At 40.4% G+C, this 144,179-nt stretch overlaps 7 protein-coding genes across 7 annotated transcripts; 2 read left to right on the top strand and 5 right to left on the bottom strand.

The window, feature by feature from the left end:
• Positions 1-19,455: 19,455 nt before the first annotated feature.
• Positions 19,456-21,952, top strand: LOC139473144 (heparan-sulfate 6-O-sulfotransferase 3-B-like). Its single transcript, XM_071255663.1, has 2 exons — positions 19,456-19,937; positions 21,343-21,952. The coding sequence occupies exons 1-2, from the start codon at positions 19,456-19,458 to the stop codon at positions 21,950-21,952; spliced, it is 1,092 nt and encodes a 363-aa protein (XP_071111764.1).
• Positions 21,953-33,926: 11,974 nt separating this feature from the next.
• LOC139473102 (heparan-sulfate 6-O-sulfotransferase 3-B-like) lies at positions 33,927-38,146 on the bottom strand. The gene is made up of 2 exons (XM_071255625.1): positions 37,605-38,146; positions 33,927-34,593 (listed from the first exon to the last, which is right to left on the bottom strand). Exons 1-2 carry the CDS (start codon positions 38,144-38,146, stop codon positions 33,927-33,929), a joined length of 1,209 nt encoding a protein of 402 aa, XP_071111726.1.
• Positions 38,147-51,201: 13,055 nt separating this feature from the next.
• LOC139473143 (heparan-sulfate 6-O-sulfotransferase 3-B-like) lies at positions 51,202-53,689 on the bottom strand. The gene is made up of 3 exons (XM_071255662.1): positions 53,208-53,689; positions 51,631-52,134; positions 51,202-51,331 (listed from the first exon to the last, which is right to left on the bottom strand). The coding sequence occupies exons 1-3, from the start codon at positions 53,687-53,689 to the stop codon at positions 51,202-51,204; spliced, it is 1,116 nt and encodes a 371-aa protein (XP_071111763.1).
• Positions 53,690-54,538: 849 nt separating this feature from the next.
• Positions 54,539-55,456, bottom strand: LOC139473142 (trans-Golgi network integral membrane protein 2-like). The gene has a single exon (XM_071255661.1). The coding sequence runs from the start codon at positions 55,454-55,456 to the stop codon at positions 54,539-54,541; it is 918 nt and encodes a 305-aa protein (XP_071111762.1).
• An 18-nt stretch (positions 55,457-55,474) lies between these two features.
• On the bottom strand, positions 55,475-56,044 carry LOC139473141 (trans-Golgi network integral membrane protein 2-like). Its single transcript, XM_071255659.1, has one exon. It carries the CDS (start codon positions 56,042-56,044, stop codon positions 55,475-55,477), a length of 570 nt encoding a protein of 189 aa, XP_071111760.1.
• Positions 56,045-59,310: 3,266 nt separating this feature from the next.
• On the top strand, positions 59,311-84,168 carry LOC139473140 (cysteine-rich venom protein Mr30-like). The gene is made up of 13 exons (XM_071255658.1): positions 59,311-59,335; positions 69,618-69,739; positions 70,632-70,802; positions 71,906-71,990; positions 73,246-73,406; positions 74,048-74,142; positions 74,597-74,676; positions 75,041-75,139; positions 76,060-76,170; positions 80,358-80,519; positions 81,317-81,460; positions 83,529-83,630; positions 84,059-84,168. The coding sequence occupies exons 1-13, from the start codon at positions 59,311-59,313 to the stop codon at positions 84,166-84,168; spliced, it is 1,467 nt and encodes a 488-aa protein (XP_071111759.1).
• Positions 84,169-99,063: 14,895 nt separating this feature from the next.
• On the bottom strand, positions 99,064-112,831 carry LOC139473295 (uncharacterized). The gene is made up of 4 exons (XM_071255827.1): positions 112,741-112,831; positions 104,437-104,601; positions 101,909-102,145; positions 99,064-99,420 (listed from the first exon to the last, which is right to left on the bottom strand). Exons 1-4 carry the CDS (start codon positions 112,829-112,831, stop codon positions 99,176-99,178), a joined length of 738 nt encoding a protein of 245 aa, XP_071111928.1. The 3' UTR covers positions 99,064-99,175.
• Positions 112,832-144,179: the final 31,348 nt, after the last annotated feature.

The following is a 144,179-nucleotide window of genomic DNA, read 5'->3' as shown; positions in this document are numbered from 1 at the left end:
TCATATGGCCCTGTGACGCAGGGGTAGCATTATGCAGATGACTGTTACAATGAATGCGCGTTCTACCCGTGACGGGGGCATGGGTGACCCAGTCGTCTAAGGCGCCGCGATTCGCTGTGCAGAGTTGTTTCCCTTGGCACGCCAGAAACCTATGATTGTGGGTTCGAATCCCGGTTCGCCCCAATTATGTTTCTAGGTTAATCAGCATCATACCCGTGCTCGTGGGTTTCACCGAAGTGGTACACGTCTGAGACCTGCATCACTTCGGGCTTTCCTCCCACATTAAGCTGACACGCCGCGATATGACTGGAATACTGTTAAAAGCGACGTTAAAACCCAACTAACTCACCTCACCCGTGACGAACAGGTCTGGTTGTTGATGAAATATAGTGATAGCTAAAAAGACAGATTTTTATTCATGCACCGATATGACTGTTTAATAATCTCATACCAACTTTGACTGGAGTAGGTCCAATAGGTTTTTAGATATTGTAGTAAACGTCGGTATCTTAAATTAACTTCCAGACTATATATAGTTATGAAAAACAATAGACAGACAATGACGTTGCTCTGGACTTGCGACTTCTGGGGCTGATGAACCGACACTGCTCAGTGGATGAACAGTTAAGGCAATAAATGTCACACTATAAATAACAGTAATTAACGGAAAGTGATATAGTAGCCGAGATTGGCTGACAGTCAATATACAATGAAATGTTGGTGAGGATTAACAACGGAGATTAGCACCTAATACATAGTGACAATAAATTCATGGAGACGTGAGCATGTCATGGCTACAGGGTAATTAGCCTTTGGAAACAAATGTCTTTCAGACAATGGTTGTCGTAAATCAGTCGCTATGACAATATCATCTAACATGGCTAATGAATTTCTTAAGTGAACAAGCAGCTGCCCAGTGAGGGTCCTTTATCCTTCTTATTCGACTTATTGTGGAAATCTGATATCTCAACTCACAGCTCGTCCATATATATTTTGTGCTAAATATTCGAAACATTTGCCGTGTGCGAAATACGCTCTCAGTCGGAAAGAGCACGTAAAATCTCCAATGTAAGTAAGTAAGTAAGTAAGTAGAAACAGAGTGAGTGAGCTGGTTTGAACGACAAATGAGCAGAGCCTGCATTCGAAATGGCTACAGCTCTCCAGTTTGAAAAAGTGTGTGTGTGTGCTGTTAAACGCAGAGCAATATTACAGATATAAGACGGCAGTCATCTTATAAGAGCTATACTAAAAACAACGATTCACGCCATCGGAGCACGTTGACACGCAAACAAGTCGATCCATTTAATCGTGTGTTGCCTCGCACTTAAATGTTTAAGTTTCTAGGGACCAATTCTGATCCGAATTCATCGCCGATGTACCGATGTATTTTAAGCTGTATTTTCTCTACACTTAAAATGGGCGTAATGTCAAACATGCATGAAGGCGAAAATGTCCCTTGTGGTGTATTTCTTGTTTTTCACACGAATGTACGGGGCGTCCACATACAAGTACAACGATAATGTCCCCATGAACGTGGAAACAATAAACGTACACACAGCATTTGGGATTCACTACAACACCCTTTCCCAAGCTATCGACGAATAACAGATACAAAATTGTCAAATTGATACAGCACTCAACAGAAAATCGGTTCATCTGGGTATCTGTTAGAGAACACAAAATTGTTGCATGTATTTAATTGTGATATTATAGTTTGCGTTAACAAGAAAGAAATCTGATTAACTTAGACAACAGTTGCTGCTAATAATTGATTAAGAAACTATCTACGTTTAAAACACAATCATCAGGTAGTTCACGTTCACTCGACTATGACACGTTCGTTAACTCTTATTATGGAACAAAATATCGCAGTGCAGACTTTTCAGAACTTCCAACATGCATGAGGTGATTGCGCTTATCCAGACCTGCCTAATATAATTATAGAACTACTATACACCCATGGACTTATCATTCAGCACAACCTTGGAGCAAGGTCAACTACAGAGACTGGGGAGATGCTTGCAATCGGGAGACGGGCAGCTTGAGCAAATTTAAGCTCCCACTTGACGTGAAAATGTACATACACACCCAAAGCGCATACCCTCGCCGTTTTTTCATACATACATGAATACATCAAACCATTAACAATTGAACAAATACACGCACTTGTACCTGTATACACACACACCCTGATACATAGGAGTAAACGCATGTATACACTTACTTATAAAAGTAATATTGAACATTCACACATACATGTATGTTACATACGTGTATCTTCTACACACATACAACATACGTTACAGTGCTTGTATTCCAGAGAATGTATACTGCACACACACTCCACGCATTACACTGCATGATTGCTATGCTACTCACACGGTACATAATGCTTGTAAGCTATGTTACAAACACATCACACACATACAACATTCCAGAGAATGTATACTGCACACATACTCCACGCATTACACTGCATGATTGCTATGCTACTCACACGGTACATAATGCTTGTAAGCTATGTTACAAACACATCACACACATACAACATTCCAGAGAATGTATACTGCACACATACTCCACGCATTACACTGCATGATTGCTATGCTACTCACACTGTACATAATGCTTGTAAGCTATGTTACAAACACATCACACACATACAACATTCCAGAGAATGTATACTGCACACATACTCCACGCATTACACTGCATGATTGCTATGCTACTTACACGGTACATAATGCTTGTAAGCTATGTTACAAACACATCACACACATACAACATTCCAGAGAATGTATACTGCACACATACTCCACGCATTACACTGCATGATTGCTATACTACTCACACTGTACATAATGCTTGTAAGCTATGTTACAAACACATCACACACATACAACATTCCAGAGAATGTATACTGCACACATACTCCACGCATTACACTGTATGATTGCTATGCTACTCACACGGTACATAATGCTTGTAAGCTATGTTACAAACACATCCCCCGTATACTACGCACACGCGCCACGGGCATATAAACATCACAACCAATTTATTTCATGTTTGTACTAACATTTGCTACATAAGTGCTACACTATGCATTATGCATGTATGCTAACCAGGTTTTGCTAAGCGACGTTAATGAACAAAAAATAAACCATGCACATTTTTTAAGGAAACGGGATACAAAAACGAGCAAGCTCATTGAATGTATACAGACCATACAAGACAATACAAAAGGGCTCATGCTATCGTTGGGATAAGCTCAGTTTAGCTGTATTGACGATCAAACGTAAGGACGTGTTGTTCTGTCTGTAGTAGACAGAGCCGTTACACAGCAAATAAAGCACGGACACAATGCTCGTGCATGCCACACACTCACGTGCTTCACAACATTCACAGCACGTTTACTGTAAGCATCAAGCGTTGATATGTCACTGACTGTAGACGTGAAGAAAGACGTTGACTTCACGAGCGCATATCATCGTTCATTGTGTATCTAAATCTTGACGAACATTAACATGTTTCACGAAGTTCATATTGTTTATCGATATCACCTGTGAAGATCTACAGACACAGAGTAACAGTAAACAACGATTTCATGTACAGTTGTACTTACGTTGGCATATATGATTATGAAGCATAGAGCCGTAATTTTTATCAACAGTTCACGAGATCGTACACGGGCATTATGAATATCTCAAACATTTTATCTCATGTTTGTACTGACGTTTCTTTGTCTTGAATTAGACTAATCACCATCTTGAGTTTAGTAGACTCGCACACTTCATCGAAGTGAGTGCTGTTGGCGACCTTTCTGACCGTCCCGTCTAACATTTTATGAGGATGACCCCACTGGTTACCCATGATGCCTCAACTTTCTTATCAAAGACAAGCTGGCAGGCCCTTCGAGCTAACGCTGCTCGGGGTCCAGTAAGATCTTCATTAATGAAGATTTTACGGGCTACAGGGGTTTTCACAAATTTAAGTTTCGATCTCGATTTGAGGACAGCACGTTTTTTAGGCGTTGCTAACGAATCGAACAATTATAGATCGTGGATCGTCCTGTGGGGTGGCTGGTCGTCTGGGAACACGATGGCTAATGTCGATGTCACCAGGGTTGAGATTAACCCCAATGGACTTAGCCACGTCTAACACTAACTGGTCAGTGTCCTCATTTACGGACTCGGACAACCCTGAAATTCTGACATTATTCCTCCTTGAGTACTGCTCGCTTCGGTCTAGGTTATTGGTGAGAGCCTCTATTGTCTGTTCATGCTCGATAAGTTTGGTGGACATACGGGACACATTCTCCTCTAGAATTTTATTTTGAGAAATGATCTGTTCTATTTCCTGACGAAACATTGGCCTTATCATCTCGGCAACTTTAGGGCTTATTGCTGTGAGAACTTCCGTGTTTGTCGAAGCTTTTACCAGTTCAGAAGTAAGAGAATCAGAGGTGGGGCTATTGACAGATACATCTAAACTTTCGGTACTCATCCTGGTAGAGGTGTTAGAAATATCCAAAATTGAGATGTTAGGACACTGACGTTTCAAGTCAAAGTCTATTTCCAGGTCGGGTGATGTGAACACTTCGTCTCTGTTATGTGCCTTTTGATAGTTTGGGATTTTTTAAAAAAATATATTTTTTGAGTTTCCAGGGCAACGACTTTGATTTAGACTGAAAATGGCGATAGTCCTTGTTTCCGGAGCAGATCTTGAAAAACGTACTATATTTCTTTACAAAAAGGCCCAGCGAACATAATTCACAGGAGCTTATGCATTGCACACACCCAACATGTCATATTGGCGGGGATATGAGTATTTCATGCTTGTTTAGTTTGGTGTGGCCTGTTTGTAGTTTAGTATTTATTCTGTCGATTTTTTTGGATAGGTGTAGTATTTTTGGTTTATTTAGTTGTTTTTTTAGTACTTTCCTGATTTGGCTATTTGTGTTTTGGTATGTATTTTGCCATTTTTTGTTGATCTATTGTTTAGTGACACTTTTGATTTCTGATTTTGAGCTGGGAAAGTTTAAGCTTATTTCTGGGAGTTTAAGGGATAATTTTGCTGCTTTATCTGCCTTTTCATTTCCAAAGATTCCTACGTGGGCGGGGATCCAAATGAACTCTATTTGTTTACCTGCCTTAGTTATGTTGTTTGAGCTTTTGAGTATTTGATTTATTAGTTTGGGGCGGTTTTTAATGTTTTTATTTTTGAGGGCTTGTAGTCCACTGAGGGAGTCGGTTAGGATGAGTATTTTTTGCTGTGTTTTTTATTGCTGATTATGTAGTGCTGAGGCCATGCCCATTAGTTCGGCCGTGAATATGGATTGGTTGTTTGGGAGTCGGTAAGATTGTGTTTTATTGGTTGGTTGTGCGATGTGAACCCCGAAACCTGTGTATTTTGAGATCGGATCTGAGGATCCGTCTGTGTATATGTGACACCAATTTGGCCAATTTTCATGTATGTATGCTAGTGTGGTGGTTTTAGCGATGTTATGATTATAGCTATAATAGCTACCTAAATACCACTCTATAATGTCTCAGATCGCGGTATATAAAGAAGCCTCTTAAAATCACTCTCACCGAATTAATCACAAAGCCCCTGAATCATTTAAAATAACAACACTCAAACACACCCTTTCATCTCAAACTCTTATAAATAACCAACACCTAAATTTAAACGAGACAAAGGCCAACATATTGTTTGTATTCAAAAAATCCAAATTCACACTACCGAACTATAACTCAGTTAGAACAGATAGAGCTAAACCAAAAACCGGTAGAGCCGCAGGAGGACTGATAATATATATCAGGGAAGATATCAATTACGAAGAAATAAAGATAGACACGCCAAACCTAGAAGCTAACGGCATTCAAATCACATTAAATAACAAAAAGATAGACATCATTAATATATACCACTGGGTAGAACAAAAAGTCCAACATGAGGATCTAAATAAGCTACACCAAATAAGCAACAAATCCACTATATTCCTAGGAGACTTTAACGCTCACCATCCTACCTGGAGCATAAATGATAAAATAGACAGACAGACAGACATGTTTATTCAGTAAAAGGCCAATGGCCCAAAATACAGACATGTGAGCATGATATTTACAGGGCACAGAATTTATCATTATTTATTTTGTGAGCATAATATAAGAATTTACAAACTAGAAATAATGTTTGCTCATTATAATTACTAAGAATATTTATTACGTGAGAATTACTGTAATGAGTAGGCATAGGAAGATTAACAAGGTATTTTTGTCTTAGGGCAGAATATCAATTACGGCCAGTAGAAATACTGAAACACCTAGACATTTTTGATAACAGACAAATTTTATGTTAAGATGAATCATATACATATTCTGTCACAACATACCAAACCCAACCAAAATCAACCTCTGGCAAATATATTTTTAACCATTTTATTTCTCGGGACAAATATGGTAGAAAAAGGGGGAAATGGTTTCTTCATGGAGGCTTTAATCAGGATGTCTTTAAACACATAATGGTGATTATTTGCCATATTTGGTGAGCAAATACAGACTATGATGATAGAAAATTGAATTGGGATTAATTATTCAGAAAATCAACAGTTAACGAGGTGATGTGTGGCAAGGCCATACTTGAGTTGTCTCCCTTTAAACATACTTGCATCAAATGTCAAAATGTTGGTATTCTTCATTCCTACTTGAATGTTTGCAGCAACTTAATGATTTAAGTAAATATTTAGAAGCAGCAAAAGGTCCATTCCAAGTTAAGTCAAGGTGACATATCCAATGTCAGGTAGACATGCTCCCATTATCATAAAAATGTCAAGGGTTTTTTATCTCAGTTTTTGACGATTAAAATGAACTTGTATCCACAATACAGTAGTTGGTAGCAACATGATAGCTCTTCAAACAATTTCACAATCTGTGCATGTATATATGCTGTTCACACCTCCTGTTGTAGCAGATGAACCTGTGAATCAATTAAAGACTGTCATCAACAAGAATTCCGTTTTCACACGCATTTTCACATTTGCAACGGATGCTACACGGAATTCTCATTTTGAAGCAGCTGCAAGAAGTACATAGTCTTGTGGAGCTCTTGCATGAACATCTAATCTCCTTCAGTAGGTCTGGTGGAGCAGGGTCTTTATCAGTGATCACTGGAAGTAAATGTCCATGAGTGTTTCTGAACCCAAACCTTTCCTTGTCATGTAACGTTTCAAGATGACGACATGTGTGGACCTGCAGATGAATGGAAGTAGCAAGCTCCTGATGTTGGCGGCATGCGTTCAACAGGAATATATCTAGTAGATATGATGTTCAGGTATCGCACGTCATCTAAAGATCTTCCATACTTTCCACCAGTGTATAGTCCAGAAACATACCTCTCTCCTGCTTTCTTCACATCATCCAATGGCACTTCATCCTCACCAAACACTTTGACTGCTGTTTGAAGTTCAGGTGATGAAGAAAGGTACTTCATATTCTTCACTTTACCAAAGCCAAATACAGAAGATGTAGTGTCACATCCAGAAACAGCATAGGCAACAATTGGCACTGATGATAACCAATTGAACGCTGTGCTTATTGTATTGATATTGTTTGTGTTTTTGTCTTTATATACATCAGATTTGGGATCGACATTGTGCATCAGCAAGACAAGAACATCTGTATCATCTGAAACAACATGTACTGTGTTGTGTGTGTCAGATAACTTGACTGCCTCTCTAACAATGACAACGTCAGCATCCCCTTCACTTCCTGCATGTTGTATAGAGATATCAGAATCCTTAAGGTATTCAGATAATAGACTGATAGTATTCTGTTTGTTCTTCTTGTTGGCAAGAAAACTGCTTTGGTCAGAGGGTACAGGGGTTTCGGGGTTTACTACTACATCAGCATCTGTGTCCTTCATTAGTCTGCGACGCTTCTGCTCTTGTTCCTTTGTTGTCTGAACTTCATAACTGTCAAACACTACCAGAAGAGGAAATCCATCTGTTTCCTTGTGTGCTAATGTATTGGTGTAAGCACGACACACATCGTGAAGGGTGCCTATTTTGGGCCATTTCATTAGTTGAAGAACAGCACATCCGTCAACAACTGTAATTCCAGGGACGATGTCACTAGTAACGACAATGTTCGTATTCAACTTTATGATGTGTTGGGAAATTTTCGCATAGTGCAATCTTCATGGAAGAGAGCTGATGAAACAGCTGCAAGTTCAAAGCTGAACGCAGATGAAGGTGGAGGTCCTGAAACATAGGTAATCGACAACAGACGTTGGTACATCTCAGCAGAAGACATATGCATTTTTTCACCGTCTTTTAAATTCACTGCCTTTTTCATCACAGCAAATGTAACAGCTTGGTTGCTTTTCTTTAATATGACATCTCCAAACTTCTTCTCGTTGATGCTGTCTTGAATGGAGTTAGCAATTCTGACCAGCTTGTCAACGTTGACTCGATCATCAGCTATCAGGCCTGTGGCAAGGTTTCTCAGCTGGGAATTTTCTCCACCTTGAAATGGGTTATGGGTCCTTAGATAGCCTAGGATTATCTGCATATCCCTGAAGTCTTGACTGATTCGTCCTACATTCATTTCACGATGCTGATCTGACCATTAGCTGTTGGTTGTTTTCGTCAAGGATCTCAAAGAGTCAGTATACTGAGCAGTGACATGTGCTGACAACAGCCACTTTGTTCTTGCACCTTCCCTGTGAGTGATATTGATAAGTCCACCTTTGGTCTTTCCAGCCCTCATCAGTGACTGTTCTATGGTCATATCACTCCACGTGCCACTCCAGAATGGATGAAAAGGCCAGTGGAGAGCATCAAAGGTGATAGACAGATAAGGGTGTAGAGCTGAAGCTTGCATCAATGCATGACAAAGAGAAACAACTTCAAGTCGTTGTTTTTCAAAGGCAGTTTCTGTGGTGGCTTTTCTCATTAGACTTCTCACAAATACAAGAAGGACATCAGGAACCTCATTCTCAAGTTTGTCAGGAGAACTACCCTCTGCACCTCTTATTACCACGGGTCAGCGAGAAGATGCATCACAAGTTTTTGGAAATCTCTTTCCAAAACTGGATGCTGTAACACATGGCCGACATAACGGAAACATGTCCCAGTGTGTGACGGCCCAGAACAAAACTACAAGGACCAAATCAACGCTCATGTGAGAATGGTGGAATGTTCTATACATAACGCTGAAAAATTGACAACAGTATTTGTTTGCTGTTTGTTGTTTAGCGCCGCACTCAGCACTATTCCAGCTATATGACGGCGGTCTGTAAATAATCGAGTCTGGACCGGACAATCCAGTGATTAATATCATGAGCATCGATCCATGCAATTGGGATCGATGACATGCATCAACCAAGTCAGCGAGCCTGACCACCCGATCCCGAGTGTCGCCTTTTACGACTAGCATGGATTGCTGAAGACCTATTCTACAACAGTATTAGTACTCACCTGTAGTATCATGATTGTAGTTTTATTGTTTGTGGGTATGGATTAAATGTGGAATCAATTGATTCTTCTAGACGATCGATATTGTAATTATGATTTGTTATACTTAGATGTCTTGATGTATAATGGAAGTATGTTGAATCATTAACCACGTGAATGTAGTACAATTGAAAATTTGTAATGACAAAGTTTCTCACAAGAAAAGGGCGAATGTAACACTATTTGCCATTGGCATTTTGTGAGCAAATGCACTGAATAGTCGTGCAACTCAGCAGAATAATAATTGGCCAGCTGACGTCGTTATATAAGCAGCCTAATTGCTGACATAGCGACTGTCAAGTCAGACTGTCTGAACTGACTAGCTCAGCAGATTAATGATCGGTCAGCTTCCTTTAAAAGCATGCAACCGCAGCCAGGAATACTAAACCTTGTGCTTCCTAAAGGGCATCACGTGCGTCGGGGGATAGACACAATGTGATTGGTCGTTAGCAAGGCGAAGCAAAAAGCATCGTTTTTTCCGTCTATTTTTCGCTTGAAAAACTCGAAGTTTTTTTCCGTACATTTTCTGGACGCTCACTAATTAATCAATTTTAATTAATTATTGGTCGTTTTTCCGTCCATTGCCCATATACGAAAAAAACACCCGACCTTTTAGTGTTTGCAGTGATTTAGGTAGACCAGTTACAATGCGCGCATTTCTAAATGTAATTGTTCCAATTTCTCACTTTGTCCTTCGGTGCAACCATCCAATACCTTACATGCGCATTCAAAGTGTGATCTTATGAACATTTTATATATATTGTTAATAGTATTTCTGTGAAGTAGATGTTTGAGTTTTCTCATTGAGTAAATCATCTTGAAAGTTGTTTTTATTATGGTATCTATATGACAAGACCATTTGCCATTGGCTTCAAGTATAACAACAAAGTGCTTATGACAATTTACAGAGCTCATTTCTTTTCCGTTGAAAAATTATTATTCGGGATTATATGTTATCAGCTAAAGTTTTGTCCTTTCACTTTCGTTTGCTAAATTTGTGCTTAAGGAACGTTCCAGTACACTGTTATCATTGGATGGCATGGCAATCGATGTACGATCGGCAAACAGTCTTGTCATACACTCTAATTTATCAGCAATGTCATTTACATAAACAATTTCCACTATTTCCATTTTAAAGTCTAATTATTAGTTATGTCATTTACATAAACAATTTCAACTATTTCCATTTTTAAGTCTAATTTATCAGTAATGTCATTTACATAAACAATTTCCACTATTTCCATTTTCAAGTCTCAGCTTAAAGCATTTCAGTTTCAACAGTCTAAGAGTTTCTCAAGCGCACAGGGATATTTATTATTTGTTGAATTGTTGCGCTATATACATGCATGTAGCAGTACAGCTAGGGATTGTTTCTGTGTAATGGTAGGGACCTGGGTAGGGACCTTTGTAAATATGCTGAGGGATTGTGCAGAATTGCGTGATATCGCTTTGTTATAGTGAGGAACTTTACTATGGCAAGTGATATCATAATATGGTCGGTTGTTTGGTTGTTGTTTAACGCCGCACTGTGCAATATTCCAGCTATATGACGGCGATCTGTAAATAATCGAGGCTGGGCCAGACAATCCAGTGATTGACATCATGAGCATCGATCTACGCAATTGGGATACGATGACATGCATGAACCAAGTCACCAAGCCTGACCACCCGATCCCGTTAGTCGCCTCTTACGACAAGCATAGACGCCTCTGGCAGGAGATTACAAGTTTACCACGACCAAGTGGAAACTCCTCCGAACAGCGAATTACTCCACCTTAGACAAGTGCCCCCTCATACAAACACACAAACACACACGAAAACTGCTGTGATGAATATTTACTGAACAGCCACACATACACTCTCCAAAAACAAAAACGCACAGGTAGATTGTTTATAAATTTATTGTACCTAAAAAGTCGATATATTTAACTTAATATCATAGAAACCAAAGAAATTTGAAATTTTGGAGCTTGTTCGTCATATGTTGTCGCTGTGCAATGGCATTGAAAACTGTTCATTTTCATGTCACATAAGGCCACAAAGATATGCTGAACTCAATATCTCGTGGCTCCGCTCCGGGCAGCAATCACGGCTCTGAATCTCCTCGGCACTGAGTGGATAAGTGTACGAATTCTGTCCTTTGTAATTCAGCGCAATTATGCTTGTAACGCGTTGGCCAGTTGTTGGAGTGTCTGCGGCGTGTTCTGACGTTGACGTACACTTCGATCGAGTTGATCCTAGAGGTATTCGATTGCGTTGGAAATCTCGACGGCCAGAAAATTGTTGATGTTGGCATTATGAAGGTAGTCTACCGTGACACGAGCTGTGTGCGTAGGAGCGTTGTCCTCTTGAAAAAGCTTCTGGTTGTCAATGATTGGAAGAAGGTGAGGTTGAAGAATTTGATTCATGTGGCGATTTGCTGACAAATTTCCATGAACAACAACCAACTCAGGTCTCGGGGTGTAGGATATGCCCCCTCAGTGAAATTGAACTGTGTGTATAGGTCACAAAGGCGGCAAATGGTGCTGTGGTGGACGTTGAAGTGACGTGCAACAGAAGACTGCAATTCCCGTCTTTGGATACGTCCTTTGACGATGTTCCCATCGGCAGTGCTGAATCTCGGCATTTTCGAACTTGAAAAATGTTGAATGACAAATTATTGGTTAATGCTTAAGGAATACTGTAAGGGACTTTCTCGCGATCTCGCATTCTCCAGAATGCGACATTTCATTTTCGCGCGATCTCGCGTTCACGTGTTCTCGTTTTTTAGACGTTGTCCGTGCTCATGCGTACTATCATAAGGTCAAGGCGCATGCGCACATTAGTAGTCTGGTGGTCATGCTTCTTTCATTCTTCATTCTCCAAGTAGCATTTAGAAATGACTTGAGCTTGAAAATGCTATGTAATTTACATACACAAAGTCCCATGTAGAGCAGAGTAGAGTCCTCTCCCTTTGGTACAGTTCCCTATGTACTTTAATATAAGTTAAAACCCTCAACATGCTCAATATAATGTAACAAAAGAAATTGTGTGCATGAATGTCTAGTGATAGTGAAAACATTAAAGTGTCCGGAAGCTGGAAATGAAATATCACTGTCAGTGAGAGAGTAAATATTGGTTAAAGCCACATCAGCAGTATTGCACCTATTTGCGTCAGTTACAGTGATTGTCTCCATGAGGCAATATTATACACGGCGAGCATATTAATTAAAACAAAACTCTCAAAAGACGAAGTTCTAGCATTCGGCTAAAATGAGATTTCAGATGTTTTTACGCGACATCATATTAGCTACTTTAGGCCATACAAAATAAATTAATAGATTTTCATCCTTTCCCACCTGACTACAAAACATCCAACCTTACATTATTCTATTGCCTCAAACTTCCTAGAAATAGAAATATCGCTAATATGTGTGGTCCTACTCCGAGCACGTAGCCCTACTGAACACGCATGATGTATTTGAATCGCACCCTTCGACAGCAATTGTACACAGATACCTTAAATAGTTCGATAAGAAAACAATAACATGTTTATACTGAAAAAGTACCCCCAATATCTAGCCTGAAGAACCGACATGGCTCTGAATAAGTGAGTGAGTTTGGCTCAACACCGCTTTGAAGAGTATTTACATTTCAATTATACCCTGGCTTGTCAGCTTGAAATGGGACGAAACCCACCATCATAGGTTTCTGGCACGCCCAAGGAACGCAACTCTACACAGCGAATGGCGACGCCTCAGACGACTGAGCCACTAGGTAATAGGTAATTGGTAATTGGCAGAAAAACGCGAGATCGCGACATTAAGTCAAGTCTCGCAATCTCGCGTTCTTCAAAATAGTTACTTATTACTGTATAGGTAATTGACACAAAATTGTCAAGTGTCGCAATCTCGCGTTTTTGAAAAGAGTTGCATATGACTGAAAAGGCAACCGATACGGCCTCAGACCACAATTAATTTCCTTCTTTGCTATCTACAGTGACATGACAGCCCACCACAATTATTATCAGTCGTAGGCTGTTCTCCTGTTGCATGCTGACCAACCTGCCACTTGTCACTTAAAACGCAAAGTTTCGGCCAGCATCCACCAGCTTGCTTCCGCAGTAACCACTGTCAACAATGCTCACCGGAAGTTTCGAACCGAAAGACACACAGCGGCCTTCAACTTGGGGTCAAATCATGGGAAGCTGGAATCAATACCTTCACAGATTGGAGCTTACAAAAAAATGACAGCAAACTACAATGTCTTATCTTTCATTTAAGCTATCACAAGTCACTCCCAAAAAATTGCCACAGGCTGAACAGCCCATTTGAACAGGGCACTATATTCTCCTATTTCCCTTCCGGTTCATGGTAAAACTTAGGGGGGATAACTGTGGTCTGAGGCCATACAAATGCACGAGATCGTGAGATCGCGAGATAGCGACATTGGTCAGGTGTTGCGATCTCGCATTCTCGCGTTTATTACGATTGGAGTCGAAACAGGATGCGCTTGCCAATCAGAATTCGCGTATATACACACAATGACATGTTAGAATAAACATTCTTCGTTTGCACTGGTAGTAGCAATGATTAATTAATTGAATTGATTGTCTCTGAATAGTCTTTGTGTACTCCAACCCTGCATTGAAGCCTGCAGCAAAGTCGGCTGGCTTTTTTATAGCCAATACCACGCGTTACGAATGCCATAACTTGCACGTGCATTTTGCTTCACTGTTTTCCTCCATGACATTTTTTAACAAGTGTGAAAACAAAGACGTTTAATACATTGCAAATCGACAATGGCTGCGTTTTGATGCACCGTTTGTCGAATATCAGGCCACCAACATTTTCCGATAACATATACACAATTTATATACCGGATCTTTCGTGTAGTCAAGTTCAGTGAACTTCATACTACCTGTGCCTTTCTTTTTTTGAAGAGTATCAATACCCTATGAGATACGTGATGACCTCTAACTGTAGTATATATTTTCACTCATTAAACAAATTGGATTATCAAAGTTATCAAAACGTATGTAAATTGTTAAAAAAAGAAGAATATAGGACTTCAATAAGAAGGAAGACGCAAGCAATACAACGTATTAACGTAATCGTCATCGTGAAGTGTGAAGAACAGATGGCTGTGGTCGTCTCTACTCCCCCACGCCATTTGACCGTGATTGTATCTGCCATCTGCGTTAGACGCATGTTGGATTGAAACATTTTGAACATAGCCTTGAAAGTTGGTGTGAAAAATATATAATATGTCACCTAATTGTACATTTAAGTAAAATGAATTAAAATGCTTTTGATGAATATGTGCTGAACAGCCAAACGAATACAACAATTATCACCTCTCCGACAGTCAATCTGATGTTTGAAAGCAATCCAGCACCTAGATACCCGATAGGGAACAGCCTGCTGATGTAGTCTGTCTGTATATCCACTGCGTAACACAGCTCGTATGAAGATGGAATCGTGTTACTTCAAATGCTGTTGACATGTTTCAAATGAGTGAGTGAGTTTGATTTTGCGACGCTTTTAGCAATATTCCAGCAATATCACGGCGGGGGACACCAAAAATTGGCTTCACACATTGTACCTATGTCGGGAATCAAACCCGGGTCTTCGGCGTGTCGAGCGAACGCTTTAACCACTAGACCACCCGACCGCCCCTGTTTCAAATGAAGCTCCAATAATAATAAATGTCTTGAATAAAACATTAAGAGACAATTATATTGTTCGAGATATGAATCGTTAAAGACTACTTCATTTCAACCAAATTATGTCATACTTTAATGGTGAGTGAGTGATTTGGGTTTAACGCCGCTTTGAGGAGTATTCCAGTTATATCACGGCATGTCATCTTAATGAGGGAGGAAAGCACGCAGTAATGCAGATCTGAGACGTTTATTTCTATGGTGAAACCCACGAGCACGGGTATTGTGTTGACAAAATCTAGAAACATAATCCATGCGAACCGGGATTCGAAACCGCGAGCACAGGTTTCATTAGAGGACTTGACCATCAGTGCCCCATACGTATAAAAAACACTTTTTAAAAAAATGTTGGCTGGGGAATCACATGACTCTTAACGGGAACGTTTCATTCGCGGAATGGTGGACGATGCTTCATGTGTAGTTAGGCTGAAATAGGATATATTGGAACCATCCAACATGCATATACGTTGTACACCGGTTTATCTAAATATGGTGATATTGGAAATACCCGCTTATACGTGTCAAGATAACCAATTTTTATAAGAAAATAATAATGTTAGATAAAACAATCAACGTTTTGCTGAACTACGTTGATCCAATATTAAAATGACATTTGGAAATATAACCGCGTGCTTGCGTGCGTGCGTGCGTGCGTGCGTACGTGCGTGCGTGCGTGCGTGTATATATATATAAAAATAATATATTCTGTTAAAGATAAAATGGATTGATTATTAGTTAACCAGTTAACCTGTTCATATCAAATTACAATTATGAATAACATACCCCATTCGTAATACGTACATTTTCCACTTACATTTCATCTCCTAAAGGTATTAAATATAACTTTTAAGTACATGACACTAGCATTGTATATGATAGTGATAATTTTTAATGATGTAAGCAAAGATACGCAAATGCGACATCATGAAACCAAACCAGCAAGATAGAATGAATGTGTGTGTTTATTCACCTGACGCTTCAGAGAAAGGTCGTCAAATAGCTCTGAGGCATTAGTACTATTGATTTTCATTATCTACAGTAAGCTAAGTGCTTTACTGTTGCCTAAAACTGGTAGAACTCCGAGAGAGGAAGGCAATATGCTCAAAGTGTCTTAGGGGCTCGAATGATGGTTACAATGAGTGCCAAGACACCTATGCGTGCGTATTATTCAGGGAAAGGTTACAGGACAGTACCACCCAGACAACATACTGGCGCCAATAGTTTTTTAATTTGTTCGCCTTGCTTGTCCACATTTTGTCTTTCAAGACGATACTGCTCGTAACTACCGTTCACGTATCGTAGCTCGCTACATCTAGCAGCAAAACATCACCAGAAGGCAATGGTCCATAGAGTACGCGTGGGACGTAATCGGGAGACGTGTGCGCCGACAATAAAGGCCATTCGCTACGTTTGGCGCTGCAAGACAAGTGGAAAAAAATACTTCAAATTGTCATTGGAAGATTGATTCAGACCATGTCATGCCGTATAAACTAATGCTTGAAAAATCGTGAAGTCAGTACCTATTGTATATCATGCCATCTCGTTGTTTCTGTTGAGACTCGACAGACGCTGATTGCATTTTGTTTGGACAGTGATCAGTCGTCAAGAAGTTCCGTTCCGTTATACCGCTGACGATGCTAGTATGTTACAGAAACATGTAAAATGTTACAGTGCCGCTTGACTGTTGTGGGCACTGTGTAAAACTTTCCAGTAGCTTGTTAGCCTGTATACAGAGGGACAATAGCGTGTTTATGAATCTCTTACGCATCTCATCACGTCAAGACCAGATTTCATGTAAGGATCACTCATCATACCTGATTCCCTGCATATCACGGAGGAGTGACCGCTGTCGTCACTGGGTAAATATATGTTATTATCACATTTGCTATCACCATAGTAATTTTTTATTTGATACTGTCCACTGCCATCCCATTATATGTTGCCACTGAATATTGTACTACCATTCTATTGTGTACTGCCATTATAATTGTTGTGAAGTTATGTGTGTTGTTTTGTTAATCTTGTGATATTGTACATTTGATTTGTAAACCACTTGAGGGTTTGAGTGATCCTGGCACAGTCAGACTGGTTAGGCTCATCATCAGCTCAGGGCCCTTTCCCCCTCTACACGCAGCCCACATAGCGAATGGGACTTCTCCCAGGAAGCGCTGCCTTGTCAAACCAACCCAGACCTTTTCGGGGAATGTTAAGACTCCCCAACACTGCAGCCTTCTGCATTATCAAGATAGTCAGAAGGGGTGTATTCCTGGAAGCAAACCCGGGTATTCTCCCAATGTCAGTCAACAGATTGGGAGGTGCCAAATCTAAGGCACCGAGAACAATGGGGAGTCGGACAACTTGGTACATGGGATGCAAGCGTGAAATTTCGAAAGCGAGGTCTGCAAATTTGCCATGTTTTTCCTGAATCTTGCCCACACATAAGTGTCAAAAGGGACAGAAAATTCAATTATATAAATGATTTCATTGGATTTATCAAAAAGGACAAGATCATCTTTGTTGGCCTTGATGAGTCTGAGGCTGTATACGGGCCTTTACCAAAGGATTTTGTATTTATCATTTTCCATGACGCCCTCTGCATATTCTGGGTCATACCATGGATGGACCTCTGTGTCAAAACCACAAACATCATGTCGCTTAGAATACTGTGGCTGTGCCAAAGCTGGGCATCAAAGTCTACAATGTGTACTCTGCTCGAAGTTTGTCCTTGATATGGGCATTCTGGAGTTTGCCCCTAATCTGCATCCCTAAGTACGTGTTGGCCTGACCTTCCACGATATGGCCAATAACTCCTCCCCCAAATAAACTGACTGATCCTCCCTCTTCTACCTTGCCACGTTTCAAATGAAGAATGTTGCTTTTGTCGAATCCAAAGGACATGCCGATATCATTAGAAAAGGACTTGACAATCAGATTTTGAGTGTAGATCCTCCATTGGCAATAAGTTCAAGGTCATCCATGTAAAGGATATGGTTAAGGGGTGTTGGGGATCTGTGCAGAGGAGGTCCCGGGTGATACTCTTCCCTTTTGCTGAACAAAAAGCTTAAAGGATTTAGTGACAAACAGAAAAGCAAAGGGCTAAAAGAAACGCCCTGAAATATTCCTCTTCTAATAGAAATGGGTTCCGAAGTCACTACCTGCCCCTGCGAATACATCTTGAGTTGGCCAGCTATTCATTAAAGACTTGAGTAAGACAAGTAGTCGCTCGGGCAGGTCAATACATTCCAGTGACCTCAAAATCCATTCGTGAGGTACAGAAGCATCAGCTTTTCTGTAGTCTATCCAACACATTGAGAGGTTACGGTGGTAAGTTTTTGCCTCTTCAAGTATCAATCTCCGAACTAGTAGTTGATCCTTACAACCCCAACATCCCTTTCTGGTTCCTTTCTGCTCAAAGTAAATAATGTCATTGCATGCGCAGTATGATGACACAATATATGTAAGACACCCTGTAACTAGTTTGGATTGTGTATTCAGACAAGTAATAGGGCGAAAGTTTTTTTTGATCAGTCAAATCACCTTTCTTTGTGAGACGTATTGTTCGACCTCTGCACAACCAATGTGGAACATCCCCTGTGTCCACAAGATAATTAAAACAGTGAAGTAATATTGTTTGGACACAAGGGAACAGTTTCCAAAATCGGTTTCTAATACCATCAGGGCCTGCCGACGTATTATATTTGGACTTTTCAATTACATTTTACAGGCAATCAGGTGTAATGAAACACAACAATGGTGATTTTTTTTTCGTGTGCACATTCATTATATTCCTCTACCCATGGTTCCTCGAGGTTACAGTTGCCGGGTATAGACCACAACTGTTTCCTAAACCTTTCACTGGAATCCATGGTGGCTCTTTTCTCATCACTGCCATTGGGTGTAAATAGTTTGTATTAGCTTCAAACAATTTGTTTTGTTTTATGAGATTATTTTTCTTGTCCCACTTTCTTCTTCTTATTATTTCCCAAACTACCCGCGGTCGGTAATGTTAGAAATGAAGCATAAGAGCAGTACACGTGAGGCCAGCCGGTGATGACGCCTTGCCTACTTGTAAACGCCAGCTGACCGTGACTGGATAAGTTTCATTAATAAGTCGATATTTCATCACCAAATCATCCTGTTGCTGGCACATTTCAGTTACAAGCTCTTCATTTAACATAAACATCTTACGAAGATGAATTTACCAAACTTAAAGTCTCTGACTGTCCGTTTAATATTGATGACCACGCTTATAGTCATCTATATATTGTTTATTTCTCTCGAAGAGCCTCTTTCTACAGTGTCGTTTTATTCCTCTGTAAAGACGCAGCTAATCCACAGCCACAAAACGTTGCCGTTGGATGATTATAAAACATACACGTCTGGAAAGTTTGCAAGGCATTATTTCCTTAATCAGGATTTGATCCGAAGCTTCAACGTCAGTGTAAATGGAAGCGATGTTATTGTGTTTTTGCGCATACAAAAAACCGGAAGTACTACATTTGCGAGACATATGCAGAATCACTTCAATGTCTCGCCTTGGTGTCAGTGCAATCAATTCTTATCCAAACAGTGTGATTGTTATGAAAAATGGAAGTCCAACGTTCTCTTCAAAAGGACAGTCACCGACTGGCCTTGTGGACTTCACGCAGACTGGACTTACCTTCACGAATGTGTAGAAAGGACAATGAACAAGCGTCACAGTCACAAAACAAAGCAAAGGTATGGGTTTTTTATTTTGCTTATGTTGACATTTATTCATTTTGGTGAATGCAAGTCTTGGCCTATGACTGAAAATAGATAAGATACATTCGTATTCTACGTTATATATAAATTGTGTGCTTTTATATTCGCAATATGATGGTTATTTTATGATAAAGGCTATGCATACCTTTACATTATCAACATATATATATATATATTTATTAACAACAAAGAACTGAACGTTTTACACGGTTAATTGCACATACGTTGTCACCCATGTATATTACATACACATTAACTGCGTACCAGTACTGTAAGTTTCAGAGGACTTAAGATTTCAATCAATTTTAAAAGTGAGGTAAAATCTTTCAAGTTATTTATCTTTATTCTAAAATGAGGAACAGTGAGACCCCTCGAGGTGATAGTGTTGGCTCGTGATGGGCAATTGCAAGGGTACACTTCTCATGTTGTCATGCTATTACTGGAATAAGACTGCATTCCAAATAACAAACCCATCACACCAACCACAAACACATGCAAAGGCAATTCAATTGTTCACCTCAAACAAACACGGGAACATGTGGTAAGGGATTGAATCGAACATCATGTTTGTCACTGATGCGTCAAATTTGTAAATGTCCTCCATTTTTCTTAAAACAAACTACTGAGGCAATGAATGTTGTAATCTTGACCAAACAACTTCTGATCTAATGACCCTACTTTGAAATCTTGGTAGAAAGCGCCTTCTTGATTGTACCTCAAAAGTTGTGAAATGTAGATGTTGTAAGCTGCAGATATATTGCTGAACACAAAGGAAACGTTGACTATTGGAAAAGTCGAAGTCCTCCCTCTTGTCATACAGTCCTGTGGAGAGTGTTTTGTCCATCTGATTTTTTTTATGAACTGGTCTTCTTTTATTTCTAGCTCAGGCGGGTAAATCAGTGATCGGGAATGGACTACTTTGTGGTTATTGAACGATATCAGATCATCGATATTTTTTAAGCATAAGTTAAACTTCTATTGCAAATAGAAACTTTGATGGAAGCCAACATAATTATAGTAATACTCAGATGAGAAGAAAATTACTTTCACGAGTATCCAAAATAAGGAACAATCATATTAAGGAGTGTGGTTGAGGCAAAGTAAATTGTCATCTTCATCCCAAGCTTACACCAGATTACACAATAAAACAGTCCAATGTGCTGGTGGTGTTTTTTTGTAAGTCATCACACACACATACACACAACACACACACACACACACTTACACTCACACACACACACACTCACACACACACGCACGCACGCACAACACACACACACACACACACTATAGTTCCATATATTTTCCTGTTATGGTGAAAGTGTGTGTTTGTAGTTATGATCGATTTACTGTAACATATCGATGCTTAAAAATGTTTCAGACATTTGTACATAACCATGGTAAGAGACCCTCTTCGAAGGTTCATGAGCGAATGGAAACACGTGATCAGAGGAGCAACATGGGGACGTACCTCACTTATTTGCAATGGTCATGCTGCCACAAAGGCGGAACTTCCTCCATGCTTTCACAAGAACTGGAGAAACGTCACCCTTCATGACTTCATGGGCTGTGTATCAAATCTCGGAATAAACAGACAAACCCGTATGTTAGCCAACCTGAGCATTGTTGGTTGTTACAATACTTCCACCTCCGGGCTCACGTACGATGAAAGGCACTATCTCATGCTGGCAAGTGCAAAAGAGAACTTACGGAACATGGCTTTCTTTGGTTTGACAGGTCATCAAGAATTATCACAGATCTTGTTTGAGAAAACCTTCAACTTGAATTTCATCACAAAATTTAAGGATACTCCACCCAGTAAAACATTGAGTGGCAGAGTCAATTTGTCCAATGTGCAACGTGACAAAATACTTCATTTGAACAGGTTTGATGTCATGCTATACCAGTATGCCAAGGACTTGTTTTTCCAAAGATTACAAATGTTGGCTGAGAAAACAAAGGATTCCTCACTTCGATTCACACGAGAATAGTAAAATACTGAACAACAACGTGTCAACGTGACCCATACTAATATGTTGTAATTATGTTGGGTTACCAATTTTATTATATTTTATTTACTAAATATGTTTATTGTCTTCAATAGTTGTGTGTTCCTGAATTACAACAGTGACAACGTTGTGTTTACTTGATAGTTATTCTTGCTGATACTAACTTTGTATATGATATATAATTAAGAAATACATATATTGGTAGACTTTATGGAAAGAGTATACGCCTATGCATGTAAATATAAATTGCCAATGCAAGAGAATAACTAGGCTAGATTACCAGCCGAAAGAGGTTCCATTTGGCTTACAGTGAAAAACAGCTGTGAAATTTGCATAAATGGAACACTGAAAATCAGTGTCGAAACCAAGTTTTTGCAAAAAGGAAAGGCATTTCCTACCCTACCGGTAGCACCCGCCATTCATACAATTTGCATAAAAAGGTATTAATTGCCTCACGCTGCACAGGAGTACAAAAGATTTTTGGGGTGTTTCGATCAACACGGCAAATGTTGTTGTGTGTGATAAATGTGGTAGATTTTCATTGTTTATATATGCACAGGTTACAATTATAAAGTATTTAGGAGAGGTATTACATAATAAATAGCGATGAAAATGTTATGACATGATGTATGATAGTTCGGGAAGCGTAAACGGGGTCTCACATGCTAAAGAGAACTACGAATGAATTTAGTTTAGCTATGTCACGCAAAGGCAGTAGGCACAACGTCCTCAACATTTCATTTTACAGATCACTTCCTGTGGTACGGCATTTCAACCCTCTCTTCCATAGGCATCCTCAATGATATTACAACCCACTGTCTTAAAATGATGCTCTTTCAAGCGTCACGGTTATTGAGCCGAGGCAAAGAGACCTAAGCCATTATAAAGTAAATACGATCCAGGGAAACACCTCTTAAACCTTATTAATATAATCAGTGTAAGTCATCCAACTGGCGTTTAATGTTAAATCACATAAGCAATTCGCCGGATTAGCACTCATAATCTCAAACAAATATATCTGTAAGGGAGGCGTCAGCGAGTAAATATGATAACGAGTTTAACGAAAATTGCTATCTTTGATGCAACATCCAACAACAGCTTGCCCCGAGTCCACGTTTGATCAATATATCATTCTCTCATAAATGCGTGGCGCTCGTTGGTCACTGGTGTTGAACTCGTTGGTCACTTGTATTGAATCCGTTGCTCACTGGTGGTGACGCATCTGTGACAAAAATTATGTCAGATGTAATTTCCTACTTTGTCTTGTACCATACGTTCTCGTGTTGTTTTTCAGATGAAAAGTTGACTTGCCCTTGCATGTGTTTGTGAAGGGTGCCACCTATGGGGCAGGATTCGCTCACGCTTTCAGTAACACCTGTTACCTGATAATGATTCTTAAACACATGATCATGATTTTGTCGGAGTGGTACTATCGACTTGTTGTTAGCAGATATTTCTTATAGATATGGAAAGGGTTTTGTTGCTTTTATTTTGTTTACACCTGTGACCAACGGGGTACACACGGCGTGTAAACATTACGCACTATATCTGTGAAGATCCGAGTTCGAATTGGTCTTGAATAACCCAGCAAAGAGGCGACTAACGGGGACGGGTGGTCATGCTCGCTGACTTGGTTGATGCATGTCATCTGCCCCAATTGCATAGATCGATGCTAAATCATATCGACCACTGAATTCTCTGGTCCAGACTCGATTATCCACAGACCTATGGCCGGGATTTAGCTAGAATATTCCTGTATGCGGCGTTGGATAGCACACAAAACTAAGCAAGAGCATCAGGTCAAGGTAGAGATACGCCTACGTACCGATACAACGTTACAGGCGGTTAGGACACAATCCGTCTGTATAGTGTTCGTCGAGTGTCGAGGGTGCAGTGATAATCATACACTTAGCTCTCCAAGTCTTTCGTTATGACCGATCACAGTCGGTCAATGCAATGAAAAGTAACAACACTTCATGTTAGGTACAATTTCTTAAACAAAAATCAGGCTTATAGTTATAAAATATCGACCATTGATATCGACCAACATAGTGTGACAACTAACATTTTATGTCGACCTAAACAGATGTCACTGATACCTGTCTGTGTAATTTTGTTCTCGTGTTTAAACTTCCTGTAAATCAATACAGGCAACAGGTTGTTGCATTGTGAAAGGGAGTAAAAACAAAATTAGAACAGACAATTTGTGAAATGTTATTTACTTTCGTTATTGTTACACGTGGATTTGAATGTATTATTGCTCTACTGTGTGGAATATATTGTGAAAATAGTATAGATGCCTACAATTTAGCGACATGCTTCAGTTGAACAGTTATCCTAAGGAAGCTATAGTAAGGCAACAGAACAGACAATATGTCGCACAGTCTGACGAAGTCGCCAATAGTACAGATGATCGAGCCCTTCACTTGCCACTGGTTTTATAGACTTAAACACATATTTTTAAAAATAAAATGTTAGCTGTAATAAGGTGCTGTCAAATGTGTTGTAAATGTATTGTAACATTAAGGTTTAAACGTATTCATAGCAGGATATAAATAACAATACAAGGGAAAATATATGTACCTTAAGTTAATATATGCCGACACAAATAGCATATGGTACTCACCATCGACGTCTTCTTCACATAAATTCAATAAACTCTCAGTAAAATCAGGATCACTTTAAAATTTGTAAATAACAGTGATTTGGATATTGGTCTGAAGGGTTTATTTATAGAGTAATGCTTAACACTCACACAGCGCCATTTCAGACATTGACATTCTTCCTAGTTAACCCAATACAGCAATATTTAAAGATCTGTATGCAATTTTCAAAACATATTTACAGTATTTAGTATATATAATTTCAAAGCTTTCCCTTTCTCCCGTTCAACTCCTGACATGGGTAAAATGTGTGAAGCCAACTTCTGGTGTACCCCGCCGTGAATATTGCTAAAAGCAGCGTAAAAAAATACTCACTCGTTTCTCCCGTACACCGTATTTTTACACCAAATAGCATAACAACCATCAGCCAGAGTAGCAGCCTGGTGTAACTGACCCAAAGGCAATTTTAAACTGTTAGCCACCTTTTCAAGATGAAGGGTCAACTTTTCAACATCACGTTTAGAGAAGGGTGGAACAAGTCTAATTTGCTTAAAAAGATCACACGATCTACCAAGTGTTTTACTGATAGAACAAACATTCTGTGAATCAATTTGTTTGAGCTTATCCAGTTTTCAATCTCAATAGTTTTTAATAATCTTTAATAATATAAGGGTAACACTATTTTGCAGGGCATTATCATTTGCAGAAGCCCGAGGTCTTACATTAACTGCCCGACGAAGGATGGCAGTTGGAAAGACCGAGGGCTTCTGCAAATGATAATGCCCTGAAAAATAGCGTTACCGTTATTATAGCTAAAATGGATGGAATTTGTTATCAAATAAAAAGAAACAACAATGTCGATTTTGAAACATTTACTGCAATAAACACGAATGTCACTGACTCACTTTTACAAATATGGAAACGTCATAGAACAAACCAGATGACGTCACTATTGAACGTTACGTCTCCATCCCTATCCTATGACGTCACTTAACAACGGGCGTGATAATGGTCCGTCGTCCAGTAACATGAGGGCATTATCAAGTTACAGTGGCCCGCTCATTTCTGATAACATGCGGGCGTTGTATTGATACGTCTATCCATTTTAGCTATAATATACACCAAGCAGTAACAGTGGTCAAGCTTTCGAAATAGACCTATGCTGGATATACAAGGTGAAAACAATGATCCTTTAACCGATGGCTTTGATGAAATGTGAGATAACACGTGAGACTCGAGAGGCATGGTGTGTTCCCTTATATCGTTAACTACCTCTCAGAAGTTTTCTATACATTGCTAAACGAGTCTACCTGTTCCGGAAGATTCTAGGTTGTGCTTGGCTCCAAACATTCATCTAAATATGGTAACTTCCACACTACTGCTTGCATTACATTACAATTACTACATTCCTGACAACTAATGTTTGTCGAAACACAATATTATGAATTTCTTCAGAATCTCAACAAACACAATGTGGTACAATTACAACATTGTGTAACAATAAATTACACTGCCACATAAACGTAAGGATCCCCGGTTTTGTATGCTTTGTAATGAGAAAGTCACAATCAAGCATGTTTTGCTTGACTGATGATTTGTTCACCACAAGGGATAACTGTTTCAAGGTTTCGTTTTTTTTAATTAATAGTTGTTCTCATTTTGTAATGAAATAGAATTGATTGATAAATTTTGATGTACATAGGTAGTTGCTTAATAAATTGGTAGTTTGATTATTGCAGAGAGTGTTAGTTGTTGTACAGCCCATTATATTTTGCATTGTTTTGTATCAATGTGTTTATTATTTATGGATAAGCTTTCATAATCTCGACGGGGCTGAACTACTGCCGATGTGACTATAATTATCTAACTCACTTACTAAGGGATGGTCTTGCAACCCATGCTTGTCGAAAGAGGAAACAAACGGGATCGGGTGGTCAGTCTGGCTGAATTAGTTGTCTCTTCTTGACTGTCCTGTAACTTTGGTGATAAACAACAAACAAACTTTAACAGGATGATACATCAAATTCAGAGCAATCCAAGTAGATGCTCATTAAAAGCAAAGATACCTCCACAATCTCCACTATTATGTTTCACCGAAGTGGTAAACGTCTGAGACCTGCATCACTTCGGGCTTTCCTCCCACATTAAGCTGACACGCCGCGATATAACTGGAATACTGTTAAAAGCGGCGTTAACCCCAACTCACTCACTCACTCACCCACTCCACTATTATAGGTGGACAAGTTCATGGATCACGCTTCTCATATTCCTTCAAGACCGTCAGTTGTGTACAGATCAGATATCCAACTAGAAGCATATTTTGGAAGCCTGACCACTATTCTTGCTAGGTGAATATTATTATCTCTGACTTGCTATTACCACTGCTATAGTATCCAGTATTATCACTGCTATAGTATCCATTGTAATTGTTTTCCCTTTGAATTGTCTCTGTTATCGGAGAATTGAATATACACTTTTCAAATATTTTGGCTAAGCAACTTGTGAGTGCTACGGGTCTATAATTTGAGCATTGATGTTCATCGCTGACACTGACACCGCATCAGCCCGGCAGTGGACATGACACAGTTATTTGCGCACCGATTATATAACTCCTACAGACAGGGTGGGGTTGTTGTTCAAAGCGAAACGGACGACCCCGTCTGTTATCTTATAAATGCTGTGCGGCGCCTTTGATCTTGCCTCCAACCATACACCTTACAGTAGTAAACGACGATCAGGATGGCCTGGAAATAAACACAATTCTGTCTGCCCAGTGTATCCACAATTAACTAGAATGCTTCATATCCACAAATATACATATAAAATAGATATTTGCCCATAGCAAATATTCATTTGCTTAATTGCATCAGTGTGGTTTATCAGCACATGTACAATGCTTTCTCACGCTTGGTGAGGCAGACTGAAATTGAACATTAGGATAACGTAAGCAGGGATAAAAGAGGTCACACCAAAGAACTTTATTTACTAGTGGAAAAGTCAGTCATAACTTATTCATCTATTGTTGCAAACTTGACTGATTTAAACATATATAATTGATCATGAACTACTCAGTCAGTCAAGCACCTGTATCAGAAATGTAAAACCAGCCATGTTTCATGTAGTCCCAGTATCACTGAAAAATGCCGATGTAACGTGACATATAAATTTACTCACAGACAATATATTTTTCGTGAGAGTGAAGCACAATTTTATTAAAGTTTTATTAATAATTTCATAAACTATAATAATATTAATATTACAATTCATCATCACTTGCCAAGTTTATGAAAATGTCCCCATTTGGGAGAACAAGGATTCGAACTACGTTTGATCGTCTTTGACATTGAGGTTTATCACCACTTTGCCAGCAAACTGCAGAAGATTAACAGTGAGTGAGTGAGCATCGTTTCTATGTTTATACAAGAAAAGATGTCATGCCCAAAATGCTCACAGTAGTTAGTGAGTAAACTCTCGACCTGTCATGACCTGGTTGAGTGACTTCCTCCAATCAACGTAAAAGGATTACCCACAGAGAAAGAAAGGATTAAAGTCACCCATAAATCTTATCCTAACGTAGTATTCCAACTTCTAAATGCCTCTCAAAGAAGGATTAAAATCCTAAAGATATCCTATCTACGTGGTATAGGTACTCACAACCTCTAATAAGAAACTGTTACGTTTGGTATTCCCAGCAATACTCACTATGGTCATTGGGCAAATGTAAAAATCACAAACCCTAACGAGATTCTGTCTACATGGTCACACCGGGTGATTGTGAAGATCTCAAATTCTATCAACAGTCAGACAGCATGGCTGTTCATATTCATTTACAACATCTTCTTATAATTAGTATAAAAGTGCCCCACACAAAACCTTCTTTTATTTATTCTTTCAAAATACAAAACAGAAAGTATAAATTTGCATAAATTTAGCGAACGCAAAACGTTATATTTGCAATCAAATGGAACGACTCGTGTGGGCAAATAAATATGTTCGCAAATCCACAAACAATCATTTTATTAATGGCGAACATTTACCAACCCGCGACAATCGTGTCAACACGGGGGCTCCCCTAGCAATAAACTCGCATCTAAATTCACTACTGTTCTACTGTCGGCTAGCAACAATGGCTAGACTGGACCCTAGTGGAATGGTTCATGCCATAAAAGTCTAGCAACCGAGCACTAATTAAGCACAAACACCTCCACAGGCCTCCCCAATGAAAACTCAAACAATAAAAACCAACCTAACCGACAAAAACGAGTATTCTTCCACCGAGGAAATAAATGAAATCACTTTCTCAGCCCCTAAAACCAACAAAAACTTCAGGCGCAAAAATCCTCAATTAACCAGCACTAAAACTCTTAATAACCTCACACTACTCCTAGCCTACATGCATAAGCAAAACTTACCAAATGCTAGTACTAAAGCTTTTCACTCAGTAGCACAAAAACTAAAACTCACAACTCTCTCCTTTGAGTTATTTCTCTCCCAACTTAGGGAAGCTACCAATTAAACAAAACCTAAAACTCAAAACAAACTAATAACCTCTCATCCCCCAAAATGGAAGGACTAAATATATTTCAGTGGAACGCCAACGGATTAGCCTCCCACGGCCAGGAATTAAAAGCTAAATTCAAACGAGACAAAGGTCCACACATAGTCTGTATACAGGAAACTAAATTCTCTACCAGATCTAAATTCACCCTACCAAACTATAACTCAATAAGAACTGACCGAGCCAAAACAAACCCAGGTAGAGCCGGAGGCGGCTTAATCATATACGTCAGGGAAGATTTAAGCTACAAAGAACTAAAAATAAACACACCGAACCTAGAAGCAAACGGTATCCAAATAACAAATAACAACTAAAAAATTAATATCATAAATATATACCACTGGGTAGAAAAACAGGTCAAACCTGAGGATTTAAACACCCTCCTCCAAATAGGCAATAAATCTACAATCTTCCTCGGAGACTTTAATGCCCACCACCCTACCTGGGGTATAGAAGATAAAATAGATAAACACGGAAAACTCATCTCAGAATGGATAGAACAAAATGACCTAATACTACTAAATAACAACCAACCTACTAGATACGACAAAATACACCACAAAATGTCGGCTATCGACTTAACCATATGCACCCCAGATTTAGCCCAAAGTATTCAATGGGAAGTACACGGGGTACCACTAGGTAGTGACCACTTCCCCATAAATATAACTATAGGAGACGTAAACATCCCATCACCAGCCCCAAACCAGGAACCTAAATTCCACTACAACAAAGCCGACTGGGACAAATTTCAGGACATTTGCAACCAGGCTAACCTAGCTGACCTAGAAAGTAACGACCCCGAAATCTACTGTAAAAATCTCACTGACTATATAATAAACGCAGCTAAAAACTCCATTCCTTTCAAAACAACCAGCATAGGCAAACCCTCGGTTCCTTGGTGGAACGAGGAGATAGAACAAACTAGGCGTAAACGCAAATCCGCATTCAATAAAGCCAAACGTGACTTCAAACACCTAAAGATAGCACATGAACTAAATCACAAAGTACAAAGCTTAGTTAAAACAGCTAAAACAAGAGACTGGAAAAATTTTTGCGAAGAAATTAACCATCATACAGACGCCAGAACAGTTTGGCTCAAAATCCACGCCATTAGGGGCATTAAACGTCATAAAAAAAACTCCCAACGTAAACAATTCAACAAACCCCACTGAAAAAGCTAATAACCTAGCAAATCACTTCTCGGCCGTCAGTAGCAATAGCAACTTCAACCAAAAATTCCAGGAACAACTAAAAGCAGAAACCAAATTTACCAAAGAGCCAAAAGATAATAACCTAGAAATTAATCTCCATTTCACAATGGAAGAACTACTCCACGTCCTACAAAATAGGAAAAAGGGCACAGCCCCAGGCTTAGACCTTACTTCATACCAGATAATTAAACAACTACCACCCAAACTACTCCAAACTCTACTGAAACTCTATAACCTCATATATCTAAACGGACAGGTCCCATCACCTTGGAAACAAGCCCTGGTCATACCAATCCCCAAACCCAATAAACCAGCTGACCAGGCTAATTCATACAGACCAATCTCCCTAACTTCTAACTTATGCAAAGTAATGGAATCAATGGCCCAAAACAGGTTACAACACTACTTAGAACAAAACAACATAATAAATCCAGACCAAAGCGGTTTCACTCCTGGACGCTCAACCTTAGATAACCTCGCCTGACTAGAGCAGGATATTAAAACAGGCCAACTTAACAAACAATATACTACAGGCATCTTTCTAGACTTCTCCAAAGCATTCGACATGGTTTGGCATAACGGGCTAATACAAAAACTACAAAAAATAGGCCTTAAAGGTCAAATAATTAACTACATCCAAAGTTTCCTAACAAACCGCAAAATCACCGTGGGCATAGACCAAACGCTATCGGACCAATGTCCCCTAGAAAATGGCACTCCCCAGGGCAGCATCCTAAGCCCAACACTTTTCAATATTATGATTAACGATCTATTCGAGGGACTATCCCCCAAAGTAAACACATCAAAATTCGCGGATGATGGAGCCCTCTGGATCCGCACTAAAAGCATTAAAATGGCCCAAAACTTACTACAAAAATCTCTAAATAAAATACAAAAATGGGCTGACAAATGGGGCTTCTCCCTAAACTCAGAAAAAAACACAGGAATAGTATTTAAACACAAAAATATGCAACCCGCCACCCTAAACCTCCAACTAAACAACAAACCAATCAAATTCCAAAAACAAACCAAATTCTTAGGATTAATCTTCGATGAACATCTCACCTGGGATGCTCACATTAAAAACCTTGTAACCAGATGCAGCAAAGACCTAAACACGTTAAGATGCCTAACCGGCTCCAACTGGGGGGCCTCTAAAAACACCCTCCTCTCACTCTATATATCACTAATTAGGTCCAAACTAGACTATGGCAGTGCCATTTACGACACCTTAAACAACTCTCTCATTAAAAAACTAGACTCAATCCAGTATCAGGCCCTAAAACTAATCACACGAACTCAACATGGCACCTCTTCCACCTCACTCCAGGCCTTAACAGGAGAAATGCCACTTAAACTACGTAGGGAACAACTTACCCTAAACTTCTGGGCCGCGTCCCAATCAAACCCACTAATCGAAAACTTAATAAAACAAAATATTAGCCCTAGAAACCAAGCCCTAGCCCGGAAACATCCACTACTTACTCCACTTACTACTTACCTAAACGAACACAAAATAAATAATCTGAAACAAAACAATAAATCATCCAATATCTTCACTCCAAAACTTAAATTACCAAAAATAGACACAACACTAGCCGATACACTAAATAAACAGACCGATCCTAACATCGCTAAAACCACCACACTAGCATACATACATGAAAATTGGCCAAATTGGTGTCACATATACACAGACAGATCCTCAGATCCGATCTCAAAACACACAGGTTTCGGAGTCCACATCGCACAAACAACCAAAGACACACAATCTTACCGACTCCCAAACAACCAATCCATATTCACGGCCGAACTAATGGGCATGGCCTCAGCACTACACAATCAGCAATCTAAAAAACACCAAAAAATCCTCATCCTAACCGACTCCCTCAGTGGACTACAAGCCCGCAAAAATAAAAACACTAAAAACCGCCCCAAACTAATAAATCAAATACTCAATAGCTCAAACAACTTAACTAAGGTAGGTAAACAAATAGAGTTCATTTGGATCCCCGCCCACGTAGGAATCTTTGGAAATGAAAAGGCAGATAAAGCAGCAACATTATCCCTTAAACTCCCAGAAATAAGCTTAAACTTACCCAGCTCAAAATCAGAAATCAAAAGTGTCACTAAACAAAAAATTAACAAAAAATGGCAAAATATATACCAAAACTCAAATAACCAAATCAGGAAAGTACTCAAAAAAAACCTATATAAACCCAAAATACTAAACCCATCCAAAAAAATCGACAGAATAATTACCAAACAACAAACAGGCCACACCCAACTAAATAATCACCGTAATATAGCTAAACTACACACAACAGGAAACTGCCCACATTGCAAACAACAAGAAACACCAGAACACGTACTCATTCACTGCACATACTACCAAACACACCGAACAACACTACAGACCACCCTAAATCTTAAAACCGGACTTACACTAGAATCAATCCTAAATCCACAAAATAAATTAGAAAAATTCAAAGCCTTAGGCATATACCTAATAAAAACAGGACTAATTAGTCGCATTTAAACCCCAAATAAAATATTAAAACCAAAACTACCTTATTTGATAACCACCCAACACACACAGCTCCCTTAGTTCGTCCCCCACCTACTCTTGGCATTCTTTCCAAATCTCAAAATTTCAAAATTACTATATAAGTAACCCCTAAAGCCCCCTCCTGGGTTGCACAAACTCACTTTTCCCCTTTTAGGAAACACATTAAATGGCCTGGCCGGGCCCGTGTGCGACATACGCTTGCAGTCGGAAAGCGCACGTTAAATCTCCAATATAAGTAAGTAAGTAAGTAAGCACTAATTAAGACGGGCCGACCTTGTATTTACGGTCTGGTGAACACAGCTCAATGGCCGCTCATTAACTCAAATTTCACATCTCACTGTTTTGTTTTATCTCACCATTCATTTGATAAATATGCCAACTTCAACTGTTACACGCATGGCACACGCGTGTGCAACGGGTTGCACACGCGCTGCACACCCGTGTCCAACGGGTGCTCACCCCGTGTGCAACCCGTTGAGCACCCGTGTCACATGCGTGTTACACGCATTCTCAACGCGTGTTAGTTGAATGAACTTTTAGGCAGTAGTGTATGTCTAGACCTGAATCGAACTCAGACATTAGACAAGGCTATCAATGATTGCCTGCAACTTCTCTGGGGGCTTGTTCCATAAAAAAGAATATATCATGGATATTAATGAGTCCCACTTTTGCGATGTTCGTTGAAGTGAATTGTTGTTTCTGCTCATTTGCATATTCTGATCCAAAAAGAAGTCACAAAACTTATTTCAAAATAAAAGGGGCGGTCGGGTAGCCTAGTTGGTAAAGCACTCGTTCGTCACGCCAAAGACCTGGGTTCGATTCCTGACATGGGTACCATTCTGGTGTCCCCCGCCGTGCTATTGCTGGATTATTGCTATAAGTGGCGTAAAACCATTTTCACTCATTCAAAATAGAAAAAGAAGTAGTTGTTAATACAGGTTTTTTGACGTAGTACATATTCCCTGCAACAAGTAAATTTCGTTTCGAGGGTGGACCCACCTCGAACTTTCGATTAGGCGGGCAGAGTTGGCTCCCTTTTCGGACCACTGATAATGTGCCCTATTTTCGTGTGAATGAATTTTCGAAGTGAGGAATCCTTTGTTCTTTCTGCCAACATTTGTAACCTTTGGAAAAACAAGTCCTTGGCATACTGGTATAGCATGACATCAAACCTGTTCAAATGAAGTATTTTGTCACGTTGCGCATTGGGCAATTTGACTCTGCCACTCCATGTTTTACTGGGTGGAGTATCCTTGAATTTTTTAACAAAATTCAAATTGAAGGTATTCTCAAATAAGATCTGTGATAATTCTTGATAACCTGTCAAACCAAAATAAACCATGTTTCGTAAGTTCTCTTTTGCACTTGCAAGCATACGGTAGTGTCTTTCGTCGAACGTGAAACCGGAGACGGAAGTGTTGTAACAACCAACAATGCTCAGGTTGGCTAACATCCGTGTTTGTCTGTTTATTCCAAGATTTGATGCACAGTCCATGAAGCCATCAAGTGTGACGTTTAACCAGTTCTCGCTAAAGCATGGAGGAAGTTCCGCCTCTGTGGCAGCATGGCCATTGCAAATAAGTTTAACACCTATCCATGTTGCTGCCCTGTCGCTCACTTGTTTCCATTCGCTGAGGAACCTTTGAAGGGGATCTCTCACCATGGTAACATACAAATGTCTGAAACCAATACAAAACACTACAGTACACACACTACAAAATGATAACGAACAATGACGGTGATGTGCATGTTTTACTCATCATTACCCAGGGCAGTAGGATGCAAACATACATAAATGTGTTTAGATATCACCAAAAATGAATTGCGATATTGCCTTACTTGCTACATTGTTCAAAACGTACAGGGTTCGATCAACAGGTCGCGTCATGCCAAACGCCATTAAATATCTTACTTGTTACACTACCTGGCACTCGGCATTATGGAATAATACATGAACACGTCTGTCATATATAATTGGTTTGAGTGCGGTATCAAGGCTAACACAAGCAACCACAGGTGCATGCACGTCGTTAAAAATTATGCGAAAATATGTTTAACCCATCATCTCACCTCAACGTTTTGAAATCTTAAGCTGTCTAAAATGATATACATTCGTTTCTAATTGGTCAATCAGGGATATGAAACCACATTCAGCAATATTCTAGCAATATCACAATGGGTACAATGTAATCACAATACGATTTGAGGATTGCATTAATATCGTATAAATATAAACTATTCCAATAGTTTGGATGTACATTTCTTCGTTTTGTTCACAAGGATGGGTCGTAACGATCAGGCAGTCAAACTCTCTGAGGTTTGTCAATGTGCTGAAACGCTGAGTTCAAGATTAAAGGATCTAAATAATCAGAAAATACGCTTCTATATGTATTTCCCGGGGAGTTCCCGGGCGTTCCCCCAGGAATGTGGAAGTAGCTCGTCAATGTTTACTTCATTTAAAGAATACAGTCTCGTGGAAGCCGTATGAACGTCAAATTGTGTCGTTCATTTAAGAATTGAACGTCAGTTTGGATAGGTTCATTGAAGTGTGAACGATTTAAAGGCGCTGGTTAAACTGGAATAATATCGTAACAATGTATGGTTAAATTTGAAGTCCTCTGGTTTCGCCGAAGAACATTGCAACAATTTTATTTTGTCGGTATTTGCCGGCTCTCGGTCACATACGTTTCCCACTCATACTCAGTTACGCAAAGAAAAATAGTTCTTTGAATATATACAACATAATCTAGAAATATGTCAACATAATTTCGTTCTCTGAAAAAATTTACAAACAATATTTGGGATAAATCAAATCTTAAAAATAGGTTACAGGAAGTTGAACAAACATATGCACCGAGGCGAGGTCAACCTTCAAGCGCGGATTTATATATGACGTCACATAAGTTTGTAAAGAGGTGCATTTCGAGTCGAATGGGAGCTTGAGGATGAAAATTATAATTACTGCTGTTGAAAATGACGTTTATGGAGCAGTTATGGAAAACACACCGACGCATGAGCCCTCTCATGACACGAGCAAATTGGGAATATCACCGATTTGTGAATGTGTTGCATGTGTTTGGATAATCGCAAACCAATTCGGACGACGCGGATTGGACTGGTGGGGATTGAACCGAGTGCTCTGAAACTTGTGTGTTTTGTGATAATTTTCAATGTCAGGGTATGTTATATTTGGAGTTTGGGATTTGTCGAGTGTGATGAAATACTTTGCTTAGCTGGTGTTTCTTGTCACCCGAGATGAACCTACTGTATGACCTGATACCCGTTTCATTTCTAGATCTGTGCCCCGTCTCTCCTCATGACATTCTCCCGCCGCTTCTCGGCCTAGAATGCACGGAGAAGGTCGGCCAACTCAGAAGCCGGAATAGTAGATTTCTTATTCCGTTTAGGGGTATTTTCTCGTCCCCGATGACCAATCAGTAAAACAGGTAGGCAAGATTTTTTGTTTTGTTTTTAAAAATTTATGTTTATGTATTATGTTTTCTTAAAATCTTAGATTTTTTCCCGATACGATAGTAAATCGGGTTTTAGTTTGGGATTGATCAGGAGCAGTCGCGTTTGCTCTGTGTCAGCGGCCATATCTGAGCAGGATACGACATTGTTTTCACTGTTGCTAGATTCCTGTCGTTTCCGAAAACAAGGCATCAAAGTCAAAATCGCTCAATAATTCAATTTCGTTCACCTCAGTAATTTTACAGAAATAATTTTCTTTACTTGCGTTGTTAGTATTGAAAGGACAATCCATTTTGTTTAATGTAGCAGCTAGCCGAAAACAATCACCAGAACCAAAGCATTTATCTATTTATAAGTCCGCTGAAATGTTACAATAGCAGGCAAAAATACTAAATTAATTATATTGCTGATAAATGTAAAATCGAGTTGATCGTAAACAACGATCGAGAATTCGGGGAAACCCCGGAAAGTAGTTCCGTCAAAAGTTCACACGATCAATTTCACAAAAAATTGTTCACATCGTGTGAACTTTTTCTGTCCGTTCACAGGTGTGTGAACTCCAAATATCAGATCACGTGACTACCCCTTAATCCAATCAGCATGAATGAAACAGTGTAAACCTCAAAGTATGAAATTATAACTCATTAACGTCACTTTCGCGGTCATCTCGTCCAATGGAAAATCATCTTAACTTCAAATTGAAAAATTATTGAGTTATTTACCGTGATAATAGTGAAACGTGGACAATAACTAAACATTGCAAGACTTAACTCCCACGTTATGCTGACTTTTGAAGTAGTTGCTACAAACCTTCCATCTCTGTGAAGAGAATTCATATGTAGAAAATAATTATTAATCACATAAATCGCCATTTTGTGTTTACAGGTTTTTATTGGTCTTTACTCAAAACCTCTATGAACTATAAAGAGTTAATTTCTTTCAAAGTAGATTGTATTGAAGATGCTGTGTTTCCAATTTGGATCTAGATCCTGCTTTTGTGTTCAATTTAGCGTTTCTCCTGATAAAATGTCGCTACTCCTCGCCCATATAATGAACCAACCAACAGTAAGCAAACGTATAATCACACGTACATGTAGCACTGGCAATGTAGGAAAACAAGTTCTAAAGCAATTTTTTTTCATCTTGGATGTATTTCTCGACCAATTAGGTGTGTCTTCACCAAAATGAACATAAGTCATAATGGACTAACGATTCATACCTTTGGTTACTTTGTCCCCTACGATATTTCTTCATTACACCATCTACACATTCGTGAAAGTACGTCCAGTCTGCGTGAAGACGACATGGCCACGCGTTGTCTTTAAATTTGAAGAGAACATCGTACCTCCATTTCTTCTGACAATCACGTTGACTTAATAAGTTCTTACTTGCATTACACTGACACCAATCTTTCAAATTCAAGTCATGCTGCAAATGGTTCTCAAAGGTAGTACTTCCGGTTTTCTGTACGCGTAAAAACACAATGACATCGCTTCCAGTGACACTGACGTTGACGTCTCGGATCAAATCCTGCACAGAGAAGTTATGCCTTGTCAGCTTTCCAAAAGTGTATGTTTCGTAATCGTCATATGGCGAGATTTGCAGGCTGTGAGGCTGCTGCGTCGACGTCTTCACATAGGACTTACGTGACCCTTGGAAAAGATACACTTTAAAAGATACGAACAAAGAACAGGTGGCTATACATAGTATTGTCATCAACGCCATAATGGCAGATAACTTCTTCAAGCTCGATAACTTCATCTTCGATGACGGCTTTCTACTATGTGACTTATTCGCGAACAGTATGTGTGAGACCTTAACTGTCTCTGGCAGCTGTCGAGTAAACTTAGCGTGTCACAGATGTGAAGTTATAATCAATATATCAGCCGTCCTTAACGAATCACCAAGTTGACAATGTTCACACTTCATACTGCAATTCATTTGTTACTTACTTACTTACTTTGGAGATTTAACGTGCGCTTTCCGATCGATGCGTATTTCGCACACAGGCCCGGCCAGGCCATTTAATGTGTTTCCGAAAGGGGCGAAAGTGGTGTGTGCAACCCAAGAGGGGGCTTTAGGGGCTGCTTATATAGAATTTTGGAATTTTGAGATTTGGAATAGGTGCCGATGGGGTTGGGGAGGAGAACTAAGGGAGCTGGGTATGGTGGATGTTTGTTTGTTTATGTAATTTTGATTTGGTAGATTATAGTGTTTTTAGATGCGTTTTATTAGTTCCGTTTTGATTAAGAATACGCCTAAGACCTTGAAGTTTTCTAGTTTATTTTGTGGGTTTAGTATTGCTTCTAGAGTGAGAGCCTTGTTTAGATTGAGGGTGGTTTGTAATGCGGTTCGATGTGTTAGGTAGTGAGTGCAGTGGATGAGTGCGTCTTCTGGGGTTTCTAGTTGTTTGCAGTGTGGGCAGTTACCTGTAGTATGTTTTTTAAAAAAGTTTAGATGGTTATTTAAGTTGGTGTGTCCTGTTTGGAGTTTAGTCATTACTGTGTCGATTTTTTTTGATGGATGGAGAATTTTTGGTTTGGTTAGTGGTTTGCTGAGTACTTTTTTGATTTGGCTATTTGAGTTTAGATAAAGGTTATGCCATTTTTTTGTGATTTTTTGCTTGTTTACGCTTTTAATTTCTGATTTTGAGATTGGTAAGTTTAAGCTTATTTCTGGGATTTTGAGGGATAGTTTAGCTGTTTTATCGGCGTTTTCATTACCGTATATTCCTACGTGGGCAGTTTCCACAAGAAGGTTATTTGTTTGCCTGCCTTAATTAGGTCGTTGGAGCTTTTAAGTATTTGATTTATTAATTTAGGTCAGTTTTTGGTATTTTTGTTTTGGAGGGCTTGCAGTCCACTTAGGGAGTCGGTACGTGTTAGGATTTTTTTGTGTTGTTTGGATTCTTGATTATGGAGGGCTGAGGCCATGCCCATTAGTTCGGCCGTGAATATTGATTGGTTGTTTGGGAGTCGGAAGGATTGTGTGGGTTTAGTTGGTAGTGTGGTATGGACTCCGAAACCTGTGTGTTTGGAGGTCGGATCTGAAGATCCGTCCGTGTAAATGTGACACCAATTTGGCCAATTTTCGTGTATGTATGCTAGTGTGGTGGTTTTAGCTATGTTTGGGTCGGTTTGTTTATTTATTTGGCTAGTTAGTGTTGTGTCTATTTTGGGTATTTTAAGTTTAGAGGTGAAGATATTTGATTGTTTGCAGTTTTGTTTAAGATTTTTAATTTGGTGTTCATTGAGGTAGTTTGTTATTCTTTGGGATATTGAGTAAAGTAAGGGGTGTTTACGAGCTAGAGCTTGTTTTTTTTGGGCTGATATTTTGGTTTATTAAGTTTTGGATGATAGAGAGTTGTTTAGGGTGTTGTATATGGCGCAGCCGTAGTCTAGTTTTGATCTAATTAGTGATATGTAGAGAGAGAGGAGGGTATCTTTGGAGGCTCCCAAGTTAGAGCCAGTTAGGCATCTTAGGGTGTTTAGGTCTTTACTGCATTTAGTTGTTAGATTTGGGATGTGAGCATCCCCGGTGAGATGTTCATCGAAAATAAGTCCTAAGAATTAGGTTTGTTTTTGAAATTTGATCGTTTGGTTGTTTAGCTGGAGGATTGGGGAGGCGGGTTTCATGTTTTTATGTTTGAATACTATTCCTGCTGTTTTTTCTGAGTTAAGGGAGAAGCCCAATTTGTCAGCCCATTGTTGTATTTTATTAAGAGATTTTTGGAGTAAATTTTGGGCCATTTTAATGCTTTTAATGCGGATCCAGAGGGCTCCATCATCCGCGAATTTCGATGTGTTTACTTTAGAGGATAGGCCCTCGAATAGATCGTTTATCATTATATTGAAGAGGGTGGGGCTGAGGATACTGCCCTGGGGAGTGCCATTTTCTAGGGGACATTGGTCCGATAGTGTTTGGTCTATACCCACGGTTATTTTACGAATGTTTAGGAAGTCCTAATTCATTTGTTGACTGACTGATATAAAAGATTTAACGTGCGCTTTCCGACTACAGCGTATTTCGCACACGGGCCTGGCCGGACCATTTAGTGTATTCCGAGAAGGGTGAAAGTGGTGTGTGCAACCCAAGAGGGGGCTTTTAGGGGTTGCTTATATTGATTTTTTGAAATTTTTAAATTTGGAATAACTGCCGAGGTGGGTGGAGGAGGGAACTAAGGGAGCCGGGTGAGGTGGGTGTTTGTATGTTTATTGGATTTTGGATTGGTAGATTAATTAATTTTTAGATGCGCTTAATTAGGTCTGTTTTGATTAGGAATACGCCTAGGCCCTTGAAGTTTTCTAGTTTATTTTGAGGGTTTAGTATTTCATCTAGAGTAGGAACCTTATTTAGATTGAGGGTGGTTTGTAGTGTGGTTCTGTGTGTTTGATAGTGGGTGCAGTGAATGAGTGCGTGTTCTGTGGTTTCCGGTTGTTTGCAGTGGGGGCAGTTGCCTGTGGTGTGTCTTTTAAGTTGTTTTAGGTGGTTATTTAGGTTAGTGTGTCCTGTTTGGAGTTTTGTAATTAATCTGTCAATTTTCTTTAGAGGGGTGTAGGGTTTTAGGTTTGGCTAGTGGTTTTCTGAGCACTTTTTTGATTTGGCTATTTGAGTTTTGATACTGATTATGCCATTTTTTGGTTATTTTTTGTTTGTTTACACTTTTAATTTCTGATTTTGAGATGGGTAGGTTTAGGCTTATTTCTGGTATTTTGAGAGATAATTTAGCTGCTTTATCGGCGCTTTTGTTGCCGTAAATTCCTACGTGGGCGGGGATCCACAAGAAGGTTATTTGTTTGCCTGCTTTTGTTAGGTCGTTGGAGCTTTTAAGTATTTGGTTTATTAATTTAGGTCGTTTTTTGGTATTTTTGTTTTGGAGGGCTTGTAGTCCACTAAGGGAGTCAGTGAGAATTAGGATTTTTTTGTTGGTTTTAGATTGTTGGTTATGCAGGGCTGAGGCCATGCCCATAAGTTCGGCCGTGAATATAAATTGGTTGTTAGGGAGTCGGTAAGATTGTGTGGATATAACTGGTTGTGTAGTATGGACTCCGAAGCCTGTGTGGTTGGAGATCGGGTCTGAAGATCCGTCAGTGTATATGTGACACCAATTTGGCCAATTTTCGTGTATGTATGCAAGTGTGGTGGTTTTAGCTATGTTTGGGTCGGTTTGTTTATTTATTTGGTTAGCTAGCGTTGTGTCTATTTGGGGTATTTTGAGTTTAGGGGTGAAGATATTTGATTTTTTGCAGTTTTGTTTAAGATTTTGAGTTTGGTGTTCATTGAGGTAGTTAGTTATTCTTTGGGATATTGGGGTGAGTAGGGGGTGTTTGCGAGCTAGAGCTTGGTTTCTTGGGCTAATGTTTTGGTTAATTAGGTTTTGGATGAGAGGGTTTGTTTGGGACGCGGCCCAGAAATTAAGGCTTAGATGTTCCCTGCGTAGATTTAGTGGCATTTCTCCTGTAAGGGCCTGAAGTGAGGTGTAGGAGGTGCCATGTTGGGTGCGTGTAATTAGTTTGAGAGCCTGATATTGTATTGAGTCAAGTTTTTTAGAAAGAGAGTTGTTTAGGGTATTGTATATGGCACAGCCGTAGTCTAGTTTTGATCTAATTAGTGTTGTATATAGTGAGAGGAGGGTATCTTTGGATGCTCCCCAGTTAGAGCCGGTGAGACATCTTAATGTGTTAAGGTCTTTGCTGCATCTAGTTTTTAGGTTTTGGACGTGAGACTCCCAGGTGAGGTGTTGATCGAAAATAAGTCCTAAGAATTTTGTTTGTTTTTGGAATTTGATTGTTTGGTTGTTTAGCTGGAGGATTGGGTAGGCAGGTTTCATGTTTTTATGTTTGAATACTACTCCTGTTGTTTTATCTGAGTTAAGGGAGAAGCCCCATTTGTCTGCCCATTGTTGTATTTTATTTAGAGATTTTTGGATTAAGTTTTCTGCCATTTTAATGCTTTTAGTGCGGATCCATAGGGCTCCGTCATCCGCGAATTTTGAAGTGTTAAGTTTAGGGGATAAGCCCTCGAATAGATCATTTATCATTATATTGAAGAGGGTTGGGCTGAGGATGCTGCCCTGGGGAGTGCCATTTTCTAGGGGACACTGGTCCGATAGTGTATGGTCTATACCCACGGTAATTTTGCGATTGTTTAGGAAATCTTGGATGAAGTTTATTATTTGACCTTTTAGTCCTATTTTTTTTAGTTTTTGTATTAGCCCGTGGTGCCATACCATATCGAAAGCTTTAGAGAAGTCGAGGAATATGCCTATGGTATATTGCTTGTTTAGCTGTCCTGTTTTTATATCCTGTTCTAGTCGGGCAAGGTTATCGAGAGTTGATCGGCCAGGAGTGAAGCCGCTTTGGTCAGGATTTATGATGTTGTTTTGGTCTAGGTAGTGCTGTAGCCTATTTTTAGTCATAAGTTCCATTATTTTGCAGAGATTTGAGGTTAAGGAGATGGGCCTATAGGAGTTTGCCTGATCTGCTGGTTTATTTGGTTTAGGTATTGGGATTACTAGAGCTTCCTTCCATGAGGATGGGACCTGTCCGTTTAGGTAGACTAGGTTGTATAGTTTAAGTAAAGTTTGGAGTAGTTTGGTAGGTAAGTGTTTGATTCATTTGTTCTGAACCCGAAGATATTTATACACGGGTTTTGCTAAAGACCTGGACGACAACTTCGTTTGACAAGCAGCAACCCTAGTGACATGGCGAATATTGAGTCAGTATTAGCGGCAATAACAACATTGTATGGATGAAAATAGATATCCTAGACAGTGCTATCGTTTAATGCAGAAGCTGGGTGAGGCCAGTGGTAGATATTTACTTTTCAGTTTCGGTGTTGAAGATGTTTGGCTGATAATGCTGTCACAACACGATGAACAGAGAACACATAGGTGGAAGCCAATAGGGACTTGAAGCCAATAAACAGGATAAGTGATTATTCCTTGATGAGTTCATAGTAGGCGGGTGGGATGAAATATCCTTAATCTCTGTTGATTGATGGCTTGTGGCGGCGAATGTGGACTGCTTCTGTTAGTTTTATTTTAGTGAAATCATGGAGGTAGTTGGCCAGCGGTAATCCAAATCATCAGCAGCCGTAGTATGACTCAAACACATCCCCAAAGTTCACAGAACGTTAATATCAACTTTCAGCATCAGCCGGGTCTTGATTTCTTTCCAACGCCAGCTTTATTGAGTGCAACTTTTATTTCAAGCGAATGACATATAATTGCCGTAGCCGCCATTTTCTGCCGTTTGTAAAATCAAGGGATCTCACTCCAACTTGAATGTTTGGGATGGATGACATCACGACGTCACGACTCTCCGCGTTGATTTAGTTCGCCGTAGATAATTAAAGTTTGATGTTTAATGGATTGTTTTGTTAGGATTTATGTATCTGTTAATATAAGTATTGAAGTTGAGTTTGTTGGCGTTCATCAGCTCATGATCACGTGAGCAAATTTACCATGAAGCAAGGCACTGTCTTCATCATCTGATGAACGTCAACTAATACAACTTCAGTCCTTAAATAATTGAGTATACCCACATATCCTGATTTCCCTGCCTAATTACAGTCCACATCACTCACTAGTACCTTTTTAAATTAACGAGAACTTATTATAGAAGTGATATAAAAGATATTAACATTAAATGTATGTATGTCCTGAAAATCAGGTTGTTCAAACTCCAATGCTTGATATTGTTTTTAGATTTCATTCAATTTTCTTATATTTGATACGAACATGTATTCTCAAGTCTCAAGTACATGTTGATCTTTTGATTTCTACAAAATAGATTTTAGATGGACAAAATACGCGATCGAAATGTTTCAGGTATGACGTTAACTTGCTATTAACACAACGCTGATGTACATGGATATTGTTTGAACTAACAGTAACATGCTGTAATCGGATCCTCGAAAGAACAATCTTGAAAAAAATAAGAACCATTCCAGGAACCGGATCCAACTAAATTTCATTATCTTATCACTATCCCAGAAAATGACAACAACTGAAAGTCATTATCTTACCACCTTTCCGGGAACTGGTTTTCCCACACGCACTAACGCACGCGTACGCACGTACATACATACATACACACACACACATACACACACACACACACACACACACACACACACACACACACACACACACACACACATACATACATACATACATACATACACACATACATACATACGACATCACAAATAATATAGACCTAGATCGAGTTGAGTATTGCACCTTTATTTCTCTTCATTTGAAAGATACAGTGGAGGTAACTCCGCCCATATAAAGGTGGAGGGCCTATACAACCACTTCAGAGTTGGGTTGAACGCCGCCTTTAACAGTATTTCCAGTTATATCGCGGCGTGTCAGCTTAATGTGGGAGGAAAGCCCGAAGTGATGCAGGTCTCAGACGTTTACCAAATCGGTGAAACCAACGAGCAGGGCTATGGTGGAACACTTCAGAGGAATACAAAAGACTGGGGTGGACTGTGTCTTTATCTGTGTCGTTTTCAGTTTATTTATGTGAAACCGCATGTGGTGTTAGACAAGGACGTGGAGTCCTTTTATCACAACATGAAAAGTGATCTGTTAATGGTGAACATATTGAAGTGATTGCATACAATAAATACATGCATCTTGTAATTTTGGTTTCATGTAGAAATATATTTACTCAAGCATGTGCTACTTCAGCTAATCAGGCAAACAAGGCTCCAGCACCTGTAATAAGGTTGATGTTCAAACATTAAAATGGAAGCACTGATATATATTTTATTTTTTTTACTGTAAAATGTTACCTATGTTGCTACATGGTGCAGAGATATAGTATACAGAAGTAGGAAAAAAAACATTGAAATTGTACATACTAAATATTGAAAATACGTGTATGCTTGCGTGAAGTAGTTTAACTTGGAAGAATGACACAGTCTGAAATATCGCCGTTTCCGGAACTTACCACACCAGTTTTAGAGAATCCACATATTCTGTGAATATAAAGAAAGTTTTTCCTTGATTGTATTTAGGATTATGGTTAGTCTTTGAGACAGGGATTTGGTGATTACTTGGCTGTACTTGAATCGTATTGACCCTGCAAATCCTGATCACTAAATAGTTGTTATCAATTGTAAATTAAAATTTTAATAGCAGAGCTCTTACAAAATTATGATGGCGATGAAATTATTTTAAAATGTTCAGCTTATACTCGAGGAACAGATATTTCCCCTTGAATTATTATGAATATCCAGCCGTGAATACATTTTAGCCTTTATTTTACTATACCTTTACGACAAATAATTGCAACATTTTATTACTGTTTGCACTCTATCTATTAAAAAAGTTTAAAGCTTAGAAATTATAAAACCAATGGCAATTGAAGCGCTCTGTCAATCACAATTTGCCTATCATATCTGCTCATCAATGTGCTAAATTCAATGCGTCTAAATTACTTTGAAAGCTTTTCCACTCCGTACAACGCAAATACAGTCATATCCATGAGTTAATACAACACTAACGAAAAAAAATAACATTTCACAAATTGTCTATTCTATCAATAAACGAAATAGATCAGCATATTTTTGTTTCCTGTGTGAAAACCTGTTATATGGATTGATTTACAGGAAATTTCAACATCTGTAGAAATTTACACAGATAGTTCGCAATGACATATATTAATGTCGTCATTACATATCAGTAGTCACACTATGATGGTCGAGGAAGGCCATTGACACACATGAAGGATGCAATAAAGCATAGCGGTTAAGTGAAACAAGGAAGCGAAGAGCGATGCAATGCCACAATGAAGCAACGGTATTGTGCGATGATGTGGTTTGACGATTGTGTGATAGTGCTAATCGATGATGCGATGCGATTTTATTATGGTGAGATGTGGTGTAATTCAATGATTCAGTGGGACACAAGCACTAACCGATGGTTAGATTGTGAGATGATGACATACAATGGCCCGATGGGGAGATGTGAGATTGTGAGATGATGCAATACAATGGCGCGATGGTGAGATTGTGAGATGATGCAATACAACGGCGCTGTGGTGAGATGGTGAGATTGTGAGATGATGCAATACAATAGTGAGATGGTGAGATTGTGAGATGATGCAATACAATGGTGCGATGATGAGATGGTGAGGTAGTGAGATGATGCAATATAATAGCGTTATGGTGAGATGTAAGATTGTGAGATGATGCAATACTATGGAGCAGTGGTGAGATTGTGAGATGATGCAATACAATAGCGTGATGGTGAGATGTGAAATTGTGAGATGATGCAATACTATGGAGCAATGGTGAGATTGTGAGATTGTGAGATGATGCAATACAATAGTGAGATGGTGAGATTGTTAGATGATGCAATGCAATGTTGTGAAAGGACGATGTGCTGAAATGGAACTGAAGTGCTAAGCGATGGTGAGATCGGGAAAAGATGCGATGAAAGAGAGCGATGTTACAAATGGGATGGATCTATGGGGTGATGCGAAGGAAGAATGGGTGGATGAAGGGACGTGATGGAGGGATGACCTATAACTTTGCAGTATATATGAGCGAGAACATAGACAAACATAATTTATGATAATCATATTCAGTTCAGTTAATCAAGGCTACAATTAACTGGCGGGTTGTATTGTTTCACAGGGTTTTATACAATTGTCCAATTCGGCTAGTGACAATCCTGCGACCCACCAAAACCCACAGGCTACATTTGCTTTTTCTCTTCTGTTCAATTCTGTCAGCAGAAATCCACTCCTCACCTCGTCTCTGGTCATTCTTCCGTCACTTGCATTTCACAGGTTCCGCCCTCTGCAAGAGCATTGTCGTTTCTGACAGTGTTGATGTTGTGTCTTTCAGTCTGACCTCGATTCTCCACATATCGACCAACCTAGGGTCAGCGTCAAGCGTGAACCTCTCACTCTCAGTCTCCCTTCACAAACTGCGTTAGCACTTGTTCTTAAATTCGTCTCATATAGGCTTCGTTGAAACGGTTTGTCAGTTACAATAAATACTTGAAGTTCCTTGAGATTTTGAGTTTCGTGAAGATTCGGGGTAGGTCTTTAGCAACCCATGCTTGCCGTAAAAGGCCACCATGCTTGACGTAAGAGGAGACTAACGGGATCGGAGGGTCAGGCTCGCTGATTTGGTTGATGCATGCCATTGAATCCTAATTGCGTGGATCGATGCTCATGATGTCAATCACTGAATAGTCTGATCTATACTCGATTATTAACAGAACGCCGTCATATAGCTAGAATATTGAGTGCGGCGTTAAACTAACAAACAAACGATTTCATGAGTTTTATCGTCAGTGTGACAGTCAGCTCTGAAAACACCAGGATAACGAGGGTAATCAGCCGGTTTTCTCTCCACTCTGACAATATCAACCTCTTTAGCTTTAGACCATCTGTCACAACAGCTAAAACATTGTTCCTCTCATTTTCAATGTTTCAGTCGCCTAACATAACACATGTTGAGTCTAACAAGATCTCCCTCTTTGTTGTTCACATAGGTTCGCATATCAAGCACTTGTTTGTTCACATTGTCATAAACAGCTAAATGTCTGTCTTTGACCTCATCGATCGGGTCGCTGAAGTGCTCTGTTTGGTTATCCATGTCTTTACCTCTCTTATCTACATGACATTTTCGTCTATTTTCTGAATAATTTGTTGTTCGAACCAACGATTCTGCTTAGAGTGTATTGTTTTCGCTGAGTCTGAAATGATGTATCTGGCAGCAAGTTCACTGTGATATCAGTCTTATGATTCTCACCTCTAGATTTCTTATACTGTGAGTCCTGATCCAATTCTTGTGATGTAAGTGATTGTGTTCTTCCTTGGCTTAGGTCGTCTACACGCCGGGGGAGGCCATGAACGCTGAGACATGTCATGATTGGTTGCTTTGTTGTTTAACGCTGCACTCAGCAATATTCCAGCTATATGACGGTGGTCTGTAAACCATCGAGTCTGGACCAGACAATTCAGTGATTGATATCATGAGAATCGATCAACGCAATTGGAATCGATGCCTGCCTGACCACCCGATCCCGTTAGTCGCTTTTTACGACATGCATAGTCGCCTTTTACAGCAAGCATGGGTTGCTGAAGACCTATTGTACCCCGGATCTTCACGAGTCAGACAAATCATGTCGTCAAACCTAGATCATTCTCTTTCATTATCACGTTGTCCTTTCTCTTCCAAATATCCGCAAACCATCAACGGCTGGTCGTATGGATTACTTCAGGAAGTTTCAGGAAGTGTGCAGTTTCTGCTTTTTGTGACTGTCTCTCTCACTCATTCAAAAACACGTGTTATCAGCTCCAGCCAATTTAGATTCATGCTTGGTACTTTTGTTGCAACAGGATTACATTAACACAAACGGCTGATTCAAAGATCGACGTTTATGCATTATAGATTGTACCGAATAATCTAAAGTTTGTCAAAGAAAGATATGTTCTCTCTCGGCTTATATCAAGTGTCGTAATAATGTATAATATTACTGACTGTGATCGCACATATTGAAGGATTCAGAGTACTTAGTTGTTAATTATAATTGCAGTCTCCACAGTGTGTGTGCAACCGTTCCTTCTTGTCAGAGAAACTCTTTACATAAGGGGATTGCTGGCTTGACTTAATGCTCTGGTTGGTTTTGTTGCTATTTAACGACTCCCTAGTCAATATTCCATCAATCAAGTGATTGATATTATGAGCATTGATCTATCTGTCTTTGCTGTGTTGGTTACGTGAGAAACTTGTCAACGGACCTGACCACCGGATCCCGTTAGTTGCTCATGACCAATTGTAACGTAGATCTTCACAGGTATAAAGTGGGGCGGTCGGGTAGCCCAGTGGTTTAAGCGTTCGCTCGTCACGCCGAAGACCGGGTTCGATTCCCGACATGGGTACAATGTGTGAAGCCCATTTCTGGTGTCGCCCGCCGTGATATTGCTGGAATATTGCTAAAAGCGGCGTAAAACCATACTCACTCACTTACTCACAGATAAAATGCGGAGGAGTTCATCCCCCTTCACACGACTGGGCCACGCGTGACGCAACCCGTGCGCATCCTGTTTCTCACAGGTGTGAAACACATCCGCCACGCACGTCAGAGCCGTGTGCAACGTGGCCCACGCTTGTTCTATAATTTCCATTAGGTTCTTCGACTATAAGGATCTGAAATCTTAAATCCAGGTCAAGGCAATGTTCTGAACACATTATACAAGGCATGCTCTCTTGCACTTACCATTAATCACATGTCCTGCAAATTCGGTCGATCGTTACTGCATGAAGTTTAAGTGGGGTAGTGTAGAACCATGTTAAATGAGTACAATATGTATATTTAGGGGACTTGTGGTATTGATACTTTATAAATGAGCCAGAGACTCACAGAATGCAACTTGAATTCCAAATGAAATGACATGTATTGTTCGGAAACATTATTGGCTAATCTAATTATCTATATACACCACCGCATAGGAGTGTATTCCCCTTACACGCATGTGCCACATAACACACAAACCTTGTCCACCCCGTTGGTCACTGGTGTTGAACCCGTTGGTCACTAGTGTTGAACCCGTTGGACACTGGTGTTGAACTCGTTGGTCATTGGTGTTGAACCCGTTGGACACTGGTGTTGATCTCGTTGGTCACTGGTGTTGAACCCGTTGGTCACTGGTGTTGAACTCGTTGGTCACTGGTGTTGAACCCGTTGGAAACTGGTGTTGAACCCGTTGGTCACTGGTGTTGAACTCGTTGGTCACCAAAAATGTATTTCCTCAATATATATACATAGTTCGCATCCACATGAATACTTCTCCACGAATTACGACTGTTGTAATTCCCGACTATTGAAAGTAATAATAAAAATTTTAAAAATCCAAATTAGTCTGACAGTCTACATGTTTGTTTTATTATATTGACAACAAACGTTGGCATACAGTGAATAGCTGTTGACACGGGTGGGGGTGGGTGGGGGGATGGGGGTGTGTGGGGTCATTATGATGATAGGAGGTCAGGTGAGGTGAAATGGGGCTTAAAGTCGCGTCCAAGATTATTGCAGTTATATAGCGACGTGCATGCACGTGTGTTATGTGTGTGGCTGCTTGTACTAGTCCGGACTGATGCCGATTTATAGTGCTAGCTCATTGACATACCATGCCGCAGTTTAACATGAATACCCCACTCAGACACATTATACTGACACCAAGCCGACCAGTCCTTGTTTTAGCCCCTTAAAGCCGAGCGCCAGACAGGGTAACAACAAATACCATCTTTTAACGTCTTTTGTTAACGCGACCGGGGATCGAACCCCGAACCTGCCGCTCTCCGGGCGGACGCTCTACCGCTCGACCCTGGAGGCGGTCCGATATAACAGGAAGCAAACAGACAAAATATCATAGGTTATTTTGATTACGTTTTGTAATGAAAATTAAAGCAAACATACACGTTTAATTAAATTTTCACTAGCAATGCATTACCTGATCAGTAATCAATGGCAATATTGTTCAGAAACCAGCCAAGCTAATTTATTTGCACAACACTAGGATGATGGTAAAAGTCGATTTGTAACTCGACACAACAAACGTTGATAGTTGATCTTTTGCAAAATTGTTCATGCCGACTTGTGAGCTTTCGTGTCAATTCCCATTAACACAAAATTGAGTGTTTCATTGAAATTGTAATTGTCCATTCACAGAAACAACTACTGACATAATTCATGTGTATTAGCCATGCCTAAAAACTGATACGACGCCAATACAAATGTTCGTATGACACCAATGATGTGGTCAATGTTGCTTCGCCTTAAATTACTTAGCATTATTAACTAGTCTCATGAGAATAAAGTTCCGAAGTGAGAAATCCTTTGTTCTCTCAGCCAGCATTTGTAATCTTTGGAAAAACAAGTCCTTGGCATACTGATACAGCATGACGTCAAACCTGTTTATAAAAAGTATTTTAACACGTTGCACAATGGACACAATGGACCTGCCACTCCATGTGCCACTGGTTGGAACATCCTTAAATGTGAAATTCAAGTTGAAGGTATTCTCAAACAAGATCTGTGATACGTCTTGGTGACCTGTCAAACCGAAATGAAATCAACATTGACTCATTTAGACGTTTCTATTCTCGTGTTAATCAATTTTCGAAGTGAGGAATCCTTTGTTCTCTCAGCCAGCATTTGTAATCTTTGGAAAAACAAGTCCTTGGCATACTGATACAGCATGACATCAAACCTGTTTATATGAAGTATTTTGTTGCGATACACATTCGAAAGAATTGCCTTGCCACTCCATGTTTTACTGGGTGGAGTATCCTTGAATTTTGTGATGAAATTCAAGTTGAAGGTTTTCTCAAACAAGATCTGTGATAATTCCTGATGACCTGTCAAACCAAAGAACGCCATGTTCCGTAAGTTGTCTTTTGCACTTGCCAGCATGAGATAGTGCCTTTCATCGTACGTGAGACCGGAAGCGGAAGTATTGTAACAACCAACAATGCTCAGGTTTGCTAACATCCGGGTTTGTCTGTTTATTCCGAGATTTGTTGAACAGTCAATGAAGTCGTGAAGGGTGACGTTTATCCAGTTCCTGCGAAAACATCGAGGAAGTTCCGCTTTTGTGGCAGCATGACCATTGCAAATACGTTTAACACCTTTCCATGATGCTCCTCTGACCACGTGTTCCCATTCGCTCACGAACCTTCGAAGAGGGTCTCTCACCATGGTAACGTACAAATGCCTGAAACATTTTCAGCATTGTCATGTTATCGTAAATCGACCTTAAGTACAAACTCACATGCACCATAAACACAGAACAATGAATACCACATGATAATGTAGAGCAATGTCTGTTGTGGGTATGTATACGCATTTATGTGTTTGTATGTATGTATGTATGTATGTATGTATGTATGTATGTGTGTGTGTGTGTGTGTGTGTGTGTGTGAGTGCGTGCGTGCGTGCGTGCGTGCGTGTGTGTATTGATGATGATGTAGATTTGACGAGCGCAATCGGAAAGACATTTGATATAATTATGTTTTTCAACCCTCACCGGACACTCTGCCAGATTTACTTAACCACTCACCTTGATACGCGTACAAAAAGACATAATACACGTACATTATCAAGTCGTTCACAAACATACGCTTGTTTAGAGCTGGCGAGTGAACGAATGGGGTTTATGTTGAATTCAGTATTATTCCATCAAAAGCATGGCTAAGAACACCAAGAATAGGTTTACACATTGAGCTAATATCTGACGGTTTTCCTTGCAATTGGTCATCACGAGTCAATACTATGTCTTCAAAAGGACCCCACTGCTCATCCTTTCGAGATACACATCGAAGATAAATATCTTGAACATTGAGATTTTACCTTACTTGTAACTTTGCTTGAAACGTTAAGCTCTCTAAAACTATACGGTTGGATGTGAGAGGCATGTTTGAAAACTAATGTACAACGTACGATGCAAAAGTTATCTACAGTACACTACGAACACGTTTATAACGAACTGACGGATGTTACGAACTTATTTTTTGGTCCCTGCCATTTGCTATATATATCCTGTACATATGCTTATAACGAACTACGGTTATAACGAACTAAAATTAGCGTTCCCTTTGAGTTCGTTATAACCGTAGTTTTCTGTATCACATAAACAAACAGCATAGTGTAAACATAGAAGCACACATTGTATTTATAACTTAGATTCAGAATGGGTCTCAGTATGTGTTCTGTTCACCAATCAATAGTTGTATTAACCAAAATATATGTAAAAATGGCATAATGATATGCAACGTCCACGACTCATACCTTTGCTTTATTTCTTGGCCGTGTCTCTCGTTCATTTCCCCTTCTGCACATTCGTGAAGGTAAGTCCAGTCTGCGTGAAGTCCACAGGGCCAGTCGGTTATTGTCCTTTGAAAGAGGACGTTGGACTTCCATTTTTCATAACAATCACACTGTTTGGATAAGAATTGATTGCACTGACACCAAGGCGAGACATTGAAGTGTTCCTGCATATGTCTCGCAAATGTAGTACTTCCGGTTTTCTGTATGCGCAAAAACACAATAACGTCGCTTCCATTTACACTGACGTTGAAGCTTCGGATCAAATCCTGGTTAAGGAAATAATGCCTTGCCAACTTTCCAGACGTGTATGTTTTATAATCATCCAACGGCAACGTTTGGTGGCTGTGGATTAGCTTCGTCTTTACAGAGGAATTAATCGACGCTTGCGAAAGATGCACTTCAATAGACATAAACAAAACAGAGGTGACTACAAGTGTGGTCATCAAAGTTAAAAGGACCTTTAGAGACTTTAAGTTTGGTAACGTCATCCTCGTTAGAAGTGTGGCTTTACATGAAACATTTTTAACTAAATGTGCTAGCAGCAGGATGATTTGATGTTGAAATATTGACTTTTAAATGAAACGTATCCAGTCACCGTCAGCTGGCGTGTTCAAGTAGGCAAGGCGTCATCAACGGCTGGCCCTACGTGTACTGGACGTGTTCTCCAATTCTAGCAAATCTGACCGCGGGTGATTTGGGGAATTATCAGTTAGATAATAACTTACGAGCCTGAAGTACATGCTGATAATAATAATAATAATAATAATAATAATAATAATAATGATGATGATGATGATGGATTGTATAGATGTCGTGAGTCAAATTAACATTTAAATACCTTCGAACCTTGGAAATCATGTCAATGGTCGTCAAATATGATTGAGAAGAGTTTCATCCACTACGCGTGTGTCAAAACGTGTTACAAAACTTTCACACCTTATTCCCAAATAATGTTTCGTTTCTGTTTTTTACAAGGTCAATGAGCAAATAATCCTCGAAATTATGCAACCACAAGCAGACAAATTAGAGATGTGTGTATGATTGTGTTTGGTCATTCCCAAACACTTGACCTTAACAAATAATTTATCCTCACTGTCCCTATGTTAAACAAAAACTAAACTTAACTCAAACGTTACCAAACCAAAGACTTTCGACATGGATATTTTGACGTTGTTGATGTAGAGTTTCAATATTAACTTAGCGAAACGCAAATCTAAAGTATGTGTCAACACAAACAGAAGTCTGATGAGCAACGACCATGTCACTGGTTTGGACCTTGTTCGTCCTCCACATCAAATGGACATGATGTGACCTTGTTTGAGCAGCCTTGATCTGTTGCAGAGTTCGGAAACTACGTTTGACGTCGCAGACGTCGGATGACTTTGTGCTAGCCGGTTTTTTACGTCATCTTGATGACTTGACACCTTCTCCCAAGGAGGATTACATGATTTCATGTCGGCGTTGACCTTCGGCCTCCTGTGTGGGGCAGATTTCATGTCGGCGTTGACCTTGGGCGTCCTGTGCGGGGCAGATTTCATGTCGGCGTTGACCTTGGGCGTCCTGTGCGGGGCAGATTTCATGTTGGCGTTGACCTTGGGCGTCCTGTGTGGGGCAGATGTCATGTCGGCGTTGACCTTGGGCGTCCTGTGTGGGGCAGATTTCATGTTTGCGTTGACCTTGGGCGTCCTGTGCGGGGCAGATTTCATGTCGGCGTTGACCTGGGGCGTCCTGTGTGGGGCAGATTTCATGTCGGCGTTGACCTTGGGCGTCCTGTGCGGGGCAGATTTCATGTCGGCGTTGACCTTGGGCGTCCTGTGTGGGGCAGATTTCATGTTGGCGTTGACCTTGGGCGTCCTGTGCGGGGCAGATTTCATGTCGGCGTTGACCTTGGGCGTCCTGTGTGGGGCAGATTTCATGTTGGCGTTGACCTTGGGCGTCCTGTGTGGGGCAAATGTCATGTTGGCGTTGACCTTGGGCGTCCTGTGTGGGGCAGATTTCATGTTGGCGTTGACCTTGGGCGTCCTGTGTGGGGCAGATTTCATGTTGGCGTTGACCTTGGGCGTCCTGTGTTGGGCAGATTTCATGTCGGCGTTGATCTTGGGCGACCTGTGTGGGGCAAATGTCATGTCGGCGTTGACCTTGGGCGTCCTCTGTGGGGCAGATTTCATGTTGGCGTTGATCTTGGGCGTCCTGTGTAGGGCAGATTTCATGTTGGCGTTGATCTTGGGCTACCTGTGTGGGGCAGATTTCATGTTGGCGTTGATCTTGGGCGACCTGTGTGGGGCAGATTTCATGTTGGCGTTGATCTTGGGCGTCCTGTGTGGGGCAGATTTCATGTTGGCGTTGATCTTGGGCGACCTGTGTGGGGCAGATTTCATGTTGGCGTTGATCTTGGGCGTCCTGTGTGGGGCAGATTTCATGTCGGCGTTGATCTTGGGCGACCTGTGTGGGGCAGATTTCAAGTCGGCGTTGAACTTGGGCGAACTGTGTGGGGCAAATGTCATGTTTGCGTTGATCTTGGGCGTCCTGTGCGGGGCAGATTTTATGTTGGCGTTGATCTTGGGCGACCTGTGTTGGGCAGATTTCATGTTGGCGTTGACCTTGGGCGACCTGTGTGGGGCAAATGTCATGTTTGCGTTGATCTTGGGCGTCCTGTGCGGGGCAGATTTCATGTTGGCGTTGACCTTGGGCGACCTGTGTGGGGCAAATGTCATGTTTGCGTTGATCTTGGGCGTCCTGTGTGGGGCAGATTTCATGTTGGCGTTGACCTTGGGCGTCCTGTGTGGGGCAAATGTCATGTTGGCGTTGATCTCGGCGCCCTGTGCGGGGCAGATTTAATTATGGCTGTAATGATATTCGAACGTGTTTGCATTGTGAACGGACCAGGGAGCAGCCAATAGATACCAGGCTTGACACACTGAGACTGTGAAGAGCAATGGGTCCATTTTCTTTGTTTATTAGTAAATATCTAAGTAGAAGTACACATCGTATGACGTGGTCTGACCTAAATTATATGCACATGTATCTGCCATGCAGTAACTTACTTGTGAAAGGAGAAAATCCATTCCACAGGCAATCGAATCGTCCACTTCAATGAGTTTGACGGTAATGCGGGAAGCAGCCTTGGATTGTATGTTTACAGTCTGTCGATATCTAAATCTGTGTTTCAGTTGTTTGTAAGCATACACGATCCATGCAAAGGCAATGATTAGATTGATATATTGATATCTCAGCCAAAAATGGATACATGTTCAGAGGTGAGGTGAAATTGGGTTTAACGTCCAAGATTAGTGCACGTATATAGCGACGTGCATGCACGTGTCTGCGTGTATGTGTGTGTGTGTGTGTGTGTGTGTGTGTGTGTGTGTGTGTGTGTGTGTGTGTGTGTGTGTGTGTGTGTGCGTATGTATGTGTGTGTAGCTGCTTGTACTAGTCTAATGCCGACTGCTAGCTCACTGCCCACTGCTAGCTCACTGAGATACCATACCGCAGTTTAACATGAATACCCCACTCAGACACAGTATACTGACAACGAGCCGACCAGTCCTTGTTTTAATCACACAGGGTAACAACAGGGTAACACCAAGTGCCATCTTTTAACGTCTTTTGGTATCTCCGGGCGGTCGACCACGGAGGCGGTCTATTGATCATGGAATGGTTGGAGATTTATGAATGAATGAAATGCAGTGCGCAAACACTTCTCTGCAGCGGATCAAATTATGTGTAATAGTTCAAATATTCCGCCCAAAGTGTTGATGTATTAATAAGTTACCGTAAGGACTATGAGTACCATGACAAACGAGAGAACATGTTGTATTGTAAAGGTGAGTGAGTGAGTTGGGTTTAACGCCGCTTTTAACAGTATTCCAGTTATATCACGGCGTGTCACCGTAATGTGGGAGGAAAGCCCGAAGTGATGCAGGTCTCAGACGTTTACCACTTCGGTGAAACCCACGAGCACGGGTATGGTGCTGACAAACCTAGAAACATAATAGGGGCGAACCGGGATTCGAACCCACAATCATAGGTTTCTTGCGTACCCAAGGGACGCAACTCTGCACAGCGAATCGCGGCGCCCTAGACGGCTGGGCCACCCGTGCCCCCGTATTGTAAAGGTGAAAACGACCAGGAAAGAAGACAGGAGTGTGTCTGTCAAAAATAAACGTTTGTGATGACTTCTAATTTTAGTTCGTTATAACCGTGGTTCGTTATGGGCACATAAACACCCTATATACAGCAAATGGCCGGGACCAAAAAACAGTTCGTTATATCCGTCAGTTCGTAATAAGCGTGTTCGTTATAAACGCAGTTTACTGGATATATATGTAATTACAGTTAAATGGAGTTTTCGACAAAATTTACCTTCTGAACTGTTGCAGTTGGAAACTTCAGTAACCTCCCCTCTCTTCCCCAATACCCTAATGTTTGGTAATCCAGATTGTTTTAATCCGGATTAATTCGTCTTGTGAAGTTTTTACTGAACACCTACAATACATCTTTCTAGAGTTATGCAATACTGATAAACTTATGGTACTTTTTAAATATCATGTATATTTTACAGCCGAAACCTGTTATTTAATTCTCCAACGAAGAAAAAATATTTTATATGGCTAGTTACGGGTAGTATATTTTCATACCCCTTTTACACCAATACATTTATGCTGTACATACAGTGATATATTTTAAGGCTCTCGTAACACTTAACGGGTGGCTAACTTATATGTCCTTTTATATGTATCTATGTAATTATTTTTGTGAGGTGAGACTCAAATAAACAATCTGTCTGTCTGCATCCTGTATCAAAACATCCCGAAATGGAAAGCGCTAATAGTAGCCATTTATGAAAAGGTAAAAACAACGTGTTTTTGTAAACATGTTGATCTCTAAATGGTCTACCGTGGTTCCTGCAAGTTCTTCGTGTGTACTGTATGCACTCGTTTGTTTGGACGAGGTGACCTAATATACACTGGGATGGACTTCCCCTACGCTTTATTATTTCTTTTGAAATGCCAAACGTAATAGTTTTCGTCTCAATGAGATTCGGTGACTGAACGCACACGCGGTATATATTATATGTTTATCAAGCAAAAGAAGCTAATACAGACCAAATGGGAGCGGTAATCCGAATGTTTCCGGAAACACTCGAATGTGTTGCCGATGTTGGTCTCCTTTTGTTTCCGGGCTGAGTCAGCTGATGTAATGTAAATTGCAAAGATGTTCCTCATCTATACAGCTAATGATGGAGCGTTACTGGTCAGGCAAGGGTTATAAAAGTGTAGTCACATGAAATAGACAACAACCAGTTACTTGTCTTTTTCCCGACGGACCGGAGCTACAAGATGACCAGGGTATTCCTCTCTCTGTGCCTTGCCTATAGCATTGTGCAATGCGTTAACGCCAAACCACGCAGAACTGCAAAAGGTTAGTTACCTGTATACATATATACTGTATTTACTTACCACGGTGATGTCAAATTAGTGAACAATTATTATTTTATTAATATTTACTAATCCAGCAATTATTTCCTCACGATGCCTATTTGATCTAAACATATTGGTCAATTGTAAATATTCAGTGAATATTTTTATAGACTCAAATGAATGAGAAATACGACTGTTTTGACATTAAGCGTTAACGTCAACACTACATCCAGCGACGGTTAACTGTGATACACAAGCGAACGGTATGTGAAGACAATAAGTACAGACATAAAATAATAAAGAAGTTGTTCATCCATAGAACTCGTCTTACTTCATCACACCAACTTCTAAATGCCACTGAAAGAAGATGATTGTTTTCTAATATCGCAAAGCAGGAATATAATATTCACGTAATGTTAGATCGGGTAAATTATTTACAATGACAGAATTCGTATTCAGTTTACTTAGCGTTTTAATGATTGGACAGCAACGCCCCTTGATGATAAAATAATCTACCTTATTCTCGGTCCAATTTCTTATAATTTATGGACAACCTCCGTGGACTAGTGGATAGAGCGTCTGCCCCGAGGGCGGAAGGTTGCTGGTTCGATCCCTGGCCGCGTCATACGTAAAGGTGTTAGAAAATGGTTACTCTGTCTGGCGATCAGAGTCAGTACACTGTGTGGGGTATTCATGTTAAACTGCGACATGGTATCTTAGTGGGCTAGCTCTATTAAATCGGCATTACCTCGACATTAGCTAGGACTTTATCAATACGTATCCATGAATTGCCTGGTACATGTTGAGGTGAGGTGGCTAGGTGAAATGGGGTTTAACGTCGCGTCCAAAATTATTACACTTTTATAGCGACGTGCTTGCACGTGTGTGTGTGTGTGTGTGTGTGTGTGTGTGTGTGTGTGTGTGTGTGTGTGTGTGTGTGTGTGTGTGTGTGTGTGTGTGTGTGTGTGTGTGTGTGTGTGTGTGTGTGTGTGTGTGTGTGTGGCTGCTTGTACTAGTCCGGACTGATGCCGATTTACAGTGCAAGCTCACTGAGATACCATGCCGCAGTTTGACATGAATACCCCTCTAAGACACAGTATACTGACTTCGAGCCGACCAGTCCTTGTTTAAGCCCCTTAAAGCCGAGCGCCAGACAGGGTAACAACAAGTACCATATTTTAGCGTCTTTTGGAATGACGCGACCGGGGATCGAACGTCGGACCTTCCGCTCTCCGGGCGGACGCTCTACCACTAGCACATGTTGAGATTGTATTGAGCGGTTGGGTAGCCTAGTGGTTATAGCGTTCGCTCATCACGCCGCAAGCTCGCGTTCGGTTCTCCACATGTGTAGTATGTGTCATCTTCGTGATATGGCTGGAATATACCCACTCACTCACTCACTCACTCAATCACTGACCCACCCACCCACCCACTCACTCACTCACTCACTTACTCACTCACCCACCCACCCACCCACCCACCCACTCACTCACTCACTCACTAAATTATTTCATGACAACAAATGTTACGCATGCGCCACATTGTACATGTTGTGTGGCACACCTTCTATACAACGAGTCCGTAGGTTAGTCAAAAGCTAAGTCATAAGTCTTGGGATAGTAGTCAAACAAACACTGGATACGTCATTCGAAAATAGACGCATAACAAAAAAACCAAGAAATACGCATACGATATGTATTAACGACCGGGGCTGACCAAGATGTTCGTTACAACAGTACATTCTATATTGCAGAAGCTCGATCGAATTATTTATCATGAATCTCTCAGAAAATGCTGAAACAGATTTATTTCAAGCGAACAATTTGAAACCGGTGTCAAATGCACCAGCTTGTTTTAAGTTGTGTCGAGAGTGAGTAAGTCACACTGATGGAAAGTGTTCTATTGTGCCCGCGGGGTTCCGGGGAGAAGAAAAACTCAATTTCAGCCAACTTTAGTTTAAGCTTGTTTCCTCGTGTACACAAACAGGAATACTTACCTGTTTTGCGTGACTCAGCTATATATAACCACATGTGATGAAAGATTTTTTACCGCGTATGAGCACATAGACATTCCGGAAAATTCCGCTCACAAAGCAGGTCCTTCGAGCGGCTCCGTCCATTGCCCTATAACGAGTAACACTTGCCAAACTCGCCAACCTGTGTCAAATGTGTTGGCTGTTAAAGGTATACTACCGGTTTATTTGTATTTATTTATATGCAACGCCGTGTTGCCGTTCATAAATGTGTACAGGGATGTCTCTATTCAGAGAGAATCTAACCGAGTATATTTTAAGATTAACTACATCAACTCGAGTCGATGACATTATAGAATTCCGAAGATTGCCTCGAAGCTTATGCATTATGCGAGTGTTTTATATAGAAAGACACGATAGATAGATTCTACTTATCATCAAAAAATCATTCTCGGAACTTATTCCGTTTCCGAACAGGAATTGCCAGTGTCTTGAGGGTCGGTAAATACGGTATCGACCCGAAGGATTATTGATATAATTTGACCCTCACGTCTTTGTAACAGTGACGTCACTATGTTCATTGCAGGGATATCCCTTGGTTTTACACAGTGTGGCCAAAACGATATAACTGGTATCATGTTTGTGATATCGAATTCCGGATCTGTGAGTGGCAATTTCAGGGCTGTGTCTTAAGATCAGATTATGACGGACTACTTTCAAAATTGGAACTTTTTTTATCATTGATCACTCGAATTCACCTACGTCTGTGTCGGAACATTAATGTTTTGGGTTTGTAAGTCGACGCCCTTTGATATTTTCCAGTTTTTTTCCAGTTTGTATTCTCCTCACTGCCTTGATAATTCACAGAAATGGCGGAAACCGTTTTGTGGAGGGTCACACCAGGTATAAGTAGTAAGACATCTGTGTTGTGTATTAATGCACCACTTCGATCATGGGACTGACAAACTATCCTAAGACGCTGCGATTTTAAGCTGTGTAAAAAACAATTTACTGAACTCATTGTTCCCAACTTTATCTGTTTCGCTTTCGTTCGTTGGATACGTTGGACATGGGACAGGTGAAATGGGGTTTAACGTCGCGTCCAAGATTATTGCACTTATTGGCGGCGTGCATGTACGTGTGTGTGTGGCTGCTTGTACTACTCCGGACTGATGCCGATTTATAGTGCTAGCTCACTGAGATACCATGCCGCAGTATTTGGGGGCACGGGTGGCCCAGTCGTCCAAGGCGCCGCGATTCGCTGTGCGGAGTCGCGTCCCTTGGGCACGCCAGAAACCTATGATTGTGGATTCGAATCCCGGTTCGCTCCGATTATGTTTCTAGGTTTGTCAGCACCATACCCGTGCTTGTTGGTTTCACCGAAGTGATAAACGTCACTTTGGGCTTTCCTCCCACATTACGGTGACACGCCCTGGTATAACTGGAATACTGTTAAAAGCGGCGTTAAACCCAACTCACTCACTCACTCACTCACACACTCATTAATTGTTCCTTGTCCGCCCCGATGTTGACATGTTCAGTGGCCCATGACTTGTAGAGAAGTGTGTATCGATGCTGGCCAAGAGCAGAATAAGTCCAACATACCCCTAGTTTGTCTAAAGAGCATGGGATATGAGGAACGGGTGGTTAAAATTTCCCAGCTGACTAGTTGTGTCGGACAGCGAACACCTGGTGCCAGTGGTGATTTTCACTGATCCAGATACATTTTACCGCAATGACAGATTTCGGTGGATAATCGAGGCATGTTATTTTCCTTGGTGAAGTGTCGACTATTTACAGGCCGCTGTTATAAGGTAGAATATTGCTGTCCCGGCGTAAATCAACATGCATTCGCTCAGCCCCGCTGCTTTTGCGGTCTAAGTATGTAGGCTAGTCAATTTGGCTTCCACATCTGTCGAGGCAAACAATCTTACTTTCACTTGAATAAAACATGTACGCATAGTGTGTAGGACATAAGTTCAATTAGTGATATATTTTGTTTGTCCCGACTAGATCCAGAATCCAAAGTGTTGCTTGCTTGGTGTTCATTTCAATGATACATGTATATCCAATTGTTATGCTCTTTGACTTTACGTAATCATGATTGTTTAATCGAACCAATCGAGATCATTTTGGATCATTTTTGGATCATACGTTGTTTTTGTTCTCAATCTCAATCTCAATCCCTCAAAGCTATGTCTTTAAAAGTTGGAATAAAACCACAATACTTCATAAAATGGTGAATGTCAATCTCAAAATTACACTTTTTATCTTTTCAATTTGCTGTCTTAGACAATACTCAAGATCATCTCAGGGGCGGTCGGGTAGCCTAGTGGTGAAAGGGTTCGCTTGTCACGCTGAAGACCCGGGTTCGATTCCCGCCATGGGAACTTTGTGTGAAGCCCATTTCTGGTGTTCTCCGCCTTGATATTGCTGGAATATTGCTAAAAACGACGTAAAACCGTACTCACTCACTTACTCACATCTCATGGCAAGAGTGCGTGAATTTTTAGCAATACCCAACAGCATCACGGCAGGGGACACGCATTTTGTGGAGGATCGAACCCGCGTCGTCAGCGTGACGAGCGAATGTTTTAACCACTAGGCTACCCCACCGCCCCTTATCATGGAAAGACAAAACGCCAGATAGTGACCAGTATCAGTTTTTCAACCAGCGCATACGCTATCGACTGGAGGGCGGTCGGGTAGCCTAGTGGTTAAAGCGTTTGCTCGTCACGCCGAAGACCCAGGTTCGTTTCCCGACATGAGTACAATGTGTGAAGCCCATTTCTGGTGTCCCCCGCCGTGATATTGCTGGAATATTGCTAAAAACGGCGTAAAACCATACCCACTCACGCACCATCGACTGGCCTCACAAACCATCTCCCCTTCCCTCTTCTGCGTTGCCATTACATATCTCCATAGTGCGTATGCGTATAACATCACTCGTAGTGTGTTCGGAGTAGCATTACCCTGAACAGGATCCATTGGCTTTTCTCCCACATTAAGCTGATTGTCGTGATATAACAGAAATTTTGTTCAGCGCGGCGTTAAACCCAACTCACTCACACCCCTTAACTATTAACCCAAACATATTTTTCCCGAGTTACCGACTTACGGAAACATAGATTATAACATACGAACCTTTTAACATACGTCAATGTTACAATTACGCCAATATATCGCCAACTCACTTTCTCCCTGCCTTGCCCCCGCCGTGAACCTGAGCACGTAACGTACGACACATGTTGACGTCGTCGTGTATACAACTCGACCAAAGGCTGTTTGAAGTTTATTTCAGACACCTGGGCATTCCTAGGCGACATGACACGTAATTAATTTCATTTTCTTCTCTACCTGTTCCACACAAAAAGTCTTATTTGACCGATGGGGCATTACACTGATTTAGACAAGGTCGGGGCACGAGTAAATCAGGTCAGCTTGAAGCTCTGCCAATGACGTACATATTTAATTATACCAATAACGTTCCATTTGGTTTATATAATATTTTCGTATCCGTCTGTTTATCATCTATAGGGAAGATGTAACCATGTTTGAATCTAATTAAAACTGTATATTGTAGAGTGAGTGAGTTGGGGTTAACGCCGCTTTTAACAGTATTAAATTTATATCGCGGTGTGTCAGCTTAATGTGGGAGGAAAGCCCGAAGTGATGCAGGTCTCAGACGTTTACCACTTCGGTGAAACCCACGAGCACGGGTATGGTGCTGACAAACCTAGAAACATAATAGGGGCGAACCGGGATTCGAACCCACAATCATAGGTTTCTGGCGTGCCCAAGGGACGCAACTCTGCACAGCGAATCGCGGCGCCTTAGACGACTGGGCCACCCGTGCCCCCTATTTATTGAAGAATATAATATAGCGTGTCAACGCCAGGAAACACGTAGTCTTGCTCTTTCGATGATACGACTCACATCGAGGCAGAAGTTACTTTCATCTACCTATACGACATTATAATCTACAGAGAAGAAAGTGCACGCACGCACGCATCGATATATAAGATAATCTTGGACACGACGTTAAACTCCATTTCACCTCACCTCACATGGGAGTCGATATAGCACACTATCACTTTATCACTTTGTGTGCACGAAATGTGTTTATCAAAGTTATTCCCAGGTATTTAAATGCACACGGATTGTGAGGGTCCATACACACTCTTTGTCCTTTACAAGCACACATGAACAAAACAACATTGTGTTGCAGAAAAATCAAATATTGGGGAAGCAGTGTTTTGAAAAATCACTTTCTACATTTATGTTACACCTCAATTGACACTCACACTACAGTTATGGTCGACACGACATATGATCCTGCAGTTCTACAACACTACACTGAACCAGCTCAGAGAGCAGCAGCATTATTGTTGGAGACGTTCAAGTAAAAAAACTGGCTCAAATGCGACACGTTTTCTGTGCAATAACGACGCTTCAAAATGCTGAAAAAGCACCCCAAACCTTTAGTACTCATTAGGAAAACATCGACGTTTTCGCGTTTGCAGCTTTAGGGAAGTATAACTGGAGTGGATATCTACCATTTGGGGCAAGAAAATCACCCGTTTTCTATAGATACTTATTGCTATTAAAAAGGTGAGTGAGTGAGTATCGTATTACGCCACTTTTAGCAATATCCCAGCAATATCACGGCGGGCGACACCAGAAATGGGCTTCACACTTTGTACCCATGTCGGGAATCGAACCCGGGTCTTCAAAGTGACGAGCGAATGCTTTAACTACAAGGCTACCCGGCCACCCCTGAAAAAAGGTAATAATTGAAAAATAATAAATGAAAAAACAAGCGACACTTGTTTATACGGCGATTCAATTTTTCATATCAGATGATGTTACTAGTGGGGCAGTTTGTGTACCAGCGACATATAGTTGAAAGTTAAAAATAATACATAGGCCATTTTTTAAGTATAATCTTTATGTAAGCAAATAATTCCGTAATGTTGTAGTCTGTGAGAAATGTGTCAGACATCTGTTCAATTTCATCCAAATTGTACATGTATTGAATACTGGTTGAAATTATTATTAACAATGCCTACTAACAAATATCCCTATCAATGTTATCAAATGTTAAGACAGATATGTGACCGTAAACGCCCTACTTTCGCATCTTGTGATCAGGTCAAACATGTATTATGATCCTATAGATTCGGTCATACCTGGGTATATCAGAGGGTTGGAGACACTGGCATATTTTTGAGTGAGTGAGTGAGTGAGTATGGTTTAACGCCACTTTTAGCAATATTCCAGCAATATCACGGTGGGGGACACCAGAAATTGGCTTCACACATTGTACCCATGTCGGGAATCGAGCCCGGGTCTTCGGTGTGACGAGCGAACGCTTTAACCACCGGGCTACCCGACCGCCCCGGCATATTTTTGAATGCGTTAAGAGGGAGACTTACTCTCTGTGCTGAAGCATTTGCAATCAGAATATAAAGCTGGATGTGAGGTAAAAGGGGGTTTAACGAAGCACACAAAATTATTGCACTTATATAGCGACGTGTTACAGTGCCAGCTCACTGAGATACCATGCCGCAGTTTAACATGAATACCCCACTCAGACACAGTATACTGACACCCAGCCGACCAATCATCCTAAATGCCGGGTGTCATACAGGGTAACAACAAGTACCATCTTTTAACGTCTTTTTGTTAGACATGGCCGGGTCTCATGCGTGAAATGTACTGTATGATAATGTTGGAGTTATATTAACAGTGTATTTCAAAGTTTAGAAAGGCATCACTATTGTTTACAAGCTCTCTTTACTATCCGGGAATACAAAATGTTAGAAAACGTGTGATATTGAAGAAATCGAGACATTGTTCCATGCCCATTGTATGAAGAATTACACCTTGTTTGAAGTCGTAATTTGAAACTGAAAACGGATAGATTATTCATGTTAGGAAAAGAATTGTTCGAGCACCGGTCTTGAACTAGCATGACAGCGCCGCAAATCGTCAGGCCCCCCTAGGCCTACGCGTGCCAGCGAATTATGGTTTTGGGTTCGAACCCTAGAGATGCCGTAAGTAAGGTTTTAATGGTTTGTCAGCACCTACCCAGCTCATGGGTTTCATCAAAGTGGTAAACGTCCTGCAGTAAGACCTGCAGCAATTTGGCTTTATAATTATTTCACTTTAACTCACCGCTATATAGCTGAAATAATGCATGTAGCGGCGTTAAACCTCTCTCTCTTCCTCTCTCTCTCTCTCTCTCTCTCTCTCACACACACCCACTCTCACTCTATCGCTCTCTCTCTCTCTGTCTCTTCCCCCTATCTCTCACACACTCACTCTCACTCTATCGCTCTCTCTCTCTCTCTGTCTCTCTCTCTCTTCCCCCTCTCTCTCACACACTCATTCTCACTCTATCGCTCTCTCTCTGTCTCTCTCTCTCTTCCCCCTCTCTCTCACACACCCACTCTCACTCTATCGCTCTCTCGCTCTCTCTCTGTATCTCTCTCTCTTCCCCCCCTCTCTCTCACACACCCACTCTCACTCTATCGCTCTCTCTCTGTCTCTCTCTCTCTCTTCCCCCTCTCTCTCACACACCCACTCTCACTCTATCGCTCTCTCGCTCTCTCTCTCTGTATCTCTCTCTCTTCCCCCCCTCTCTCTCACACACCCACTCTAACTCTATCGCTCTCTCTCTCTCTCTCTCTCTCTCTCTCTCTCTCTCTCTCTCTTCCCCCCTCTCTCTCACACACTCACTCTCACTCTATCGCTCTCTCCGAGTCTCTCTTTGTGATATTTGAAGTTGTAATAATTTAAGTTGAATTGGAATCAAACATGATCTACTTATTTTCCATGCAGAGCTTGATCGGCTGGTTAGATGATCAAATTCTAGATTGGCCCAGACATCATTGATGTGGCAGCAACAGCCGCGGACTGCGGCCTTCACGAGTGGTAACCCAATACTTGGGCCCTGACTCATTAAACTGACGCACCGAAACTGATCAAATCACAAGCGCTGCTCTAAACAGAAAGGCATGTCCTGTTGAAGGTGTTTTGAATAGACATGCCTAATACATTATTCTTCTTTTTTTGTATATCACAACCATTTAAATATGAAATAATATTTTGCAAATTATTACAGATTTCATACTTTTCCAAAATGTGCTGATGTCTTTGCAAAATGTCCAACTGCCATCGGTATGTATAAACGACTACTTGCGAAAAACAAGTCAATATGTATTGTCGCCTGCTGCTACCTGTAAGAGCTGATTATTGGCCGAGTTTCTTTTTGTATGTAAATATATAGCGAATCTTACCCGAGTGTCTTTGACTTCAACTATATCAACACGAGTCGTGTCATATACTTGATAGCAAAATATATTGGGATGAAATTCTAGTTACCATCCAAAATCATTCTTCCCAACTGTATTCAGTTTGCAAACAGGACTAATTATCGTCTTGAGTTTACAGAATACTGCTATTTGTAACTTGACCGTGAAGAGATCACCCGTTTATTAAACATACAGCTGTATTACGCATTGTGTAATACCAAAACGCGTGCTTATGTACTCTCGGAACACGTTTCACGAACAAATATTGAAAGCTCTCAACATCCCTTGGCTTATTCAACGACATTACGTGTGGAGCTAATAGATCACTGAGAGGAGCTTATGCACACCTTATGCAACCTTGTTGCTAGGCTGACGTCACATGGCATTTTTGCGCCGATGAAAATTCCACAAATTACGTCATCGGGTATTGTGACGTGATTGTAAACTTTGAGGTGCAAGGCCCCATTCCACAAGGTGAACGTATTGTAGCGCAACGACAGTCGTTAGTCTAAGTTAAAGTATGTGAATTGCGATAACCTTAGCGCTACGATAATTTTGTGGAACGGACGTCTGAATTCTAAAGGTGGACCGTTGCATGGTATTAAATTCATACGTTTCAACATTTGACGTGTTTGAAATATTATTCTGTTAAACTCAATTGGATTATGCCCTGGATCGTGTAGGTGTCAACCTATTCACACTGAACAGTATCATTCTAAAAACGTTATAAATGGCAAGTAATAAATAAAATACTAAACTCGCTCCCGTGATAAAACCAATTTTATGAAACTCGTGAATAGTTGTGGTATCTGACGAGCGAAAGCGCGTCAGATACCATAACTATTCACTCGTTTCATAAAATTGGTATTACACGGGGGCTCGTTTACTATTATGGCAGATATATAAGTGATGTCATTTGATTGTGACGTCATGGTAACGATGATGTCACAATGGTCTGCAAAGCATTGTGAAGCAATCTCGTTGTAGATATCTACCCTACAATATAGCTCTTGTATGTATCCTGTGGAAGCCTGTTATCATATATCAGGAATAAAAGTACATATATCTTTGTTATTTGTGACATACAAATAATGTATTTACGAGAAGGAAACACATAAGGGTCTAAATGTCTTCATCATATGATGTCACTCGTGACATAAACGAAGTTCAAACCATACTTCAGAAACAGCGCATGCAAGAAAATAATGCCATGTTTATTTACATAAGCGTAAAGAAACCTATATCTAAACAATAGCGGAACAATAGCGGAACAATAGCGAGGGACACCAGAAATGGACTTCACACATTGTACCCATGTCGGGAATCGAACCCGGGTTTTCGGCGTGACGAGCGAACACTTTAATCACTAGGCTACCCGACCGCCCCAGGAACAATGTAACTTCGAGTAAATAGTCATCGAATCAATGAATGCTGCTTGTTGAAACTATATTTCCTGCTTGGTGGCCTTATTTGCATATTTTCGGATGGCAATGCCAAGTTTATCGGATTGTTTTTTCGCATCGACAACACTGCGTTTGATTCTATTCTATAATAAAAATGAGCCTATTTGCGAAAGTAGCAATCTTGCACATCGATGCCGCACCTCATGCAAGAGGTTGCCTGGGGTGTATCTTCTGCAGCATCACCATTCTGTAAATTACAGGAGATGGCCACGACAATCTTGTCTCCGACATCGTCTTCCCGGGCCACAATGGTGTACTGAATGACTCGCCCCATGACGTCACGCTCCCAAAGAAGAACGTAGGTCGTCCAAAGCGAACACAGGTAATAACACTTACAATAATAATAATAATAATAATAATAATAATAATAATAATAATAATAATGATAATAATAGTGAAAAGCACCGTAATTCGAATGGTACTGTAGCGTCCAGTGGGCACGCCAGACACGTATGATTATGGGTTCGAATATCCCGTTTCGCCCCGATTAAGTTTCTGGGATTGTCAGTACCGCACCATACCAGTGCTCGTGGGTTTCACCGAAGTGGTAAACGTCTGAGACCTGAATCACTTCGTGTTTTCCTCCCACATTAAGCTAACACGTCGGGATATACTTTGAATGAGTGAGTAAGTATAGTTTAACGTCGCTTTCAGCAATATTCCAGCAATATCACGGCGGGGGACACCAGAAATAGGCTTCACACATTGTACTCATGTAGGGAATCGAACCCGGGTCTTCGGCGTGACGAGCGAACGCTTTAACCACAAGGGTATCTCACCGTCCTCGAATACTGTTTTACCCACCCTACCCAATCTCACATTCGTCACCACTCGCCACCTTTCCGTACCCTGCAAGAAGACTCGTCCCCCTATCGACGAATGTTATGTGCGAAAAGACGACAAACCAGTCAGAAAAAGCGTATGATTTCAAGTTCTTCGTCAAAGAATCCCTCGGAAATAATTTTTGATTTTACATATGTCTTGCATCTAAAAATATACCCAAGACACAGTTAAATGTTTTCAATCATACTGTATAATTCAACACCTTCCGAACCCGGTCGCAAAAATGGCCATGAGAGGGGCACGAGTCGCTTTTCGGCTTGTCCCGGAATAACACGAGTTGGTCACGAATGTTGTGCCATATGAACGCCGCGCTAGTGTGCCAGACACAGCGACACACTGCTGAAATCATTAAATATGTACGATAATTTTAGGACACATGCACCACGGAGTATGCCGCCATCAGAGGACATACCATGTGTCTGCAAGACAACTCGGAAGTGACGTCATACGGTGTTGCTGCGCAAGACCAGGAGGACATCGTGACTCTCCACAATGAACTGAGAGGCAGAGTAGAACCGCCCGCTACTGATCTTGGAAAACTTGTAAGAATCCGTTATGCTTGATAGTGCTCTGATTGGTTAGCTTTTGACATTTAATAGCCATTAAGCAGCGAAGTAATACGATTATATATTTTCAGTGAAATGAGTGGTTTATTCCCGAGGGTGGCGTTGACGCAATCCTACAAACTCCCTCCACAAGCGCAGTGCATGTTGATGTCAAAAATAAATTGGAGTAAATATAACCTGATTTCTTAAATAATTTCAAAAACATATATGGACTTTATTTGTCCAAGGGATGGACAAGATGACAAATGGCATCACGTTAAATAGCATTCATTCGTTTAGTGTATAAATTTGATAAAGCTTTGGATTCTCATATTACTGTACCGTGAGGTGCATTTAGGTGAGGTGAGGTGAAATGGGGTTTAACGTCGCGTACAAGATTATTGCACTTATATAGCGACGTGCATGTACGTGTGTGTGTTTGTGTGACTGCTTGTACTAGTCCGGACTGATGCCGATTTATAATGCAAGCTCACTGAGATACCATGCCGCAGTTTAACATGAATACCCCACTCAGACACAGTATACTGACTCCGAGCCGACCAGTCATTGTTTTTGCCATTTAATGCCGAGCGCCAGACAGGGTAACAACAAGTACCATCTTTTAACGTCTTTTTGTATGACGCGGCCGGTGATCGAACCCCGGACCTTCCGCTCTCCAGGTGGACGCTCTACCCACGTCATCTGACACATTCCAGTCTTCGCATTAGATTTATAATTTTATAGATTTTCGGCAGTAGTTCTTCAATTTTTTGTCATGATCTTGTTGCGTGGGTTTTGCAAATAACCATTAACACACGAAACGTCTACGCCAGTGCTTATCGATTATCGATTATCTATCGAAACAGATTCCCAGTCTTCGCATTAGATTTATAATTTTATAGATTTTCGGCAGTAAATCTTCAATTGTTTGTCATGATTTTGTTGCGTGGGTTTTGCAAATAACCATTAACACACGAAATGTCTACGCCAGCGCTTATCGATTATCGATTATCTTCCGAAACAGATTCCAGTCTGCTTGTATTCATGTATACTATTTGTTGTGATACCTGAGGTTTACAGTATCGTGTACTCTACTGCAGGTCTGGGATTCTAAGCTGGCAGCTGTGTCGGAGAAATGGGCGCGGCAGTGCAAGATGGAACACGACCACATGAAAAGCATACCCGGTATATTCCTCCTCAATTCGGGGGGCACGGGGGGCACGGGTGGCCCAGTCGTCTAATGCGCCGCGATCCGCTGTGCATAGTTGCGTCCCTTGGACGCGCCAGCAACCTATGATTGTGGGTTCGAATCCCGGGTCGCTCCGATTATTTTTCTAGATTGTCAGTACCATACCCGTGCTCGTGGGTGGTAAACGTCTCAGATATCACTTCGAGCTTTCCTCCCACATTAAGCTGACACGCCGCGATATAACTGGAAATATTGTTAAAAGCGGCGTTAGACCCAACTCACTAACTCCTCCTCAATTCCATAAATATCATAAACAAGCAATGAATGTGTCATCCACTGAGCGCATCTCGCCCGTGTGTCATTTGATATCAAATATATCAACAATAGTCGATAAAAGTTTATGAATCCGAGGCGTTTAATTATTGACGAGTGCTGACTATTTGAAATCAAAAGACACTCGGGAGAGATTCTGTCCTCTTAAATCCTTCTTCCGACGTGTTCAGTCTCTGACTGTATTGGCCAATGTCTTGAGAGCAAATCAGCTCCAGTGACGAGGTGGTTGTGACGTCATTTGATTGTAACGTCATGGTAATGACGCCACAGTGGTCTGCAAATTATAGGATGCATACATGTCTTTGTAGCGATAACACTCTTTCCATTAACATGTGAAACGTAGGCTATAAACAGCCCGAATACATAATAAACATGTGTTTATATTCTCCAAAAATTCAGCGTAACCTACACCACAGCTGGCACCCGTGCTAAGGAATATGCTTTTAGTAATGGAACGTTTCTTTCGCATTCATTTAGATTCTTTAATCTTGTTAATTATCCAAAGGGGTTCGTCTAATCATGAACACCTCGAACTTTAGCCATCGAGTGAGTGAGTGAGTGAGTTGGGTTTAACGCCGCTTTTAACAGTATTCCAGTTAAATCGCGGCATGTCAGCTTAATGTGTGAGGAAAGCCCGAAATGATGCAGGTCTGAGACGTTTACCACTTTGGTGAAACCCACGAGCACGGGTATGGTGCTGACAAAAGAAGAAACATAATGGGGGCGAACCGGGATTCGAACGCATGACCATAGGTTTCTGGCGTGTCCAAAGGAAGCAACTCTGCACAGCGAATCGCGGCGCCTTAGACGACTGGGCCACCCGTGCCCCCCTGTAACAATCGACTGCAATAGAACAAGATATGTTTTGTGATATTGTTTGTTAAATAAATCGACTGACGTGCATTTGACTTTTTTCAGAATATGGACTTGAGGTTGGGCAAAACATTGCGGGAGGGTATTTGAACTGGCGGAGCGCCATTATGGCGTGGTATAACGAAGTAAGCTTGTATCGATTTGGCCAGAACCCGAATGGCTATTTGGGAAGAGATGGATGGAAAAAGATCGGACACTACACACAGGTACAATTTTGCATGTATTCACATACTTACATGGGTCGGGTACAAATGAAACTTGTACGTGAAATTCCGTATTGTATCTCTGAACTTGCTAGACTGGTCGAGAAACGTCTTTCCATCGGACATACAGGTTTTAAACGCCAGTACATAATGTCATATATATCTGTTTCTTTTGTTCGTTTGTTGTTTAACGCCGCAGCCTCAGCAATATTCACGCTATATGACGGCGGTCTGTAAATAAGCGAGTCTGGACCAGACAATCCAGTGGTCAATCATCAGCATCGATCCACGCAATTGGGACGCGATGACATGCATCAACCAAGACAGCGAGTCTGACCACCCGATCCCGTTCGTCGCCTTTTTACGACAAGCATAGTCGCCTTTTACAGCAAGCATGATATTTGCACCAGTGCGCATTATTTTTTTATAAAATTAACAAGCGGTGGTGCTTAACGTTTGTCGTTGTGTCTATGATAACAATTTTTAAAAAAAACTGACAACACTGACATTTCATAAACACAACTTTACATCAATCGTGAAGTGAAGATTCTTATTACTAGGAGAATGGGAACCAGGTTTCCCTCTCTATGCCAGTTAAATGTACTTTGTTATGATACTTGTGTATTCTCTTTTGTTCTCTACAGATTGTTCAGAACGTCACTTTCCTAATAGGATGTGGCTATGCCCATTGCCCCAACACGAAATTTGGAAGATACTACGTTTGCAATTATGGATCAGGGTGAGACAACTTTTGCCTTAATGAAAGGGAATGGGAGGTGGCGGCGTGACTGGGCCAACGTAACGACGTCGGGCCAACTTAACAACGTCGACGCCGGAAAATACGTAGTCTCGAATATAATGTCGCGCTCAATATTATTGAGATAGAGCAACGTGCCGTATGATATACGCCGCAGTTTAACATGAATACCCCACTCAGACACAGTATACTGATTCCGGTCCTTGTTTTACCCATTTAATGCCAAGCCTCAGGCAGGGCAACAACAAGTACCATATCTTAACGTCTTTTGGTATGACGCGACGGGAATCGAACCACCGTAAACAGAAAGAATTCCATGTCCGCGTTGTTTGCCAAAACCCGTTGTGATTTTTCATCGAAGTTTCCTTTTAAAAAATCGGCAAAACAACAATCGTGTTCCCCAGACTTTACAGCCTTATACAAATTTCTTTGTCAGACAAAACCGAATTTCCAAGCCTTACACGAGAGGAGCAAGATGCAGTTCCTGTCCAAACACTTGTAAGGATGGACTTTGTGGTAAGTCATCTATTGTCTGAAAAACGCAAGTTTGGATATTTTGTTATTTTTTTACAGTTTCAGTTTTAATATGTTGCGTAAAACCCAAGGAAGAAGGTAATGAACACATTCGTTATTTGATAGATTTTCAAATACACGTTATGATCGAGTAACCTGCAACATTTGCTAACCAAGGCCCAGGGCCAATTACACACAACGTACAGGTATTCCCTTGGTATATCGGGCTTATTAAGCGTCGATTCTGTTCCACTGATGCAATGCACATTTGAAGTCGAAATTGGTGTTTAATGTACCTAGACCCACGGTAGTCGTTACACATGTGTAGTGAGTGTTACCAAGCCATAATAGATGCTCACTGTTTCAGACTGCGGAGGGAAGGCTTGTTTCAATGGAGGATATTTAGACACAAACACATGTACTTGCACGTGTCAGCAGCCGTACTCGGGCCCTACGTGCCAGCAGTGTGAGTTCAGACAAGTCGATTCCCTCTTGTACAATCTAACCAGTTGAACTAACACCCACAACGTGTTACGGGGGCAGTGTGGCCCAGTCGTCTAAGGCGCCGCGATTCGCTGTGCAGAGTTGCGTCCCTTGGACACGCCAGAAGCCTATGATTGTGGGTTCGAATCCCGGTTCGCCCCGATTATGTTTCTAGGTTTGTCAGCACCATACCCGTGCTCGTGAGTTTCACCGAAGTGGTAAGCGTCTGAGATCTGCATCATTTCGGGCTTTCCTCCCACATTAGGTGACACGCCGTGATATACCTGGAATATTGTTAAAAGCGGCGTTAAACCCAACTCACTCACAACGTGTTAAGGCCGTGTCACTTTGACAGTGACCAAGAACAAAAAAGGACACACCCCTCTGGCCTTGATTAACTTAGGCTTAAACTGCTAACGTTATTTCCGGTCTATCAAAAACAAATAATTTTGACCATTTAAGGACTTACCACACAAGAAACCTGTTCATTCAAAATGTATCGACACCAATGACATCGCACGATTAAGAGAACTCGTTATGAAGGAACCATTATTATGGATAATTGTAATTTGATGTAGGTATATAAAATGTTCCCAACGCTAATCGTTCGCGGTGTCGGTACTAAAACGGGGTCACTTAAGATATAAGTTATATTGTAGTGTGTATACCCATGTGAGATCCTGGGTAGAATTGGTCATCAGCAGCCTTTGCTTGCTGTAAGAGACGACTATGCTTGTCGTAAGAGGCGACTAACGGGATCGGATGGTCAGGCTCCCTGACTTGGTTTGATGCATGTCATCGTATCTCAAATGCGTTGATCGATGCTCATGACATCAATAACTGGATTGTCTGGTCCAGACTCTATTGGCTTATTTTTTATTAATTTATTAATTGTGCTTGCAGTGAACTGTCCACCGAAAGATTCGTTTTACTGTGGGCGTAGCCTAGTCCCCAAGGATTGCAGGACATATTACAACGTACCGCAACTGTGCCCCTACATGTGTGGGATATGTGGTAAGTCATGTTGGTTTCATGTTTATTCCTGTAAATATATTGACTGAGGTTTCCCCTATTCATACCAAATTGTTTGGTAAATCTATACAACTATTGTAATATAACTCTCGCGTGATTGCATTTGGGATATCAACCCATGCTTGCCGTAAAAGGCGACTATGCTTGTCGTAAAAGGCGACTAACGGGATCGGGTGGTCAAGCTCGCTGACCTGGTTGATGCATGTCATGGATCCCCATTGCGTGGATCGATGCTCATGATATCAATCACTGGATTGTCTTGTCCAGACTCGATTATTTACAGACCGCCGTCATATAGCTGGACTATTGCTGAGTGCGGCGTTAAACAACAAACCAGCCAACCATTTGGGATATCTGGGGGGGGGGGGGGGGGGGGGGGTGAATTGCATCATGTCGATTGAATGGCGCCTTTTACATCCATATGAAAGATCTAAAACAGATATGTTGAAATAATCAGTCAGCTAAGTAATACGCTTAAAAGGGACCCAACACCCCCGATCCATATTTTGCGTTGACATGTCTTAATGATCAACATGTATTATGCCCGTACCATAACACCATCAACAGACACCCTATTGTCTGACCCTCAATGCGTCTCAGCCATCCCTTAAACGTCCAACTTCCACGATGTAACACGCTGACTTTGTTAATGAAGCGTCAAAACCCTTTCCATATCCAATGATTACTTGAAAGTGGTTCATTTGACCACTTTGATCCATTCCAAAACCCGCAGGTTACCTATCTAATGCGCTGATTGGTCCTTGAAGATGACCTCTCCAATGAGCCTTAGCTCGGCCAGGGCGTGGTCGCTGCTGGTTGGATGGCCCGGAGTCACGTGGTCTTTGTGAACCAACAGACGCACGTGCGGAGGGTGTATTGCTGAGTGCCGTGTTAGGCAACCAAAAATCAGTTGCATGTGTTCTGGAAATTATGTGAGTGGCCGGTAGAACAGGACAAGCTTACCCTTGGAACACCTGATTTAATCCCTAATTTCAATGATCTATTCATTTACTTTTCACCGCTATTTTGCCTTGTACGACCTTTGGAATCTGTTTGGCAGACAATCGATTTTTCGTTGGCGTTGACGTTTTGTAAGAACATATGCCTCGTATGAAATATAAGCATCACTTCGATCGTTGCTATTCTGATGACGTCTTACTGTCAGGGTGACACGGTGTTTTAACCGAGCCTATTTCCTAAATGTTTTATTTATAAGTAAAGTAATAAATAAAAAACGTCCCAAACTAACCCATTTTAGTTACCAAACGTCCCCGTATATGCACAAACACGCAGATATATTTAACTGATATATACTCAGTCTTAAAAATGCATCAATACCCAATTCCTCACACGTGTGTTAAGTGCAGGCTCCGTGTGTCTCAACTACACATGGTCACCATGCCAGAAAACACCAAGACCACGTAATGTTTGTAATGTAGGTTTTGCGAGTGTTTTTCAAAATCATATAGGAATAACCCGTTTTCTATTATCTTATCGCACATATAAGTAAATTAAAGGTATGCATTTTAGCGTCATGTTTATTCTTCTTGCGGCAGTTGACCGCCTCCGTGGTCTAGTGGTAGAGCGTCCGCCCGGAGAGCGGAAGGTCTGGGGTACGATCCCCGACCACGTCATACCAAAAGACGTTAAAAGATTGTACTTGTTGTTTCCCTGTCTGGCGCTCGGCATTAAAGGGCTAAAACAAGGACTGGTCGGCTCGGAATCAGTATACTCTGTCTGAGTGGGGTATTCATGTTAAACTGCGGCATGGTATCTCAGTGAGCTAGCACTATAAATCGGCATCAGTCCGGACTGGTACAAGCAGCCACACAAACACACACACGTACATGCACGTCGCTATTTAAGTGCAATAATCTTGGACGCGACGTTAAACCCAATTTCACCTCACCTCACCTCACCTCTTGCGGCAGTTTCAACAGTGGTCGGCAGATCAGTAAACTTACACTTTGATAAGAAATCCAAATGTGCTTCAGGAGCGACCACAATACCATCACTGAGTACTTGTATTTATAAGGACCCCTTCTAAAATGCAAAACACAGTGTTTAGCCGCAGTTAACTAAGTTTTTTTTGTTCACCCACCTCGAATTTGTGTATAACGACGGGTATAGACACAACGTGTATTTACTCCTTTTTTGTATAGTCATCGCCAGTGACAGATGTGGAGGTGGCAGGAAATATCAAGGTCATGACGTAGTTACCCCAATATACATGAACGGGACGATATTTCATATATTCCAGCTATATGACCGCCGTCTGTAAATAATCGTGTATGGACCAGACAATCCAGTGATTGACATCATGAGCATCGATCCACGCAATTGACATGCATCAACCAAGTCAGAGAGCCTGACCACCCGATCCCGTTAGTCGCATCTTTCTCGAGCCAAATTAAGGCGGCCGACATATTGTTAATGGTGTGAAATAGAATGTTTACTAAGCATGCGTTGAAGTTGTCATTAATCATAAACCAATAGGTTGGTTACAATAGATACTGATTATAATAGATGGATAAAACGTGTATAATTAACGTCCAGTCATAAGGCTTACGGGTCACGGTAAAAAAACCATTTATACAAAATATGATAGTATATACTTTATGTAATTAATATATTATACGTGATCAGTTGGTGTACATACTCTCCACAGCAACCCATGCTTGATGTAAAAGACGACTATGCTTGTCGTAAAAGGCGACTAACGGGATCGGGTGGTCAGGCTCGCTGACTTGGTTGATGCATGTCAATTACGTGGATCGATGCTCATGATATTAATCACTGGATTATCTGGTCCAGACTCGATTATTTACAGACCGCCGTCATATAGCTGGAATATTGCTGAGTGCTGCGTTAAACAACAAACCAAACCAAAAATCATACTCTGCAGCTAGACAGCTACCGTCCTCGGGGTGCTACATCTACTTGTCGCACGGTGCATGTGGATACGTGATCTGATGCGACAGGTGCCATGCTGTTGACACTATGTATTAACACCCAATACAAATATAGAAAACTTGTGAAGTGAACCAGACACTCACGAAGTAGACATCTGGTGTGTTATTCAGGGATGATCGTGCGACATTACAGAAAGTATAGTGTCTCTTATACTTTCATCCAAAAGTCGCCGTAACATTACGGTATTAACCAGGACTTCAATATAAGTGGTACAAAACGTAACGAAGGACGTCAAAAACTCTATGTCCCCCAAGTGATCATGCTAAAAGTAATTTATCTCACCGACGTGTTTTAATATGAGATTGTAAAAGAATTAAAACAAATTCCAAATTGACTCGAAAATAGCTTGCTGTTTTTCCTTTGAAGCAGGGTATAAGGGATTTATTCTGCCTCTCAGAAATCCACGTGCAGTCTGACTTGCTCGTGGTGGGGTATAAGAGATTTGTCCCCCCGCTAAGCAATTTATCCCCTCCAAGGCGGGATACATAGTATTTTATCAAGATTACGTGGACAAATCAGATCTCATTATTCTGACATGGAGGCATGACATGCGGAAATGTGAACATCTCGCGTGCGCATGATCAGTGATAAAACTCAACTTTGAAACGCAAACAATCACGAAGAAAATTTTCTACTATGAATGAAGAACCAATTTTTTATGAACAATGTTTTTTGCCCCAGAAAACGGTAATCTCTTCTTAAGAGTGAATATGCTATCAACCAAAAGTGTAATCACTTACAAACATTTTTTTTTCTCAATCGATGTACTGCTATGTAACACGTTTTCCCCATTTTGCAAAAACCGTTGGAGACCAGTGGACATGTGATCACGGAGCGAAGAGACAATTATTTTGTATTAATAATGAGGGGAAATGGTGGCTCAGTAAGCTCCGGCGCCGCATTTCGCTGTGAAGAGGTGTCCGGCGTATACAGCTATGATCGTGGGTTCGAATCCCATTTGGCCCTGATTATGGTTCTAGGTTTGCCTGCACCATACCCCGTGTCGTGGGTTCCATTTTAATCGACCAGCATCATACTAAAAGTTCCGAAATAAACATTGAGCTTCTTTGGACACTCTCCCGAAGTACAGATAATTCAATATATATTGTATTCACACATGAATTATGCGTTAACATCCCACTTTGTACCATGCATACACGTTACTTACTTCAAACTACAACTGTGTCATATTTTAGGATCACCTTCCTCAAATACCACAGCTGCTTCAGCAGCAGCTGTCCGCATCACTCCGTCGGACCAAGCATCCCCAGTGCAACCAACAGCTGTAGTACAGCCATCTTCAGGGGAATTCACTTCAGCGTTTGGCTGCGTCTATGCAGGAAACAGAGCATCTAAAGGTAAAAGGAAAATCACTAATTCATTACGGAAAGGTTTTGTATGTTTATATTTACTTGGTTACGGAGAGTGATGTCAGTTGTCAAAACAAAATGTTTAACATTTGCTGTTATGTTTTGTTTTAAATCAAACGGTTTAATATAAAAGAAATGAAGAAATATGAATCTACATACTGACGTACTTTGAAGTTTTATTCATTATTAACATAAGGTGACGAATGTTGAGAATAAAAGAAAAACAAGCCATCTTTTCTTGCCGATAGTGTCTATCGTTCCCAAGTCAAATGCAAGATTGCGTACATACATGAACCTTTGATATCACCCTACTCCAGATATATAACGGCGGTCTGTAAATAAGCAAGACTGAATAAAGTGTTTGAGTGAATCGCCCATATATTATGTTATGCCAAATGATTTGTATTGTCTACTTAATCACTCATACCTTGAATAACCTCTGTCTACATTTATTGAGAACATTAGTCAATAGCGCATTGTGCACACACACTAGTTTATATATAACAAGATCAATGTTTTTCAACGGAATATAATGTAGGCTACGTCAAGTTATGTTGTCCATCAACTATCATATTGCTAGTTAACGTGAGCAATATAGAAACATTTCTCCACAAATGTTAGTTGTATCGTTTCTACTAATCTATCAGTTCAGAAAGACGAGCGCTTCTAAAACCAGTTTATAAACGATTTGATTCGACATAACATCTCGTGTCATGGTATTCCTAAACAGTATCTCCTTGTAGTTAACCTGTCTAAATAATGTCTTCCAACCACGTCTGTTTCAGTGGAGTGTCGAGACTATGGGGACCATGGTAACGACATGTCGCTGTGTGCCAGTATGGGCGGGAGTCAGATCACTTGTGATCACTGCCAGCAGTTCTACAACATCAAGACAGACTACTGCCCCGTCATGTGTGGACTATGCGATGGTTAGTGCTTGTATCAATCTAGCCTTACTTTCATGCGAAAATCCTTTCAGTATGTTTTTAACCGTTGCGGAAAAGTAGTCTTCCGTAAGTTCCCAGCAGCAGACCATCATAGCTGACAAGTTGGAGAAGTAAACGGGTTGGTCGCCACAAGTTACAAGATTACCCCTTAGGTAAATTGAGCTCCACTCCATACACTGCCAAAATATTAGTACAGGCAGCACTTCAACAGTTTACACTTGTCTACCAAAATGATTGAAGTACCACAGTGAGCAGCAGGAATGGCTTACACATTGGTGAGGTGAGGTGAAATTGGGTTTAACGTCGCGTCCAAGATTATTGCAGTTATTTAGCGACGTGCATGTACGGTTGTGTGTTTGTGTGGCTGCTTGTACGAGTCCGGACTGATGCCGATTTATAGTGCTAGCTCACTGAGATACCATGCCGCAGTTTAACATGAATACCCCACTCAGACACAGTATACTGACTCCGAGCCGACCAGTCCTTGTTTTAGCCCTTTAATGCCGTGCGCCAGACAGGGTAACAAAAAGTACCATCTTTTAACGTCTTTTGGAATGACGTGCCCGGGGATCGAACCCCGGACCTTCCGCTCTCCGGGCGGACGCTCTACCACTAGACCGCGGAGGCGGTCGCTTACACATTGAACTCATATAGGGGAATCGAACCCTGGCTTCGGCGTTAAGAGCGAACACTTCGAGACCAAGGCTTGCCGTGTAACACACAAATGCGCAATTTATGGTCACATTAGAATATTAAAAACCTCAAAACCCCATGTACCCCGACTGATCCTGCTACAACGAATTTATCTAATCTACATGTTTTAATGGCATTATAAAAGAATTAAAACAAATTTAAAATTGAAAGAAAACAGCTTGTGTTGTCTTGTGACTTCCATTGACTCGGAAAAAGAGTGCAGAAGTTTGCATCGAAGCGGGTAAAAGGGATTTATTCTGCCTCTTAGAAATCCACGTGCAGCCTGTCTTGTTCGTGGTGGGGTATAAGGGATTTATTCACCCCCTGAGAAAATGATATCTCTCCAAGGCGGATACATAGTATATTATCAAGATCACGTGGACCAATCAGACCTCATTCTTTGATAGGGGTCTGGTAGTGAATGTAATTCTACATGGGCATAAATACTGGTTCACATCATATGACAAAACAGCAGAATAAGTATGTGTATATCATTTGAGTTGTAAACAAAAAAATAAATATGTGTTGTCAGATAATTAAATCGAGATGCGATTTTAAAAGATAAATATGTTAATGACTGGAACCAAGAACAGCTGCATCTGATGTCGTTTGTATCCACGACTGTCATGTTCAATGGTATCTATGTGACCGTGAGCAACACATCCTCGTGATGCAGGACGGACAAATACACAGATGTTGCACTTCGCCTTCGAGAACTAGATACTTGATTTCAAAATTGCACATGTTAGAAAATGACGCATGCCATACGATAGGAGTTTAATATGTTATTAGGGAACATCATACAACGATTGATCATGAGTATAGTGATGAAATACTATATGTATCTGACAACATAAAGTATATAGATTACTGGAGTGATATAACCATTTATCCCGAACTAATTTCAGACAGAAAATACTTAAGAGATAGAACATTAGGTTTTCTCGTCAAATTATTTTGTTACAAATTGTTTTGTTTTATTTTTAATTAACTCGTTCAGGTACCACTGTTTAATAACACACTGTGTAATAACATCAGGTGGTGACGGGATTATGTTTGGTCATCAGCTGGTCATTCGAACAGGGATGTCAGTAGCCATGTCAAACAGTTCACAAGGCTTCTAGGCGGATTATCAAGTCCCGACAACTACAGTCTTAATGACAAGTCGTGGCGTGTAATTCAAAACGTTCAGTCTGCCTTTGTAATATCAGTACGCAAGTTCAAAACGAATATATTTGATTTTTCTTGTCAACCTGCATTAACAACCCATCCATTGACGTGAAAAGTTGACATTTTCACTCTAGAGATAAACATGTGACTCATACTAGACTTACGTTATGTAAATTGTGACTTTCAGCACCATGCGGGGGAAAGCAATGTTTGAATGGTGGACGTTTGGATACAGACACGTGCAAATGCACATGCAAAACGCCATATGCCGGAACGACATGCCAGACCGGTAATATATTCAACAATCTCTACATTGTTATATCGTAAAGAGCTAAATTTGTAAATTCGAATTAATGTTTAAAATTGTTGAATTTAATGATCAATGAAAAACAAGATTGTAAATACGGCCATATGCGTTTCAAAAAAAGTTCTCTTCCATGTCTTTTCGGAAGAATAAAATGAAGATTATATCAAGAAAAACGCATCACTATAAGATATTTACTGGATCATCGTTATATTTCATTTTCCTGTCAGAGCCTTACACTATTAGATATACGCCCACATAGAAGAGGAACTAGGCTTACAATGTTACAGCGTTATATTTGACTGTTGGTTACTGCACATTCATGCGAGAGCCTTTTGACTCCGTGAAAACGAAAAACAGTAACATTATTTGAAGAACATCCAGTGTCATTCATATGAAACCTTCCGTTACAGCCAACTGCCCAGCAAAAGACCCGTTTCACTGCACCCTCTACCGGCTGTCCTACTGCGAACTGTACGTCAACGTACCGTCTGAATGTCCCTTTCTGTGTGGTATTTGCTGAGATGTTGAGTACGAGTCAACTTCAGAATGAGGCAAGGCATGGCTGGGTGTTTACATCCTCATCTCAACAACACATGCTCTGGTGGTCGGTCAAAACGCATGATGTGTTGCAAAACGTGTCTTAGGTAATATTTGTGGAAACATATTTTTTTTAGAAACTCATTGCTAGAACTCATCACTTGAGCTAGAGATGAAATGGATCCACAATGTTTGGATTTTTACAAATTTTCAATATACGTTTCGTGTCGGAAAATATTGATATAAATGTGGCATATGGTTTTATGTAATCTTATCTCTTTTTTTACAAAATGTTGTCTGGGCATTTGACAGCAATCAATGTTTGTTTGTACATTTATGTGTCGTTTTGTGTGCAGCATGTGCACTCCATCACTCACCATCAGTTGATTTCAGTTGTTTATTCATATTTCGTAAAACGACGATCTCTTTTTTGTGTATCGATGTCGTAGACGCCACAGCCTTACTAACTCAACGTCCTGCGGACATATCCTTAGTCAGTAGTTCTGGACAATGGTAGCTAATGTCCTGTGAACTAGAATAGTCAGTACAAGGAATTAATGTCAAAGGACAACTCACCACAATTGATCATTATCCTACACGAGGAACTAATGTCCTGTCAGTGTCTAGCACAAAATATCCTATCAGTGTCGAGTACACAATGTTCAGCGTCTGGTACACAATGTCCTATCATCGTGTTGTACAGGAAGTCCTATCAGCGTTCAATATTCAATGTCCTATCAGTGTCGAGTACACCATGTCCTATCAGTGTCGAATACACCATGTTCTATCAGCGTCCAGTATACAATGTCCTATCTGTGACGAGTACACCATGTCCTGTCAGCGTCCAGCACACAATGTCATTCAGTGTCGAGTTCACAATGTCCTTTCAGTGTCGAGTACAACATGTCATATCAGCGTCAAGTATACAATGTCCTATCAGTGTCGAGTACACGATGTCCTATCAGCCTCGAGTACACCATGTTCTATCAGCATCCAGTATCAATGTCCTATTAGTGTCGAGTACAACATGTCATATCAGCGTCCAGTACACAGTGTCCTATCAGTGTCGAGTACACCATGTCCTATCAGTGTCGAGTACATAATGCCCTGACAACGTCTTGTACACAATGTCCTATCAGCGTCCAGTATACAATGTCCCATCAGTGACGAGTACACGATGTCCTATCAGCGTCAAGAACACAATGTCCTATTAGTGTCGAGTACAACATGTCCTATCAGCGTCCAGGATACAATATCCTATCAGCGTCCAGTATACAATGTCCTATCAGTGTCGAGTACACCATGTCCTAACAGCGTCCAGTATACAATGTCCTAACAGCGTCCAGTATACAATGTCCTATCGACGTCCAGTCCACAATGTCCTATCAGCGTCCAGTATACAATGGTCTATCAGTGTCGAGTATATAATATCCTATCAACGTCCAGTCCACAATGTCCTATTCGTATGGAACCAATGATAAAGCCAACTAACTCTGCAAGTCATTATATATTTTGGGTGCATATGTCACAGCACAGGGAACAGCTGATGACAAAACTTAAATAAGGACATTCGGCGATGTCTGCGTAATGGTATTTGCATATCTTAATTCAATTATTCTATCGTCAATTATTCGTCAATGCCACCCTTGTAGATATGTTCACGAAACTAGAATAGTTTCGTCACAGATCAGTGCAATTAAAATAGTATGTGTTAATATCTCATAGCGAGTACTGCAGCATAAACGGACGCAACAATTTGTCAAACTGTAATTAGACACAATGTCCGCTTCGGAAGCATATCAGTCAGAAATCAATGCCCGGGGAAGGACAGTGTAAGCTTGATTCATTATATTTTTACAACACAAATTATATAATTGAAACATCATTTTCAAAAAATCAACTCTATTCAATACGTTTGACATACATCTCTGGTCAATTGTGACAACGAAAAGTGTCATATTTAAGAATGGTTACAAAATGTACTGACGGAAAACACGGTATTTATCCCATACTAGCTACTTGTCAATGCCATCTCTACTATCAGCCCCATGTGATTATCGAGGCAAAAGCCCAATTAAGCTTGGGAATATACTTTTGTTATAATTACCGATAATAAGAGGACTGACACGCTTTTCTAGAAATCTCCCTCCAACATGTATCGCCTTGAAAACCAACGATTAAGTAATTTTATTCAGCTTGTTATATTCAGCATCTGTTCTCATGTGTCACATTATACAGTAATGATATATCGGTAGATGAGAAACCCCTCTCAAACCAGCTCGTGTATTGCTCATAATGCACAATTGTCCACTCAGATTACATGTACTTGAGTCAGGTCATGTACTTGTAAAATGAAGAGCTTAGAGCCATAAGGGCCAATGTCATGTGGAGTCTGTTTTGAGAAAAGTGATGAAAACACATAATATTATGCATGTTAATGAACTTTTTTTTCACCGATAAATTCCTAGACATTAACGCATTCTGACAGCAGAGATATAAATGTTGTTATAAAAAAAACATTCAAAAAAGGAAATAAACTTATGTTTTTAATTTGTGTGAGGGTGGAAAGGCATTTGCATGAGATTTACCATGTGAGATTGATAAACTACCACTAAAAGTACCAACACATGCTATTGAAGTACTTTTAAATGATTTAAACTAATGCCAACTTTGTTGAAATAGTTGAAATATGATAATAAGGTTCCAAACTTTCAAAATCTCTCTCAGACAACCAGTCTCAACCACACACGGAAATGAGAGCTAAAAGGGCCAAAATCTAACAAAGTCTATAAGTAGCTATATGTCAAAAACGCATCAATGAAAACATACAATATTTTTTCTACAGGTAGACAAGAACTCATAGATGTTATTTATGCAATAATATGCAAAAAGGGCCAAAGTGCATTTTGGTCCCTTTAAGCTAAAAGTTCTTCAACTGTGTTATATCTGGATAAATCGGCAGAAAGAGTTGCTATGGTTATGGAGATTATTTAGCCTGAGATCATTATCTGAGTCGCGATGTTCAAATGACATGCACTCTGTTGGTTTTTTCATTGTATTTGTAGGTCTTTGTAGGGCATTAAGAAGTGATACACATAAGGAAGATAATTTATAGATGTCAACTTCTTGTGCTCCTCAAAATAATTTGCTGTTGTTGGTTTGTTGTTTTACGCCCCACTCAGCAATATTCCAGCTATATGACGGCGATCTGTAAATAATCCGAGTCTGGACCAGACAATACAGTGATTGATGTCATGAGCATCGATCCGCGCAATTGGGATCGATGACATGCTTCAACCAAGTCAGCGAGCCTAACCACCCGATCCCATTAGTCGCCTCTTACGACAAGCATAGTCGCCTTTTGTGGCAATCATTGGTTGTTGAAGACCTATTCTACCCCGGATCTCCACAAGTCTCCTCAAAATAAAAAGTTGACAACCATAAATTCTCTTCCTTATTGTATTTTAGTTTGATACTGACAGTAGGTGAAGTGAGGGAATTCGGGAACCTCAAAAAGAGCAGTTTTTCATACATGCAAACAATACAATTTATATGCCCAGATCAAAGGCAATATAACATCTAAAATGTCCCCATAGTATGTGTGAGTTTATTATAAGGACCACACAACAATCCTTCTTAAAGGTCAGGGGGCGGTCGGGTGGCCTAGTGGACAGGTTAAAGCGTTCGCTCGTCACGCCGGAGACCCGGGTTCGATTCCCCCATGGGTACGATGTGTGAAGCCCATTTCTGGTGTCCCCCGCCGTGATATTGCTGGAATATTGCTAAAAGCGGCGTAACACCGTACTCACTCAGGCTTAGAGGTCAGCTGACTGATAAGCTGTACATATATCGCTTTACTTGTTTTTAGGTTATCTACGTACTTTCATGTCTGACTATTTGGTACGGTGGTACGGTAATGGCTGCCGTTTTGATACGCCAGTGTGATAAACATCATATCTATTAAAACTTAGGTATCGATCATACCCAATGTGGAAATAATTGACTTTTGTGATAAATATGAAACGGGTATTTCAGTCATGTTTATATTTTAATTGTTTTAATTGTTCTTCGTAATCAATTGTGCATTAATATGTGTACGGATTGTTTGAATAAAAATGCTACCAGATCAATGTGTAACTTTTTTTTATCGGTGATTCAACTTCGAAAACAATCGTTTCCTCATCTCTAACTCAAAAGCAAGAACACGCTCAGATCCTCTGTTTCACACGTCTGACTATGGAAGCTTATTAGTGCCACAGTCTAAACAAAATATCATCTACATCGATGATTACTTTCACCCTTGTGACTACTCACATTTCGCCGAAGTTACTTTCATCTACCTATATGATGTTATGATCTATGGAGAAGAAATAAGGTGAAATTGGGTTTAACGTCGCGTCCAAGATTATTGCACTTATATAGCGACGTGGCTAAAACTGGGACTGGTCGGCTCGGAGTCAGTATACTGTGTCTGAGTGGGGTATTCATGTTAAACAGCGGCATGGTATCTCAGTGAGCTAGCACTATAAATCGGCATCAGTCCGGACTGGTACAAGCAGCCACACACACACACACACACACACACACACACACACACACACACACACACACACACGTACATGCACGTCGCTATGTGATTGCAATAATCTTGGACGCGACGTTAAACCCCATTTCATCTCAAATCATTTTTTAACAATTTTTTCACGAGTAAACGACAATAGTTCCGTTTCAGATATATATGACCCCTGGCCTTATTAATAATTAACGTTTTGTTTGACTTTCTACCATGACATGTCTTTATCGAGGGACTCTCTAAACATTTAATAAGGAAAAGGTTCATTTCAATGTGTCGAAGTTACTGAAGAATGAGCCACGCCGCCCTCTCTTACAACGTTACAAGGACAGAAGAGTGCAAAATGTTCTCCAAACTACATGTACAAGCAAACAACTAAAGGTCATTATTTCCAAATATTTACCGACATTTTATATTAACCATAACATGGCTTAAGACGGAGAAATCACTCGAATCTGTTGATTCTCATGATTTCTCCATTACGAAAATTAGGTTCATGAGGAAAAACGCGAATATGAAGGGGTGAGAATCACGCAAACTATAAAAAACAATATGAAAGCGATACTGATAATCACCCTGTGAAGGACTGAACGTACACTGTTGCAGTTTGTGCATATATTCTAGCGCTGATATTTTACAATTTGAAATGGTCGCAGCATTTGTTAAAATACGTAATATGTTCAATGAAAATAAACGGCCAACATGCTCCCAAACATATAATTAAATTAACAGTATTTTTGCAATGTTAATGTTTGTATAAACTAGTATCCAACAAGACAACTTCACAGGACTATGGAAACGAATTAGTGGCACAGTCTAACATCGGAGCTATTGCCGATTACTAGTGAAAATTGTTACGAGAGTCGATAATTCGACAGTAAATAATATTTCTTTAGACAGTGGCACTAACACGCTTCCATAGAAGACAATGTCTACGTAGCTATGCGGGCGATTATAATATCACACACGTTGCGGAAGTATATATCTTCTACGTAGATGAAAGTATGATCTACGTAACAGGAATCATCTTCTACCTAGCTGTTAGAATCACCTACGTGTATGTAAGTATTACCTACATAGTTGAAAGTACTATTTATATAGATGCTAATATTTTGTTAGACTGTGGTACGCTTCCATATCTAACGGATGTTTAACTGACGTACATGCATTTTACCGCGGCTGTTCTGTATGTTGGACTTGCTGGATCAACTTTGACTTTTTTCGTTGATGTTTTCTACGAAAATGAATATTGTGTATAGTTTCCTCATCAAACATCAACGATGTCGAAAAAACACCCCTAACACAGGTTAATGAAAACCCCTCTCTGAGAAAATAAACGCCTGACTCAAATAAAGGTGCGCATTGAATAAACGAGACGGAATATACACCTTCAATAATATACTGTTAAATTAAAATATGGAATTATGGAATATAAAATTTACTGTTAATACCAAGTATTAGATCAAAGATAAATGTCGACGACAACCATCCTATGCAAGAGCGTTCATGTTTGTAACACGTCACACATCCTATAGTTTGCCCGTGTCTCAAGGAGTAGCACCACATACGTGCGTAGGATGTTATTCCTGATTTGGATACTTTAAATGAATATCGTGTAATCTCTGTGGATCATTATTGCTGCCAATCCTATTGATAAAGCTCATCACACAGTCGTGATTGATTTGATTCTATTCATTGTTTGCGTATAAACTACCGATGGAGCGTTTGCAATGCACGGAGAGCCTGCTGGAAACTGGCCGATGTCAGCGTGTGGTGGTGGCCAATACGTCCAGTGTTTCACAGTCTCTGATTAGCCCTTGAACAGGTACCAACAATCCCATATGCATGCGTACAGCTACAAAATGACGTTCATTTTGTGTTTCATTGGAGTTTGATTCTTCATAGAGTGAGTGAGTTGGTTTTAACGCGGTTTTTAACAGTATTCCAGTTATATCACGGCGTGTCAGCTTAATGTGGGAGGAAAGCCCGAAGTGATGCAGGTCTCAGACATTTACCACTTCGGTGAAACCCACGAGCACGGGTATTGTGCTGTCAAACCTAGAAACATAATCGGGGCGAACCGGGATTCGAACCCACAATCATAGGTTTCTGGCGTGCCCAAGGGACGCAACTCTGCACAGCGAATAGCGGCGCCTTAGACGAGTGGGACACCCGTGCCCCCGATTCTTCATAGAGTGAGGGACCCGTGAAGATTACCCTTGCGGTAAAAGGCGGCTATGCTTGTCGAATGAGGCGACTTTCGGGATCGGTGTACAGGCTTCGTGGATCGATGTTTATGTTGTCAATCGTTGCATTGTCTTGTCGAGACTAGATTATTTACGGGCCGACGTCATATAGCTGGAATATTGCTGAGTGCGGCGATAAACAACACACAAACAAACAAATCACGATAATTGCTCTAAGACTTTCAAATACATGTATTAGAAAAAGGCGCTTGGCACGTATATATTGCCTTAAGTTTATATCGAGAAACAGTTTCGGACATTTAATATAGGTTCATATTCTTATATTTTTAAGTTTTTCGTGTTTCTGAAATACAAGAATATGAACGTGTATAAAATGTTCGTAACTGTTTCTGGATATCAAGGCAATATATCCGTTCGCTCTTCAAGTTCGGCCACGATGGATAGTTGTATGCTCTGTAATACTGATCAATTCGACTTAACTGTCAATGTAATCTGGCGACTGTCCCTCTCGTGGCGTGGTCATATCGATCATGTAAGATATTGACAGCTGCAGCATGTCGCTCCTTGACGTTAGTCCTTCATGGTAACACTCAATCAAACAACTGCCGTCTCGTTTGACGTCTCAGTCTTGAACTCAATACAGTCTGACTCATAAATCATGTTGACCCGTAGATCGGGGATAGAATAGGTCTTCAGCAACCCATGCTTGCTGTAAAAGGCGACTATGCTTGTCGTAAGAGCGACAAACGGGATCGGGTGGTCAGGCTCGCTTACTTGGTTGATGCATGTCATCGTATCAAAATTACGTCGATCCTGGCTCAATAAATCAATCACTGGTATCTGGTTCAAAATCGGTTATTTACAGACCGCCGTCATATAGCTTGTATATTGCTGAGTGCGGCGTTAAACAACAACAGCAACAACAAAAAGCAAAAACACAATAACACAAGCTTCTTGGTATTACGATGATCAGGAATATGTAATATGCGTTAACGTATATGGAAGCCGGAGTAGACTGTTTGCTTCGCCAAGCAACTGTATTTCTAAGAGTCGCAGGATGAATATGGCAAAACATAACATTGCGATGTACATGTTCGTCCTTTTAACCATACGATGTCAACGAGTGTGACGTTACAATGCCTCACCTCTGAACCAATAAATCGGTTATCAGACTTTTATTTTCAATACCACTGTTGTGGTAATAAAAGGTTATGCTTATATTCTTCCGAAAAAAAGTAACTTCACACAACATCCATAAACTGATGATCAGGCATTAAACCTTGCACCAGTAATATGGCAGAGTATTTTATGTTTAACAATGATTTTAACTGTGTTACAATGTTTCTGTTGAGATTCGGTAAATGCTCATTGCATTGTGTTTGGACAATGATCAGTCGTCTGGGAGTTACTATATTTAGTTGCGAATGTTGTGTGTAAACTTCCGGTTCGCTATACACAGGCGAAGATAGTATGTTATGGAAATTTCATTCATGTTCTAGTTACGATGGACAGGTGAGCGCACTGTGTGGAACTTTCCAGCTGACATTAAAGAATAGCTAATAATAGAGTTATTATTAAATCTCAAATATATAACTGACTCTACGGTGTATGGTGGAATACTTCTAACAAACAATCTGTCCTGTAAAACAAGAATTGAAAAGTACTGTCAGAAAGCAAGACAACATATTTAACTCCCTACGATCTTTAGGATTAAATAGTTATGATCTTCATCCAATTTCAAGCGTGAAAATATAGCTCAGAATGATACTCAAAACCAGCCTTAATGGATGTGAATTACTCTATGACATCAAGGGTCAACATGCCGCTCTGTTGGAAGGCACGCAAAGATATTTTGCACGCATTGTACAAGGTCTTGATAAAAGATCTCCTTCAGAATCTACTGTTTCGAACCCTGGACTTTGGACAATTACTTCATATATTGATAAATGCAAACTATTATTTCTTGGTCGTTTATGCAATTTGATCTCTAATAACTTTGCAAAAGATATTTTTTGCGCGTCCATTACAAGCCCTGTCAATTCAAAGACAATCTGTGGAGAACTTAAATCAACACTTGATAAATACAATCTGGGTCCCTACCTTCGTATATATACTCAGGACGGTACTTTCCCTCAAAAATTGAAATGGCGAAATCGTGTTAACGAAACTATACGCAAATACGAAGAACAATCATGGCTCACAAATGTATCAAATAACGCAAACATGTCCCGTTATAAGAGAATTCATACGAAATTGACATATCATGCACTTTGACAATTAGCTTTTCTGTACCCGGAATATCGACCTGCTTTACAACTCTGTGTGAAAGTCTCATCACTCAGTAAACTTTCGAAAGAGTGCATGCTCTGTAATAGGCATGCTTGCGACTATGAAAAACACATTATTTTACATTGTGAAGCGCTGAAATGCGTTTTTCTCTTCTCACATTGACGTACTTGACGTTCAAAAATATGTTGATTTTGAAATGCAAGACGAAACAGATATGTTATCAGTCTTATTTTGGGCTGAAACAAAATTTACTCACAATCTGGATCAACACACCTGGGAAAGTATTATACTACAATTCGCTTCCTATCTGTACAAACTAAGGCACCTTTTGGTATATATCTTCTAGTGTATATTTGTCATCATTTAGGTATCTGAATTTGATAAAGTGTGTGTAATTGTAAATATGTTATGCCTTTTTTATTGTGTTAACTGCGTGTAATTGAATATATATTTTTATTGTAATCTTCGGAATAACATCTGGAGGAAATAAAGAATGTTAATATTAGTCTGGCGCCTAAATGAGATAAACATGTTATTTGACAAGAACACAAATATCCTCTATGTGTCACACGTTTATTACATGTTGAACGTACAAAGTACCGCTCCCAGTATGGACTTCCTGGGAATCAATATGGAGGGCCTAACGTCATCGATACAATACGTCAACGCTCAAACACCTATGTTAGAAGACACCATGCATGTCACAGTTTATTGTTGAGACGCAACATGTTTTTGTGTAATGCTCCCTATTTCATATTCCGCATGTGTTAACATCACATTCAAAATAGCCAAAAACCTAATATGATCAAGAGGTAAACAATTGTTGCTTTTTGGTTATGATTATAGAATATGAAACGAGCTTCACAGTTCAAATAATGTTACGTCCTGAGTAAAATAAAGTTACGTGTGAAATATGTTATTTCAGGGTTGACAAAAACATGTTATGAAAATGTGAATGTGTTTTGTATCCTATTTATGAACAACTGTAACCTTTACAAAAATATTCAAAAAAGTTATGTCATGTCCTCATATAATGAGAGTAACTACGAATACAACATTGGCACACTGTAACACGAAACCGTAATACTCCTGGCATACATTCATAACAACATACTCGTCTTTAATTTTCATGTTGTGAGATATACTTATCTATCATCAATGAGTGAGTATGGTTTTACGCCGCTTTTAGCAATATCACAGTAGTATCACGGCGGGAGACACCAGAAATGGGCTTCGAACATTGTACCCATGGTCATCGGCGTGACGAGCGAACGCTTTTACCACTAGGCTACCCGACTGCCCCCTGTCATCGATGGACAACGCGCTGTATGTTGAAACTACTGTCCCCGTTGTACATGTTGTCGCGGCAACACACAGCTTGGCATGCAGCCAATGTCGTGGTTTGGAGGTTCTATGTTCACAAAACATGCTAGTTTGAAATATAGGAGATGCATCACAAGCACATTCAAGAGATCGTCGATGATAATCGCCAGTTACAGTTTATCACAGGACGGATTCTCTTATATCAGTTAGCTAGGGAGACATTTGAGAAACGCAAAGTTTTACCTCATGCAAGTGTGGAGACTCGAATCGCTGGTTACAGTTTATCACAGGACGGATTCTCTTATATCAGTTAGCTAGGGCGACATTTGAGAAACGCAAAGTTTTACCTTATGCAAGTGTGGAGACTCGAATGATAGACCGGAACTATTTCCGTTTGTGTCACAACCTTATCAGAATCGTAAGTTTGGAAATGAACGCCCTGAACGCCCTAGGGTATTGGTCTCAAGTGTACTGAAAGCCGTATCATATATGTACATTATATCAGAAGAAAAACATGCAAACATAGACCATATGTACACTCCTCTGCAACATATGTCCTTAGTCTCTTCATTATTGTTTGTTTTAAGAACCGTATATATATATATGATTCTTAATCAACCCATAAGTGAACAAGAAGTTTGTGAAGCTGTTAAGCATACTAAACTGAACAAAACTTCAGGAATAGACCATATTAAAGCACAAATTCTTAAGAACTCAGTGAGTGTGAATTTATTACACAAAATGTTTAACATTATGTTTAAAACTGGACTTGTGCCTGAACTTTGGAAAACAGGAATTATTAATCCAATTCCAAAATCTGGAAAGGGTGACCCGAGAGTACCAACAAATTACAGAGGCATTACATTACTATGTGTACCATATAAAATGTATGCAAAAGTTATAAATAACAGAATCAGTAACTGGTTAGTAAGCAACAGTTACTTAACAGAACTGCAGAATGGATTCCGTAAGAGACGATCCTGTCAAGACCATTTGCAGTCCTTAACAAAAATATTATACAACAGAAAGATGTCGAGGCTCTCAACATTTGTGTGTTTCATTGACATGAAAAAAAGGCTTTTGACTCTGTGCAAAGAAATTTACTATGGTTCAAACTGAAACAACAATTTGGAATGTAAGAAATTATACTGAATGCCATTCAGTTTCTGTACCCAAGAGTGAAAGGTTGTGTAAAGGTCAATACAGAAAGAACTGATTGGTTTATGTCTCCATGGGTGTGAAACAAGGCTGCTTTTTGTCGCCAACTTCATTTTAATGTTCATAAATGACTTGGCAGATAAAATCAGTGACCTGAAATGTGGTATTAATATTGATAACGTGAACATTTCACTATTTCTGTATGCTGATGATATTGTGCTCATAGCTCCGGATGAATATAACATGCAGAAGCTTCTTAATGGTCTCGCTGACTGGTCTAAACATTGGAAACTTGGAGTAAACAAACATAAGACAAAGAGTATGCATTATAGACCTGTATCTATTCCTATGGGACCTTCACAGTTTACTTGTGGTGAAATCAATATTGATTACTGTATGGAATACAGGTATCTTGGCATGTGGCTGAATGAGCATTGTAATTACAAAAAAAATGTGACTGAAATTTGTAAATCAGGAGATAGAGCCCTTGGGGATGTGCTAGCCAAGTTCAACAACATGGGTGGTTTAAGTCATGAAGTGTTTACTAAATTGTTTGACAGCTATGTTCAACCTGTCCTCAACTACAGCGACAGTGTGTGGGGTATGAACACTTATAAAGAAATTAACCATATACAAAACAAAGCCTGTCGATTTTTCCTGGGTGTTCGAAAAATAGTTCAAATATTGCTGTACGAGGTGATATGGGATGGAGAAATCAACATACTAAGATTCAAGTTGAAGTGTTTAGATGTTTTCATACAGCTGTCACAACCAAACCAGATTCAATAATAGGTATCAATCACAGGTGGTCAGTAAGGCGGAAATCATCATGGGACTACAGGGTTATGGTCATGGTTAAAAAGCTTGCTATCACCAACAGAGGCCAGACTGTATATCATTACTGTAATAAAACAAGCCGGTCAGTGTTCCTTGATCAAGCATTGCAGGAGCTGGATAAGAAAGACAGAGAGAAGAGGTATTCAGATCTATTTAATGACAATTATAATTCAAATGGAAACAAGTTAAGAACTTATAGATTATTTCAACAAGAAATTGAAACATGACATTATGTTAAAATGTCTCTACCAAGGCAATATAGAAGTGTATTAGCATCATTGCGTTGTGGTAACCTGCCAATTATTATAGAATGTGGAAGATATACCAAGCCCATCACTCCTCTTTCAGAAAGACTATGTACTCTCTGTGACAAGCAAGCCACAGCGGAGGAATTTCATTTTGTTGTAGAATGCAAGTTCTATAAAGATATCAGATTGTCTATATATAACATTGCTAAAATTTAAGAAACAAATTTCACTGAATTTTCAAATTTTGAAAAGTTTCTGTGTGCTAAGGTGTGTGAACTTGTGACTAGGTTGAACTTGCTTGAGAGTATATGTCCGTGTGTCTGTGGAGTGGGGCGGGGGGGGGGGGGGGCGTTGGCCCATCACGCCGCAGGCCCTGGTTCGATTCCCAACATTGGCAAAACGTGCCATGATATAGCTGGAATATTTGCTAAAGGCGGAGTAAAGTCATACCCAACATTGAATGGGTGCACGGGTGGCCCAGTCGTTTAAGGCGCCGCGATTCGCTGTGCAGAGTTGCGTCCCTTGGGCACGCCAGAAACCTATGATTGTGGGTTCGAATCCCGGTTCGCCCCGATTATGTTTCTAGGTTTGTCAGCACCATACCCGTGCTCGTTGGTTTCACCGAAGTGGTAAACGTCTAAGACCTGCATAATTTCGGGCTTTCCTCCCACATTAAGCTGACACGCCGCGATATAACTGGAATAATGTTAAAAGCGGCACTAAACCCAACTCACTCACTCACCCAACATCAAGGCTCCAACCGTCAATCAACCGTGACTAAGGCTATTTCATACCCCTGGCGTACCATCAACTCATCAAAGAACCAAATCAGTCATAATCCTTATGATTATGTTACTGGCTTCATCCTTTTGATTATATTATTGACTACACTGGTCAATATGTTTACCTATTTGTGTACATAACAGGCTTCGGCACTCCAGTGTAACTACATCTTAAACCTACTCTCCTGTATAAACAATACCTCTTGCCTGTATATATACTTGTCAACCATACTCTGTATATCACTTGCTTGATAACGTCGTTAGAACCTACACCGAAACGTCGCTCCTGATTGTAATAAAGAAGTCGTTCATCCACATATCTTATCCTTACTTAGTACTCTAAAATGCCTCTCTAAGAAACCATTACTTCACTGTGCAGTGAAAGACGGAGGATCATTGGAGCATTTCAGCATATGTCAGGAAAGCGCAGTTTGTCGTATATCGGTCTACAATTCTTGTAGAAGCATCATGTTATTCCTTATAAATCGATAGACACCCATTCAAGTGTGTAGGAAAACACTATGCTTACGAATTCACTTCGTGACGTTGTTAACTGATTTTCAAGAACAAATGCTGTAAATATTATCAAACACGAGGGAACGAATGCAGTCTCAAATAGAAGCTTTGGTTTTATCACACACATGCTACTTCTGACACAAAACCATTCTTTCAGCAATATTGAACAAAGAAATATCGAATACCTCAACTGAGTCATGGAATGTGATTGAATTTGCCACGACACAACATTAATTATATTTTCTGATTGAAAAGGATAATAACTATTCATTTGGTAATGACAATAATCGACTTTCGAACAGTAGTATATTCTTTGACCCTTAATTACATTTTTCTGATCGATAGGAACAAACACTTGAAATCAGACCACTTAAAACATTGTTACACTCATAGAGTTGGCGTCTTTCCTATATGATATTTTGCTATACATTCTTTATGTTTGTTCGGTATGACATATTTCACTTAAGGCTAGATTGAAATATTTCATGATATACTCGGTATATGACTTAGTACGAGTATTTTAAATACCTGTTCAGTATTGCAGAGCCAGACATATCTCCTTTTTATGAGGCAGATACACACACCTTGAATACTGAAAGTAACTGATGAATAATTTTTATACTGGTACTTATTGGGTTGTGTCTGTCACTGATGACATATTTAATGCCCCTATCAGCAGTGAGGAAATACAAGAGAATATTCGTAATTTGAAATGTAATAAAGCAGCTGGAACAGATTATGTAATCAGTGAAATGTTTCAATACAAAATATTGCATTGTACATACATTGTACATACATCATGCGTTGTTAGTTCGAAGAAACACGCATATCTTGTTAATACGTTTGACCATGGGCCTATGGCCTTTCAGTTTGCTATGAATAAACAATTTGATATAATGAAGGAAATATGTGGGTATATATTGTACCAATCATCTATACCCTGGTAATAGCCTCTCGAGACAGATAAACTAGCATGTGGTATGAAATAATTACTGTGTACCCTATATCACATTTTTATCATTGATAACTTCACAAATAAACTATCGCAAATCTTGCTTCAACAGTTCTGCTGTGTGTTGAAAGATCCCGGGTCTAGGATCCAGACAGTCCAACCAATCTCGTCGGTTGTGCTCGAGCAGTCGGAGAGAAAACAGTTGTCTTCTGTCAAAGAAGGATTGAAAGCGAAAGCGAGGCAGGACTCAGTCACGTGACACTTGACTGCACACTCACTGGCTATAGTCTTCGTAATGGAGGTCAAAGCAGTCTGTACCTTCTTCCCCGTAGTGGCTGAAAACCTGGATGCTGAAAGTGAATCAGTAAACGATATAAGCAATGCACATACCAACATGGAAGTGTTGTGTAAAGACAAACTATATTCATCGAGACATGCTTTTTTGAACCCTTGTAAAATGATATGACACACATCTTTTACCTACTAGGTTTGTCTCCCCCATACCCGTGCTCGTGGGCTTCACCGAAGTGGTAAATGTTTGACACCTGCATCATTTCGGGCTTTCCTCCCACATTAAGCTGACACGCCGTGAAATAACTGTAATACTGTTAAAAGCGACGTTAAACTTAACTCACTCAATCAAAATACAAATGAGGAGCGAGGGGGTGGTGGCGACTCAGAAGCATGTGGTCGATGTTGCCCTGTTCTCGGCACCATACTCGTACACTTCAACGGTTGAATAGCCAAATTTCCCTTATGCCGAGCAATATTCCAGCAGCTGCCTTCGGTGTCTACATATCACAACTTTCGAGCATACTCTTTCTACGAAGATCTCAAAGAGTGTCATGCAAATCTTGCTAATAAATTTTGTTATAAGGGTTATTGAACTCAAAAACCTTTCAAACGGTTTTATCATTAAAATGTGGGGGGCAATTCCGAACGTGAAGCATTAGAGACCAAAATGAAGCGCGATGCAACTCCCTATTTTGTCGTATGTACAATATGTTCCCGTGTGTTTGTTCAGGTTGATACTTGGCTTGACTTTGTAAAATCTCGTGAGCTGTATGGATAGGATACGCAATATGGAAATGATCATACAAATTAAACCATTACAATCAGGGGGGGGGGGGGGGGGGGGGGGTGGGAGTTGAAAGCGTTATGAATGAAAACTAATTCTAAGATATGTTCCCTACTTTTTCAGGATAATTCCGCTTATTGCAGTTTGGATTTCTTAGAATAATAGCCAAGTACTCTGCGTACTACTGACTGACCCACTGCCTGGATACATCCAGTGCTGAAAGTGAAGGCCTGGTTGGCGGACACATTGCCTGGATATATCTAGTGCTGAAAGCGAAGGCCTGGTTGGCTGACACACTGCCTGGATATGTCTAGTGTTGAAAGCGAAGGCCTGGTTGGCTGACACATTGCCTGGATATATCTAGTGCTGACAGCGAAGGCCTGGTTGGCTGACACACTGCCTGGATATATCTAGTGTTGAAAGCGAAGGCCTGGTTGGCTGACACACAGCCTGGATATATCTAGTGCTGACAGCGAAGGCCTGGTTGGCTGACACACAGCCTGGATATATCTAGTGCTGACAGCGAAGGCCTTGTTGGCTGATACAGTACCTGGATATATCTAGTGCTGAAAGCGAAGGCCTAATTGGCTGACACACTGCCTGGACATATCTAGTGTTGAAAGCGAAGGCCTGGTTGGCTGACACACAGCCTGGATATATCTAGTGATGACAATGAAGCCCTTATTGTCTGATACACTATCTCGAAATATCTGTTGTTGAAAGTGAAGGCCTGGTTGGCTGACATACTGTCATTCACTGAGTGAGTGAGTGAGTGAGTGAACAATAACGTCGCATTAGTTCATCCATACAGTGACGAGAACAAGTTTTTATATCTACAAACGTCATAAATACAGAGGTATATTTAAAGGCAAATTGGTCAACAATACTTAAGCATAGTAATATTATTTACAACTGTTTAAAACACCACTGTAAGCTACCAGCAACCAAAGTTTGGCCACCTCGCTGGGGACCATGGGGGCTTATTGGATGAATAGACTGGATGGCTCCGTCGTCAACAAGACAAGTCGACTCAAATGGAGGTTAGTCAGGTTGGTAAATTGTTTGTTTGTTGTTCAACGTCGCACTTCTCCAAAGAAGCGCTGCCTTGTCAAACCTACCCAGAACTTTTCGGAGAAAGTGAAGCCTCCCCAACACTACAGCCTTCTGCATGACCCAGATTGTAAGAATTGTTGTATTCATGGCAGCAAACCCGGGTACTCTCTCAATGTAAGTCAACAGTCGGACAACTTGGTACATGGGATGCAAGCGTGGCATGTTTTTCCTGAATCTTGTCAATCACATCAATGTCACAAGGAACAAACAATTTATAAATATATTGGATTTATCAAAAAGGACAAGATCAGGTTTGTTGGTCTGGGTGATGCTTGACATCGTATCCAATTGCGTACATATATGCTCATGATGTCAATCATTTAACTGTCTTGGTCTGACTGAATTTCCTGATTATTTACAGATTGTCGTCATGTAGCTGGATTGCTGCTGCGTGCAGCGTAAAACAAAAACAAAAAAAGAAGACAAAACTGTCCCAGTGTACGCAATCCTGGTCACTTGGTGACTAACAAAAAGAGTGTTTTAGTAGCTGTTAGTGAATACTTCACAAACCCCATGATCCCCATCATGTTTCCAATGGATAGGTCTGAGGCTGTATTCGGACCTATTCCAAAGAAGTTTGTATTTATTATTTTCCATGACTCCCTCTACATATTCTGGGTCTTTAAAATGATTTGATGATGTCGTACCTGCACCACGTGTTGTTGGAATACCCATAGCCAATGCTTCCCTCAGACCAAGATCTGGTTGCGTTGTGGCAACGAGTCGAATGTACCGAACAGGGTGTGTGGGTGTAGCGTGGAATACGTGAGTCTGTGACTCGCTTGTACCTGCTGGTGTTGTTCCATAGAGAAAGCCGACAGCACCAGGACACTGGTCAGGGTTGCTGAAGTAAGTCTGGATCTTAACTGATTGTGTTTTCCATCCTGTGTGTAGAAACGCATGGTTCTACTGAGTTCAGTTTAAGGTTAAGACAATGTGTTTAGAAATCATCAAAGTAATAATACATGTATGTCATTTTAAGCATGTTCCATACGTACGTGTATGACAACTATCAACATCATGTTATTCGTAAGGATCATAATCAAAATTAAATTGGTACTTTCACTCCTGAAGATGTACTGGTCAGGGGAATGCGCACCCGTGGGTCAAAAGTGCTTCAATTGTCTGAGCAAATAAATCCAGTTATTAATTCTATGTGATCAGCACCATAACATGGCTTTCGTCAAAAGATTGTGCCTTCCATATTCAACTGACAAACCGTGTTGAAAGTCCAAAGAACGGGTTAGGATCGGTGGACAATATTCTATGCTTCTTGAAGGAGCCTAACTGTATGCGAAAAGTGACTAGTTTGATTTGTACTCAACGTGTACGACGGCTTTGGACGTTGCCAGTGATTTAAACCACAAGACAAACATTTGTTTAGCTGTACTGTTTTACCATACTGAATCCTTACTTTTAGGCTACAGTTGAATATTTTCTGACACGAATTATGAATCCTGTATTTCCGCCTTAACTACAAGATCCCCACTTATAAGCACAAAATATGTATTTGTATATTTTTGTTTGTTTTCGAACCCAAATATTTTTATATCTATTGTTTATTTGATTCAAAGAAAATGAAAAAGCTCAAAGAAAAGCATCCAACAATATGACGCTGGTATCGGACGTTGTTTTCCAAGAAATAACGAATATTCATGATAAATTGCATCAACTGTCAGTTGAGAAAATGCCATGCATCCAATCCCATAGCAATGCAACTCTAACGTGCAGCTAAAAAAACACCACTATTGATCAATGTGATGCCACATTCATCATGCCACACCAACATGGAAATGACAGATGGCGAATCATCGGAATGCTTGATCCAGGCACCACGTACATGTAGCTTGACGTCCACATATGGCAGATATGCTTACGTCATCAACGTCTACCACGACGTGGCGGCACATCCGTACCAACCACACGCTAACACATGGATTTGAACCACGCATCTTCGTTTTTACTCCCACGCCCCAACCCATCCCTGACAACAGTCCGGAAACTTCTATAGTGTCCACTCCCGAAACGCTCTTCAAATCAACTGTTGCTCGTTCCCTACATAAATATTTATTTCATCTGACAAAATGCCATAAAGTGCAGTAAGAGTGTTGTGACCGATTCGTTTTTGATTTTTTTTTGTAGGCCATAATAACTGTTGCATTTGAGTACATATGCGACCAAAATATATTGTCAATATGTTTCTGTATTGTATTTCATCACAACCCTTGCGCTCACAGAAATAACAGGTTCCGTGCTCAAGTCCACTGACTTGGTTGATGCATGATATCGTATCCAATTGCGTACATAGGTGCTCATGATGTCAATCATTTAACTGTCTTCTCCTGACATAATTTCCTGATTATTTACAGATTGTCGTCATGTAGCTGGATTGCTGCTGAGTGCAGCGTAAAACAAAAACAACAAGCGTATAGTTGACAAAGTCATCTATATCCCCCGCCCATTTTAACACGTTATGGTCCCAAAACAGATAACAGACCCAACATTCTCTTAGCCCATGTCAAAATAGCTGCAATGGAAATTCTAAAATAAACATTTCTAAAACTCCTTAATATCCAATGGCACTAGTTCAGTATGCGCTTTATATATAGACATGCAATGTTTGGCAAGGAAATATTTAACAGTTTATTTGTTATACTACTGAAGTAAACCAATCCTATATTAAAACTTAAATCCAACTTGTTGTCATGGAAACATGAACAATAAAACATTCTAAAAGTGCTTTATATCAAAAGGCACCAGTTCAGTATGTGCCTGGTAGACATGCAAAGTTTTGTAAGAAAGTATTTAACGGTTTTTGAGTTACACTCTGGAAACGAACACCACCCCTGTAGGACCTAAGTCCAACTTATTTCCATGGAAACGTGAAAAATAAAAATTTCTAAAATTCCTAAATAGCAAGAGGCACCAGTCCAGTATGTGTCTGGTAAACATGCACAGTTTTTGTTGGAAAGTACACACACACACACGCACACACACACACACACACACACACACACACACACACACGGACGGAACCCATTTCTATATCCCCCGCCAACTTCGTTGGGGTGGGGGATAAAAAAGAAGACAAAACTGTCCCAGTGTACGCAATCCTGGTCACTAAGTGGCTAACAAAAAGAGTGTTTTAGTAGCTGTTAGTAGATACTTCACAAACCCCATAATCCCCAGCATGTTTCCAAGGTGATGTTGTGGACGTCATAGTAGCCCTGTAGATCCACCTGCCAGTAAGGTGTTGGTTGTGCATCAGTAAACATACACGTATCCGACAGTTCATCATTTCCTCTTGGATCAGTTGATGGTTTGCCGCCAAGAATATTTCCTGAAAAGAAACCATTACAGTCAACGATTCAACTGCAACATAAGTGATATGTTTGTGCGATAGGAACCTAGCCAAACGGTGAAAGATAACAAGACACCTTTGATCTAGAGGATCAACACGGCGCAAAGATGTTTTGAAGCATACCTACCTGTTGATGCAATAAAGCCATGTGTAACCCGGAAGATGAAGCAAATTGTAATTTGCATGAGGTGCTTTCAGAATCATGAAAAAGAATATGGCACAATATTCAGTTAAAATATTTATGTAATATAAAAGAAGAAAACAAACATATTTCGAAAACAAAACTGGTAATATGTTCTCACAACAATGATTTCCTGAAACATTTGGTGGATATTAAGTTGACACAATCATTGTGGTATGCATTATACTGTTGACAATGATATATCTACAGTGGTAAATTTATTAATATTTGTTCATATTTAACATTTTCCCAGTGAGAACCACATTATTGTAATATTATTTTATAATGAGGTAGATCGATCTGCACATGCAGATACTGTCAAAATTGAAACCCACAATGTTGTGAGTGCGTTTGTTATTTAAACAATGAACCATACTTCTATATGAGAGTTACCTTCCTAATGGCAATATGTTTACTCCTGTAGCCTGACACATCAATTGTTCACACTTTCCCAAAGTGCTAATATCTTCCTACACAAAAACTAGGTCAACGTCTCTGAGCAACGAAATGTTGTATGTAGAAATAGGTCGGAAAGATCTGGAGTGATACCCTGCCCCTGTGTCCTAGCGGCTGTAGGCAAGGTTGGTTGGTTGTTTTACGCCGCAATCAGCAATATTCCGGCTATATGACGGCGGTCTGTAAATAAACGAGTCTGGACCAGACAATCCAGTGATTATATCATGAGCATAACTTATCCCCATGTCACCAAGTAATTTTCTCAAACCCATAACAAAGAAGGCACAAATGTTTCAAGATACACCGAGAATACCGTTGTTCAACTGATAAGATTGTTAGTTGTTTGTTTCGTGCACGTATTCCTGTGCGATTCTTTCCACAACATTAACGATACATAGGTGAGGTGAAATGGTGTTTAACGTCGCGTCCAAGATTATTGCACTTATATAGTGACGTGCATGCACGTGTGTGTGTGTGGCTGCTTGTACTAGCCCGGGCTGATGCCGATTTATAGTGCTAGCTCACTGAGATACCATGCTGCAGTTTAACATGAATACCCTACTCAGACACAGTATACTGTATACGAGCCGACCAGTCCTTGTTTTAGCCCCTTAATGCCGAGCGCCAGACAGGGTAACAACAAGTACCATATTTTAACGTCTTTTGGTATGACGCGGTCGGGGATCGAACCCCAGACCTTCCGCTCTCCGGGCGGACGCTCTACCACTAGACCACGGAGACGGCCTAACGATACATAGTATATGGACATATCCACTGTGGGTATTCTGGGTCAGAAAAGGTTCAGCGCTTGATCTGGTTCGTCCTCCGCATTTTACCCCAAAGGTTTTTATCGTTGCACATTCGGCCAATTACGAGTTTGTCTTGTCCACAATGTTGAATATTTTCAGGTCGACACCATATAGCTCAGATATTGTAAACCGTCACTTCGAGTGACAATGATACATATGTCATGTTGTTATAAGAAATGTTCATTTAGCCCATCGACTGATACTCAAGTTATAAACATGAGCTTTAATGGAATAACAGTGACAAAACCATTTTCGTTAAATGTATGTAAATAACGGAATCTGGACCAGACAATCCAGTGACTGATATCATGAGTATCGATCAACGCAAATACGATGGCATTAAACAAGTTACCGAGCCTAACAACCCGATCCCGTCAGTCGCCTCTTACGACAAGCAAATGTTGCTGAAGATCAATTCTAGCCCAGATCGTCTCGGGTAGCTTAATATATTTGATATAATTAGCCACTAGTGTGGGTTGTTAAAAAGGGACGGTCAAACTCTAGAGACATGTTTACTTTCAAGTACTTGTATTGTACATTCATCGCTTAAGAAAGTGTTTCTCTTAAGCAAAGTAGAATATGTCATACATGGTATATTTTAAAGGGGCCACTTTAAAGCTTTCCAAAAGGTATATTGTGGACATGTCAACGACGTTTCCAAAGTTGGCGCATGACCAAACTTCCCTATTTTACCATGTACCATGTGCTCTTTCGTTTGTTCAGGTTAACACTTGATTTGAGTTTGCATGTGTTTGTAAATATTGCAACCGTGGAAAGATAGGCTCACTTTGTCTCAAGCACATGGTATCATCGCTAATTCATATCATTTCAGGCCTAGGTTTGTTGAGAGAGGTCTCATGTACTTTGACTCTATCTTGTTGATGGATCTGAGGGTTTCTCCAATGTATTTCTCCATCTATGTTGGCTTTGTTCTTGATGCGGGAAATCTGATGAGTGAAATATCCGAGGTAGGTTATGGTGATTCTGATGGGCTTTGGGGCAGGTTTGGTTGTGGTTTTTTCCAACTTTTTTATCTTATTAATTTTGTTGTTCTTACAAGTACATACATGTTCATTTTCACAACGAGGCTTGGTTGACTTCACAGCATCACAAGGTTGGTTAGTGAACATGCTGTAGGACTAACTGAAAGCTCGTTTCTGTTATTTTTTTTATTGCCATATAAGTCGAGTCGCTAGCATTTTGAACAGTCAACCATGATTGTCACCAGGTTTATACACACATTCCTTCATTTCTGGAAGGTTTCCGTCACAAGTTTCTCTGCTTGGTTTTCAGACATTGAATTTTAGAATCAATTATGGAAATATTTTCCCCATTTGCACGACACAGTCATGGACACAGTTGATGGCTTTAATCATGTGTGCAAGTATGATCTGTCAGGTCTTTTATGTCAGGTCTGTATTGCATTGTGTCATGGCACGTCCAAGGTCGTCACGCACGCTGGTTAAACCACGCATGTTGATCTCAACGTCACTTACAACCGAGTTGAGTTCATTTCTTAACTGTTTCGAGGTTTGTATTGTGCTACTGAATTTAAGATTATCAATCTTGGACTTCATTTAAGTTTAGTCAGCGCGCAAGTGTTTTCAATATATGTAATATATATAATACAGCTTATATCATACATCACACATTCTCGTTAGATGACATTTTTACGAAACGAGTGGACTTTCTATGGTATGTGATCTAGCGAAACTTAGAAAGTTCACGAGTTAACCACGTATGCCCAGATATGTTTAAACGGACTTCATTTGATCACGGTAAAAAGCGACTATATGCTTGTCGTATGAGGCGACTAACGGCTCGCTGACTTGGTTGATGCATGTCATCGATCCCCTTTGCGTGGATCGATGCTAATGATATCAGTCACTGGTTTGTTTGGTCTAGACTCGATTATTTACAGACCGCCGTCATATAGCTGGAATATTGCTGTGACAACAAACAACAAACAAACAAACAAATTATATGACCACGCTTCAGGGTTTGCATTGAACTGAAAATTGAAAATCGTGGAAGTGGTTGGGTGCGTCACGCTCATATGGGCCATCGATCTAGTGTTAGTCGTACATTGCAAATGGGTATGGCTCGATTATATATCGACTGTAGTAGCTTTATGCATAACTAATATACAATGCAAAGCGAATTTGGCTGTCTTGTTTGGTTTGATAAAGTGTTTTTAAATGTCTCTCGCTTTCATGCGATTCCTTCAGTTCTGCCAAAATTGTGAAACGTTTGGTAACAGTGAATGGCGCCTTGTGGTTTATTTATAAATGAAAAAAATAGTGTAACAGAGGTCATGGTTGTCCGATCAAAACAAATAAAACGAGTTCAACCGTGTACGGCACTCCTGTGACCTGTATCGTCACCACATGGGTAAAACAACTTCCAAACATGACATAGTGTTGCACAGGTCATCAAGCGCACAGTTTAAATCAGCAGAGTCACTCAGCACTTGATCCTTCTTGGGCATTTGAGGACTGATCGTGTCCGTTGTGTGAGAGCTGTGCATTTGGACACTGGACCTGATTGGCGCCTAAGCCAGGTTAGGGGGTGAGGTTTGAAATGTATTCAACTGTTTATTTACACTCAGCAGACGTTGTTTGCTTGCGAATAAATCCTTTATTCCGTGAAAGAATTCTCCACATAAAAAGTAAATTAGACTTGCACAATACCTGGCTAGTTTGACAATAAGACTGTGCCAGTGTGAAACATTTTTTCTTCTTTTGTTATCTCATTGTGTTGGAAGTTAACTAATGAAAGGTTTCGTTTGCAAATTATCCATGTAGTGTTAAGTTTCGCATAGAGTTTCTTCACAAGAAGGTCCTCAGGTAGAGCCGAGAAGTCGTCTTGCACAAGGTCTTCTGTGGCGTTATCACATATGTCTTGCAGAGAGGTGCCTTCCTTGTGATCACTTGGCTGAATGGAGCAGTACTGAGGCAGATTATCCATGATAATGATTCCAGGAACATTATGAAGCTCGACATCAGTTGACAAATTTTAAGGGTCACAATTATCCTCAGGCCAGCATTTGAGAGACAGTTCAGATATTTCTGCAGTGTAAGTCTCGAGACATGCACAGCTTGCGCCTCGATGACAGTTATCTTGAATATACTCTCTTATCATTGGACATTCGGCAGAGTCACGTTTTTGCATTGCCCGCAATGTAGAATATCTTAAGGCCAACGTCATATGTCTTGGCTTCAAGTGACATTCACACAGATATGTCGCTTTGAGACCAGTTATACAAAAGGAATGACATTTTATTTAGTCAATTAACTGAAAGTGATCAACATGAGCGTGTACGGTGATGGTGTGTATCGTATTATGTACCATTTCCATAATTATAAGAAATATTTGCTACAAGCAGAGTCCATTATACGATTCTCACTTTATTATGAGTGAGTGAGTGAGTGAGTTGGGTTTAACGTCGCTTTTAAAAGTATTCCAGTTATATCACGGTGTGTCAACTTAATGTGGGAGGAAACCCCGAAGTGATGCATGTCTCAGACGTTTACCACGTCGGTGAAACCAACGAGCACGGGTATGGTGCTGACAAACCTAGAAACATAATCAGGGCGAACCGGGATTCGAACCCAGAATCATAGGTTTCTGGCGTGCCCAAGGGACGCAACTCTGCACAGCGAATCGCGGCCACCCGTGTCCCCCACTTTATCATGAGCATGTGTTTAAAGGTGACGGGTGCCACCGGCGAAGCAGGATACGCCCACCTCTTCGCGAACACCTGGTATCGTCATTATTTGTCACTGATTCATAAACACATGCTCGTGATAGGGTCAGAATCGTCCAATCTATTTGACAGATATTTCTTTGAAATATGGAAAGGGTTTTGTCACTTCAATTATGACATACAAATAGGCAGTTTGTTTAGTATGAACGGCCATATGGCTCATAGTACAGTTCAGTTCAGCAGAAACATAGCATAACATACATTCACCTTAGTCTTCATACATTGCTAAAGATTTGATAACATCTTCATTGGTCTAATCCAAGAAATTTACCATTAATTGATTGTCTTTGAGTGTAATATCTATATCAGATGGAAACTTTGATCTCAACGTTGTATATTTTACGCATATAAAAAGAACATGAAACTTGTCTTCAATCTTCTGGTTGGTACAGTTAGTAAATGTACAATTTACAAAATCACTATCCTTGGTTCAACGACAATTATTGACATGGAAGTTATGGAGAGATCTTCTAATTTAAAAGAGCTCTAAATACAGATTGATTTTGCAATATACTTAAATATATTTCTGGATGCCAACAATGATTTCATACTAGCATAATGAGAAAGTGTGCAGAGGAAACTTGTTGGTGCCAGTTTTGCTGAAATAAATCTCAAAATCATTGTTTTAATGTTTTCTATTTATGAATCATTATCAAATAGAGATGATACAAGATGTTTGCGAAAATGTGGCCATATCCTGCCCCGAAGGTGGCACCCTTCAGAAGCAAACCAATTGTTCACCTGAAAAACACACGGAAATGCTACACGTTAAAATGGAAAGGTGCATTGGACATCATTTTGGTTACAGTGCCAACGTTGGAAATGTCCCTCCCACGTCTACCATGTACCCATTTGAAAGCTTGTATACGAATTTGCTTGTTGTAGCGCTGTTCAAACAACTTTTGTAGAAAAGTAATATGTTACCCATTAACATCTCATTATAAATAGAATGCTCGATTGTCCTTCAATAGATCGAGCTGCTGGAATATTGCTCGACATAAAGAGAAAGTTGACTATTGAACAGCTGAAGTCAACCCGATTGTTACACACTCTTGTTGATTGATTTTGTTAGAAACTTGAGTGCAAGTATCATAGGTATATACAACTTTGCGGAAATGGACAGATCGTACCATCGTTAATGCAAATATTGTATACAACACATTGAAAGCAGCGCGTAAATAGGGTTTGGGTGAACTTTCAATTTCAAAGGCTGACACGAAAGTACAGCAGAGGTGGGGCCTTTTGTATAGATACTCATTGTATGAACAGTCAATAAACGAGAACCATAGTGGAAGTATATTTCCGTAGCCACATCAAATAGATGACAAAGACCAATGTGAATCTGGTTCACACCGATACAAGTATTGCATGAATAATTTCAGTCACAAATATTAACCGTGCAGAGCGAGGCAACGCTAAAGACTCGCTGAATGAATGAATGAATGAATGCATTATAATCATTGATTTACATGTTTCACCATCCTGTCATTTGTCCTGACTCAAAGGACGGTATAATAAGTATTTCAAAATGATTTCTAGCATCTGATTCTTCAAGTTTACTAAGGATCTAAAACACCTGAGAGTGTCACATATTACCTTATAAATCTTACTTGGTAGACATATGGAGGACAAATCCAAAGTTGGCGCATCGACCAAAATTATGCCCAAAGCAATTTCCTACTTTAACATATGCCATATGCGCCTTTGTTTGTTGAGGTAAACACTTGACTTGCCTTTTCATGTGTTTGTAATGGTTGCAACCGTTGGGAGATAGGCTCGCCGTGTCGCAAACACTTGGTATCATCACTAATTCATAGTGATTAACAGGCAAATGATTATGGCATAGTCGGAATCTGACAATAGTTGTGTCGCTTCTTAAGGTCACTAAGAGGCACTAACAGCTTCTATTATTGGTATAAGACTATTTCATATGCTTAAGCACTGTCTGGCAATGGTGTATGCCGAGACTAAGGTCAGAAAAAGAATTTTGTTATGGTAAAACAGAGGATGGTATGACACAGACCAGTCTAACAGAGGGTGGTACATGATAGGATGGTATAAGACGATATGTTACATGCAATCCAAGGATGCGTTATATATTTATTCCCGTTATGGGCCCTGGATATTAATCTTGAGAAAATACGATTTCGAAAAGTGTGGAGGAAGCCCTCCAAAGTATCAACCCAAAAATCTAACAATACACCAGGAGGATGTGTAAATTCATATGCATACTTAGGCCTATACGTTACTGCAAGAGTAATTAACATCGAAACCATTCATTCCTATTGATTCCTTAAAATAATTTTTGACATTCCTCTGTACAATTGCCACCATTATCTTGCTGGGAAGTGAGGTTGTGAAATTTAAAACTGAGAGAGCTCAGAATATGTCAATTGGATGGTATGTCAAGTTTGTTTAATATAATTTACACACCACCAAATGCTGCTGTGATGGTGATTGTGCTGGCCCCTTGTAATAATACACTAGTTGCATTTCAAAGACGTCAACGATGTTTAGTGGTGGTTTTGGTGATGATATGTTCACTTAGGAGCAAATAGTACAATATTGAAATCAGTTATAAATAGTACATTAATTACAAACAATATAACGTAGTACATCTATTATAAATAGGGTCGTAATGTAAGATTATGAACCAGATGTTGATAAAGATATAACTGATTAAAATATGACTATTTCCTAGTGAAAAGCTATGGCGATAATTTGTGACGTCTCAGTTGACATTGGACGTTTCAATATTATCAGATGGACACAGCAAACATTTTTACCTAAGTTTCAGGTTTTGTTTCAGAGATCTCGAACTGAGTCCTGTGCACACCAACCAATTTCATTGTGTGTTGAAAATACAATTAAACTAAAACAATATAATATCAAAGGTGCCCTCATACCTGCATTTGCGCTGCTGGCTGTAGGGATCAGTGTCATGAGCAACGTTGTTTCAAACAACGACATCGGAGGCGACATGCTGACTGCTTCCATGCACAAAGCCAAATGTAGTTATTGCAGTGTATGTGTGAGGAGGTGGACTTCACAGTGTTGTGTTGTCATGGTGGCATCAATACTTTCCTCCTGACGGTATCGGTGTTACGTATGTTAATTATGAGATAACAATGGAACGATGGTGGTAACAAATGTCATTAAATATTTTACAACTGGGTGTGTTTACTTTAGGAAAATCTTACTGAGCAGCATGCAATTAAACATAAAGTTAAATATTATGTTTGTCTGATACTATTTACAGGTGCTTTTTCGCACGGAAAATGAGAAAAAATTGACGTCTTTCATGGGGAACATATATGAAAGCTTCGCTCTCACTGGTTTGACATGCTTGTTTAGACTAATTGGAACCAATTAAATCTATTGTTAGATTACGACCATTTCATAAGCATGATATTATGAATCACTGTCATATGGTGATGATGCCAAACACATGCAAAGACGACTTACTTGTTTACCTCAACACAACATATTGTACAAGTCAAAAAAAAGGAATTGCATCGAACTTAATGTTTATTGCTGATGCTTAAAACTTGGAAATGTCCTTCACATGTCTAGCATTGAACGTTTTGAAAGCTTGAGTTTTGAGCAAGAACCGAATGATGCTCTTTGAAAAATCCTTGTAGACGTATCATGTTCGTTTTGTGTTCAAGTTGACAATTTTTTTCACCCAAAACAAAAATTCAATCTGTTTTCTAAATACTGAGATCTCATACTGAGATACTGAGATGGTATCTGACAGCAAACGTTCCTTGAAGTCGTTGCACAATTTTCTTCGCCAAATGGAAAGCGAATGCTTGGAAATTGTCGCAATGGCGAAACAGTAGAGGAGAATAGTCAACAAATGGCAAGCAATAGACGTTATTGTGTCGAGGCGCTACATAGCATATTGGCAAAGTTGGCATTGACACAGTCTTTGTGGAGGTAAATAAAGTGACTTGGGAGAACCTCAGAAAAACATCCAAGCGTCTATAAAGGATCTCAAATCACCATGAATGATAAATGTTTTGTTCGGGACCATTGCACACAGGCGAAAAAGTGATCTTACTGGATGAAAGCTGCGGGATTAAGAAAGTGTCGACCAGAAACTGGCATCAAAATAACTTCAAATATGTTTGGGAATTGAGTGGCCATTTAGTAAGACAAGCTCTTCACAGCGATAGTCCGTTCGCGGAGCTCTCTAATACTATCGCTGCCACCAGTCAAAACTCCCCACTGTGATAGGTGGCCCCAACCATGCTTGGAGTTGAACTCGCAACCGAATGACCGTTATGTTTACAAACAAGTGACGACTGTCGTGACGCCGAATACGCTTACCGCTGATAAATTACTTTCTTTGTTTGTCAATTCGAATTTCAATTTCATTAAAACTATCATTTTTAATTGATATAGTAAGAATGTAAGGGAGAAGTTGGTTGATTTTCCGTTAGTCTACAATCTCGAACCAATCTGATTATTAAAACAACAAAGTAAATTCATCTGGAAAACATGGTCAGTCGTAAACCTTTTCAAAATGAAATATGATGGCATTCCCAAAACCAAAAGTATACACGTTACTACATATGGGGTTAGAGGGCAAATTTCAAGATTCTTGTAATGGCCGCGCCCACACTGGTGGCAGCGATGTTACCGAGAGTGTAACGTAGGTGTCACGCGCTGGGAAGGAGCTTGATAGTAAGAGTGTCTTTGAGTCAATCTATACATGTGATCAATGACGAATCAATGTTCCTTTGTATTGCACTAATGACCGGAATCATGTTTTGAAGCGACATTTCTGACACATCCAAACACACTAGCCGTTAAACCTATGGATTCATGTGGCCACAATGCAATATGTTATCATGTCAAAAGATGCAATCAATGACTGACACTCGTCATGTGACATGTCATTTCTTAATTCAAAAAGTATTTTCAGTGATAAAAATAATGCTATTGCAAATGCTGTCATTGTGGGCTTCTAGACAGTGTCTGCTGCTGACATTTCCCTGACCAATAACAATATATACCCGTGCATTGTGTTTGTATGCAAATTATATGAGTGATAGGCGCTACCGATAGTGCAGTGCATGCTTACACTAATGGCTACCATTTGGGATCGTGGCTGATTTTCAGGGATCGATAAATATAATAATTTGTATCACTATTTTGCCTTTTACGCCATATAAAATCAGTCAAGGCAAATAATCGAGATTAACCTTTGGCGGAAACTACTGGCATATAGGTATGAAAACACAACTAGAAAACGCATTTCAAAATACCAATATGTGTGGAGGACAAGACATGGGCTGACTTTATCTTGAACTCGTTTTTTGTATTTTTTGTAAACTGTATGGACACGAATCCCCATTCAGAGAGCGTCCACAGACACGACGTGGAAGTTGTAACTTGACAAAGCTCTGATTGATGTGGCTGGAATACTACTTGCCACGATTGCTTTACAAAATATTCATTGAGGTAGATCCAATTGGAGAGGTATATATACCAAATGAATATCGTCGTTGCTCACTTACATTCATTTGAAATTCGATCTGAATACCTTGAAAACATGTTAAACAAACAGTTTGCTCAAATACAGATTAATCAAAGTTACCATGGTTCATAATCATACATGTGCATAATATAAGAAGCCCCATGTCCATCTACGAAAATATGTACCATAACAGTACTCACAAGCTGTCTTGGTCCCACAGCAGTGTTAATCACCACAAGGAACGTCATGAATACGTCAATGCACGCTCTAGTCCGGGTTTTACACGTGTCGCCCGAATCAGTAAACCAGGTGGGACCAAAAAAACGGCGCATGTTGTTTGTTTTGTTTGTTTGTTGTTTAACGCCTCACTCAGCAATATTGCAGCAATAAGACGGCGGTCTGTAAAATAATCGAGTCTGGACCAGAAATCCAGGGATTGATATCATGAGCTTCGATCCACGCAATTGGGATCGATGACATGTATCAACCAAGTCAGCGAGGCTGACCACCCGATCCCGTTAGTCGCCTCTTACGACAAGCATAATCGCCTTTTACGGCAAGAATGGGTTGCTGAAGACCTATTCTATCCCGGAATCTTCACGGGTCCTGTGGCGCATGTGATTTAAGAAAAATGATAATGCTTTAATTATACAGTGTGTTAGTTTTGGATGGCTTTCGTTGATATGTCAATACTTCAAATCGACAACCCGAACAAAACACTGCACTCACTCAGCATCCCTCTGTACAATCATCAACTTAAAAGAGATAGCGTTTAATTTTGTCGCGGTAGAATAAACGTACAATGTTTTTTTTATTATAGAGTGTGTTTACCCTTTCACATTGTATTTGTTGTGAATATATTTCGAAACCGTTTTTCTTTACTTATAATTATAAGAAGAAGAATATCTGCACTTGTACACGCAGACGTGATCAAAACTAACATATAGCTTTTACTAGTTTCAACAAAATCAGTTAATGCATTATTCTTTTACTTGAGTTCTGCTTCATCGATCACGTGTTTGTCTGGTGTGTTAACATGCCGCTGTGGCATGGAAGGAGCACTTTTTGCGGCGTCAGATAATAAATATTTTATTCAAACTGTGCGAGTGTCGGGTGCTGCCAGTAGGCCAGGAAATGCTCACCCTGTTCGCGAACACTGTTTTCAGTGGTCCATTCATTTATTTTTTTACATTTTTTCAAAACTCTTGACGCCAAATCTGTTTCGGCGGATAATCTAAATGCATATTTTCTGGATATTGATAATGTACATATCGATTTTATGTTTTCCATAAAAACAGTGTTCATATGCATCTGCTGTATGTAAAATAGCATCTAACATCGTAAAAAGCAAACAAGCTAACGTCATACAAAGAGAAGATTTAAGTGCATCAATCACTCATATATCGATTGCTGTAACTAAGCACAACCACAACAGTCACACATGTTCAATGGGTAAACGATTAATAGTGTACTCGGTCATGTCTTCAGCAGATCACGTTTTCTGATTACGGAATTGTATTGTCGCTTTTATTTGCAGGTCATTCTAATAATGAATGTGACAAGTACAAAAAAATAATTTATGAGACATTTTGTCCCATGTTGGGAATAACACCAGTTAATCTGCAACGATAACTTATTCCTTTTGAAACATAATCTATCGTAGGACTCTATATTATCACCGGCTCTAGATTATCGCGGTTTCGGTAAATCTCGTAATCCATGGCCACACCCCCTGTTGGCTGTTTACTTGTGCAAATCTCAGCCTGATATTTCATCGCTTGATCGAATACAGCACTCGTTGCGGTATGTCACGGCTACTCGTAAGTAAACACGTTAATATTTTATGATAGTTTCTGGAATGTTATTGAATTGGAATTTACCCTACCTCAATTCGAAATTGATTAGAAAAGAACCCATTTGTTTTTAAAGAAGTCCCGTGACGCAACCTGGTCGTATGCATACTGATTATGCATTATCCAAACCAGGAAGTGATGTCAAACACATATTCCACACGTATTTCACCACAAAATAGCCATTCTGCGATAATACAGAGTTGCCCGTCCTTGAGTTGCTAATGACGGGTACTTTGTTTACCGAACTGGGTAAACAAATTCAGCATCGATCAAACCTAATCGATGTGTCATTAAAGTTGAGGCGACTAACGGGATCTGGTGGTCAGGCTCGCTGACTTGGTTGATGCATGTCATCGATCCCAATTGCGTGGATCGATGCTCATTATATTAATTATATTATATCATTATATTAAACCCGTCATATAGCTGGAATATTGCTGGGTGCGGCGTTAAACAACAAACCAACCAACTACAATCGTCAAATATTACCCCGATAATATAGTACAATAATATAATGTTTTTTTATAAGCATTATAACAAATGGTTCGTAACAGTTCAAGTAACTCTCATATTTTTTACAATGACATAAAATCAGATTCCCCTCCCTTAATATGCCAGGCTTATTCCAGTAATACTAAGAGACAAAAACAGAGAGAGCACACTTCTTAACACTTGATTGTAAGTCATTATTTATCAGTGTTACAACAACCAACGATTCAGTAAAGTTTTCAATTCTTTTTATGGTAGGCCTCTTGTGCATTTTTCTAAATTTCACACATCAGTGACAACAAAAACGTCCGATGCAAATCCCTATTTCGACTTGTACCGTAGGTTCCCCTGGTTTGTTTAAGGTGAACAAATGCCTTAGCTTTGCACCTGTGGTGGGTTGTCGGAGTTTGTGACGACGTTTGTCGTCAATGTTTGGCCCTCAGTCACATGACACGAGATTTTAAATTGCATAAGTACAACCATATGTCTCCTCAATTAACATATTAATATTATATCATATAATTTTTGTAAATTTCATTGGTTAGATTTTGTATGGGTTGTTATAAGGCAGTGTATTGTATGTTTAACAGTGATTGTAGCTGTTTTGAATTGTTTCTGCTGGGATTCGGTAGACGCACATCGCATTGTGTATTGACAGTGATCAGTCGTCAGGAATTGCTATATTTGGATACTAGTGGGGTGGGTAAATTTCCGCTCCGGTTTATCCACGCGGACGGTGATAGTATGTTTTGGAAACATCTTTCATGTTATAGTTCCGTTAGACTTTTTGCGGCACTGTATGGAAATTTCCAGTAGCTGTATATTGATGGAATGCTGGGCTGATTATATAGTGGGCCAAGAGCGTGTTAACGAATCTCTCACGCATGTTCATCGCTACGGAGCCAGCTTTCATGTGAGGATCGCTTATCATCCCCGATTCCCCGCCTAGTCTCTCTCAGAAGCTTGACCACTGTAGCAACTGGATGAATATATCATTATTATCGCATTTGTGCATTTGACACTGATCACTGCCATCAAATTATATATTGCCATTGAAGATTGTACTGCCACTCTATTGTGCACCAGGGGGCGGTCGGGTAGCCTAGTGGTTAAAGCGTTTGCTCGTCACACCGATGACCTGGGTTCGATTCCCGACATGGGTACAATGTGTGAAGCCCATTTCTGGTGTCCCCCGCCTTGATGTTGCTGGAATATTGCTAAAAGCGGCTTAAAACCATACTCCCTCTCTCACTCACTATTGTGCACTGCCATTGTAATTCCTGTGCAGTAATTTGTATTGATTTGTAATCCTAGTTAAATTTTGTAAGACATTTCTTGATTGTATACAGCTAGTTGGTTGTCTGTTGGTTTCAAACTAAGTTATTTTACGTACAGAATTCTAGGTTAACATATTGTTTGGGAATCGACACATAACAGAGTGTTAGAAGAACAAATATGTAATCCGTTGCCCTATACTCTTGTCTCGGGTTAACATTTGGAATTGATCAATATGGTCAATGATTCTTGAGTTCATTACTGATAGAAACAATGTAGAGAGACAGCTTCCAAGGGCTAAGCCCCTGTAATTATTTACGTCATTAATATCTCAATTTTTATGGATGGGCACAATGTAGGATGTTCGTCACTGCGAGAAAAATACGCCAGTGTCCAGGGTATGATTCTATAACTTGAGAAACACATGCAGTAATCCACCAGTTTACTTGATCATGTGGAGATCATTTCATTTAGAATCATGTTTGGGCATCCTGATTTTCAATGCTTCAGTTTTCTGACTGCATTCCTCGACACAGTGATGTAGATGCGATGTATTCCATTGTTCTTTGAGACTGTTTACTGGGAGTTCTTCAAGCCGTTTTAAGTTAGTTTCTAAGTTAAGTTTTTCTATTTTTACTTTTTTCTTGCACTGTAGACTTTTTGTTGTTTGGATTTGTCAAAAGGGTTTGTTATAAGATTTCTGCAGAGTGCAGATAATTATCAGCCAATATTCTGCATTGAGGAGAGAGGAGGTTTTTATGTGTCCAGAGGCTTAGAGGGTTTTTTTCGACATCGGCCTAAACATCTTCTTGGTGCACTTACTGTCCGATTGTCCTTTCTGTTCAGTACATAGAGTCTGGTAGACGAGCAGAGGTCTGAAATTGGGTGAGCGGTTGAGTTTTCATGGAACGTGTCAGGTTAATTCTCATTGTATGGTTGCCAACTGTTCTTCCTTTGAGAATATTTTTGTGTGTTGATGTATGTTTGGATTAGGTCTCTACCGAGCCTGTTTATTGCAGTTTATATTTTCTCTAAGGGGGAGAATAGGAACTTCCCCAGTCGAGGGTAGATGTGATTTATCTCAATATCTATAGGACACAATACATCACACCCGTGTCCAGTCCTGGCATTAAAATCACCGCCGTACAATGTGCCTTTGGGTCAATATGTATCTACTTTCTGTTCTGAGAATATGAAAGAGTCATTTTGTTCATCTTCCATCTTTTCAGGAGGGAATAATACTTATAAGGATGTCCACAAGCCTTATGCTTCTGGTATGATGGTCTCTGCTATTGACACCGATCTTTTATGATAATGGTAAGAGTTTTGACGCATTTATTTCTTTCACATGTCTTTTGTTAACGCTTCATTCTCCTAAGTCAGATTTAGTACACATCAATATTGCAAACTCTAAGATCGCAAACGCTCACAAATAATGAATAGGTTATTGATTGGTGGTGTACCAACCAAGTATTTGGTTATGTAAATAAGTGGAATGGATGGGAGTAAATAGGTATACACTACAGAAGGACACATACCACACAGCGCGTATACAACAAGAGTGTTGCCTATAGCAACTGCTTGCATCTCTCCGTGAACACCTGACCCGTTGTAACACCTTGTATTTGTCAATACACATCTGACCCGCCATAACGCCATAAATCTGGCCAGAATGGTATTACCCGCTGAAACGCCATGCATCTTCCCGTTAACATATTACCTTCTATAACGCCATGTGTCTGTTCATTAATTGCTGAGAATAATAGCATCTTGTACATACACCTTAATATCTGACTCGTTATAACACCCCGTGAAGATTCCAGGGTAGAATAGGTCTTCAGCAACCCATGCTTGCCGTAAAAGGTAACTATGCTTATCGTAAAAGGTGACTAACGGGATCGGGTGGTCAGGCTCGCTGACTTGGTTGAGGCATGTCAGCGATCCCAATTGCTTGGATCTATGCTCATGATATTAATCACTGGATTGTCTGGTCCAGATTATTTACAGACCGCCGTCATATAGCTGGAATAATGCTGGGTGTGGCGTTAAACAACAAACCAACCAACCAACGTTATAACACCTTGTATCTTTCTGCAAACAGATAGATGACCCACGATACCGCATTTTCTGCCCGCAAACATCTGGCCCACTATAACCCTGTTTATCAGCACGTAAATATCTACTCCCCCTGTCGTATAGTATATGGTTGGCCACTGCTCGTGTTGATATGAATGACTGAAACTCCTACCTATCTTGTCATACGTTATATGGATTGACATTTTACGCTTTTGGAATGATAAACCCTTCATCTGCTAAAACTGGAGTGTTAAAACATGACTGACAGTGGAGTGTGTACCTAAGTGTACAATTACATAAAGCAGTTCAATACATGCTAATGTTGTATAAATTGTTAAGCACAACCAATTTCACCAACACAGTAGTAAAAACACGGATGAAACAGACAATAGATGTTGCGCTTCAGTATCAGAGGTGAAAGTTTGTTCGGAGCATCACATTCGAAAATTCAATATGGTTGCCAGGCTATGTTTCAGATCAAAACAACATACTGAATAGTTTAAATCTTTGTGACATAGGTTTCCTTTCTCTGCAGTTTGTACAGAAGTACAGGGTTATTGATGTAATATCTAATTAGGCTATTGGTTATAACTAATAAAAAATCTAGTTTTACAGTTCAAAGTAAAACAGATATTCAGTACCAATTCAAAATTCTATGACTGTCTCGATAATAAATTTTGATTTCTTTTCTTGCTTTGTTTGGTTGGTTTGTTGTTAAACGCCGCACTCAGCAATATTCCAGCTACATGACGGCGGTCTGTAAATAATCGAGTCTGGACTGGTGATATATATCATGAGCATCGATCCATGCAATTGGGATCGATGGCATAAATCAAACAAGTCAGCGAGCCTGACCACCCGATCCCGTTAGTCGCCTCCTACGACAAGCTTAGTCGCCTTATACGGCAAGCATGGGTCGCTGAAGACCTATTCTAACCCGGATCTTCATGCAGCTTTACTGAAGTACAGTGTTATAATATTTAATTAGGCTACAATATCCGCTTTTTTAGTTCAAATTAATACTGACATCCAGTCCTTATACAAAGTTCTATGACTGTCTCGATAATCCATTTCGATAATCTGCTGAAACAGATTCAGTTGGGCATAAAAGGCAAAATAGCGGGAAAAAGAGCATGAATCGATCACTGCCAGGTGTTCGGTGGTAACGCCCGCTCTACAAGAAACACCCTCACTCACACAATTTGTGTAAAAAACAGTGTTTGTTTGTTACCTGACGCAGCACTACAGTACGCCTGCCACACAACGGTGGCCTGTAAACGATCATGAGTGAGTGAGTGAGTGAGTTGGGTTTAACGCCGCTTTTAACAGTATTCCAGATATATCGCGGCGTGTCAGATTAATGTGGGAGGAAAGCCCCAAGTGATGAAGGTCTCAGACGTTTACAACTTCGGTGAAACCCACGAGCACGTGTATGGTGCTGACAAACATAGAAACATAATCGGGGCGAACCGGGATTCGAACCCACAATCATAGGTTTCTGGCGTGCCCAAGGGACACAACTCTGCACAGCGAATCGCGGCGCCTTAGACGACTGGGCAACCCGTGCCCCCTAAACGATTATGAACAGACATTGGCAGATGCAGAATATAGGCATACCAGACACAAACCGTTAGTTACCCGGAATAACTGATTACATGCTACAGTACACGTTCAGTAACGGCCACAACAACAATGCAGTACCATGAATGAAGGTATAGTGAGTGAGTGAGTATGGTTTTACGCCGCTTTTAGCAATATTCCAGCAATATCACGGCGGGGGACACCACAAATGGGCTTCACACATTGTACCCATGTCGGGAATCGAACCCGGGTCTTCGGCGTGACGAGCAAACGCTTTAACCACTAGGCTACCCGACCGCCCCGAATGAAGGTATAACTATTTAACACCTGGCATCAAGTACGGTTATACATACTAACGGAAAAACGTAACCGTGCTTCCTGTGAAATGGTGTAAATCTTATTGTATTAAAATTAACAACATAATATGCTAATACCTCTTCCAACGTAAGGGAAATGAGGAGTGTGAAGTAATAGCCCTTTGTTGCCGAGCGCCAGGCAACGTAATAATAAGTGTCATCTTTTAACGTCTTTTCGTGTGATGCGGCCGGGTATCGAACCACGGACCCCGAACATCGAACCCCGAATCTACAGTCGAACGCTCTACCGCTAGGCCACAGAGGCGGTCATTATCACATCCTTGAAGATAGATAACGGAAAACCTCCCAGGGCAAACTATGTTTGCAAAGCTGGCAACACAGCTTGACGCTGTGCTGACGTCGCCACTGTCGCCACTGTTTCTATAGCAATACAAAGCTGGGACTTCCTGTCTTCAGAACTGAATGACGTTTTAGTGGAGGCGTGTGTTCGCCCATGGGTCTGTTGAAAATTTTATCCCCAACATTGACGTGTATGATGTAATATTAACGTTTCATTGGGAATATTTCAAAGCTGGGACTTCAAAACTGTATGACGATTTTATGGAAGCGTGAGCTCGCCCATGGGTCTGTTTACAATTTGATCCCAATCATTGACGTGTTTGATGTGATTTTAACATTTTATAGGGAATATTTCAGCCACATCTTGACGAGAAGTTATACATTTAGACTGAATAAAAAACTGTCGTCAATAGATAATCTAATAGGTCATCAGCAGCTAATACTGTTCATAGAAAGAGGATATCACATGTGTCGAGTGAAATATCACATTTCTCTCATCGAGTGACGGGGACAAATATCTCCTTTTCAAACGTCATGAGATTAGAGAAAGGTGATATTTCGTGAGACACATGGTATATCCTATTTGTTATATACTTTTTGTGTAGTTGTCTACTGTAAAATTAAATTATTTCATTACAAATGTCAAACCTTGAAACGTAAATTCTCCCTACCTATCGCACAGGGACGGATCACCACCCCTTGTATATGTGACTTAGAAAGTATGTTTGCAAAATCTTAAAAAAGATTTTACCAAAAGCATCAAATATATTTAGGGTCACGACAATTCTCTATCATACATTTACATGACCATTTTGACCAAAAGATATTCTTGAAAACTACGAGTCTGCTGTTGGAAGCGAAAGAATACATACTGGTCAAGTAACACAAATGTTGCTTTGTGAAACGAACACTCTCGACTGATGAGTTAAATGACAAATTACAGTTTATAACGAAATATTTTAAAGGGAATAACAAACGGCAAGAGGCGATATTAACTTTAATATTAAATGACCATATGTTATTTTTTTGCCTTGTAAACATGGAACTAATGTAAAAAGGACGTCATGAGTTTGTCTACGGGCAATGCACATATGGTAAAGGGAGACAATTTCAGGGGAAGTAACTCTTGTATGACAATAGTTTCGTCAAAGAGTTATGTTCACTGCAGTGAAGTATCAAGCATGATGCTAACTGCAATGAAAACATCACTTTTCTCAACTCCACAAAACTCAGTCTTTCGCTGTGTAGTATATAACAAAATGCAATGACGCTTGCCGTAAGACACAAGTAATGGGATCAGGGGGTCAGGCTCGCCAACATGGTTGAAGAGTGGATCGATGTTCCTGATATCAATCACTAGACTCTCTGGTCAAGATTCGATTATCAACAGTACTTACACCATCCCTTTATTCACTGGCGATAGTTTATGAGTTTAGCCAAAAATGTAAAATGACGATCACGCTACGTTTAAAAGTCTATCTTGCATTAACATACTTTGAATACCCTCTTAGGGGGTTCGTAACTCTGCCTGGCTCTCGGCATTAAGGGGCTAAAACAAGTACTGGTCGGCTTAGACATAGTATATTGTCTTGGTGGGGTATTCATGTTCAACTGCGGCATGATATGTAAGTGTGATAGCACTATAAAATCGGCATTAGACCGGACTAATAAACACGTCACAATTTATATACGTACAATAATCTCTATCGCATCGTTAGAACCAGATTCACCTCACCTCCCTTATCGCGTACCTCCCACTGGTCACTTCCGTCACGTTGGAAGATGTGTCACCTTGACTGAACGTCGCATGACGTTGGACAATGCGTCTGTGTCCATAGTATCGTTAAAGGTGTGATAAATATATAAAAAATATACTATATAAGCTTATTGTACTTCAGATATGAATTACAATCACTTGTGCATGAACATTTTCAGAAACATGTTTCACATCCATTCATCTGGAAAGGGGAGGCGAAGCCTGAGGGTGGCAGTGATGGGAAGCCAAGCATGTGGAAAGACATCCATTCTGAACCAGTATCTTCGACAGGTCTTTGTTGACCGGTACCAGGTTACTACGGGGGAGGTCCATTCAAAGTCGTTGGAAGTAAAAGGAGAAAACATCGACCTGCACATCTGGGACACTCCAGGAGGCTGCTGCTTTGATGCATCAAACCAACATGCGATCCAGAACTGCGATGCATTTCTCTTGGTGTATGCTGTGGACGACGCTCTGTCCTTTGAGAGTGTCATGGAACTGCAAGACAACATCATCTCAACGAGAGGACCAGTTACCATTGCGCTTGCTGGAACCAAAGCTGATCTCAAACCAAATCAGTGGTTTGAGAACCAAGAACATATATGGGACTTTGTGAGTGTAGATTTTGGTTACACTCATCATGAAATCTCCGCTAAGACCGGACGTGGAATTTCTAAAGTGTTTGAAGACATTGCTGTGCAATGGAGAAAAGCAGTTAAGAAACCGAAGAAAATGAATGTTCCAAAATGGCTGCGCAATTGTAGTCTTACAAGATGTTTTAAACATGTGTTATAAAAATGTTTATTCTATGAATATTGTCAGTTGTCTTTTAGGAATTTTTGAGGATAGTTTATAGCCTTGCATTTGTTTGTCGCACCTTTGTAAACGTTTGACTCAATATCAAAGTCCATTCTTGTCGGCTCGATGTTGATATTACTGAAGCAATGCAACAAGTTGCTGAACACTTTGAGAGGATGGACCGATTTCCTTCCTTGATTGTCATCCTCCAGCGAGATGGCATCAGCGGTTCTGCAGGTTTAACCACATAATTAGATCAAACAGATCTTTGGATTCTAGGATTTGTCAGTTTACAAGTCAGGTATTCACATCTGGGATTCGAACAAACAACCCCCAAAACCCAGAGTTGTGATATAATCTAAGATGTGTCTTTGTCTTGGGATATATACGACCAGTGAAAAAGGAGCTATGTTGATATAAAGTTCAATACAAATATAGTTATACTAAATTACAGCAATGTCTGTTTCAATACATATTCACGAAGACATCTCTTTGAATTAAAGGTCATGATCAACTCGTACATGTTCATGCCTTTGCACAATTTGGATTTTTTTTGTGTTAATTAGGAGCATGACACTCACATGTGTTTGTGACTGTGAACACTACACAATGATAGTATAGTTATCAGGTGCTCTAACACAAACTCTTTAGTTCAAACGTAAATCACGCTTATGCAATGCCACGGCTTGTTGAAAACTAACGTCTACGGGACGTGGATATGCTGCATACAGGAATGGTGTACAACAAAGTTGACAGGCATTTTAATGTTCATCGACACACAATATCATCCCTTTGGAGATGAAATATATAGTTGGGCAACACTCATGACTATCACGGGTCGGTCTTCCTAGTGTGGAGACGTCAACAAGACAACCATTTTCGGTTGGTGCATCTACGGAATCAATGTCACACTGCCACAATGACGGGTCGGAAAATTCCTGGATTGAGACCAAATAGTGGCGGGACCGTAGGCAAGCGACTGAGAGAGCACAACATCTGGCCTTGACATCCAGCGACACGCCCAACTGCGCTTCCACGTCATCATCACGCATGCTTAGCTTGGTGTATACAGCATCTGAGGTTAAGAAGAATCAGACAGTATACTACTCAGAGATTTTTCCAGGTTGTATCTGGACAGTTCTGATTGTCATGCAAGGGTCTGTCTACAGGCATCTAGGAGAACGTTACTCAAACTCGTCAGTTTGGGGATGGATCAACATTTCCCATCTGGTTTCTCTAAATTCACCATTGCTGTCTCGCCTGTATCAAGGCACATGGTGGTACACCCGATACTGACATTGTTATGTAAGTTGTTACACCACCCCGCTTTTATTTCGTGTGTCTGTCTCTGTCGCCTGTTACCAAGAAGGGTTTTGTCAATGAATTTGTTCTCATCTGAATGCCATTAATGGTTGTGCAAGGGTCTACATTAGTGTCAGGGGAACGTTTTAGTGACGCTTGCGTTACTCAGCGTTGATAGTTTGTTGTTGTCTATGACAGAACCAGAACAAGCTGGTAGTGCAAGCTTAGTTGGATTAATCTTTGGGCATTTGCAACAGATCGAACGAATGACCACATATCATTTGTGTTTTTAATATTTACACTACTTAATACGAAGCACAGTTATTTTGCAGATAGAATATATTTGATTAATTCAAAGTAGTCAAAACATCCGGTTCGTATGCAAAGCGAAACAAATCATCTAGAAGAGAGGCAAACTTAATAACTATTGGGTTACCTACTACTTATCTATCCAATAATACAGCTGCTTTTAACAATATCTAAGTTTTTTCATAGGGTTGTCCGCTTGATGTGGGTAGAATTCCCGAACTAATACAGGTCATTTATGTTTACAACTTTGGCGACGTCCACGGGTAAAACCTAGTATATACGAGTAAGGATTCGAATCAAAGGTCACCGATCTCTGTCACACATTAAAATGTCCATACAACGAGAGATATACTCTCTAAAAAGAAATAACGATTGATGGAAATGTATGGAGGAGAAATAGGAAGGACTAGGTGTGAGATAACAATCAAAGGGACATGTTGGTTGTGTCCTGTAATAACCAGGAAAGATGACTGGGGTGGGGAGAAAACAATGAACGTTGGCGACTACGTGATCAATAATGGGTCATGGCCCACGATCAGTAAAATATTCTTTTATATGGCGTGGTGTGGTAAGAATCAATCTCCCAATGACAATTTGAAGGAGTCTTCTCCAATCCTCTTGTAGTGCCTGGCCCTGTTCGACTAACGAGGTGGCTGGCTTTTCGCGTCGACGTACACGTCTTCCTGGGAGAGGTCAGGGCTCACTTGCACAAAGCGATCTTAGCGCTGCGACTATTGTAAGCCTATGTCAAAGCATTGGAGTTACTATCATCTTAGCACTAAGATCACTTTGTGCAAGTGGGCCCAGGACTCATGTCTAGCCATTGCATGCTGCTGATGTTTTGCTACTGTAGATTGGCAGTTACGATACGTTCAATGTAGGCACGAGCGTTATCTTCTTCAAAGATAAAACGTAGACCTGAACGGCATGCAAACGGCGCAAGTATTGGCGCCAGTGTGTTGTCTTAGTAGTAATGTCCAGAGAACAATATACATGGAAGTCTTGATTATATTCCTCAAAAATACCACGACATTTCCTGACGACAACAATAATGTAAATTATTAACAGATGATATTAACACCCCTCAACATATTCTCTCGTCAGCTCGAACTGATAGCTTACTAATTAGACTATGGTATCTGCGTACACACAAACACATTATCGATAACCATAGTATTGGGTCGGGAAACAAAATGAATTGGTTCATAAATGATTCTGTCCTTCTTCCATGATTGTATTTAGCACTGCGCTTAATCTTTGAGAAGTGGATTCATCAGTACATTTGCTGGACCTTGAAATGTATCTCCCTTGCAAACATAGTAAAAAAAGATATAAGGCGAAGTTGGCCACAGATATTAAATTTTGTAATGTTATGTTATGTTTGGAGACATTCACTGCCTGATGATTAGATTGACTTTTCTATCCTGAGTGTGAAGTAATAGCCCCTTATTGCCGAGCGCCAGGCAGCGTAATAATAAGTGTCATCTTTTAACGTCTTTTCGTGTGATGCGGCCGGGTATCAAACCCCGGACCCTGAACATCGAACCCCGAATCTACAGACGGACGCTCTACCGCTAGGCCACAGAGGCGGTCATTGTCACATCCTTGAAGATAGATAACGGAAAACCTCCCAGGGCAAACTCTGTTTGCAAAGTTGGCAACACAGCTTGACGCTGTGCTGACGTCGCCACTGTCGCCCCCTACTGTTTCTATAGCAATACAAAGCTGGGACTTCCTGTCTGTAGAACTGAATGACGTTTTAGTGGAGGCGTGTGTTCGCCCATGAGTCTGTTGAAAATTTTATCCCCAACATTGACGTGTTTGATGTAATATTAACGTTTCATTGGGAATATTTCAAAGCTGGGACTTCAAAACTGTATGACGATTTTATGGAGGCGTGAGCTCGCCCATGGGTCTGTTTACAATTTGATCCCAATCATTGACGTGTTTGATGTAATTTTAACGTTTTATAGGGAGTATTTCAGCCACATCTTGACGAGAAGTTATACATTTAGACTGAATAAAAACCTATCGTCAATAGATAATTTAAGAGGTCATCAGCAGCCAATACTATTCATAGATAGAGGATATCCCTTGTGTCGAGTGAAATATCACGTTTCTCTCATCGAGTGACGGGGACAAATATCTCCTTTCCAAACGTCATGAGATTAGTGATATTTCGTGAGACACATGGAATATCCTATTTGTTAAATACTTTTTGTGTAGGTGTATACTGTAAAGTTTAATTATTTCATTACAAATGTCAAACCTTGAAACGTAAATTCTCTCTACCTAACGCATAGGGACGGATCACCACCCCTTGTATATGTGACTTAGAAAGTATGTTTGCAAAATCTTAAAAAGATTTTACCAAAAGCATCAATTATATTTAGGGTCACGACAATTCTCTATCATACATTTACATGACCATTTTGACCAAAAGATATTCTTAAAAACTACGAGTCTGCTGTTGAAGAATACATACTGGTCAAGTAACACAAATGTCGCTTTGTGAAACGAACACTCTTGACTCTTGTCATTATTTTGCCTTGTCAACATGGAACTAATGTAAAAAGGACGTCATGAGTTTGTCTACGGGCAATGCACATATGGTAAAGGGAGACAATTTCAGGGGAAGTAACTCTTGTATGACAATAGTTCCGTCAAAGAGTTATGTTCACTGCAGTGAAGTATCAAGCATGATGCTAACTGCAATGAAAATATCACTTTTCTCAACTTCACAAAACTCAGTCTTTCGCTGTGTAGTATATAACAAAATGCAATTACGCTTGTCGTAAGAGACAACTAATGGGATCGGGGGGTCAGGCTCGCCAACATGGTTGAAGAGTATATTGTCTTGGTGGGGTATTCAAGTTCAACTGCGGTATGATATATCAGTCTGATAGTAAGAACCAGATTCACCTCACCTCCCTTATCGCGTACCTCCCACTGGTCACTTCCGTCACGTTGGAAGATGTGTCACCTTGACTGAACGTCGCATGACGTTGGACAATGCGTCTGTATCCATAGTATCGTTAAAGGTGTGATAAATATATAAAAAATATACTATATAAGCTTATTGTACTTCAGATATGAATTACAATCACTTGTGCATGAACATTTTCAGAAACATGTTTCACATCCATTCATCTGGAAAGGGGAGGCGAAGCCTGAGGGTGGCAGTGATGGGAAGCCAAGCATGTGGAAAGACATCCATTCTGAACCAGTATCTTCGACAGGTCTTTGTTGACCGGTACCAGGTTACTACGGGGGAGGTCCATTCAAAGTCGTTGGAAGTAAAAGGAGAAGACATCGACCTGCACATCTGGGACACTCCAGGAGGCTGCTGCTTTGATGCATCAAACCAACATGCGATCCAGAACTGCGATGCATTTCTCTTGGTGTATGCTGTGGACGACGCTCTGTCCTTTCAGAGTGTCATGGAGCTGCAAGACAACATCATCTCAACGAGAGGACCAGTTACCATTGCGCTTGCTGGAACCAAAGCTGATCTCCAATCAAATCAGTGGTTTGAGAACCAAGAACATATATGGGACTTTGTGAGTGTAGATTTTGGTTACACTCATCATGAAATCTCCGCCAAGACCGGACGTGGAATTTCTAGAGTGTTTGAAGACATTGCTGTGCAATGGAGAAAAGCAGTTAAGAAACCGAAGAAAGTGAATGTTCCAAAATGGCTGCGCAATTGTAGTCTTACAAGATGTTTTAAACATGTGTTATAAAAATGTTTATTCTATGAATATTGTCAGTTGTCTTTTAGGAATTCTTGAGGATAGTTTATAGCCTTGCATTTGTTTGTCGCACCTTTGTAAAAGTTTGACTCAATATCAAAGTCCATTCTTGTCGGCTCGATGTTGATATTACTGAAGCAATGCAAAAAGTTGCTACACACTTACGCAATTTGAGAGGATGGACTGATTTCCTTCCTTGATTGTCATCCTCCAGCGAGATGGCATCAGCGGTACTGCAGGTTTAACCACATAATTAGATCAAACAGATCTTTGGATTCTAGGATTTGTCAGTTTACAAGTCAGGTATTCACATCTGGAATTCGAACAAACAACCTCCAAAACCCAGAGTTTTGATATAATCTAAGATTTGTCTTTGTCTTGGGATATATACGACCAGTAAAAAAGGAGCTATGTTGATATAAAGTTCAATACAAATATACTTATACTAAATTACAGCAATGTATGTTTCAATACATATTCACGAAGACATCTCTTTGAATTAAAGGTCATGATCAACTCGTACATGTTCATGCCTTTGCACAATTTGGATTTTTGTGTGTTAATTAGGAGCATGACACTCACATGTGTTTGTGACTGTGAACACTACACAATGATAGTATAGTTATCAGGTGCTCTAACACAAACTCTTTAGTTCAAACGTAAATCACGCTTATGCAATGCCACGGCTTGTTGAAAACTAACGTCTACGGGACGTGGATATGCTGCATACAGGAATGGTGCACAACAAAGTTGACGGGCATTTTAATGTTCATCGACACACAATATCATCCCTTTGGAGATGAAATATATAGTTGGGCAACACTCATGACTATCACGGGTCGGTCTTCCTGGTGTGGAGACGTCAACAAGACAACCATTTTCGGTTGGTGCATCTACGGAATCAATGTCACACTGCCACAATGACTGGTCGGAAAATTCCTGGATTGAGACCAAATAGTGGCGGGACCGTAGGCAAGCGACTGAGAGAGCACAACATCTGGCCTTGACATCCAGCGACACGCCCAACTGCGCTTCCACGTCATCACCACGCATGCTTAGCTTGGTGTATACAGCATCTGAGGTAAAGAAGAATCAGACAGTATACTACTCAGAGATTTGTCCAGGTTGTATCTGGACAGCTCTGATGGTCATGCAAGGGTCTGTCTACAAGCATCTAGGAGAGTCGTCAGTTTGGGGGTGGATCAACATTTCCCATCTGGTTTCTCTAAGTTCACCATTGCTGTCCCGCCTGTATCAAGGCACATGGTGGTACACCCGATACTGACATTGTTATGTAAGTTGTTACACCACCCCGCTTTTATTTCGTGTGTCTGTCTCTGTCGCCTGTTACCAAGCAGGGGTTTTGTCAATGAATCTGTTTTCATCTGAATGCCATTAATGGTTGTGCAAGGGTCTACATTAGTGTCAGGGGAACGTTTTAGTGACGCTTGCGTTACTCAGCGTTGATAGTTTGTTGTTGTCTAGGACAGAACCAGAACAAGCTGGTAGTGCAAGCTTAGTTGGATTAATCTTTGGGCATTTGCAACAGATCGAACGAATGACCACATATCATTTGTGTTTTTAATATGTACACTACTTAATACGAAGCACAGTTATTTTGCAGCTAGAATATATTTGATTAGATTAAAGTAGTCAAAACATCCGGTTCGTATGCAAAGCGAAACAAATCATCTAGAAGAGAGGCAAACTTAATAACTATTGGGTTACCTACTACTTATCTATCAAATAATACAGCTGCTTTTAACAATATCTAAGTTTTTTCATAGGGTCGTCCGCTTGATGTAGGTAGAATTCCCGAACTAATACAGGTCATTTATGTTTACAACTTTGGCGACGTCCACGGGTAAAACCTAGTATATACGAGTAAGGATTCGAATCAAAGGTCACCGATCTCTGTCACACATTAAAATGTCCATACAACGAGAGATATACTCTCTAAAAAGAAATAAAGATTGATGGAAATGTATGGAGGAGAAATAGGAAGGACTAGGTGTGAGATAACAATCAAAGGGACATGTTGGTTTTGTCCTGCAATAACCAGGAAAGATGACTGGGGTGGGGAGAAAACAATGAACGTTGGCGACTACGTGATCAATAATGGGTCATGGCCCACGATCAGTAAAATATTCTTTTATATGGCGTGGTGTGGTAAGAATCAATCTCCCAATGACAATTTGAAGGAGTCTTCTCCAATCCTCTTGTAGTGCCTGGCCCTGTTCGACTAACGAGGTGGCTGGCTTTTCGCGTCGACGTACACGTCTTCCTGGGAGAGGTCAGGGCCCACTTGCACAAAGCGATCTTAGCGCTGCGACTATTGTAAGCCTATGTCAAAGTATTGGAGTTACTATCATCTTAGCACTAAGATCGCTTTGTGCAAGTGGGCCCAGGACTCATGGTTAGCCATTGCATGCTGCTGATGTTTTGCTACTGTAGATTGGCATTTACGATACGTTCAATGTAGGCACGAGCGTTATCTTCTTCAAAGATAAAACGTAGACCTGAACGGCATGCAAACGGCGAAAGTATTGACGCCAGTGTGTTGTCTTAGTAGTATTGTCCAGAGAACAATATACATGGAAGCCTTGATTATATTCCCCAATACAATCAAGCCGGGACTTTCTTTATATTCACAGAAAGTATTTCAGACAAGTGAAATTAATATTATGTTTATTGTCAAAAACAAGGAGTTGCTTGAGTTTGACAACATTCAACAAAGACATTTCCTGACGACAACAATAATGTAAATTATTAACAGATGATATTAACACCCCTCAACATATTCTCTCGTCAGCTCGAACTGATAGCTTACTAATTAGACTATGGTATCTGCGTACACACAAACACATTATCGATAACCATAGTATTGGGTTGGGAAACAAAATGAATTGGTTCATAAATAATTCTGTCCTTCTTCCATGATTGTATTTAGCACTGCGCTTAATCTTTGAGAAGGGGATTCATCAGTACATTTGCTGGGCCTTGAAATGTATCTCCCTGGCAAACATAGTAAAAATAGATATAAGGCCATGTTGGCCACAGATATTTAATTTTGTTATGCTATGTTATGTTTTGAGACACTGCCTGATGATTAGATTGAATTTTCTATCCTGATGCAAACTTGCGCCCCTTATACCAAAATTCTATATCTACCGTTTTATCCTTGCAGGTGCAAACATTTTAGAAAACATAAAACGTCCAACGCCACAGAATAACCAGTCTCGATTTTCCGGCGAAGTAAATGCCATTGGACTTTCGTTGGTTGGTTGGTTTGTTGTTTAACGCCGCACTCAGCAATATTCCATCTATATGACGGCGGTCTGTAAAATAATCGAGTCTGGACCAGACAATCCAGTGATTAATATCATGAGCATCGATCCACGTAATAGGGATCGATGACATGCATCAACCAGCCAGATCAACCATCAAGTCAGCGAGCCTGACAACCCGATTCCGTTAGTCGCCTTTTACCACAAGCATAGTCGCCTTTTACGGCAAGCATGGGTTGCTGAAGACCTATTCTACCCCGGATCTTCACGGGTCCCATTGGACATAAAAGGCAAATAACGCTGAAAGCCTCTGATGACACACGTTGAGGTGTTTCATTAATCTCTCTAAAGGACATATTTTCATCAAAACGGGGCCACGTTGAAATAGCATTTTGGGTTTCGATGGTTAGACACAAACAAAAGCAAGCACTTCGAGACTCCTTGATAGCTATGACATAATTGCTTTAAAATATGACATGATAGCATGTTCACGAGTCCATAAGACACTCTAACATGTGTGTTTCATCTGTTATGAAAAATGATGTTAGCATTGACTGTTAGGTAAAAGCTGTTTATTGTTACGGTATAGCCATTCCGTACCCCTCATGGTCACATATAATAGTGAGTGAGTGAGTGAGTTGGGTTTAACGCCGCTTTTAACAGTATTCCAGTTATATCACGGCGTGTCAGCTTAATGTGGGAAGAACACTCGAAGTGATGTAGGTCTAAGACGTTTACCACTTCGGCGAAACCCACGAGCATGGGTATGGTGCTCACAAACCTAGAACCCACAATCAGGTTTCTGGCGTGTCCAAGGGACGTAACTCTGAGCAGCGAATCGCGGCGCCTTAGACGACTGGGCCACCCGTGCCCCTGCCACATATAATATATTTCAAAGCAAACAACATACTAATAATTGCGTGGTGCAATGTACGTGTAGATAATTTCGCTAAGGTCGGTCAACTTTTCTGAATTTTGTACCAATGAATAGTCGGAGATCACTGTGAATGTTTGAGGTTAGGATTCTGTTAATCGTTAATACAATTATTATGAGGGTAACGCTATTTTTCAGGGCATTAATATTTGCGGAGCCCGAGGACTTCCATTAACTACCCGACGAAGGAGGGCAGTGGAAAAGACATATACCGTTATTATAGCTAAAATGGGTGGAATTGGTTATCAAATAAAAAGAAACAACAATATCAGTTTTGAAACATGTACTGCAAGCAACACGAATGTCACTGGCCCACTTTTACAAATGGAAACGTCATAGAACAACCAGATGGCGTCACTATTGAACGTGACGTCACCTGTCCTTTGACGTCACCTAACAACGGTCGTGATAATGACCCGTCGTCAAGCAATATGAGGGCATTATCAAGTAAAGGTGGCCCGTTCATTTCTGATAACATGCGGACAGTTTCTTGATAAGTCTATCCTTTTTAAGCAATGATACCCAATACCTCAGTTTAAGAACCGCAATGCATCAGTGTAATCGTTAATTGGTGTGAGGGAGTGACATTAGTTCATTTATGTCACGGCGTGAATAAGAAATGGGCTGAGAAAAGGCCAAAATGGACTGCCCTTTTCATCAAGTAGGTGACCATGTGTGATGCATCAAATGAACTTTCGCAACATCATGGTGTGTGAATACTACCTGAGTTACACGATAACGTGTAGGAACAGCGAATGAAGCCGTCCAGCGTGAAGAAGATGATAGATATTTCTTAAAGCTTGACTTATTTATGATATCCAATAATGATTTAACGAACACAACTACGTGGTAATGAGTGTTATCAAACGCTGTAGATTTAATTACATGTCCATGTACATGTATATCTGATTATTGTGATGATTTTGATCACTGCTCTGGTCGTAAAACCCGTTTAGATGTTTTCTGATTCTATCTTATGGTTTAATAAAGCCCTGTAACATTTTAGAGAAAATGTTCGCCTTGATGACGCTGGTTTAGTTACGTGTAGCGATGATTACTCAGTAGTGTGTGTGTCACGGTGTAGTTTACGTTGTGATGCGTAGAGCTGGTTGTTCATACTGTTCAAGCGTTTGTTCAGAGTTGCCATCTCGCAAGCAGCCAAGACAGCAGCTGTTTCGCATAGCGATATATATACTCTATAGCATCATAACCATCTGAGCGTGAACTCTCATCTGATAAAACATCCCTTCGAAGATATTAACATATACCGTATTCGACGTAATAAGCGCAAAGGGCGCTCTCAAAAATAGAAATAGGGGGCTCTAATTAGAATATTATTTTGGTGAGTTGAAAGATATATTTCGTGGTTTATGGTGACAGCCTGAAATGTTTATGTACGACAGATATATTTTTCCAGAATTTAATTGCCCATAATTAAGGGTGCATATAACACACGAGTGTGCATATACGCGAATAAATATGTCTTGTGTACATTGAACAATCGGAAGGGGTGCTAATTAGGATTGATTACTAGCCAATATATCAGCAAATATCGCCGTGGGCGCTTATGAGAGCGGGGCGCTTATTACGTCGAATACGGTATCCTAAATGAAATCAGATCAGACGTATCCGACGTACATCAATTCAGTATAGGGGAAGAAAAATACGCATGTTGTTACCTCACTTTAGTGCTTGGAGGGTTGAGTGAGTGAGTAAGTATGGTTTTACGCTGCAATATCACGGTGGGGGACACCAGAAAAGGGCTTCACATCATTGTACCAATGTCGGGAATCGAAAACGGGTCTTCGACATGACGAGCGAACGGCTATGCAGTTCAGCAATGTTATGTTGCCTCTGAATGTCAGTTGCAACACGTGGTACATGTGGGAAGGCATATCCTGATGCAACGTGACGTTACATCATTGCATTTGCAGAACAAATGGATCATGCAGAACATGATCTCGAAAGATGTCATCCTGGTAGCGAGCGCCATTTAAATTGTCGTTACCATTGGTGAGATGTGTTCTCCGAATAGCTGTGATGCAACCCCGTACCATTACGCTTCCACCGAGCTGTAAATGTGGCAGTTGGGTATCGATTCCGTAGATGCACCAAATGAATATGGTCGACGTGACAATTGGACGACCGACACGTGACAAGGCTAGAGTGTTGCCTTGCTGAATATTGTGTCTTCAATAGGATTATAATGTATTTCGATGACCATTAGAATGTCTGGTAACTTCGGTTTGCGCCATGGCAATGCGTAAGCGTTATTCACGGTTAACGCCAGTGGTTTTTTTTATGATCACCTGATAGCTAAACAATCATTGTTTACTGTTCACATTAAAATGCCACGTGTATGAGTATCATGCTTTCAACAAACACGTAAACATCCACATTGTGCGCCGAACATTAATATGTACATTGTGAATCATGAACTTAAAGTCGAAGAGATGTTTAAATAACTATGTATTGAAATATGCATTTTTTTCATTTCAGAATAAATTTATTTTCATTGAACCTCATATGAAGCAAAACGTTTTACCTTAGTATTGTGTATATGCGCACGAGAATCAACAGTTTTTGAAAATCAAAACTCCTTGATGGGTAGTAAATAAAAAAGACAAACCCATTTCCATATTCAATAGAAATCTCGGCTAAAGGCAGAGTGGATTAAACGATACCGACTATATCATAAGCATGTGTTTATGAATCACTGTCAAATAGTGATGATACCAGGCGTAAGATCACGAAAAGGTGAGAGTTCCCGCCCCATCGGTGCTGCCAGTCACAAACACATGGAAAGGCAAGGCAATTGTTCGCCTGAAAAAAACACGGGAACATATGGTACAAGTTAAAATAGGGATTGCTTCGGACATAAGCTTTGTCACTGATTTAGTAAAGAAACCACACATATGAGATTTCCTTCGTACAGTCATTTCCCATTTTCCCATTATTTCAAATTTTGAAGATGGTTGGTTTCATGTTTCACCCGTGCACTAATAACCATAGGATAAAAATATAATATAATCACACTATGTCAGACCAAAATACAAAAGTTTTGCTGATGCTTAATGTGTATATTTACTGAATATACTCAACTTATATATTTACTAATTGAACTAATGAACTAATGAACTAATGAACAAACATGCAAACACAGACCAGATATACATTCGTCCGTCTCTTGATTATTCTTTTCTTTCAAGACCCGTGTATCATACTTGTGTAACAGAAAGCAGGCTGTTTCGACTGATGGCATGTCATCTGAAGATTCAATCTTTTGTTATGGAGTCCCCCAGGGTTCTGTATTGGGACCTCTGTTGTTTGTGATTTATATTTCTCAGTTAGGCAAAGTTACAGACACTTTTGACACTAGTCGTCATGGTTATGCTGATGATAATCAGCTCATGAAAGTATTCACACCTGGTGACTCAGCACAGGTGATAGCAGAATTGCGAAAGTGCACATCTGCGTTCCAGACATGACGGATGACACAGAATCGTCTGAAGCTCAACCCTGATAAGACCGAGGTCATGCTCACTGCGAGTAGCCTATCTGTTGCATCAATATCCGAATCATTATTGACTGTTGATGGAGTTGATATCCCCTTTTCTTTGACTGTCAAAGACCTCGGAGTCATCATTGACCAAAACCTGACCATGGATTGTCAAGTAAACAATATCTGCAAAAGTTGCTACTTCCACATTCGAAATATCAGTCAGATAAGACCCATGTTGACATACGATGCGGCACATCAGCTCGTGAGATCACTTATCCTATCCAGGTTGGACTATGCTAACAGTCTGCTTATCAATATCAAACAGGGTCTATGTAGCAAATTGCAACGTGTGCAGAATGCTGCTGCAAGATTAATATGTAGACGAAATAAGCGTGCACATGTCACTCCTTTATTACAATCATTACACTGGCTTCCAATAAGATCTAGGATTGAATACAAAGTCGTGTGCATTGCATACCAGTGCTACAATAGTACAGCACCTTCCTATCTGAGTGAACTTCTTACCCTACACTAGCCAGCACGAGATCTCAGATCAGCACATAAACTCCAGTTTAGTGTCCCTATGGTCTCACTCAAAGCATTTGGCAACAGCACTTTTGCTCACACTGCATCTGTGCTCTCGAATTCCCTTCCAATGGAAATTAGGCAATCTCCAACTCTGGACACTTTCAAGACAAAACTAAAGACTTATCTCTTTAGATGTGTCTATGACCCTGTGTGAGGCGCTATGAGCGACTACGTAGACGGAAATGGCGCTGAAGAAATGGATTTTATTATTATTATATCATTCGTGACCAACTCGTGTTATTCCGGGACAAGCCGAATAGCGACTCGTGCCCCTCTCGTGGCCATTTTTGCAACCGGGTTCCGTCTTAGCGCAAACGGGCATGCCTAAAACAATTGTCAAATCGTTGCGCAATGGAAAACATATATTTCCCTATATATTGTTTATATTTCAGATGCAATTTAAAGCACGTCAGGACATGCGGAATTATACAGTACGATTGAACACATTTAACTGTGTCTTGGGTATATTTTTAGATGCAAGACACATGTAAAAACAGAAATTATTTCTGAGGGATTCTTTGACGAAGAACTTGAAATCATACGCGCATTCTGATTGGTTTGTCGTAGTTTCGCACATAACATTCATCGATAGGGGAAAGAGTCGTCTTGCAGGTTACGGAAAGGGGCGAGTGGTGACGAATGCCGTGTATATATGTGCGAACAGATCAGCAAAATGATGCGCATGCTTCAACCGTTGGTCACATGGACCTCGGATTTAGAGTTCGTTACCTGCTGTCAGTATCTTACACATGTGAACATCCTTCATGTAGTGACTGTAAGGTGAGATAGTCCAGTGGATAAAACGTTCCCCCGTCTCGCCGAAGGCAAGGGTTCGATTCCCCACACAGGTACAAAGTGTGAAGCCGATGTGCGGTATCCCACGCCATGATATGGGTTGAGTTGAGCTAGAAACATCATACAAATCATACAAAATCATACCCACCCACCTTTTTTGTGACTGACATAGGGTCAGTTGAGCAGATGTCGGGTAAGCCTAGTTTGTAGTATATCCGCTTACATATCAGGTCCTTATGATTAAGGGGGGCAAGGGTGACCCCTGTCGTCTAAGGCGCCGCGATTCGCTGTGGAGGGTTGCGTCCCTTGAACATTCCAGAAACCTATGATTGTGGGTTCGAATCCCTGTTCGCCCCAATTATGTTTCTAGGTTTGTCAGCACCATACTTGTGCTCGAGGGTTTCAACGAAGTGATAAACGTCTTAGACCTGCATCACTTCGGGCTTTCCTCTCACATTAAGCTGACACGCCGTGATATAACTGGAATAATGTTAAAAGCGGCGTTAAACCCAACTCACTCACTCACTCACCTTATGAATACAGAGAAATATACAGGCTGATCATTCAATTCATGACCTTGATGTAATCTCATTTTCAAGAACAGTTAATTCTCTTTTAACACGAAGGAACGAAAACAGTCAACAACAGAAACTTAGGTTTTATAATACAGATGCTACTTTTGATTCTAGATCATCCTTTCAGCAATGCTGAAACTCCGTCAGACAACACTTCTTATGAACAAAGAAATATCGGACAACACATTTACGTCACAAAATCTGATATAATTGACCATGACAATGAAACTCTTTCCTGATTGAAAGGGATAGCAACTATTCATTTGGTAATGCCTAACCAATCGACATTCAACTAATCATATATTCATTGGTAGTTAATTACATTTTTTTGATCGATAAGGACAAACGCTTTCAGTCAAACTAGTGTAGCCATGCAACTCTCAATTATATATTTATCATTATAACGCTAAAAGAGTAGGTTTCTTTCCCTGTGTGGTTTTATAATACATTTCTTACATGTTGTCATGATGTAAATATCTGAAGGCTTGGTTTAAATATACACAAAAAAAGTTACCACACCCCTATTTCTAAACCAAAACAAATGGCAAAAATCATGGCATGGGATGACTGACCACAGGAGCTTGGCGATACCAATGTCATCGGATAGACCAAACATTTGACACCAAATAAAGAAGATATTGGTGAGTTGTGATTGAAATTAACTGACAAAAATATCATGGTAACACAGGCACTGTGTTTGACCTTAAACAATACCTAAAAAAACGTATGGAACTGCAGGATTTAGTAAACGAGTTACGTTTGATGGTTCATGTGAAAATGTTCCTTAGAGTCTCTACTTGACATGCCACGTGAAACAGATCAGAAACCGCCACGTGCACGGATGACGCATTCCACCCTACGCCTCATGCCTCCAGTCAGGCGTTGGATCTGTTGATGGGTCAACAATAACCAGTCCTGGTGCAATGCTGCTTCCAATTGGCGCAAATCTTGTACAGGAGGATCTCGCCTCAGAATATCCAAAACATCTTCAAGGGGGTTCAAATCTGGGCTCATTGCTGGCCAGGATAGAGTCGTTATTGCGTTGGCCCTAATGTAATCCACGACTGCACGCGAACGATTAGGCCTGGCATTGTAATCCAAGTACCGAGGTCGAGTAGCAAGTGGGTGGTTGTCAAAATGAGGAACGATGACTGGCCTCTAAACGCCTCGGATGTACTGAGCCCCTGTTAAGCTGCCCCTTATGGTGACCAAATCTAACCTGCAATCAAGAGAGATACACCCCCAAACCATTACCGAGCCCCAGCCGTATGCAACAGTCGGTTTAATGTTTCTGGGGGTGTAGGCCGGGTTCCGGTACCTCCAAACTCTCGTTCTGCCATCAGTGACGTGGAACAGAAAGTCTGACCAATGGATCCGTCACCAAGTTCCTAGATTCCAGTTCGGTCGAGCAATACACAACGCTTAACGAGCAGCTTTGTGGAGATCTCTCAACAAGGGACGCTTTATGACTCGTCCAGCCCTCAGTCCTGCTGCTTTCAGCCGGTTCCTGACGGTTCTGGTGCTGAAGCGAGGATTGGGCAACCATAGCTGTTTCATACGAGTACTTGTTAAAAAGGGTTCTCTGCGTATGAGACGAAGAAGGCCCCTGTCTTCGAGATGTGTCGTCACAGGAGGTCTTCCCGCACTGGGACGGTCCTGTACATCACCGGTCTGAGCATGTTTCTCGACTAAACGGCTTACGACAGTGTGATGTTACCCAAATTCCGACCAATTGCATTACAAGACATCCCTGCGTTATGAATGGCGATAATTTGCCGTCTTGTGGCGTTTGATAATCGCCTTCGTGCCATGGAATAACGTCATGGAATAACTATTTAAAACCGAGCTTAAGAAGGCAATTTTAACGTTTGGGTATACTGCTGTTAGAGGTACTCGAGGGTAGCATGCTGCACGGGCAGCATGATCATAAAATTCTCGATTTTGATTGGACAGTCAACAAAATCGCAATAAAATTAGACAAAATCAATTTAGATTGAAAACTGCGTCTGATTTTATGAAGGCTTCACTGCGCACTAATACAACCGTCATCACTGCCACACTACTTCCGTTTGACCACCAACGTGGCCGATATCAACACGTGATTGATTTCGGATTTTTTTATGTCAGAATTTTCTCCGATATAGATATGGTGCAGGCTTGGCAGAAAGGTTCTCCACATGTCTACCTTAAAATTGTTTGAAAGCTTTACAGAAAGATGTTAAATATGGAATATGAGGTAGTCTCCCTGGTCGCCTTTATTTCTAGTTTAGGTGGGAAAATTATTGGAGAAGGATTAGCTATTTGATGATATTTGAACGATATCGGATCATCGATATACCTGAAGCTTTAGTTAAACTTCTTGGCCAAATTACCTTGTGTCGACTTTGTCAAATCAAGCAGAAATTCCGACACGTATGCATTAAGAAACAGATCAGTAAAAATTGGGGATGCCTACTTCTTGCCTAATTCCTTTCCCAAATATCTACATATCTGTTATCAATGAGGATGTCAAGCATGCCTAAAAAAACTAAAAAATATAATCGCTGGAAGTCATCTAACAAACGTTCAATGTCAAATCACACAAACTCTTAAATGACAATATCATTTTCGCGGATGAGATTTTCGCTCGCCATCATCTCAACATTACAACTGTACACGTAGTTCAACCAGCAAGGCATCTCTCCTTGTTACTACCGCAATGTCAGCTTAACACGGTTCCGCCTGGGGTCGAAAGTTTGTTCCCAGCGGCATGCGTGTGTTCGACGTATCACACACGGGTCTCAAACCGTTCAGTTAAATATATATGTTAACCATCGGAAATCTGGATAAACTACAGGGATAATTGCGATCATTATCAAAGGAACAGTCTAATCAGTCTGAAAATCAATGTCTAACTGACGTAGCTAAGGCATTTTATAAGTTTTGGCAACTTTGGAGATGGCACTAGGCCTAGCCAAGCGGGATCAGTAGCCACATCTGTGCTTGTAGACCTCTGTGTCTTGAAACCTTTTGCAAAAATTAAAATAGTTTGATTTCGCCTAAATATGTTTGAATTATTGCCTTGTTTTCTTTTTGTCGCTGTGTCTACATATGACTGCACTTCCTAACGTTATGACGGGATAGGCCGACTGTCAACAACGTCTGAACGTGGCCATGACGTCTCATAGACTAGGGTTAGAGTAGCTTCCTTTTGACAAACGGCAGTTACTCTAGCGGGCAGACCGATGGATTGCCGCGAAAAGGCAAGTAAAAACAATTGTTGTTTTGCGTATATGTTGCTTCGAACTATATTGACAACTGTCACTGTCCGACTGGCACATCACTTACCCTGT

The sequence above is a fragment of the Haliotis cracherodii genome, unplaced genomic scaffold (genome assembly GCF_022045235.1).
Source record: "Haliotis cracherodii isolate W230 unplaced genomic scaffold, xgHalCrac1.p SCAF_27, whole genome shotgun sequence".
Lineage (NCBI taxonomy): Eukaryota > Metazoa > Mollusca > Gastropoda > Lepetellida > Haliotidae > Haliotis > Haliotis cracherodii.
The sequence above is the reverse complement of the archived record's forward strand: the minus strand, read 5'-3'. Positions and strand labels throughout refer to the sequence as shown.

What these genes read in the sequence shown, in the direction of transcription:
- LOC139473144 (XM_071255663.1), top strand. Translation starts at nt 19,456, where the DNA reads ATGACCACGCTTATAGTCATCTATATATTGTTTATTTCTCTCGAAGAG. An exon ending in AGTCACAAAACAAAGCAAAG is followed by an intron (nt 19,938 to 21,342) that starts GTATGGGTTTTT and finishes AAAATGTTTCAG; the next exon opens with ACATTTGTACATAACCATGG.
- LOC139473102 (XM_071255625.1), bottom strand. Translation starts at nt 38,146, where the DNA reads ATGAAGTTATCGAGCTTGAAGAAGTTATCTGCCATTATGGCGTTGATG. An exon ending in AGGGGACAAAGTAACCAAAG is followed by an intron (nt 34,594 to 37,604) that starts GTATGAATCGTT and finishes TATTGGTTTCAG; the next exon opens with ACATTTGTATGTTACCATGG.
- LOC139473143 (XM_071255662.1), bottom strand. Translation starts at nt 53,689, where the DNA reads ATGACCACACTTGTAGTCACCTCTGTTTTGTTTATGTCTATTGAAGTG. An exon ending in GGCCAAGAAATAAAGCAAAG is followed by an intron (nt 52,135 to 53,207) that starts GTATGAGTCGTG and finishes AAAATGTTTCAG; the next exon opens with GCATTTGTACGTTACCATGG. An exon ending in AAAATACTTCATATAAACAG is followed by an intron (nt 51,332 to 51,630) that starts GTTTGATGTCAT and finishes TTTTATAAACAG; the next exon opens with GTTTGACGTCATGCTGTATC.
- LOC139473142 (XM_071255661.1), bottom strand. Translation starts at nt 55,456, where the DNA reads ATGAAATCTGCCCTACACAGGACGCCCAAGATCAACGCCAACATGAAA.
- LOC139473141 (XM_071255659.1), bottom strand. Translation starts at nt 56,044, where the DNA reads ATGACATTTGCCCCACACAGGACGCCCAAGGTCAACGCCAACATGAAA.
- LOC139473140 (XM_071255658.1), top strand. Translation starts at nt 59,311, where the DNA reads ATGGTTACTCTGTCTGGCGATCAGA. An exon ending in GTTTGCAATTATGGATCAGG is followed by an intron (nt 74,143 to 74,596) that starts GTGAGACAACTT and finishes TTTCTTTGTCAG; the next exon opens with ACAAAACCGAATTTCCAAGC. An exon ending in CATGTGTGGACTATGCGATG is followed by an intron (nt 81,461 to 83,528) that starts GTTAGTGCTTGT and finishes TGTGACTTTCAG; the next exon opens with CACCATGCGGGGGAAAGCAA.
- LOC139473295 (XM_071255827.1), bottom strand. Translation starts at nt 112,831, where the DNA reads ATGGAAGCAGTCAGCATGTCGCCTCCGATGTCGTTGTTTGAAACAACG. An exon ending in AGCCAGCAGCGCAAATGCAG is followed by an intron (nt 104,602 to 112,740) that starts GTATGAGGGCAC and finishes GTTTCTTTTCAG; the next exon opens with GAAATATTCTTGGCGGCAAA. An exon ending in TCCAACAACACGTGGTGCAG is followed by an intron (nt 99,421 to 101,908) that starts GTACGACATCAT and finishes ATTCACTTTCAG; the next exon opens with CATCCAGGTTTTCAGCCACT.